Here is a 144,179-nt window from a genome sequence, read left to right on the forward strand (position 1 = left end):
TGTCAGTCAGTGTAGAGCCACTGAAGTGGATAGAGGAGTAATAAAAGGCGACAGGAGAGAAAGAAGTGGACAACACTAGTCAAGTCTAATTTCTCAATTCTGTTGAATTTGGATTTACGACAGCAAGTCCAAGGCGTTCTTCAGTAACAGATGTACGTAATTTTCTTTACACGTACGATAGATCAGTAGGTGAGGGAACAAAGGAAGTGAAGGCGCACAGGGAGGAACAGCGGTGAGTGATATATCATCGCTCACCTGCTGGCCATTGTTCGTGAGAAACATTGAGGTTACTAGTGAATTATAACCAGATGAGGTTGCTCTTATTGACTTAATAAAACAACTACCCAGTTCACAATAGCTTAAAAATTAGAATCAAGTTTAAGTTTCCCAAACTGATGAAAGTTTTCCGAAATACGTACGATAACTACTGCAAATGAAAACGTATACAAGGTTTCAAGTTGCAAGTGTCCTCTATACCAAAGCGATAAATAGGTTGATTTGTTTTTGTTGTAAAAGTACGCAAAATGCATACAAATAACTTGAGTATACAGTTCCATTCACTGGATTATAAGAAACACTATATATTACCAAGTAATTTACTATCAATAAATACAGTACATTACGGTATGACAGCAAGTACCCGGCTTACACTCAGTAATAACTATCGAAACTATTATTTTCACCCGGATACCGACATATATGTACACAGTTAGAAAGGCCATATTCTCATTAATTTGGAATATTGTTCTCAGTCACCCTCTCCTTAGGCGTTTATGTGCCAGGCCTCACGTAAATATTCTCATGTATATCAAATATCAACACATTCTGCATTTACAAGAGAATACTGTAATGCTGTGTTTTTAAGGCGACTTCTTGTAAAAACACTAGCTACTGAAGCGGGGTCCTCTTTCTAGACCGGAAGCAAAGCACTAACAAAGGAACAGGACATAAAAACCAGGCAGTATACCTTAACACATCTATTACCTTAATCCCACTCGTAACAATACACATAGAATGATATTTAAGATACAGGGACACAGAGATACAGAGTTAACACTTGGCTCCACAGAGCAGTCATATACACTACATGTTCACACAGGGAGATCGTGAATTATCTATAATATGGTTTACACGTCACTTGGAGGCAGGATATAAATAGGATTGCTCACATAAGGAATAAACAAGGTTGGGAGTCTAGTTTGGGAATATTACTATAAAAGAGGTAGGGTGCGGACAGAGACACTCGACTCTGTCACCTTGTCACGGAGACACGTACACTTAGCTTTTGACTAGCCCGCGCCCTTACCTTAGATGTTCACAGAAAACTCTCTGACTCTCTTATATGGGGAGGGACTAGGATAATTCACAAAGTTCACTTTCTGCCCTGTTAACACTGAGTTCTGATGGGCCACTATGGACTACGGTTTCTTACGGAGTCACTGTCAATGTTTTCCCTGTTTCCTGGGTAATAGTCACTCTATCTTTCACTTGGAGGTATGGTGCAGGGAGGCTCTCCTGTCTGGGGGCCTCGACCTGGGAGGCGGCCCTCGTACTGGGGCCGCGCCGGTGGGGTGCAGGGAGGCCCTTTGGTCTGGGGGCCTCGACCTGATAGGTGGCCCTCGGGACTGGGGCCAAACAGCCGGAGTAGTCGGGCCTGCCTTTTCCGACTCCGGGGAGTGAGGGAGCCCGAGTCGCCTTCGTCGAGGGTTGGAAAGTCTGGCCGGGGCGTCCTGGGGCTGCTGGCACCAAGGGGGAGAGGCGTCGTCAGGACTGGGCTGCGGCAGCATCTCCTACGGGGCTCCGACAGGAACAAGGAACTCCCGGGTGTAGGCGGTAAGCCCGATATCGGGCCTTGCCACCACTCTAGCATCTCCTCCGGGGCTATATTCCTGGGTGGTGACGAAGGGCTCCCCGAAGGGAAAGAGGCGAGAGGAGGACTCACGTTGCCCGTGTCCTCTCGAGTGTGTCTGGAGGCCAGAGCCTGGGGTTGACTTCCCATCACACACTCTGGCTGTAGCCGTGTACTTGCCCGGCGTATGGGGGACACCTGTCGGACGTATGGGGCCGTCCTTGCGCCGCGGCTGAGGGCCGCTGGCGGGGTGTAGTTCCCGTAGTACGAGACAAGTCGGAGTGAGGGGCACAGAAGCCACACTCCCTCCAATACGGATTGAGTCTACCTTCAGGGGCTTCTCTACCCTGGTACGTGCCCCGGCTGGAGCCGAGTGTCTACCCGTACGGAGAACAACTGCCGGGCGAACGGGGTCACCCTCACGCCACGGCTTAGGACCGACGACGGGATGTTGCTTCCATAATTGGGAAGTGCTACACGTACGGTAGCAGGGGCTCTTTACCCTGATACGTACTCTGGCCGCAGCTGGTAGCTGATCTACCCTAGCAGGAACATCTGCCGGGCGAACGGGGTCGCCCTCACACCACGGCCTAGGGCCGATGACGGGATGTTGCTCCTGAAGGGGAGAACAGCAAGAGAGAGATGCACTGGGGCAACTCTCTCCTTCTGGTGTGTTAAGGCCGGAGCCTGGGGTCGCTTTCCCCTTCACACTCTGTATCAGGCCGTAGCCTTGGGCCTCTTGCCCTTGGGCCTCCTGCCCTAGAGGGTGTAACAAAGCCGTCAATACGGTGCTACCTGGGACTGATTCTGCTTCAGTCCCACCCCTCTTCTGTCGATCACTGCTCCGCCCGCAATGTAGTTTACTTCCCCTGATCATCTGGGGTTGGGGCAATTGCGGGGAATAAGGACCTAGGACCGTAATGTCCTGATGACCCTCTTGACTGAGGTCACTAAACTCACCGGTGTGTCCTCCTGGGGTGGTGGTGGGGTGGCGGCCCGGTGGTGGTGTGGGGGGTGGTGAGGTGGGAGGTCCGGCGGTGGGCACGGCGGGCATTTTAAATACTAACATGCAAAAAATGAAATAAAAATAAAATGGCAAAGAATAGGTGATAGGAAGATCATAAACCGACCAGAATACGTCACAGAGCTACCGGCCATATTCTCAACCACATCATACAATTAATGCATTTTCTGTTTTGTCTATCTGTCTATTTATTGCCAGACGCCTCAATCCCATTCGGGGTGGCCTCAAACAAATTGCCTCCATGTCGCCCTGTCCCCCGCCATTTCACTGCCCTGCTCCCAACTCATCCCCCCCTCTCATATACCTCTCCACCCCATCCTTCCATCTCATCCTCGGCCTCCTCCTCCCTCTTCTCCCCTCCATCTCACTCACATACACTCTCTTCGTCTGTCTTTCACCCTCCATCCTCTCCACATGGCCAAACCACCTCAGTGTATTCCTCCTAACGCTTCCTATCACATCCACATCCACACCACAAAGCTCCTTTATATTCTGATTTGTCAGCCTGTCTCTCCATGTGACTCCACAGGCTCCTCTTAAATAACTCATTTCCACTGCTCTCACTCTTGTGTCCTTCCAGCAACGTCCAAGCTACGCTTCCATACGTTCGAGTTGGTATCACAATACTGTCATGTAGTAACTTTTTCACTTCCATGCTCACTTCCCTGTTTCTTATCACTGCTTTCAAGGAACCAGCAACCTTTCTTCCCTGCTGTACCCTTTCAAGCACTTCACCCTCCAAACCTCCATCCTTACTCATCACACTACCCAAGTACTTAAACATACTCACATATTCCAATTCCTCACCATCCAACCTCGCTGTACATTCACTGACTTCACCTCTCTCAAAGACCATCACTTTACTCTTCCCTACATTCACCTTTAGATTCCGTTTCTTACACACTCTCCCAAACTCATCCACCAAGCCTTGCAGCTCTCCTTCATCTTCACTCAACAACAAAGTGTCATCTGCAAACAACAGTACAGGGAGTTTCCAAACACTACCCTCTCTCACCAGGGCCACTCCAACATCCACTACCCTACCTTGTACCTCTTTATTACCCCTTCCATGTACAGATTGAACAACCATGGAGACATGACACATCCCTGTTTCAACCCAACCTTCAAAGAGAAAAATTCGCTCAGTTCACCATCCACACGCACTGCAGCCTTAGCACCATCATACATACTCTTCACAGCATTCAACAACTTCCCATCTACTCCATACCGGTATATTCTTAATACTTTCCACAATCCTTGTCTATCCACCCTGTCATATGCTTTCTCCAAATCCATGAAAGCCGCATACAACTTCTTTCCCTTCTCTAGAAACTTTTCCACTAAAGGTCTAAGAATGAATATCTGATCTACACAACCTCTTCCCTTCCTAAAGCCTCCCTGTTCTTCTCCAACTAATTCCTCTGTTCTTTCTCTAACTCTGTCAATAAGTTTCCTACTATACACTTTTCCTATTATACTAAGAAGACAGATGCCCGTATGATTACCACACACTTCTTTTTCCCCTTTTCCTTTGTACAAGGGAATAATTATACCTGACTTCCAATCCTCCAGGACTCTACCTTCCTCCCAGGCCAATCTGCACATTTTCCACATCCATTCTACTGCTGTCTCTCCCCCATACTTCAGCATTTCACCACACACTCCATCAATTCCTGGGGCTTTCCCCAATTTAACTTTCTTCATTGCTTCCACAACTTCTATCCTACTGATTTCTTCCTGTCTTCTCACCTCCCTCCTCTTCCCAACCATTCCCCTGCCACTTATACTCACATTACTTCCATCCTCTTATGTTCAACAATTCCTTAAAGTGTTCTCTCCATCTGCTCACTTTTTCTCCCATCTCCACTATTAATCTAACATTTTTATCTTTCACTCCCCTGCTAACTTCACTTCCACCCTGTCTTACTCTTTTCACCTCTTTCCAGAACATTTTCTTACAGTCTCTCCACTTAACACTCAAGTTCCTTTCAAAATCCACATTGTTGCCGCCAAATTTTATGGCATTTAGGAAAGACCTCGTGCAGTAGGGTAATAATGGCAACATCAAATACCTTGACTTCAGAAAGTCCCTTCTATGAGAAACTGTATAGAGATAACAAGAATTCAATAAAACTGCTCCACTGCTATAGCATGGTATCCCTCTCCTGCACCTTTTAGTGGGTGACTTCAGCTTAAGCGAGATCTCTTACAGTGATGAAGTTAATGGAGACTGCTCCTAATCCCTAAACTGATTAGAATAACTTAGTGGAAAAAAAAAACAGGGGAGGTTAATTAATTATCATTAACACGTTGAAACTAGTGATAAATTTTTTATTTACTCTTGTTACCCTAACAGTGTTATTTAGCCTGGGAATAACTGTTTGAAATGGAAGGATTAGATATAACCTTATTCAACTTCTTCAGTAAGAGTTAACTAAAATCATCTGGAGGTAGAAGCAGGATTGCCCCTATATTTTCATGAGCATATGTGAACTTCACATAGTCATTTGTATTCATTGGCACCTACAGTTGTGATCGAGTGGTTAGAATGCCCTGGTCAGAGTGGCAGCCATTCATTGGTCTAATCCTTACAAGATGTCTGGAAGTTTTCCACTCATTTAATGCCACCTTAAGGGAGTAGGCTGGTCATCTACGCTTAAATGCACGAGACTTGGGCCCCTACACCATTAACCCCTGCTGGGCTGATTCTTTGTAAGGTAGTTTACCTCCCCTTAATCATTGTTTTGTAACCAATGTAAATTGTACCTCATATGAGGTTTGTGGCTTGGCCCATGCATACCTTCACTTGGCCTCATAATTATGAGGTCTGCAGCTCAGCAAGGACTATGAGTGTAAAATAGGATTTGGATGTTAAATTTACTACTTCAGCCTTCATTCCACATTACAGAGTGCAATTAGCAAGGACACAGAGGTTAGGTATGTCACCAGAAGTTGGCAGCATGACTTCTTTGTGTTCTCAGGTTTAGTAATCCCTTGATTTTTTTTTTTTCTACCAAATTGCTTTCAGTTCAGAACAGCCCTCTAGCATAATGAATGCTATAGCTAGCCCTTGCAGGTCACAGTCTATCCCAGAGAACAAAATCATCTGGGGTTGTATGAATAACATGAAAAATACTGTACATAACTGGACTATCTATCTATCTATCTATTGCCAGACGCCTCAATCCCGTTTGGGGTGGCCACAAACAAATCGCCCAGTCCCCCGCCATTTCACTGCCCTGCTCCCAACTCACACACCCCTTTCATATACCTCTCCACCCCATCCCTCCATCTCATCCTCGGCCTCCCCCTCCCTCTTCCCTCCTCCACCTCACTCACATACACTCTCTTCGTCAGTCTATCACCCTCCATCCTCTCCACATGGCCAAACCACCTCAGTGTGTTCCTCATAACGCTTCCTATCACATCCACATCCACGCCACAACGCTCCTTTATATCCTCATTCGTCAGCCTCTCTCTCCATGTACTCCACAGGCTCCTCTTAAATAACTCATTTCCACTGCTCTCACTCTTGACTTGTGTCCTTCCGACAACGTCCAAGCTTGACTTCCATACGTTAGAGTTGGTATCACAATACTGTCATGTAGTAACTTTTTCACTTCCATGCTCACTTCCCTGTTTCTTATCACTGCTTTCAAAGAACCAGCAACCTTTCTTCCCTGCTGTACCCTTTCAAGCACTTCACCCTCCAAACCTCCATCCTTACTCATCACACTTAAACGTACTCACATTTTCCAATTCCTCACCATCCAACCTCGCTGTACATTCACTGACGTCACCTCTCTCAAAGACCATCACTTTACTCTTCCCTACATTCACCTTTAGATTCCATTTCTTACACACTCTTCCAAACTTATCCACCAAGTCTTGCAGCTCCCCTTCGTCTTCACTCAACAACACAGTATCATCTGCAAACAACAGTACAGGGAGTTTCCAAACACTATCCTCTCTCACCAGGGCCACTCCAACATCCACTACCCTACCTTGTACCTCTTTTATTACCCCATCCATGTACAGATTGAACAACCATGGAGACATGACACATCCCTGTTTCAACCCAACTTTCAAAGAGAAAAATTCACTTAGTTCACCATCCACACGCACTGCAGCCTTCGCACCATCATACATACTCTTCACAGCATTCAACAACTTCCCATCTACTTCATATATTCTTAACACTTTCCACAATCCTTGTCTATCCACCCTGTCATATGCTTTCTCCAAATCCATGAAAGCTGCATACAACTTCTTTCCCTTCTCTAGAAACTTTTCCACTAAAGATCTAAGAATGAATGTCTGATCTACACAACCTCTTCCCTTCCTAAAGCCTCCCTGTTCTTCTCCAACTAATTTCTCTGTTCTTACTCTAACTCTGTCAATAAGTATCCTTAAGTATCCTATCATACACTTTTCCTATTATACTAAGAAGACAAATGCCCCTATGATTACCACACACTTCTTTTTCCCCTTTTCCTTTGTACAAGGGAATAATTATACCTGACTTCCAATCCTCCGGGACTCTACCTTCCTCCCAGGCCAATCTGCACATCTTCCACATGAAGAGGTTAATAAAGGTTTAAGAGTATGGCCACATATCCCACCATCTACCATAACAGTATTGGAACTCATCATCAGCCATCATACAGACAAGCTGATCCACAAACTCCTATAACTTTTGTTGTTGTGGTGTGGAAAGGTTGCACTGCCAATGGACATTCAAATCCCAACACCCTCACTATCAGTATCAGTTACCTCTCACACAAATAACACTGAAACATCTACATTTTCTGACCTGCCCCCATTGCAACATTATTGTTGTTGCAGCCCTAGACTAATCTACACATGAACCCAGCAGGCTGCAGGCTAAAGTTGCTCTTTTGTGGGATGGCGATGGAGCTGAGGGATGCTTATATAGCCTATCAGTGCCACTGCAAGATGCATCCATCCCCAGCAATGTAGCAATAGGAGCAGCAACCCCAGGATCATCTGAATGTAAACATAGTGAACTTGCAAGGTGAAGTTGTTCCTCTACTACAGCCCACCATTCTCTTTTCAGGAGGATTGGGAAGGAGTTGAGGGAAGCTTGTGTAATTTGGCAGCCCCACTACCATTCAGTTATATTGGTACCACCACATGAAGGCACTGCTCTCCAGCAGTGTACAGTATTCATGTGATACAGTACAGGGCATATACTGTATATTGAAGTCAACTGATTACATCATAGCATCCAGTATGTATTCTAAGCTAATGGTGCCGCCTCTGCTACATGGGTTGACAACTGTTCATACACATCATCATTATCCTGACTTCTTTTTTTTGACTTTCAAAATTTAGCCTCTGTACCTTCAAATGATCAATCAGCAAAATCAGTAGTTATAATCCTATCATCCTGCATCAGGTTCTCTTTTTCATGTAATTCAGTACAGAACTTTCTCAAAATGGTTAGTCAGCAAGACTATATAGTACTGTCTCCAGCCAACCACTGAGCTATGATTATGGTTGTGTTCAATCAAATGGTCATGTATAATATCAGTATATGCTCTGGTCTGAAATACTGTATTAGTGATGGAATGTGAACAGTGTATGAACAAATCACAGTACAGTACTTCATACCATTTCTGAAGTGAAGATTTAATGATTTCACAATGACAAAGAAAGCTGTATGGCACAGATCACCAACATTAACAGCACTGGCATCGCTGACTATGCTTTTTAGTCATATATTACCAGACATGGATCTAATAACACTCTAGCTTGAAAGGGTACAGCAGAGAAGGAAGGTTGTTGGTTCACTGAAAGCAGTGATGAGAAACAGGGAGGTGAGTATGGAAGTCATGAAGTCACTGCATGATAGTATTGTGATCCCTACCCTGACGTATGGAAGCGAGGCATGGACCTTGCAAGAGGGGAACATGTCAAGAGTGACAGCAGTGGAAATGAGTTACCTGAGAGGAGCATGTGGAGTGACATGGAGGGACAGGCTGACGAATGAAGAAGTGAAGGAACGTTGTGGGGTGGTTGTGGTTGAGAAGATTAGGAGAAATACACTGAGGTGGTTTGGACATGTGGAGAGAATGGGGAATGAAAGACTGACTAAGAGGGTGTATGTAGGTGAGGTTGAGGGAAGGAGAGGGAGGGGAAGACCGAGGATGAGGTGACGGGATGGAGTTCAGAGGTATATGAGGGAGGGGAGAGTGAGTAGGGGGGAGGGTAGTCAAATGGTGGGTGACAGAGCGACTTTGAGGCGTTTTGTCTGTGGCCACCCTTAGCGGGATTAGGGCGTCAGGCTATAGATACAGACTAGACTAGAAGATCCATATTCTTGCTGGCTCTAGAAGCCTATACATCTTTTACTTTACTTTGTTATAACATGGCCTAATTTTGCTATTTCCATCTTAAATGTTGAGTAACATTAATTCTAGAATATGGTGCTAGCCATGAGGAAGTGCTATGGAAGGATGTCAAGCCACAGTATTGTACTGTCTTATTATGACACTGTGCTATGTGAAATAAGCTGCAAAAGGACAATAATCTGGGCTATGTTAAGGTGAAAGAATTACAATACCTCTTCCTTGGTATGTAATTTTTCATGCTGCAGTACATACCGGTAATTATCTTACACATTTTTACTGTCTCCTTAACGTTGAAACAGACCAAACTGATAACACACGAGAATATTTATGTACTAAATACAAAAGTAGTCTGGTAAGGAAAAGATGATGGGGAGCCTCCTTAGCTTGTGGGACTATGGATTGAAGTCTGTCAGTTAAAAGATGGTCAGGGATGTCCTCAATACTGCAGTCGAATTTCACAGGCATTGCAGCAGTGCTTTGCTAGTTATATTTCTGATGATGTCACTAATGCTCTTTCATCTTAGGCTGACCCAAATTATCACCTTTTTGCAGCTTATTTCACACAGATCAATGACAGAATAAGAGAATGCTGTGGCTCAACTTCCTTTCTGTAGGATTTTTTTCATGACTAGATCATATTCTATTGTTATTCTCTTGATACACCTAACCACTCATGATGGAGAGATGACAAATTTAGGCAAAGTTAAAGTGAAAAAAGTAGTCTCAAAAGCCAAAGGCTTTCTTCAGCTGATGAAAGCAACTAATACTACATATCCTCCACGGCAAATATCAAAGAGAGTACTGTAATTTCATTTTGTTTTAGAATATGAATATAAAACAAAACATATTTACAAAATTAATGAGAAACATAAGGTAGATTACACGTTCAGGAGATAAAAATTTAACACCTTCAATCTGATTATTATATTACTGATTTATTCGTTATTGCCAGACATTTTCATTCAACTCAGAACAGTCATGAAGTGGTTAATGAAGGCTACACCTAACTCCTCCACTTCTAAAAGACACAACGCAGAATATTACTGCCTGGAGATAGCAAGAATAAATTTTAAAAATATATATGTGTACATTACTGGAGGGAAGGGGTTAAGGATCCTTCAGCCAACCAGTATACTCAGGTATAGTGATATTTTTCATTTTAATTAGGCCACCACAAGATGATTTTATGCAACCTGTAAGAAATTTTCAAACTGAAAGAGTTAGATATAACCTTCATTAACCCATTCACTATTAGTGTATTTTCTGAAGCAGAATAAAATGGTCTGGTGGCAGCACATGCAATCTATTCATGACATCACCCAGATTCAAGAAGCTAATTCTATTTTACAACAAACTGCTGCACAGTACACTATGTGTCACTCCTACATAAATCATGTGTATCTTGGTGAAAGGTATAGCACTCACTAATGATTCCATGGTTAGTATTTTAACCCCTTCAGCTTGAGTGTCATTTGTATTTTGTTAAAACTCTCTTCATTTGATTTTATTCCTCTTGAAGAGTTTTTTCGAACTGGATGTTTTAGATACAGTATAGCCTTGACTAGCCCCTTCACTAACCAGACTTTCCTAAGTCAAATATAATCATCTGGTGGTAACATGATGAAGGGGAAAATATTTATCTACTGTACAACACCAGATGCTGTTGGCATCCCTACGTGTCAAGTGGGGTTGGTGGAGGATTAGTGCCCCTCCCTGTAAAACAGTTAACTCTAAGCCCTTGGCCACCCCGTTTGGGATACATGGCGTCTGGCAATGAATGAAAAAAAAAACATACATCAAAATATATACATGTATATATTTATATATCGAGTTTTAAACTTTTTTCCACCTTTTTCAGTAAGGGCTGAGGCATTGCCCCTGGGTAGAGGCCTTTGGTTTGGGGCATGTAGCACTTTATGACTGGATGTCCTTCCTGATTTCTACCAATGACCCTTGGATGGACTCAAACCTCCAACCCTTCAGCCAAAGCAGAGTGCTCTAACCCACTGAGCCACTGCTGCTATCATGGGTGTAATGAGATTAATGCTACAGTGCTCAAGTTAATGGCTCATGCATTCACATGTCTCACCATCAAATATAACAGAGGAAGCAGAGAGATATGAGTGAAGGTCTTCTTGATAAACACATGGACATTAAGGAGACTGTAGTAATGATATTATACAACCATGGCAGGCACAGCCACAATGAAAACAGGCAATCCTCTTATCTGAGTGCACTATGATAATGAGCAGGTGACGGGCAGCTTACAAAAGAATGTATATATAAACGCTTCTGATCCTTTTTCAGCTTATATATTATTACAATGGATATGAATGATAATGTTACTCAGCAAAAGAATTTGATATTGTAAAAGGAAAGTTGATCATCACTAGCAGTCAAAACTGTGAAATAATCCCATTAAACTTCTGCTGAAGTATTCATAACTCTAATTGGACATGACTGTGTCATGGGGTGGGACCTAATCATTGGTGGATTAGACTTATCTCACCTCTAAAAAGTAAATAATAGTAGTGGCTCTTTTTAGCTGAATGTAATAATGAAATACTGAATACATAGTACAGTAGTCAGTGCTTTTTTTGGCTAAGTATAATCATCTGGTAACAGTAAGAACATCCATCCACCAATCCACCAATCATCCAGTCCAGTATTGACACCAGGAGGGTAGGGGACTGGGGCTAGGCTACTCACTCCAGACATTAAAGGTATGAGTGACCAACTGCTAACCTCTGAGTGGCATGATATGTGCAATAAACCCCAATCATTCCTCACTTGTAAATCCTTATGCAGCATATCCAACTGGAAAGCCTTAACTCACTAGATCACCTGGAACCTAAAAAAACCTGTGTGAATGCAACAGGGCTAATACACTACATCATTACACATTACAAAGGCCCACCCTTGACCTCCCTGTGGGTTCCAGAGAACTGTCCTAAAAAGGGCAAAGTAACCAAGTGCAACAGTGGAGCCTGCAAAAGTAAGCTACAAAAATGTGTTATAGTGAAACAGTTAACATATGGCTGTGGGTGTCAAAATGAAAGCAACCACAGCAGCACTTAACATGAAAATATCCTCAATGCAGATATAAATGCCCTAGTAAGATATGCATGATACTGCAGCAACTGCAGTAGTCCAGTAGTTTACTGTACTTGATAAAAAGTGGATACAGGTATTAGATAAAATTTAGTATATTACATTGTTATGTCTCATATATATACTCAGATACAAAAGTTTAACCCTATCATTCTATTAGTGTATTCTACATTAACTGTAACCATCAAATAATATTAATTAACACTGGAGATATTTTTTGAGCTGGATGTATTAGATATAGCCTATATTTACCCCTTTACTACAAGAGGTTTCCCCAGCGCTGAATAAAACTGTCCATGGGAAGCAGGAATAGCCTAATAAACATGTCTGGAGATTTAAGGAATTAGCACAAAAATTACAGTAAGCAAGTTACAGTATTCAGTATGAGGCACAGTCATTAAGCAATCAAGTGATTTACACCTGCATCATCATACTCAAGAGGTTCGAATTTCTGGATTCTGGCAGCCTGGCTTTAGGTTTCTATACTTCACAGGGGGTACTATGGTAAAGGTAAAAGTGGTGGCAGATACCATGAGGCACCTACCCATGGTGCTCATCTCTGTAACTTAGGCCTTCAGCCAGTGGTAAGCCATTCATCCACTGTACTAGGATACAAGGGCAGTGCATCACCAACGTTACCAATAATTTCCCCTACGTGTTATCCTAAGTACCCTGTACTCGTTTTTCCTATGAACCCACGAAGGGTGGACAGACACCTGAGTCAAACCCTGGAACTATCAGGGAAGCAGTTTTGTAACTAGCAACACTAATCACACGGCCAATGTGGCAGTGGAACTGCCTGTTATTGTTTTTACCTAAGTACTGTACCCTGTACTCATTTTTCCTATGAACCCAAGAAGGGTGGACAGACACCCGAGTCAAACCCTGGAACTATCAGGGCAGCAGTTTTGTAACTAGCAACACTAATCACACAGCCAATGTGGCTGTGGAACTGCCTGTTATTGTTTTTACCTTCCCATGCTGACAAATTACAACATTACTTTAACTCTTTCATTGCAATTCCAGGTAATGCCAGACAATTTTATTTAACTGAATGAGTCACAGCATGAGTGTTAATACTGAACCATTAACTATATTATGGTTGAGAAATCTCTGGTTTTCTATTACAGCTAATGTAGTATGATAATTAGCTGAGAACAAGTCATGGGGGTATGAGTGTAAACAGACAATTTTTCTATAATTTAGAGTGGGCTTAACAGCAAAAGAACACTGAAAAGAGGCATCATAATGTAGACTTACTGTACAATGCCTCTAACTTGAATCAAATAACATTAACATTTTGGGGGAGGGGGAGAGGAGATTAATTAGTATTAAACCCACTAAGCCCTGAAATTTTTTTTCATTTTAAGCTTGTCATCTCCAGTTACAGTAAAACTTCACTATAACGGACTAATAGGGGCCCAAGTCATTCCAAAAAAGGCGAAATTCCAATAAAAGAGACATCAGGACTTCCCCCTGCTAACCTGGACTTTTTCCGATATATCAGGCAATAGTCCAGATCGCACCAATGGTTTTTAAACTGTTTTCACTACCATTGCAGTACTGTACAGTATCATACATTCACTATAATAATCGAATGGTAAAGTACATATAAGAATACTGTGCTATACACTGATAAACATGTCCTTTATTTACCTTATTGTGGTGAACATGGCTGAAGTGGTCAGGCAGTCCGGACTGCTTCTGACTTTATCAGAATTTTCCGACGTATAGGAATTTAGTCCGGTAGTTTCTTGATTCCAATAAAAGCGAATTCCGGAATTACCGAAGTCCGTTATATCAATTTTATACCGTACTTTTATTCAGTTTAGGATAGACTTTTCAAACTGGAAGGGTTATATACAGATCATCAATAAACCCCTTAAGCAGTAGAGACTTTTTAAGCTGAATAATACTGTCTGGTAGCAGCAAGAGTAAACTAAAAAGGATGTCACTCTGATTCCAGGGTAAAAAAACATACTGTACATACATACATACTCTGTCTTGTTCAGTATTTGTGATAAGTGATGTAGTGTTATTAAAGGCAGACTGCTAGGTAATGCTGATTTCGCATGTGCTATGTGTCAGGGAGAGCATATAGAGACTGTCAGGTGTGAAAGAATTGATATTGCTGGTGAGTCTCTTGAGTGTGTGGAAGATTTAATATTTGGAGGACGTTATGTGCTGGAGTTACTGGAGATAGTTCTCTGGTAAGGGTAAGGAGTAGTTGGAGGAAGTTCAGGGAGCTGTTGCCTCTTCTGATACTGAGAGGGCTCTCCCTCCGTGCTAAAGGACCTTTATATGCAGCAAGTGTTAAGAGTGTAAAGCTGTATGGTAGTGAGATCTGGGCAGCAAAGGAAGAGGATAAATGTAGGTTGAAACATACAGAAATGACAATTAGATGGATGTATAGTGCAACCTTGAATGCATGGCCTGGAGGGCTAGGTTTATGATTGAAGATTTGTGAAGAAGGATGGGACTGGAGTGTATTGATGCTGTGATGAGGAGGAGCAGATTGAGATTGTTTCAGCATGTGAAGAGGATGAAGGATGACAACTGGGTGCAGAAAATGAGAAGTGTGAATGTTGGGGGTAGGGTTGCAAAAGGCAGACCAAACATGATCTGGGACAAGTCCACAGTGTGTGACCTCAGGGATAGGGGACTGAACAAGGGGTCTGCCAGAGACTGAGCAGCATGGAGAACTGCCATTAGGTGACCAAGGCTGATTCATGCAAGCATGTTGGAACCTTTATAAACAGTATGATACGAATGATGTCAGTTTCCAAGATGACTGTATTTTACTAATGTAATGATTGCTGGAAAGGCACACCTTCACATGGTAGCACTGATATAACTGTGTGACTCCTATCTGGTTATACAAATGTCCCTCAATATTCTGTATCCCCCAAAAGGAAGATGAGGGAAGGATGGTGGACAGCAGAAGGGCAACTTCAGCCTGTAGTCTAGTAGGTTCATGTACCACATGAGCCTGGGGCTGCAACTACCACTACTGCAATGATTCTATTCAACAAAAGAGAGAACCCCCACAGTGATGTTCTTAAGTATTTCCATTAACCCGTTCAACATGGTGAATACTGTACTGTGCTTTATTCTTGCGATCACCACATGATTTTGGCTCCTTCCATCAAATAATGTGTTTTATTTAGTTATTTTTGCTACTGTAATTCCAGAATATTATTTTTTCATTTTTGGGGACATTTTTTATAGTGACAGGGTAAATGAAGGATATATCAAACCTGTACAGCTAAAAGGGCTCCAGCAAAGTTGGATAAAGTACAGTGAAACATAAATTGTGTGAGTGAAGTGGTTAAGAGACTCTCCTTGTAGTGACTGGTTACTGATGGACAACACTCAATCCATCCATCTATCATCCAATCCTATGTTGTCCCATGAGAAGCGTTGGAACCCGGGGCTAGGCAAGTCGGTCTTGACAGTTAAGATGAGACAACACTCAAACATACACATAAATCCAACAATATTTATAAATCCAAAATATTCATATAAGCAGAATGATATTCTGTACATAACACCATCTGTACTAAATTCCTAAAACTAATATTAATTTATACTAAATATCGATAAAGCACATATTCTAAAGCAGTAATGGCGATATTATTAAAACCGAGTGCATGAATGCGTGAGCAAGCCCTTAATTTTGTACTGTCATTTATGGAATATCTGTAGTTGTTGATCAGTCTGAATCCCACATAAATAAGTGTAGTCAGCAACTATACAGAAGACATGTTCTATTGGCATCATATCTATCCATCATTTAGTCCAATTCTGTCCCATATAAACATGAGCTTAGGGGCCCTGAGGCCTCACATACTTCAAAAATAATGTCCACACTACTCAGATTTAATACTATGGCCCTTAAACAATGCGCACACACACACACACACACACACACACACACACACACACACACACACTGTAATGAGATACTAGTAAGAGTAATATGAGATGAAAATAAATACACCTTTAATACACATACAAGGTATGTTCATCACTGGGCTGTGGTTGACATGAAAGGTAGGACAGTTTGTAATGGAGAGATTATATATGGTAACTTTTTCACACTCAATGAGTATATTTACCTCTTGTTTCTGGTGATGTAGTTTTCATAATATTATTGCTATCTCCAGACAATTTGTATTCACTTTAAAATACACTTTTTGAGTTGGAAGAGTTCAACATACCCTTCTCTAACCTGTTCACTACTTACGAGCACTTTCAGTACATCTGGAGGAGGCAAAAATATATTACAGTAAGACCTCACTATAACAAACTAATGGGGCCCAAACCATTCCAAAAAATGTGTAATTCCGATAAAAGCGACATCCGGACTTCCCCCTCCTACTCCGGACTTTTTCCAATACAGTATATCAGACATTAGTCTGGATCTCATGAATGATTTTTAAACTGTTTTGACTACCATTGCATTACTGTACTGTGTTATAACTTCACTACATTAATCAAATGGTATAATATATATAATAATACTGTACTATACACTGATAAACATGTCTTTTATTTACCTTATTGTGGTGTACATAGCTGAAATAGTCAGGCAGTCCGGACTGCTTCTGGCTTTATCAGACTTTTTCCGACATATAGGAATTTAGAACGGTAGCTCCTCGAGTACAGTAAAAGCGAATTCCAGTCTATTGAAGTCCGTTATATCAAGGTTTTACTGTATATACTCATATATATATATATATATATATATATAGATAGATAGATAGATAGATAGATAGACAGACAGATACATACATACATATGTATGAAAGTATGTATCACCAGATTGAAGGAGCTACTTTACATAGGTTACTGCAGGATTACTTTATTCAGCTGAGGGAAATTCTATTATCCAAATGGTACAAAAAAGCCCAAAATTTTCTTCAACTGGATAAAATGATGATGATGATGATGATGAAAAAGTTTGAATAAGCCCAAATAAAACACATAAGCACATCCCCAGCAGTGTCTACCTATCTATCTATTGCCAGACACCATAATCCCGCAAAGGGTGGCCATTTGACACGGAGTTAGTTGTTTTACAGGGAAGGGCACCAACCCTCAACCAACCCACTTGTTGACACGTAGAGAGCACGTATGGTTTAGTTATATGGTTACCACCCAGCGTTGTAAATGGTTTCTTGGCTTACAGGAAACCATTTGGCTTGTCACTCAATGTAAAGCCACCTGTTAAGGAAAGAAAAGGAATAAGTGACAGGAAAGATAAGAGAAATAGGAAGAGAGGAGGGCAGGCACAGAAAAAGAATGATAAAAGCTAAGGAAGTAGGCAGCACTACATCAAGTGAGTGGATGATGGTCGCCACCATCTACCACAAAAGGAATGGGATAAATTAGATACTTCTAATACAAAACACTGTACAGTACAAGCAATTCATGTTATGTCAAGATATGTGCTAAGAATATTAGTTTTTAAATCCAGCTGGTACTGTAAATTGGGGAAAAAGGCAAATCAACTTTGTAGGTATAACTGAAACTTTAACAAGTAGCTTTCTGTAAACTTAATTTAGACGATGGGAAAAGAAAAAAAAAGTTACACGGTACAAGAATTAATTTACTAATCCCTGTATTTTCACCGGGAAATATGTAAACTAATGCAACTGCATGTGAAGATTCTCCCTGCATACACTATATTGCATGATCTGAACTCAGTTGGAACATTATATTATACCGGCACAATGCATCCCATAGTATGTCAATACATTTACCCTTTACATAAACATATTAACTTCTTCAATCCAGTGACATACTGTAATTTATTTTACTCTTGGTACTCTGAAACACTTTTGTTACACTGTGGAGAGACCAACTGCAATTATGGGATAAGAAACAGTCTCCAAATACCTGTTCACAAAATGGTGTCTCTCCCTAAGCTGAAGAAACTGTTTGATGGTTGCAGGAGTGAAACAAAAACATCAATGGACTAAAGGGGTCAAAGTGGTATGATAAAGAGAAAAAGCTTCGCACAACAGCAAAGAATACAATAATGAATCAAATTCTAAACATACGATAAAGCAAAGCCTCATCCGGGGGAAGGGGGGACCACAGAGGGCTTTAGCTTGTCCACCTTAACTTGGCATAGTGTTTTTTCCTTTGGCAGCTGTTATGGAAAAATACGATAAAATCACAACTACTGTATAATGGTCATATGCTTAAAAATCCCCCATAATGGTGCCTCTTTTATGCACTTAAGAATGCTGGCAAGTCCTAATTTTTATTTTGTGTATTAGGGGCACAATGCAGGAAAACGGGGGCAGTTGGCAGCCCTGCTTTATCATTCCTACCAGCTTGAGGAACAGTTGAAATGGCGGAAGCATTTGTATACATATAGGAGCCTGGGACTACTTCCTGTCAGGACTGATAATCCTCTAGATGATACCCCACCATTTATTTATAAATCATAATACATAACAGTACTATTCATAACAGTACTTGAGTTATCTGTTATGAATAGGATGCTGCTGGTATGTTTTTATTAGCAAATATAAAAGAAACATTAAATGAATGATACTAGTATTACCAGAAAAAACTATACCAGTACAGTGTGATGCTAGTTTAGCAAGACACAATGAGTTTTATCAAAATATTCAGTCGCACCCATATACTGTCCAATATACTGTAAAATTAAAAGTGATAGTTCTTTTCTTTCACAGTATCCAGTCACACTTAATTATATAATTAGAAGTGATAATTCTTTTACAAAATATCAAGATGATGTAATTTCATCCAATGCTGTAATTTCAAATTAAAACATCATGGCTATCTAAAATTATTATGTTCTGAAAGCTGACCAATGTGCTAAGTAACACCAACTTTCTCATTATATACAAGATAGCAAAACATGTATTATTACCTAATATCACTGAGTGAACATTCCATATGTGTATTATTACCTAACATCACTGAGAGAACATTCCATATTCAGCTGAATCACATGGATAATGTTGAGAGGTGGTATAAGCATGGAAATTCAAGGCTCTCATCCTACGGTGAAAAAAATGACACTGAGCTTCATCAGATGTCACCACTTGCACAGAGTAGGGCCAAAGCTTGCTTGGGCCTGGAACTCCATATGGTACAGCCTGCTGCTTTAAAAAACAAATTTAGTTGCATTGTAGACTTGTTTTGCATGAACAGCACAGGAAAATACTTTTAACATAAACTGATTACAATCTCCTTAGCTGTCTGCAGGTACAAGGCTAGTTTATTATGAAATAATTAAGCACAGGTATAAAGTATGCATGCCTCCCTTAAAAGTTTTGGAACAACTCCTCCAAACAGAAGGAAATCTTACCCTACTGAACTCTTTCCAAATGTCGCAGAAATAATGTGCTTAAAAAAAAACTTGGGCAGTCATAGATGAAGATGTCTATGGATATTGGCAAACCCAAATGTGAAAGGTATGATGTTTGTATAATGGCTCACTGAGGGGCAACACATGCAGATTTTAGAGAACATTGGAACACTGATACTGTTAGCAATGTGATGAATATGGGTAGGCAGATGAAGTTTAGATGTGTAAAGATAATAAGTGAAAGAGTAAATGGGTGAAGCACCGAGTAGAATTAAATGTAACAGGCACAATCCTTGTGGGCAGACCAAGAAAGAAGTGGGATGAGGTAATGAGAAGGGACCTCATAATTAGGGGACATGCTCTAAATGTTGCAGCAAGCAAAGCATATTGGAAAACAGACATAAGGTGAACAAGGCTGACCCAAGCATGCACAGCATACAGCCTATCAAAAATATATGTAAATGTACATACAGTAGCTGTAATAAAAACTATTTACATTTGTTGCACAGATTGTTTTAACAAACACTATTTCTAGCAATTAGGGTAAGCTATTTGTATATTATATTCTGATTCTATTGCTGCATTTTGTGAGTTATGACTGATACAACTCACAAACTACAGTGATCTACGTTCATCAAAAATTATAATAAAATAACACTTTGCAGCTGCCAAATTAACACACCAAGTCAATTATGAAAAAATTTTTATGATCATACAAATTTCTATCTTGTGCTTCTTTTACCTTTTGCAGCCTCACAGCCCCTCCCTAGATCTGCATATATAATAGTAACTATGACATAAAAACTCATCACTGTACAAATTCTCTTTAACCCCTTCAACCTGATAACATATATACTATACAGTACTACTGTATAATCATACAAGTACCAAAATATCATACTCTAATCTAGTACTGGAGGAGTTGTGGAGAGTGTTTATAACTTATCCTGTTCAAAAAATACTCTACTGCTGAATAAAACCAACTGAATGTAGCAAGAATAAACTAAAATGTCACCAGACTGAAGAGGTTAAATGCATCCCAAAATTTAACCTATAACACTATACTGTATATTACAAATATACTGGATAAATATATTAAACTAAGAAAAATAGGATACAATGCACTATGTACAATACATTCAATATAAGATATGAAGAGATCCAAAAAAGCTAATGGTTATCCATGATAAGCTCATCACACTCAAACTATAATTTAATTAATATTACATAAAACTATGAAATATAAAGCATAACTTTAGCATTTAATGCTTATGCAACATATGCACATAAATGAATATGATTACCTCCACCAAGATGTTTTACCCCATGTTTGTTTGCTTGTTTGTCTGTATGTCAGTGAGATTACTCAGAAAGTTATGAAAAAGTTATGAAAGGATATTGACGAAAGTTTGTGGAAGGGTGGGCCATGGGCCAAGGAAGAAATGTTTAAATGTTGGGCCAGATCCGGATCCAGAGTAACTTGCATAATATCTCCAGAAGTTCTCAATGAATTTCAATGAAATTTTGTGAAACAGTAGACCATGCGCAAAGAAAGAAATTATTAAATTTGGGGGTGGATCTAGATCCAGATCTGGATCCTCTATTCACGGATCTGGATTCTTTTTAATGGCAATGGCATTGGTGGAGGTACGCACTCTCTGAGTGCTTTCAAGTTTTTACTGGTTTTGTTTGCCAAGCTATAACAAAAGCTTTATCATCATCCTTTTCATCATGACCTTTTTTCCCCCCACCTATAAATAAGGTTATATATAACACACACACACACACACACACACACACACACACACACACAAGAATGGAAGAGGGCAAATGTGGTACCAATTTATATGGGAGGAAACAGGGAAGAACCCCTGAATTTATAAACCAGTGTCCTTAACCAGCATGGTCACAAAATTGTGCAATAAACCAGTGTCCTTAACCAGCATGGTCACAAAATTGTGCAAAAGAATTCTGAAAGATAGATGGATAAAATATCTGGAAGAGATTAATGTTTTGACCGACAGTCAGTTTGGATTTAGAAGTGGAAGGTCACGTGTTTCCAACTTGTTGAGTTTTTACTCAAGAGCAACTGACATGCTACAGGAGAGAGATGGTTGGGTGGATTGTGTGTATTTAGATTTGGAGAAGGCCTTCGACAAGGTACCCCATAAGAGACTAATGTGGAAACTAGAGCATATAGGAGAACTGAAGGGGAACCTCCTGGAATGGATGAGAGACTTTTTGAGAGACAGACAAATGAGAACAATAATAAAGGATAAGATGTCTGGATGGAGGGAAGTAACAAGTGGAGTCCCACAGGGCTCGGTGTTGGCGCCAGTAATGTTCCTGATTTACATAAATGATATGGTAGATGGAGGGAACAGTTATGCATGTCTGTTTGCTGATGATGCAAAGATCTTGAGGAAGGCAGAGGTTGAGGAGGATTGTAAAATGCTGCAGGAGGATCTTGATAGGATACACGATTGGAGCCAGATGTGGGAAATGAAATTCAAAGCAAAGAAATGTAAAATATTGGAAAGGGGCAAAAGTACCAAGAGGCCATCACTGAATTATTTGATGGGTAGTGAACCAATCACAAAAGTGAGAAAAGAGAAAGATTTGGGAGTGCTGGTCCAGGACAGTTTGTCACCTGAAAAACACATTAACAAGACAATTAGGGAGATGTATAAACTCCTGACTAATATAAGAGTAGCTTTTAATTATATGGATAAGGAGTTGATGAAAAAATTGATAGTGGCCATGATTCGCCCCAGGTTAGAATATGCAGCAGTAGTGTGGTCCCCACACAAAGATATACACAAGATTGAGAGAATACAAAGAACAGCAACCAAAATGGTCCCCAATCTGGCAGATCTGTCATACAGAGAGAGGCTGGAAAAGCTGGAATTGCCTTCCTTAGAAGAAAGGAGAAAGAGAGGCGACATGATTGAAGTGTTCAGGACCATGGTGGGAGTAGATAAAATTGACAAAGAAGATCTGTTTTTATGGGATAAGAGAGTAACAAGAGGACACAGAATGAAACTGAAGAAGCCAAGCTGCTTGAAGAATATCAAGAAATATAGTTTTCCTTATAGATGTATAGACCCGTGGAACAGCCTGGACAAAGAGATCGTGCAGTCTAAAAACTTAAACGAGTTTAAAGCTAAATTTGACTTACTGAGAAACAGACGGGACCCCACGAGCATAGCTCATTTCCTGTATATCACAATTAGGTAAATACGCACGCACGCACACACGCACGCATGAACGCACGCACGCACACACACACACACACACACACACACACACACACACACACACACCTGTAAACAACTGAATCTTCAACACAAAAGATTACTAAGCTTAGAAATGAAAAATCACCACTCAGTACACAAAAGTAGGTGATGTTTGGCGATTACTCAGAACTAACACTATGTATGGAAAACCTATCATCATCATCATCATCTGGACCTCCTTTCCCACCCTAGGGCAGGGTGAGGGGTAGCAATGTCCAAACAGCCTAAGTTTGCCCAATTCAATGGGCCACGCTTCCATTCACTTATCATTCAAGCCCACAGAATCCTGGCTCCAACAGACAGGGCCCCCCCCATAAAAATTCACCGTTAGCTGATAAGAGCCAATCCACACGCTGTCACATTAAAGAGGGGTGCTAAATCCCTGGTTATATGCTTCTCTGCACAAAATTCATCCAGCCAGTTTGGTCTCTTGTCAGTCCTTAGCCTCACCAACTTCCATACCTCTCTTCCTCACACATCCACCATAGCCCTCCACCTTCTTCTAGGCCTACCTTGCCTCTTTCCTCCTTCAAATTCGCTCAGATATACCTTTATCACCACTCTATTGTCATTCATTCTCTTCACATGATCGAGCCATCTCAGTACACTCTTTGATTCTGGTGTCCATAGACCTCCTCAATCCACATCTTTCATGAATCACATTATTCCATATCCTATCCACTCTCTGTATTCCACATACATTCCTCAGCAGTCTCATCTCCACTGCTCTTACTCTTGACTTCATTTTCATGCCACACCATAGTCTCACATCCATATGTTAAAGTTGGCACTAACACTCCTTCATGTAAGCCTTGTGCAGCTGCAACACTCAAGCCTCTGTTTTTTTTATCAAGGCCTTCACAGCACCAGCTACTTCCCCTCCTTGTGTTACTCTACTTTCCACTGCTTTTGCATATTTTCCTCTTTTCTATCATGGAATTGGAGCATTTGGGCTTTCTCACCAATTGTAGTCTTTCTCCATTCACTGTAACATCACACTGGGAGTCACCTTCACTCCCAATATCCACCACTTTACTCTTTTCTACATTTACTCTTAAGGCACGACACTCAAAGACATCTACAAAACCTATAATACAACAAATTAATCCATAAACAAAACAAACAGATCAACAGTTTAAACACTTAAGATTATCTGAGAATATCATCCTTTCATCCACTACCTGGCAAGACTACAATGTGGTCAACCCCATACTCTGTCTCAGCACTAACATAAAACAGTGCTGGAAAGGGACGCCTTCCTGTGGTGGCACTGATATAACCAGGGGAATTCTTTGCCTGGTTATACAAATGTCCCTTATCTCCCTCCCTATCCCCTAAAAGGGGGATGGTGGACAGCTGCAGATAGGCAGCTTCAGTCTGCAGTCCACTGGCTTCATATTACAGACGAACCTGGGGCTACAACTATACAACATGCTTCCTCACATCATGCTCCTCACTCTCACAAAAGAATAAAATCCTTCAATACAATTTCAACAAAGTATTTCTAAGAATGCCTGATTTAGGTGACTACTTTACATCCACATAAGCACAATAATGACTTTTTTATTTTATTCTTGCTAATTTTAAAGGCTTTTACTCAGCTTTGGAGAAAATCTTTTAACTACAGAAGTTATACAAAGCCTCCACTAACTCTAACTACAAGACATCTCCCCGACATTGAATAAAAACATTTGGTTGTAGCAAGAATGAAAAAAAAACTTATGTCGTATGACTGATGAGATTAAAAACCCTCCAAGCATGTCAGTCACCACAGATCACTATACTCTGTTGCCAATGAAACCAACTGACACTGACTTTATATAATCAGATCTGTATAATGAATCACAAGGCCACAATAAAATATCCATAATGTAACATTTTATGAAATGTTGAATTACGAATGAGTAAAGTTAGCTCTGAAAGATTTAATTAAGCTATGTTCAATAAAGTATTTTGATCCTAATGTAAACATATTCTCCTGAATGAGTATGATCGAATGCAACGTGGTATCTAAAAACATGTATACTGTAGCATGTGAGGAAGATGCAGAGATGCACTATACTCAGTTTTTTTTATTGAGGCGAAGATGCACTTGACAGATTGGTGATGATTGGTTGAATGCAACATGTCCGAATAATATTTCTGTATTTGGGTTTCAATTCACATCACCGGTAATTATTTGAAATACAGCGATGTTATTTGGACACGTCGCATTCAGCCAATCATCACCAATCTGAAAAGTGCATCTTTGCCTCTATATAAAAAAACTGAGCATAGTGTTGTCTGGTACTACACAGTACTGTTCACTGTTCTCCTCAAAAAGTATAAAATATTCCCCATGGAGAAAACTCTCCATGGCAACAACATCTGTTGAATATTAAGGCAGGTGAGAGAGAGAGAGAGAGAGAGAGAATCAACACTCCAATGATAAAAAAGTCTTCCCTCCCAAAGAAAATTAATCAAAACAGTAAAAAAAAAAAAAAATAATCAGTTTATAAACATCCCTAAACAAACTGTATATCAATAACTGATACCCTCTGGGAGAGGGAGTAAGACAAGCTGAGAAAGACTGTTCCAATACTGACCAGTTGTGTACCAGAAAGGCTAAGAATGGCACTTAAGACCTGCATTTGAAAGATGGAAAGAAAAGCAGAGAGAAGGAGTGTCAAGTATCACAAAAGACTTCTCTGTCATGAATGAAACTGCCAAATACAAGTTCAACAGGCATACAATTAAAGCATACATTTCATCTTTTAAGATCTCCATTAAATACAAAAAAAATCTGCAAGGTAATGCAATATCATCATCCTGACTTCTTTCCCACCTACAGATGGGGCGATACAATTATGTGGTTTTGCTTATAGGATGATAAAGACAGCACAGATTACATTCAGGGTCTGTAATTCTGATGCTGATGATGCTGATTTTCTCTGTGACATCAATCATGTACAGTACCATACTGAAGAATACTGAAAAGCAATGATAAAAGAGAAAGCCACCATAACATATTAAAGTGTATGCAAAAAGCATATTTCTGGTTAAAAAAAAAAATACATAAATAAAGTTCCTCAGCACCTGCCAATGCTTTACCCAATGAATAATAAACTGTCTAATGGTGTCAAGTGGGCTAAAGAGTTATGGTGCTCCAACCAGATCTGAACTATAAAGGTTTAAATCTGAAGGGTATGAGGGGTTTATTGTTCATATTGTACTGTCAATTTGGGGTCAGTGACTGGTCAATCTCACATTAAATATCTGCACTAAGTAGCCTAGCCCCAGGTGCATACACTCCTCACAGGGTAATAAAAAATGGGGTAATTTAACTATGCATGTACCTATGTGATAATTGTGATATGGCTGAGATAAAAATGTTCTCTTTAACAGAGGCACCATTCTTATTCTGGTGCTTAACCCTTACAATATGATGATGACTCTCTAATCACTTCCATCTGATGATCTATCTATCTATCTATAGCCCAACGCCCTAATCCCGGACAATTCTGTTCTGTTATGGAGGGACTTGTCAAACTAGAGGCATTCAATACATTCTTCACTAACCCTTTCACAGCAAGAAATCTCTTCTAAAATGAATACAAGTGGCTGGAGGTAACAAGAATAACCCAATAAAATATCATTTGATTAAAAGTGTTGTTAAGGTTATTCTTGCCACCACCAAACAACTTCATTCCAATTCAGACATATCTCTCAGTCATGGGATGAAACATTTCCAGGTTATCTTCATTCAGTCATACAACACCTTCAGTACATTTTTTTTTTTTTTTTCTCTATCATTAGATTATTTACTCACACTAGAACTGAACTCTTACAGCAAAATGGTGTAACCATTCCAAACCATTGCCGCTCTATACATCAAAAACCCTTTGGTACAATGATGTCCTCTTTACCCTTTCACCACACGCAGGTCATTTATATATATTTGTTCTTGCTATTACTGGATAATTTTACTAAATTTAAGAGTGGTATTTTAATTGGAGGGGTTAGACATAATCTTCAGTACCACAAACATTTAAGTTGGGCAAAATTCTCTATAAGTTGCAAGAAAATGTATTAAAAAATCATGCAATTGCTACCACCACATATTCAGCACCAAACCTTTATTCTACAGTGCAATCAGTAACATACACACAAATGAGTGACTCCAAAAATACTGAATGATACACACTGTATGCTCTAGTGGTACTGTAAATTATTTCCACTGCTTATCATGATCTGATAAAAGGCACACACAAAAAGCTTCATATTCTTGACATGCTGGGCAAAACTTTTCAGCACTTCAATCTATCAATACATTTTTCATTCACATTTGCTGCCTTCAGATCATTTTTTTCATCTTACAATGGACTTCTGCAGCAGGGGGGGTTAGACACAGCCTTCATCAATTCCTTCAAAATGATGAGTTACATATAGCCTACAGTAATTCTTTCAGCTTAACCCTTTAACAGCGGGTGTCATCCCAGAATGACATTGCAAAAACTGGACCAAACCGCGGGTGTCATTCTCAAATGTTTGTGAATATTTTGAATACCCCGCGTTTTTTCCGTGCGCCAACTGTTTCAAGGGAGAGTAGCTATTAAGTTCTTTCACTCCAGCCGACACCCACCTCCCTCCTCCCACCCCCCGGGCCCCCACCTCCCACCCCCTGGGCCCCCCACCCCACCCCTGACCAACACGCATCAGTATCTGTCCAGCTGTGTGAGTGACAACACTGCTGATGTGGCAGGGAAGTGCAGGCAATTACAGTGCCTTTTACCTGCCTCAGTGAACACAGAGTGGGTGTTTATCATATGTGCAGTGTTCATATATGTTTATAGTATTATTATCAGAATGAGGTTGGCATTTGGTAATGGTGTGTGAGCGAAAAATAGTGATTACAACACCGCTGATGTGGCAGTGAAGTGCGGGCAATTACAGTGCCTTTTACCTGCCTCAGTGAACACAGGGTGGGTGTTTATCGTATGTGCAGTGTTCATATATGTTTATAGTATTATTATCAGAATGAGATTGGCATTTGGTAATGGTGTGTGAATGAAAAATAGTGATTACAACACCGCTGATGTGGCAGTGAAGTGCGGGCAATTACAGTGCCTTTTACCTGCCTCAGTGAACACAGAGTGGGTGTTTATCGTATGTGCAGTGTTCATATATGTTTATAGTATTATTATCAGAATGAGGTTGGCATTTGGTAATGGTGTGTGAGCGAAGGTAATGGTGTGTGAGCGAAAAATAGTGATTTTAAATCACTCACTTCTAATGGCACTGCCCATCCAGTGATAGTCAACGAAATCGTGAAACCTACATCATTGCAAAGCCGAAGGTTAGTACTTTCTAATGGTACCTTATTTTTCGCTCTAGATTTATTTTGTGCAGAGTTATAAAGGCCAGTCGGGGCAAAACAATGCCCGTGGTTAAAGGGTTAAGAGATCTTTCTTAAGGTAAATAAAATCACCAGAAGGTAGAAAGACCGTAGTAGTAGTAGTAGTCTAGCAGTAGTAGTAGTAGCAGTCTAGTAGTAGCTGTAGTACTAGTAGTAGTACAAACTTGTTGTTGAAGCCCCAGGTTCATCTGGTGTGTGAACCCCGGTGATCACAAGCTAAAGTTACCCTATTCCTTGAGGCCACCATCTTCCTTTTAGGGGATAGGAAGGTCACTGAGGGATGTTTGTATAGCTGGGCATTGAAGCCACCTGGTTATACCATTACCACAACATGAAGGCATCCCTCTCCAGCAAGCCTAAACTAATAAAATACACCACCAGGTTAATAATCTGATATAAAATTAGTCATATACACAAGATATATGTAAGATAACAGACTACCTCATATTCAGCCCTACTTCCCATTCAGTACCATGACACTTTTTTTTTTTTTTTTTTTTTTTTTTTTTAGATAATCTTTTCAAACTTTGGAAGGATCTGCAGTTGTGGGGAGGTTAATTAAGGCTATATCTAACCCATCTGTATTCAAAAGTCACATCAGACTAAATAAAATAATCTGGACATAGCAAAAAATAAACTAAAAATACATTGCTGGATTTAAGAGGAGAGACCACTCTGTCCGGAGCAGTTATACTCCTTCAGCACATGAGGTCTTTCCTGAGCTAAACAAACTCATTTGGAGGCAGTAAGAATAAACTGAAGTCAGAAGTCATCATACTGAAAAGTTTCAAGGCAGATGACTCAACTGGAATACAGTAGTATACCCTTAGGTCCAAACATTCTGATGAGGGAATTAGGGGGGAATCTGAAAACAGAAACTTAAAATCCATCCATCCATCATTCAATCCTATGCCGCCCCATGAGGAACGTAGGAGCCTGGGACTAGGCAAGTTGGTCCTGACAATTGAGATGAGAGTGAAATTTCATTGAGATGTGAGTGAAGAAACTTAAAATATAAATAAATAAAAAAAAAATAGCATGAACCCTCCCTTAACCTGCCGTGTGCCACAACCGTAAATATATGGTCTGCCATGTGTGTGCACAAATTGCAACAGCCATACATATACAGTCTGCAATTGAAAAATTTGCCAAAAATTGAAAATTCAAATCTAGTCGGAGATTTCTGGTAGGCATAGTCCCGCACCACTGTAGGGCCTGCTATGACTCACCCACGCATTCCCCAGGCTGCGCAGGTAGACATCTCCTCAAGTCTTACACCCAAGGCAAATTGACTTTTAGGACCTACACACAGAACTGCTATGGGAGAGTTGTCTGTCTTTGACTTGTGTTTCCACCTCTACCAAGTGAACTTTTTGGGCAAGAAGTAACTGGCAACTCCTCTGGTATTGGCAGGAGGTGGCGAAACACTCAGCACGTCAGTGCTTGCCCAGAAGCGAGAGTGGGAGTATATGTTCCCGTTGCTCCGAGCTTGCACCTCCCTCTTTTTTCATATGTATTAATGTTTGCCCTGTTATATTCCTAGAGTCGAGTTGTCATGCCTGGAAAGTACTGCTCAAGGAATGAGAGGGTCATTGCATAGAAGCAGGATTATGTTCCTATCAACACGATTTGTGAAGGTACTGGACGCACAAAGTCAATCGTCATGAAGATTTTTGCTGCAGCGCACGGCCTGCCACCTAATGTCGTACCAGAGCACAGGCATGGCAGTGGAAAGAAGAGGACGACTTCCAGAGCTACAGGTACGCTTCTGAAGAGGGAAGTAATCAAGAATCCTCGACTAACAGCAGCAGAATTGAAGAGAATGCAACCTCAGCTCTTACGAGACATATCAATTCGAACTATCCAACTCCGCTTGCAGAAGAAGCTGGGTTAGCCAAGCTGCACTGCAGCCAAGAAACCGCTTCTCACTGACTGCATGAAGAAGCAGCGCATTCAATTTCCCAAGAAGTATGCACACTGCACATCAGATGAGTGGAGAAAAGTTATGTTTTCCGATGAAAGCACATTTCAAGTGTTCCAGGTGTGTTCTGCCAAGGTTCATCGCCCTGCCTCCCGTAGTCGATATGACCCTGCTTACACGGTGCCGACTGTTAAGCGCCCACAATCAGTAATGGTATGGGGGCGTTTCTCCGGTGAAATGGGAAGGGGAGGCCTCTATTTTCTTTCTAAAAACTTGATGATGAATGGTGACCAGTACATTCAAGTTCTGAAGGATCTATCTATCTATCTATTGCCAGACGCCACAATCCCGTAAGGGGTGGCCGTTTGACTTTGAGTTACTTGTTTTACGGAGAGGGGCACTAACCCTCCACCAACCCACTTGTTGACACATAGGAAGCATTTCCTTTGTTAAATTTTTTGTTATTCATGGGTGTGACTTTCTCATGTACAATTCAGCTCCATGTCACAAGTCAAGAAAGGTGACAAAATGGCTTCAGGATAATCAGATTGAGGTCCTCCACTGGCCTGGCAACAGTCCGGATCTAAATCCGATAGAAAATTGCAGGGCAAAGATGAAGGAAATAATGGCAGAGAAGAAGACACTCAATCTGGACAGTCTCAAGACTGAACTGACAAATGTTTGGTGCAAAGAAATGGCCTTAGATTACTTTATAGATCTAAGTGATTCCATGCCAAAATGCATCCAAATGGTCCTGAAGAACAAGTGAAACATGATTTCATATTAATGAATGGCACTTCATGAACAAACATTGTGATATACTATTATTTCTGTGTTTTTTAATACCCTGTGAGGGGAGGTCCTAAGTCAATTTGCAGTAGCTGTACTTTGACTGTGAGTGAGTGAGCATCATGTCGCACCAAGGCCTTTCCTAATGTGAGACTGACAATCTCCTGATGGTCCCCACTGATGGTGAAAATTATTCACCAGCTGATGATGATGCTGAAAAGGACTATGCAAACACTTTTTTACATATGTAAAATACTAACTTCAAAATTACGAACATTTACCTGATAAATGCCACTCACTCACATGTCGTACTGTGCCCAAGCACATAATCATGCTTGGGGACAGTTCCCACATCATGTATGTACCTTCCAAGTGTGCCCTTGGGTCATCTGGGAGAGTTACCCAAGAGGAAAATGCCAATCTCCTACCTCAACTCACTGGGTGTCACGGGCAGGCCAAACATTTCAGCCAATGGTCGAGAACGAATCAACCTCAAAATCAACCTTTTAGGCTTCTGTAAGTACTTTTATGGTTGTTTTCCATATGTTCTTCTCGTTCCTTTATATATATATATATATATATATATACAGTATATAAAAAGCCGGAACTACAGCTCCATGACGGTCCCAAGTTGGGTGGCACAAGGCAGGCTAAACCCTCCCTTTCACTGAAGATGGTGAGTGGACATTCCCCATAATATTCTGTAAAATTTTATGATTAAACCTGATACTGAGAAGCAGAGTGCAAGCCCCTAATTTTATATGGTCATTCACGAAAAACCCATGGCTATTAGGCATGGTCAGCCTGCATTCCACATTACAGAGTGCGTTCAGGAACAATACAGGAACGACTAACAATGTTCCATCTCATCATATGCTCCAGAAATTATCATTAAAAAATGGCAGCTTGCATTCCACATCATAACTGAAGGTTTAACCATACTGTCCCTTGATACACAATCCAACAACAAAAAGCAAAGCAGTAATTTATACAGGCAACTGTGTCAAGATGATTAGCCCTCTCAAGGTTTTCACATGTTTGATGTGTATGATCTACTTACCCTCCCACAAAGTTTTCATATGCATTTAGACACGTATGAACCACTGGATGAAAAAACACATTAAAGAAAAGGTGAATGATCTCTTTCATATGCATTATAGACTCATATGTCTGGCAATGGTGTGCCTAACTGTAAACATGTGTCTCGTTGGTTCAAGTTGCAGGTGACAATATACAGTATTACTTTTTGTGGCTAATATATAACAATAAATCTCACTTTGATTTGGACCAGAAAAAAGTACCATAGCAAATTTTCATGAACTCTATACAGTTTTCATTCATTCATTCATTGCCAGACGCCATGTATCCCAAACGGGGTGGCCAAAGGCTTAGAGTTAATTGTTTTACAGGGAGGGGCACTAATCCTCCACCAACCCCACTTAACACGTAGGGATGCCAACAGCATCTGGTGTTCCCAGGCGGTCACTCATCCAAGTACTAACCAGACGAACTCTATACAGTTAATTACTCAAAAACTGCAAAATATATGTTTACATTACTTTGGTGTCAAACAGAATTGGGATTGTACTGTACTTAATATAATGATATTTAACTTCCTCAAAAAGCTCTAATTTCTTTGTGAATGAACACAATATAGTACAGCAGAGTTGCGATTTATGACAAAGGGAAACAACAATCTTACAAAAACACAGGCACTTAATTTCTCCCATAATTATTCAATTGCACAGTAATATCACTCAACTGCATGAGAGAAACTATGTGGGAAGCGGGTGTGTTTAGGTACTGTATTTCCAGATGACTGCATTTGTTTACAACCCATGTGTTGTGCTTTTGTCGGTCACTGACTGGCTTCCTCAACCCGACCTGACTCACGTGACCCATGTCCCTGACCGGCCACTGCCTGCCTTATGGATGGTCACTGTGATTATAAGCATTTATTTACTTATTTCTTTGCTCCTCATTTCCTATCGGAGCTCTGAGCACGCGATTCCAAGGTAACTTTAGTTGTGTCTAAGCACCATGGAAGTGCTATGAACACAAGAAAAGCATTTATTCCTAAGAAAAATGTAAAATTGTTGGATGAAGTGGTGTGTGTGGGAGCTTAAATGTGAATGAGACTAACATTCAAACAGATAAAACAAGTTAGGTGTGTTTACAATGTGGATAATTTCTTTGTTGGAGAAAAATGTTAATGATGAGGGAGCAGTAAAATTCATGTTTTTTCCTCTAGAGCACAGTGTGTGAAAAACAAGGCTTTGTGCCCAATCTCTGTCATGAACTGATGGTCTCTGGTCGAGAAAATTTGGCTTGTACGGTACATGAAGACACTACGTGCTGATGTAAGTCGTTAGGTAAGAAAATTATGTGAGTTCTTTTCTTTTGAATTATAATGTCATACAAATTGTACTGCCTGGATGACTTGTTTATATTCAGGATTACTGCATTCATGTGTATCTGAGAAGTTGTACACAATCATTCCATGCTGACGACTTCAGTATATACTGTACAGTATTTTGTTTTCCTTTATTGCTGATGACTAATGATACATTCAAAAATAGTTTCACACAGCATATATACATTTTTTTTTAATGAGTGGCACCAAAAGTGATTCCTGGTGAAATATGCGTTACACTGGGCAGAAATTATTCACGTGTTGATCAGGTCAGAAGTTTTTGCTTGGTTAGTACTGAGGGCTTTCAAGAGGCTTAGTGGCAATCCTTGGTGGTTAAAATTTTTATGGGGAGTATTAGGGGGCAAAACTAGTCAGTCAGGCTAGGTTAGGATGCACTGTGTCCAGTCGGCAAGATCGTATGTAAACACACTGTCTAGGGTGTCTTAAGGTAATTAACTATGTTTTTTTAACGAAAAATATGGGGCTCCTAGAATCTAACCCCCTATTTCACCTGTAATTATATGTCACCTTTTAGCGCAAAATTGATATTGCACGAGGCTCTGCATAACTTATCTCATGTTGTATGAAGACTGTACTGTATTCACATGCTTATTTCAATATAAGTTTATAAGCTTACAAATTTACAGCCCGGGAACAAAAGATAGCTACACCTTTTCCAACATGACAAAAGAATAACTGGTATCTGTATTAGCGCCCATTCTGTAACGAAAAGTATAAACTGTACTTTCAGGGCACGGGAAATAACTGGCTGGGACAAAACTGGGAGAGGGAGTAGGGAAGAGCGGGGCAAGTTTCCTGAAAGAGTTAAGGTGCTCAGAATTACAAACTACTCAGAAAGAAGAGGGTAGTGAGAAGGACATGAGGCACCTCAAAACCACTAATTATTTCCCTTTCATATAAAAAGAAAGGCTGTCTGGATGTTGCTACTCCTCACCCTGCCCTAGGGTGGGAAAGGAGGTCCAAATAATAATGATGATGACATATAAAAAGAAAAACAGCTTCCAGATATCATCAGCTTACAGTCACACCAGGCATATGATCACAAAGGTGTAGGGTTTTATTCTGGCTAACAACAGATGACTTTACTCAGCATAAGAAGAATCTTCTCTATATATAAAAAAAAAAAAAAATAAAAAATAATAATACTTTCATCCTTCAATCTGGTGATCTATTTTCTAGTTTAGTCATGTTTTTTCCCAATTATTTTCATTCAACTTGGACACACATTTTGTAGGGAAGGAATAATGATGGCTGTATCTAAGTGCCCAGAAAAAAAAAAAAGTTAAATAAAACTGTCTACTGACAGCAAGAATAAAATGAAAATGTCACTGGTCTAAAGGCAGTTGAAAAATCTAAAGAGGAGTTATAACTAATGACAAAAGGCAGCTGCTATAAACTGAGGCAGATCTTATCCTTGTCACTGTATTGATTATAAGGGTACAACATGCTTCCATGCACTGGTTTTGGTCACTTAATGGCAGGTCTCCACTCTCAGTCCCTTATCCCTTAGGTCGCACACTATGGACTTGTCCGAGGTCTTTTTTAGTCTGCTTCTTGTAACCCTACCCCTGACATTCACACTTCTCACCTTCTGCACCCAACTGTCATCCTCCATCCTCTCAACATGCTCAAACCATCTCTATCTACTCCTCATTGCAACACTAATACATCCAAGTCCCATCCTTCCTCTCAACTCTTCATTTGAAATCCTAGTCCCCCCAGGCCTCGCGTTCAACGATGCATTACATATCCACCTAATTATCGTCATTTCTGTATGCTTGAGGCTACTAGTATCCTCTTCCTTTACAGCCCAGGTCTCAATACCATACAGCATTGCACTCCCAACATATGCTGCATACAAAGATTCCTTAGCACTGGAGGATAGCCCTCACGATGTCAGGAGAGGTAACAGCTCCCGATACTCTAAATTTCTGCTGACTTCAGACAATTTTGCTCTGCTCAGGAAAACATACTGCAGTAAATGAGTCAACTGCTTCAGTGCAATGATGTCATTTTTTTATGCTTACTGCTGACACTGCATGACTATCTTATTCAACCTGTGAAAGCCTGCAAGTAGTGAAGGGGTTTGCCTCTTCAATCTGGTGCTGTGCTTTACTAATTCACTTTGCTATCTACAGACAATTTTTCAAAATTCAGTGGAAGGAAGATTTTTGACAATGAAGTGTACATATGACCCCTCTAGCTAAAAAAAAACTTCTCCAGAACTAAATAAACTATAAGATGTGCCCTTCTGCCTATGGGTGACTTTACACTCCCTCTTCTTTTTCTTTCTTTCATTCTTTCCTCTTCCTTCTGCCTGTGGGTGACTTTACACTAAGTGACGAGCCATATGGTTTCCTGTACACCAGCAAACCATTTACTATGCTGGGTGGTAACCATATAATCAAATTTTGGCATCTAGTGGTTTAGTGGGTAATTACGGCACTCCAATTGGATTGAGCTGATGAAGGTTTATATCCACAGGGTGGTTGGGGTTTACTGCTCACGTAATGCCACTCACGGATGAATGAGACTGGTCACTCCCATCTTAAGTGTCAAGACCAACTTGCCTAGCCCCAGACTCCTACACTCCTCATGGGGCAACATAGGACTGGATGATGATGATGATGCAAGAATAAAAAATAAAATATTTCACTGAACATTAGAGGGTTACTGAAGGCTGTATCTTATTAACTCCTCCAGTTCCATTTCACTGGGCATACTGTTGATAGCTCTTTCCTGTATTTTCCCTTTCCTTGTTTCTAGATCCAACCTCAACCAATCTTTACGTGGAAAAAAAGAAAAAGTCAGGATGAAAAGAAATATGTTTCCTTAACCCCTTCACTAATCTATTACTTTAGCTTATTCTTGCTACCTTCAGGCTACTTTTGCAAGCCCTTTGGTACTGAAGGAGTTGACAGTGGTTATATATATTGACTCCAATTCGAAAAGCCTCTCTTTTGCTGAACAAAACTGTTTGGAGAAAGCAAAAATAAGAGAGGAAGCATTTATCATACTTCTTTGGACTAGAGGAGTTACCATGAATCTGTCTGCAGGCAGCAAGCTTAAATTAAAGTACATGGCATCACAGAACAAAGATGGGTCAAAGAGAAACAAAGCATTTCAAAGAAAAACAAACTCTTCCGAGTCCTGAGGGAGAAGTGGTGTGTCCTGGGGTAATGTGGCGGCCAGCTGGTCCTCAGATGTCACCTGTCGGGCGATAGCGTTGCTGTCCTGGCTACGACCGTACACAAACTCAAAGATTGGGTACTCTAGGCCAGGCTGCTTGGGCGTCACCATCTGCAATAAGGTACATATGGAATTTAATATAGAACTGATTACATGTGTCAGGTGTACAGTAAAAGCTCCAACTGCCAGTTCATTTTTTACCAATCAGAATTCTGCTACTACTGTGACAGAGGAGTCCATATGAGAGAGGACTTACCCCTCACTCCATAATCCACTCCATTCAATACTTTTATACTACTTAATCCCTCTTTTATATATTTCTTTCTCCTTATTCTTATCCGTCTTCCTTGTTTTTCACTCCTCTTCATTGATCTCTCCTCCTCATTGCCTGTCATGGTGCTTAAAGCTCTCTCATGTGACTTCAGAATGGACTCTCATGGGAGATGGTGAATGCTATTGACTTGGTGTTGATGGCAAAGAATGAAAGGAAGGCCATGGAGAGATTTAGGAAGTGGAAAGCCTATATGGAGCACAAGGGTCTGAGAGTCCATGTGGATAAAACAAAAGTGATGATATCTATGGCTGGTGGCAGTACTGTCAAAGCAGAGGGAGTGTGGCCATGAGCAGTTTGCCACAGGGGTGTGGGAATTAACTCCATCTTGTGCAATGTTTGTGATAGGTGGGTGCATAAGAGATGTAGTGGTATTAGACGTAGGCTGCAAATAATGCTGATTTAATGTGTGCAGTGTGTTGGGGAGTGCATGTAGAGACTGTCAGGTGTAAAGGAATTGATTTTGCTGCGAGGCCTCTTGAGTCTGTGGAGGAGTTTTCTTATTTGACACCTGGGCAGTAAAAGGAGAGGACATTCGCAGGCTCAAATAAACAGAAATGACAATGATTAGATAGATATATAGTGCATCCTTGAGTGCGAGGCCTGCAGGGGTTAGAATTGTGACTGATGAGTTGAAAGGAAGGATGGGACTTGAATGTATTGGTGTTCTGATCAGGAGGAGTAAACTGCGATGATTTGGGCATGGTGAGACGACGGAGGATGACCACTGGGTCCAGAAGGTGAGAAATGTGAATGCTGCGGATACGGTTGCGAGAGGCAGACCAAAAAAAGAACTGGGAGGTTATAGAGTGTGACCTCAGTGATATGGGACTGAATAGGGAGGCTGCCAGAGATCAAGCATCATGGACAGATGTCATCAGGCGACCAAGGTCAAGACATGCAAGCATGTTGAAGCTTTTACGTACATGATACAATAATTCTCTTCTAATTCCTCTCCTTCTCATTCCAATTTTTTTCTCCCTTCACTCCTCTGTAAACTCCTTTACTCTAATGATTTTTTGTTATTTATTACCTCTGGAAGAATTTATTTGACCTTGGGGAATTGTCTTGCAGAAGGGATAAAGGAAGGCTACATCTAACCTGTTCAGTCTGAAAAGTCTATCCCAAGGTGAATAAAACTGCCTTGAGGTAGCAAGGACAAAAATGAAGAATATGTCACTGTAGCAAGCAGGTCATATCTCCTTCTCTTTTTGAATTTCTGCATCTCACTTCACTATTTATTAATCTCTCCTCTTCGTATCCCTCTACTCTCACTGCATATCTCCCCCTCATCTCTGGCAGTTCCTCCATACACCTCAGGATATTGGTGTGAGTATGACAGCAAAATCCCAGGGTGGTGGAGGAGTCTCTCTGAAAGAGGTTGGGCCTCCTCTTCTTACCCTTCCCCCTCTTATTCTCTTCCCTATTATCCACTCCTAATTATCTATCTATTCTCTTTATAGCCACTTATTTCTTCTCTTTTAACCCTCCTTCTATTCCTTTTATCACCATCATTAGTCTTTCCCTCTCTTTTCAGCCCTCTCCCTCCTTCTCCTCTTCCTTTCCAACCTTTCTCCCTCTAAATCTTTCCCTTCACCTCTGGCAATTCCTCCAGGAGCCTTAGGAAGTCAGTGCGAGTGTGACAATAGAAGCCCAATGTGGCAGAGGGGTCCATGCGAGAGAGGGCCATCTTGCGCGGGGCCTGGCAGTGGTATGATGTTAGGGGGAAGTTGGGTTGTGTTACCATCACTGCGTCTTGTACCAGGTGAGGGTCCAGGTGTATCAATGATTCCTCTGGGGGGAAAGTAAATAAATCATCATCATCATCATAATCACTAGCACTATTACCATCATTATTAAATTATTAATTAATGAGAATATCTCCGTCGCCTTCATCATCATCCCAACCCTATTCCCACTCTTATACATGAGGAATGTAGAATCCCAAAACAGAAAATAAAAGCACACACAAAGTAGAAATATCAAAAGAACATCCATGGATTATGTAACATCGCAAAGCTCTCAACTTATTCTCCTATGAAGTGCAGCTGTTAGATAACCAATTTTATCAACCACCTACAGCATCTTGCCTCCTATCTCCACTCTGAATATCTGTAACATTCTGTTGTGCAATTAGAGCTTTAGCAGCATGGCACAAGTCTAGCATGCTGAGAAGTTCTAATATACAGTACATACTCGATGTAACAAACTAACTGATGCCAGACCACTGACATTAAAGCTGAACACCATTATGTTTGATAATTTCCCAAGCGTCGTAGCTCTTACTGAACAAAGATCGTTGAATACAGAGTGTCATTCAGCCACAGTCGTACACAATAACATACAGCTATGTCTAAATGGATCTTTTTCTCAGTAAATGCTCTATTTATGGCTCCTCTCACGATGGTGGTCACCCACGGACTAATGCAGCACTCTGCAGGATGCAGAGGAGTGCGCGCGTGCGCATGTAGGGACGCCATGCTGATTGGTGTTTCCTGCGTGTCCATTCTTTTACCAAACAAAATTCATTAAATGAACATAGGTGGGGGAGCTCACCATCCACTTACTCGATGTAGTGCTGTTCTCGGGTGTCTGCCCTTTCCTCTCCTCCATTCTTCTTTCCTTCCATTCTCTTCTGTCTTTCCTTCATTCTTTCCTTGTCCTTCTACCTACAAGTGACTTTACACTCCCTCTTCTGTCTTTCTTTCTTTCATTCTTTCCTCTTCCTTCTGCCTGTGGGTGACTCTACACTAAGTGACAAGCCAAATGGTTTCTTGTACGGTACACCAGGAAACCATTTATTATGCTGAGTGGTAACCATAAAACCAAATTATGGCACCTGGTGGTTTAGTGGGTAATTAAGATGCTCCAAATGGATTGAGCCAGTGAAGGTTTATATCCAAGGGATGGTTGGGGTTTATTGCTCACGTAATGCCACTCAGGGATGAGTGAGGCTGGTCACTCTCATCTTAAATGTCAGAACCAACTTGCCTAGCCCCAGGCTCCTAAGCTCCCCATAAGGCAACGTAGGATTGGAAAAAAAAAAAAAAAAAGCAGCTCAGGGTGGTCATTAAAATTGAAATTCATTAAAACAGGGTTTGGTATATCACTGATGTTTTTACTGTGGTATCAGACTCATCTGAATGTAAACCTGGTGGACTGCAAGTTGAAGCTGCCCTTCTCCTGCACTCCACCATCCACCTTTTGGGGTTTAGGAAGAAATGAGGGACATTTATATTGCTAGGGAGCAGAGCCATCCTGTCATACTGGTGCCATCATGTGAAGGCATGCTTCTCCAGCACCACTAAATATGATAACAAGGGATATTACTGAACTGAGGGGTAACACACCAATCATTCTGATCTACTGTAAAAGACAGCATAGCAATTTTCTTTTCCATTATGTATGAAAAAATATTTTTAAAATGCTCCCACCAACTACATACAGTACATACCATAATAAAAATAATTTTTGCTTTGGCATAAGGTTTTGTGGCAGACACAACAACTTATGCCAAAGCAAAAATGACTGTTCCCTACGTGTCAACAAGTGGGTTGGTGGAGGTTTAGTGCCCCTTCCCATAAAACAAATAACTCAAAGTCAAATGGCCACCCCTTACGGGATTTTGGCGTCTGGCAATAGATAGATAGATAAGTTGTTGTTGTATAATCCCAGTCTGTCTAGCCGAACAGACCCACCAACAACAGGCAAACAACTGCCCCTGAAGGGCCATCCCATGCAGTGAACTGATGTTCCCTTGCAGCAGACAGTGCCTCATTGTCTACCACAAGGATGGATAAAACAGGAAAAGAGGAGGGCAGACTTTGAAAATGGATGATAAAAGGTGAAGGAAAAAGTAGGCAGCACTATATCAAGTGAATGGATGGTAGTTAATCTGTACTCTGTGAGAAGATTCCTGAATAGACAGTGCCTCTTAACATTGGTCCATGCAGTTGTCTTGTCTCGTGTTGATTATTGTAATTCACTGTGGGTTGGTCTTCCAAATAATATACTAACAAAAGTTCAGTCTGTGTTGAACAGGGCGGCACGGCTTATCTTTGGTCTCCCCCCGAGAACCTCAACTACCCCGTTTCTGATTGAGTTGCATTGGTTACCAGTAAAGGCTAGAATTGAATTTAAACTGTGTCTTATTACATTCAACGTTCTTAAGTTTGGTGAACCGGAGTATCTTGCTGAATTGTTAAAACTCCCATCGACACGCCCGGGTGTGATGTTACGCAGTGAAGATGATTCCTTGCGTCTTGATGAGCCAGGAGCCATTCACCAGTCATCTTTCTCTGATCGTTCTTTTGCATACAGAGCCCCTAGATTATATAACAGATTGCCATTGTCCATAAGACAACTCTCTACTGTTGAATCCTTTAAGAGACAACTGAAAGCCTTTCTTTTTTCAAAATGCTACGACCTGGAGAGAGGTACTATGACGGATGATTGAAGGGTTTAATTTTTGCCACTTTCATGTATATATGATGTAGCTTGTATTATATACAAGAAATGTCATAATTCTTGTAATTGTAAAAATAATGTATGTGTGTCGAGCGCTAGTGAATTCCCAAAAGGAAGAACTGGCGCTTTTGAGAAACAAAAGGCCAAATTATTATTATTATTATTATTATTATTATTATTATTAGTTGCCACCACCTACACCATCAGCATGAGTATCAGAGTACAGTACAACAGCTGTCCTGCACATTTAATACTACTATGAAAACTCATTATTCAGCGCTTCAGCTCAAGTAACTTATTTTTATGGGACTTTATTCTTGATGCTATTAATAACTTTCTTGACTTACAGAAGACCTCCAGCAGAAATAGGGGTTAATGAATACTACTTAACCCCTTCAATTCAAAAGTTTCTCTGAAGCTGAGAAAAATGATTTGGAAAAAAAAAAAAAGTGGAAAGCTTAACTGATATCATTAAGTTAAAGGTTCACCTTCCAATCATAGAAGGTTCTGAAGCACCTCCTCACTTACCACTATATTCCAACAAAGGCATATTACCTAACAATCTCTCATATACTGGATACCAGCATGAAATTTATGTTTATTATATAAAGGCACAAATAAAAGACATAAGAATGCCATGGAGTAATATGTAATACAACATATTTTACACTTTTATTACCTTCTGAGTTTCAATTAAAGGAATTCATTCCATTCTTGTGTGTAAGTGTTGACGCGGGCTAAATCTAACACCTACAGTATGAAGTCTCCCCTCAACTGAAAACAACTGTCTTAACCCCTAACCGCCAGCTGACGTGTATAGCAGTCACAATTTTGGGAGCGTAGCAACACCGGTTGACGTGTATAGCTGCAAGCATCTTCCCGCCACCCTTTGAACTTTAACTTATCCTTACTCATCAACGGGACCACCTCGAGACGTAGGATACTTTCATTTGAAAGAGGAAGAGTTTATGAGTCTTATGTATCTTTAATTTTTTCTCTAGCTGTTATAGTTTGGCAGATATTAGGGTTTGAAGTGAGAGTAATTTTTTCCGTCACAGATATCCCCCGTAGGGAGGAGCGTGTGACATCGGAAAACCCCCAGCGTGTAAGAGTTAAGGATGCAAGAATGAAAAATTGTCACTGGACTGAAGAGGTTTGTATGTACCACATTTTCATGACCTTTATCAATTTATTACTGCATAAGGCATATTAATATTCTATCTATCTACTGTCAGACGCCTAAATCACGTAAGGGGTGGCCACAAACAAATCACCTCCATGTTGCCCTGCCCCCTGCCATTTCACTGCCCTGCTCCCAGCTCACACACCCCTCTCTCTCATAAACCTCTCCACTCCATCCCTCTACCTCATCCTTTCCCTCCCCCTACCTCTGCCCCCCACTCCACCTCACTTACACTCTCCTCATCAAACTCTCGCTCTCCATCCTCTCCACATGGCCGAACCACCTCAGTGTGTTTCTCCTAATGCTTCGTATCACATCAACATCCATACCACAATGCTCCTTCACTTCCTCATTTGTCAGTCTGTCTCTCCACGTGACTCCACATGCTCCTCTCAAAAAACTCATTCCCTCCAACAAGGTCCAAGCTTTGCTTCCATACAATAGAGTTGCTATCACAATACACTCAACCCCCTGCTATCACGCGTTCAGCTATCGCGGTTATCTGCCATCGCACACACATCAAATGCACAACCATACATGCTATCATGCACCCCAAGACCGCCATCACGCGTCAAGTTTGAAGTGCCCGGGTTGTGAACGCCGCTTCGGATTGGTGCGACTCATCCGCCTACGTCACACAGCACCCCCGCTGGTGATTGGCTAACGTTCCCCAACCACCCTGCCACTTCAGTTGAATGCGCGTTAGCTCTCTGCTGACAGTGAGAGAGGAATTCCTTACACTTTTTTTTGTGTGTGTGATATAATGGATGACAGACCGCACAAAAAACCACCCACCATCACTAACGATACTACAGGCATTTGGAATTCATCTGGATGGATTCCTGCCGAAGATACAACGGGCAAAACAGCGTGACCAAAACCCAGGCGACTCGACAGAGAATATATCGTTCTACAGCACTAAACATTTAGCCTAACACTGAATACTTATTAATATTTTAGAACAAATATCAATCATTTTGAAACCCTTGTAAAGAGTTAATATTTCCTATACCGAAAAAACTGTGATGGTGATAATCACGTGTTTACAACTGAGATGGGGCTCTGGCAACAGTGTGAGAAGCATGTCCTTTGCCGAGGATATGAGGAATGTGTGTGATAGCGTCCAAGTTTTGTTCCACTTAAATCTTCCTTGGCCATTCCTGACAGAAGGTACCGTGTGATACCCCTTTTAGCTGTGGACACTAAAGAAATCATGGAGACAGCCAAAGAGATCTGGCGGCAACTAAGCCACTCCCAAGCCTCAGAACCCTTCAAACCACCTAACCCTTCCTTAATCCTTAAAAAAGTAAGTTTCATTGCCTTTTATGTTGTTTATTTATTTATTATAATGTTATAATTAATATAATAATGCTTTATTTCATGTTGGAGCAGAGATTGGCTGGAAATCGTAGGCATAAAGTGGTTAAAAGTTAGAAAAATGGGCCACCGAAAAATCAGTTAGAAATTTTCCCACTGACTGTTCAGTTCAGCTATCGCGAACTCAGCTATCACGTGCATTTGCCATAACCAATGAGGAGTGACAGCAGGGGGTTGAGTATACTGTCGTGCAGTAACTTTTTTGCTTCCGTGCTCACTTCCCTGTTTCTTATCACTGCTTTAAAAGAACCAGCAACCTTTCTTCCTTGCTGTACCCTTTCAAGCACTACACTCTTTAATCTTCCATCCTTACTCATCACACTACCCAAGAACTTAAAAGCACTCACATTTTCCATCCTCATTCTTACTGATGATGTAAACTGTCATTAATAATATTATATAAAATGGATACAAGATATTACTGAGGTAAAATAGGATAAATAAATCACTAACAAATCTTCCTCAGTCAATGAAAATGCAATTCAGTTACCTTGGAAGCGAAAAATGAAGATTGAATACTTAAGCCATTCTCTGATGATGCAACGGAAACCGTGATGAGAGGGCAAGCAAGTCATCAGACTGAAGGAGTTAAGGAAGAGGTGCTAGAAAACCTAAGCTATCAAGAATACAAAATATACAACCCAAAGTCACCTTGGAAGCCAACAAAGTAGAGGGAGTGCTTGGGCCGTCCTCCAATGATGCCAACAGAGAGGTCGTGTGTGAAGAGGGAGTAGAGGCAGGGTGCATACATGGGGTTCAGTGTCTCCCCACCAAGCCTCACAGGAACCATTATCAACACTGACCTCCAATTCTCACACTTTGGACATAGCCGCTCCCCGACATCTTCCATATCTTGAGTCTGGCGTTCTTGTTCCTGTCTTGAGATATTGGTTCCTAGTTCATCTTCTGGGGACTGATCCTTTAAAGATTCGGATTTTAGTCTAACGTCACTTGATACCTGCCTTGAATAGTTTTCTTGCTCCTGAGAGATTTCAGATTCAACACACATGTTTGAGTTGTCCTGAGCTGCTGAAACACCATAGGGAGGATTAACTTCCCTCTGAGTCAAGCTGCTCAAATCAGGGTACAAATGACTTGTCTGTTCTGCCAGCTGAGTCAAATCTGTATGCCCAGGTGGATGAACACTTGGGGAATATGACTGACACTCTACACTTCCATGCCCATTTTGTCTTTGCTTGTTTTCTCCTGAGTGATTCACGTAAAGCCTTATTGGTTGGTCATTTATTTCACTGTCTATCTTAATTCTGGTTATATTTACATCAGCACTTTGGTCAGTCTGAGGGAGCTGTGAGGCAGCATGTGAGTACAATGACTGTGTGTGTGTGACTGATTGTGTAACTGGTAAATTCCTGTGCACTGCTGAGGTGTTTTCAGAGTCTGGTGAGGCAGACTGAACTTTTGATGTTGAATGTGAGTCAGAGGTTGTGTTTGTGTTGGTGAGTGTGTTTAGGGAGGAGGAGTTTGCAGATGGAGGTTTGGATTCCACCTGAGTCTTTTTCAGCTTGGCCAGAAATCCAAAATCACAGATACATGACGCTGAACACAAGTCCAGCACATCCTGAACATACACTGAAAGAGAGAACAGGCATCAGTGCACTACTAAATCAGTATATAACATCATCACCTAGCTAAGTCAATAAAAGGTTTAAAACTGATATTTATATCTCTTTACTAATCCTAACACTAAAAGAATCTGTCCCATCAAGTGAAATATTAATAATTTGGGAAAGATATGGCAAGAACTGATCCATTCACTGCAATGAAGTAGAAAATGAAGACTGCAACCTATGTATGATGCCACCTCTGCCACCCTCAACCACACCCATACCCTCCCACCCACCCAAATATATATAAATATATACATAAATATATAAAGAAATACACCACCATTATAATAATAATAATAATAATAATAATAATAATAACCCGTTAATCTAGCATCCAATCCTACGTCGCCCCCTGAGGAGCATAGGAACTCGGGGCTAGGCAAGTTGGTCCTGACATTTAAGATGAAAGGGACCAGACTCACTCATCCCTGAATGGTATTACATGAACAATAAACTCCAACCACTCCTTGGATATAAACCTACACAGGCTCAATCCAACTGGGGCTCCTTAATTACCCATTAAACCACCAGGCACCATAATCTGATTATATGGTTACCACCCAGAATAGTAAATGGTTTCCTGGTGTACAGGAAACCATTTGGCTTGTCACTCAGTGTAGAGTCACTCACAGGCAAAAGGAAGAGGAAAGAATGAAGGAATGAAAGACAGAAGAGGGAATGTAAAGTCACCTCCTGTAGGGAGAAAGAAGAGGAAAGATGAAGGAAAGAAAGACAGAAGAGGAAGGAGGGAAGAAGAAAGGGCAGACACCCAAAGTAGCACAACACTGAGTGAGTGGATGGTGAGCCCTCCACCTACCACCAATAATAATAATAATAATAATAATAATACAAAACAGACATTCAACATAACTTACCAGCACAGTCCTGAGCTACGTACACACAAACCCTCTTCAGGTCTGGGATATACTTGGACCCTATTTCCACTGCCTCTCTGTTGGGGGACACAATGCATTAGGAAGGAAAAGAGTAAGTGTGATGATGATGATGATGATAACATATATTTTGAGAGGCAGCGTTCTGTGCTTGTATGGGTGAGGTTTACTCACCTCTTGAGTGCTTTTGACATTGAATGGTCTCCTACAACATTCTGAATGAATCTCTTAACCCTGTGGTCCCTTCTCAGGATCTCATCCAAAATTTTCTTTAGTTTGCATACAGAGGCCCTCCCTTTTACACTAATGTCTGAAGAGAACTTCACTCAGTTGCTCTCATACATTCTTTCCATGGGTCCATACCACCTTAAATTATCAGTATGCATCATCCAAATGTTGTCTATTCATTTTCACTTCATGGAACTGGGACACTCACACAACTTTAATATCAATGGTTGCAAGAAATTTGATGCACCTTAGTTATGAGGCGCTGGCCAGTCTCCTACGTTAGTAGTCAAACTGATCCTCTAACCTGACTACACTTTTTCAAGTGAGCTGAAAGAGAACAGGAAGCTTCAGTCAAAAAATGCAATACATACGCAATGTCCAGATATTCTTTTCCTTCTGTACCTGCTGTTCTGTCCTTCACAATGGCATTACATCTTGCCACTTTCAAAGTTGGTGTATGTAGGTTTGGTATGTGCCACCCATCCTACTAAAATTTCTTGTATGTCATATTAAACTGTTCACAATATTGTATTATAATACTAGGATATGGCATTGTAAACAGAATTTGTTTTGATTTCTTTTGCCTATGGGTGACTTACATTCCCTCTTCTGTCTTTCCTTCATTCTTTACTCTTCCTTCTGCCTATGGGTGACTCTACATCGAGTGACAGGCCTAATGGTTTTCTGTACACTAGCAAACCATTTACTAGGCTGGGTGGTACTCATATAACCAAATTATGGCACCTGGTGTTTTAGTGGGTAATTTAGGTGCTCCAATTCGATTGAGCCTGAGTAGGTTTATATCCAAGGAGTGGTTGGGGTATAGTACTCACGTAGTGCCACTCAGCGATGAGTAAGGCTGGCCACTCTCATCTTAAATGTCAGGACCAACCTGCCTAGCCCCAGGTTCCTACACTCCTTTACGGGACGACATAGGATTGGATGATGGATGGATGGATGAGTTTAAATTTTTGCAAAGGTGATATGCTGAATGGGCCTGTATGATCCTTCTATCTGCAGAGGCTTATATGATGGGTGTTAGTGCCATCTTTTAACATATGGATGTGAGACTATGATGTGGCACGAAAATGAAGAGTTAGGTGTAAGAGCAGTGGAGATGAGGCTGCTGAAGAATGTATTTGGAGCAAAGAGAGTGGACAGGATACCGAATAATGTAACTCGTGAAGGATGTAGAGTTAGAAGTCTGTGGACACCAGAATCGAAGAGTGTACTGAGATGGCATGGTCATGTGGAGAGAATGGATTACAATAGAGCGGTGAAAAAAGTATATCTGAGCGAATCTGAAGGAGGGAGGAGGCAAGGCAGGCCAAGAAAAAGGTGGAGGGATATGGTGGATGAGTGTGTGAGAAAGAGTGGTGTGGAAGTTGGTGAGGCTAAGAGACTGACAAGAGATCGAACTGGTTAGATGAACTGTGTGTGGAGAAGTGCATTACCAAGGATTTAACACCCCTTTTTAACATGACATTGTTTGGACTGGCTTTATCAGACAGGTGTATGTGAAGCTACAGAACGTGGTGAAATTTTTTTGGCCTATCTGACGGAGCCAGGATTTTGAGCGCTTGAATGATAAGTGAATGGATGCGTGGCCCAATGAATTGGGCAAACTTTGGCTTCCTGGACGTTGCTCCTCCTCACTCTGCTCTAGGGTGGGAATGAAGGTCTGGATGATGATGATGATGATGATGATGATGAGGACGACGACGACGACGATGATGATGAGGATGAGGACGACGACGATGATGACGATGAGGATGAGGACGACGACGATGATGATGAGGAGGATGAGGACGACGACGATCATCATCATCATCATCATCATCCGGACCTCCTTTCCCAACCCAAGGCAGGGTGAGATGATGATGATGATAAATTAACTGCACCAATATTCATCATCCACCTATCATACAATCTTTCTTGTCCCATCAGGAGTGTAGGGGCTTACCCAGTTCCAACATTTAAGCCAAGGGAGACCAGTCTTGCTTGCCCCAGGGTGACATTACGCAAGCAATAAACCCCGACCAACCCCAGCCATCCCTTGGTTGGAAACTTTCATAAGCCACATCCAGCTGGAGCACCCCAACCCACTACACCACCAAGTTTCAGTCTGGTTATGTGGTTACCAGCCAATGTAATATATGGTTTCCTGGGTTACAGGAATCCATCTGGCTTGTTACTCAGTGAACAGAGACCTGATGGGAGTAGCACATCAAGTAAGTGCATGGTGAGCGGCCCCAAGTACTACATAGCAGAACTGTAAAAATCATGCAGAGTGTTGTGGAGAGGCATTTTTTATGGGATGTCAGTTAATATAAAATTCGGGACCCATTCTCGGCATTCTATCATGAACCACTACCTCCAACATATCAGCTTCATGCATGGCTTCCTAATGTCCACCCTTCTGAATCCTATCTCCCACGTGAGGACAGGGTCCACCTGGCCAGGCTGAGATGTGGGCATCATCCAGCCCTCTTACGTTACCAGAAGAGGCTGGATGACTCCGTCGCTGATGCCCGTCCAAAATGTAACACAGCACCCCATACTATCATGCATATTATGGAAGACTGCATTGCACACAATCACCTACGCCAACAACACAACACACACTCCTTGAGAGCTCTGTGGAAACGCCCGGTCTTGGCCATGGCCTTCCTTAGGGACTCGAGGCTGTTCGACCAGACTGCCTAGGGAATAACTACTACTACTACTATTACCTCCAACATATAATGAACCACAAATACATCATCATGTAAAGCTCTCAATACTGAGGTCTTTTTTCACTGGAAGTTTACACTTTGATCACTGCCAAACAGGATCTATAGATGTCTCTCCATTCTCTTCCCAGCAGTTTTAAGTTTAAAGCAAGATGTAATTTAATGCTATGTTTGTATTTCAAAACAGGGTGATACAGACCACTTACCAAGGAGTGAATCCAAACTTAATGTAGCAGCACTACTGTATGTATGAGTATGCCTAATGGACAGATAATACCAGGGGACAATATACCTTATGCAGAGATATAACAAAACACAACATAACTCATAGACAAAACTGTGACAGTTAACCCCTAAAGTCCTATGTCCGACAATCGTCGGTTCCAAACTTGGAACGTGAAGTCTGATGGCCGATGATCGTAGAGAGGTTAAAAAAAACTGGGGGGCTGTCACCACACGTCCATCCATCCATCATCCACTCCTATGTTGCCCCATGAGAAGCGTAGGAGCCTGGGGCTAGGCAAGTTGGTCCTGACATTTAAGATGAGAGTGAAAGGCTGTAACCCCGCCTCTTTAATGATGTACATGGTACCTAGCCAATGGAAACTAATAGATGAGGTGATGGGAGGCATGATCTGGCCTTCTCCCCATTTGTGGGGAGGGAACCCCCCCCCCATGCCATTTCTCCACTTCCCTCTGCCCCATTGGATCCTGCCCTCTGTGTCCCCTCCCACCCAAACTACTCCCCATACCCCCTCTAGACCATAATGGCTGTGTGTGGTGGGCATATTCCTTTCCTTTCCCTCCTTCCTGATGCCCCGCCCACTTCCTCCACCTCCCTATTCCCCCTTATGACGTCCTATTCTTGCCCATAGTGAGGAGTGACTTTTTTTATTTTTGACAGTCGACAGTGCGGTAACCATTAGATATATGAGTGAAATATACATTTTTTGGTTGTAAAATCAAGCTCTTCAAATCCAGAAGACCAAAATTTGCTTTGGCACAATTTCTCTCTCTCTCTATGCGATGGGTAACAATTTTTATTTCTGACGTTCTTTGACAGTTGATAGTGTGGTAACCAGCAGACATATTAGAATGAAATATAGATTTTCTGGTGTGTTGAATGTAGCACTTGAAGTCTGTACGACCAAAATTTACCTTGGTGACAGCTGAAAAACCGGACCCTTTTTGAAGTTCAAGGGATAGGCAGGATTGACAATTTTAGGTCTTTAGAGGTTAACAAATGACTATAAAAGGGGGGAGATAGGGAGAACGCCAACAACAGATCAAGTAAAAATAATGAAGGGATGAAAATATGCCAAGAGCATCTATCACAGCTGCAGTGAGAGCACCAAATGAGTGACACTTACTTGCATATATAGGCGACAGATGCTGGACCATACCAGTCACCGGCTTTTTTTCCAAGGCGCCGTCCCAAATGGACCAGGTTATGGAGGGAGAGAGGGCAGTGTGGGGACGGGACATCACCCACCCACCGGACAATGGCACGGTGGATGGTTTCTTCGTGAGGTGCGGCAGGGCCAGGTTTGTTGTACCGCCACTCTAGTGGGTATAGGCAGAGTTAAGCAACGTATTGTAAAGTTATTCAAAAAACATACAAAGCAGTACACTATGTATTACAGAGTTAAATGAAGTTATCCTAAAAATACATTATGCAATACATACCCAAACCAAAGAAAATGCTTTTCCTTGAACTACCCACACTGAACAAAACCCAACTTAATACAGAGGTACAGCAAATTTTTTGCAAAAAAAAATGACCCACGGGCTGAAAACTTCCACCACGTTGATCTTTCTAAAGAAAATGAACAAATTAGTCAAAAATCAAGTTCCATTAACACTGAGATGCCTGGGTACATTGATGGAGGTCAAAGGCAGAGGGAAAGACAGGCTGACGAAGCAAGTTCCAGATTGATCAGCTCTGCACATGATAGAGAGGGAATGTCAGTTAACTCTTCTTTGGCAGTAAGGGCTCCTCACTTATACACTAAAATGGAGTGAGAATGTCTGCAGCTCCATGATCTATCTTTCAGTAATTTCATACAACATGGTAGTATAACAGTGACTCTATCCCATGCACAGTACTACATGAACATACGGTTACACATTAAATCAATCCATTACCACTCACTTGATGTAGTGCTGTTCTTGGGTGTCAGCCCTTTCCTCTCCTCCATCCTTTTTTCCTCCCATCCTCTTCCGTCTTTCATTCCTTCATTCTTTCCTGGACCTTCTGCCTACGGGTGACTTTACACTCCCTCTTCTGTCTTTCCTTCATTCTTTCGTCTTCCTTCTGCCTGTTGGTGACTCTACACTGAGTGACAAGCCAAATGGTTTCCTGTACACCAGGAAACCATTTACTATGCTGGGTGGTAACCACATAACCAAATTTTGGCGCCTGGTGGTTTAGTGGGTAATTATGGTGCTCCAATAGGATTGGACCGGTGAAGGTTTATATCCAGGGGGTGGCTGGGGTTTATTGCTCACGTAATGCCACTCAGGGATGAGTGAGGCTGGTCATTCTCATCTTAAATGTCAGGACCAATATGCCTAGCCCCAGGCTCCTACATTCCTCACGGGACAGCGTAGGATTGGATGATGAATAAATAATGGAAACATACATTCACAAAAGCCCAAGCTGTAATCTGTTCATTGCATGTGTAAATGGGATATCTGCAACAGGACAGATACATGCAGAAGTAAGTGCAGTCTTGCAAGCCACTGTTATTTGTTGCCATTTTATTTTTTTTTATTTTATTTTTTTTTCTGTCAAGTCCACAGTCAAATAAGAAATACTGTACATTTATCAATGAACGTAGCCAAGGGGTTTGATTTGACGAGGAGATTGTAGATGCATCGTAGATTAATGGCTTCCCCTCTATCACCAGTGGAGTGTAACATGGGCCGCTTAGTAAAATGGTGCATCGTCAAGTAGAGTGAATAGCTAGGTCTCTCTCTTTCTCACCTTCCCCCTTTGTGTATCATACGCAAGGAGAGTTACAGCATTGTACACAGTTATATTGAAGTATGATTGACAGCGTAACATAGCATGACGGGAAACCTCCTAGCTGACCCCATCTCCTGCCTTATGCCTTTGATTGTACTCTTGGGCTCTCTGTCCCTATGCTCTCCAAAATCTCAGAATAAATACGGTTCGGTGGGGATGCAGTGTCTGGTAAATTTCCATGGTTGGTTCTATGACACAGGTAACTGGCTCAGTCTGGTTAACCTTGTATTGTCTGGACTACAAAGAGATTGTTTGAGATACATCATGTGTTAAGACATTCTTGATGGTCTGGGACAACAGGATTCACATCATGTGGATTGACATTCCTAGTGAGAAGCTCTGTATGTGTCCAGCAGACACTACATACTGCAATTGTGACATGAGATAATACTAGTGCCTATAATGCCAACATATCGCTCGGTCATGCAAAGCTGTTGTACCAACGACAGTACATATTATCGTAACGTATTATTGGATATTATATTCATGTTACAATCAACTTGTAAGCTACTTAAGAGAGATACATAATATTGTAAAGGTAACATAATTGTGGAAATATTGTAACATAATTGCAGTGATCATAATTGTAGTCATTGTAGAAATATAATTATAACATAATAAAATTGTACAAGTATAACACACTGCAACTCCACCACATATCTTTCACTTATTTCATACAACATGGTAGAATGACAGTGACTCTATCCCATGCACAGTACTACATAAACATACAGTAGCATAGTAAATCAATCCATTACATACATTCACAAAAGCCCAGGCTGTAATCTGTTCAATGCATGTGTAAATGGGATATCTGCAATAGGAGAGTTACATGCAGAAGTAAGCGAAGTCCTGCAAGTCACTGTTATTTGCTGCCTTTTTATGTTCCTTTCTGCTGTCAAGTCCACAGTCAAATTAAGAAATACTGTACTGTACATCAAAGTTACACTGTTACAGTATCTTCAAAGCTAATTTGTAAGTCACCCAAATTTTAAATACCAATTGTACCACTAAAGTAAATGTTGTGAAGTTTTAGGAAACATACCTTGCTTAATATAAGGATAATGGGAACCAAGGATGAGGTGGAGGGATGGGGTTGAGAAGTACTTGTCTGTGAGAGTACTTCGAGATGGAGAGATAGCTCCCTCATGGTGGAGGACAGGTGACACAGGGGTGATTTATTCATGGCTACATTCCTCTGGGATTTGCCAATGCTAAAGTGCCTGGCTGAAGACTGATGGATGAATAGAGATGGACAGAGAGACAGACACAGATAGACTGAGACAGAAATAGATATATGGGATGAACATACGCCTCATTATCTATCTTCAGACATACGATGAGATCTGCCTGTACAATTATAAGAACTAACCCCTAGAAAGGAAATGCCTGGTGAGAGCCTGACAGAGCATCATCTGGCCAGAACGCAGCATACACCCCCAACCACAGTCTGTGGTAAGGCTCGAGTCTTGAAGGGCAGGAAACTGACGTCGGTATGTACACCACACCAGGCTGTGGAAGTGCCGCTTGAACCACTCCATCCCGTGCTGCTGACTCTCTGACAAATAAGGAAATGTAAGAAAACAGTGTATAATGGCAATTCCCTCTGTGTATGGGCTTGAGGCCTAAACTTACTAATAAAAAGGATTACGGTATATTCCATGCTAAATCTACCCATCCATCCAATCAATCTATTATTACCCTTTCATTTATTCACTATTTTTTTTTTATGGTGTCTGGTGGTCTAGTGAGTTATAGTACTCCAACTCAATATAGCCTGTGAGGGTATACATCCAAGGGCTGGTTAAGCTAAACTGCTCACCTAATACCACTCAGGACCAAGAAACTGGTCACTCTTGCTTTAAATGTCTCAACTAAGTAGCCTAGCCCTGGGTCTCTACATTTCTGAAAGGGTAATAAAGGACTGGACAATAGTTGGATGGATTAAAAAAAGGAAAATGTTAACAGCAAATCCTGTTAAAGTATACGGGTTCAAGGTCTTACTAGATTTTTTTTCCACGCTATATCCATACATTCATTCCATTATTACCCCTTTATTTATATAGATCTTAACTCCATGTGGACGTGCAGCAAAGTGCTAAGAGAAATATCCCATGATGGCTTAATCATGGGGAAACAAACGAGAGGTAATAAGAGACTGATTGGGAGAATGTACTATATGTGAGTGAGATGGAGAGGTATGTGAATGAGAGTGGTAGGAGCTGGAGGGAAGGTAGCCAAATGGTGGAGAACAGAATGAAATGAAAGGTGATATGTTGTGTTCAACCCCTCTGGGATTAAGGCATCTGGCTACAAATAAACAGCTAGACAGAAGTCACTTGTATGGCTTTTGAGCATCAAAAACTGGTTGTTGCCACTAACCTTCGGGATCCTCACCATCCTCCCCAAGACTTTTGTGGTAGACATTGCCCAGCAGGTATACAGGGGAGTCACGAGAGAAGTTTGTCTTCAGGTTTACTGTCCAACCTAGGAAATACAGTTAATCCTTGTTTAAAGTTGTTTCCCTTAAAGGAATTTCAGTATTAAGTTGCTTGTGAATTCATAAGGGACAAAGCCATGTCACAACATTAAACAAAACACTGCTTGATTAGATGGACCAGGTTTGAACATCAAACGAAATACAGGTCTACTGATGACAAAGTTATTTGAGTGTACAGAGCTATACAAGTACCATAGTACAATATACTGTATACTGGATAAAAAAATGTGTACTGAGAATTTCAAATTATCCAATATTTACTTGGTGATTACAATGAGATTTTTTTCTTTCAATACACATTAACTACATTAGGTTTCACATTAACTATTTAGGTGCATACAGTACAGCGGCCCTTTAACCCTTTCACTTCGGTTGGCACATCAATGTGCCACCAGGCAAATGTCTGTAGCCACTGGGTGGCACATATACATTTACTGGACATTTTATATCTGCATGCCAGTACTGGGGGCCCAATAGTGGTTCAGTACCAGAAGGTGGCAAGACTGAAGAGTTGCCATCACGGGAGGACTATTTTATTGTCTATTATTTTCGTCGTGTATGAGAAGTATGTCGAGGCATGCGGTATGAGATGCCATGGCACCTAACTTGGATCTGATGGAAGCTATGTCTGATGACTCAGATTATGTTCAGATGAAAGTGAGAGTGAATATGAAAGAGCTAATATATCATCATCATCATCATCCGGAAGTTCTTTCCCATCCTAGCGCAGGGTGAGGATGGGGACGCCCATCATCCACTCGATGTAGAGATGCCTCATGATCTCTACACTGAGTGACAAGCCAAATGGTTTCCTATACCCTGCAAACCATTTAATATATATACTGTATATATATATATATATATATATATATACAGATAGATAGATAAATCTCAAAACCCCTCTGTGCAGGATATCCAGTAAAAAAAAAATACACCCAAAGTGAAAGGGTTAATAGGCACAGGCTCCCTATGCATGAATTACAAGTGTGTAGATGGAAGAAAAAGATATAGTACCAGGGACATTATATGCAGAAAAAGCATGCATAATGTACAGCTCGCTTTTTATACACCGTCCTGGACAGTTGAAACCACCCTCACGGTTTGGTTTTCCTGACTTCATTTTTTTTTATCTCCTGTAATATCAATATTTTATGTCTGCCTTACCTCTCTAAAGTAAGTTATGCCCTTAGGGAAACATATCTGCAGTCTAGCTATTAACAGTGGTGTTCCTCAGGGCTCTGTCCTATCACCAACTCTCTTCCTTTTATTCATCAATGACCTTCTAAGCTGTACATCTAACCCTATCCACTCATATGCTGATGACTCCACCCTTCACCTTTCCATTCAGCTCCCGCAACGTCCATCTCAGCAGTTACTTCAGCAAACAAGGGATGAGGCTATGGCACACCTAATGTCTGACTTGGCTCGTATCTCTGACTGGGGTAAAAATAATCTGGTTGTTTTTAATGCATCTAAACTCAGTTTTTACATCTATCAACCCAACAAAATCTTCCACAGGTATACCCACTAATTTTAATAATATTCAGCTTAATCCTGCATCATCCTTGAACATGCTTGGGGTTTCATTTACTTGGGACTTATCTTGGAAAGATCATATTACATCTCGTGTAAAATCTGCTTCCAAGAGATTAGGTGTGCTAAGCTGATTCTGTTCCTTCTATACCCCTGCACAATTGTTGACTTTATACAGGGGTTTTATCTGCCCCTGTGTGGAGCACAACTCTCATGTGTGGGGAGGCTCCCCACATACAGCTCTTCTCAATAGGGTGGAGTCAAAGGCTTTTCGTCTCATTAACTCTCCTCCTCTTACTGACTCCCTTCAACCTCTGTCTCTTCGCCACACTGTTGCATCTTTATCTCTTTTCTATTGCTACTTCAATGGTCACTGCTCCTCTGAACTGTCTGCATGCATTCCCCCACCTCTACGACGGACGTGTAGCACCCGTCTAGCAGCAAACTCTCATCCCTTTTCTGTCCAGCTCTCTAATGCAAGAGTTAACCGTTACTCCCAGTCCTTCATTTATGCATCAGGTCAACTCTGGAACTGTCTCCCTCTGTCTGTATTTCCTGCTTCCTATGATCTCCAGTCTTTCAAATGCAGTGTGTCCAGGCATCTCGAAATGATCGGATCTTGCATTTGGCTCTCTCTTGTATTTTGTTTTTCTCTTGAAAGGAACAATTTTGCAGGCTAGCGGCCTTTGGTTCCTTCTTCCTCACATTTAAAAAAAAAAAAAAAAAAAAAAAAAAAAAAAAAAGCTGGGGTCACAGAGAGTTCTAAGGTCTATCATGGCGAGTTTTCCCACTTTTTTATTCCCCTAAATCTCCTTAATGTCACTGTCTATTGTCTGCTTTATCCCTGTACAGTATGCAAGGGCCTTAGGAACCATATCAGCAGTACTTATTTCCCACTCACTTTTACCTTTTACTTCAATGATGTCACTCTCTAATGTCCACATTACCTCAATACATGAGACTGTGCACTTTGGAAGCATATCTGTACTCTAAATGGGGTTACAGAGAGTCTTTAGCGGGCCAAAGGGTTGTTAACACATTAGATTCTTATAATGGGTTATAAGTAACCATATGGGTGGATTTTGTGCAATCATACAGAGGGGTCACTGTACACTATCTTATACAGTTTACAGTACCAATGTACAAGTTTAAAAGATGCAACATTGGTACTTTGTTTACCTGACAAATACTGTACTAATAAAAAATAATAATAATTTGGTTTTACGCCTGGTATCCCCAAAGGGCTAAGGCGTTGCCTCTGGGTAGAGGACTTTTGGACTGAAGCGTGCAGCATTTTATGACCGGATGCCCTTCCTGATGTCTACCAATGACCCTTGGGTGGATTCGATCCTCCGACCCTTCGGTCAGAGCATACTGTAATGATAAACTTACTAAGATAACTCTCTTTATGACTACACAATGAATATATCTGGATATTCAGGACTTTAACATATGGGAGCTACAGGGCATAGGCTGTAGCACCAGCCAATCACTGTGGTACTCCCAAGGGGAATGGGAATGCTGGTGATAGGGAGAGCTGGTTCTCCTGTTTCATTAGCTACTGGACTATCCCCTTGTTCTGACCTTTTCACTGTGACACTAACAAGGAGAGTAGACCAGCATACTCTCCGAAACACTTTCCTCTAATTATCTCATGCACTACTCTACATGCACTTTACATATCACACAATGTATCCCACTATGTACAGGGGTTGATGCCAGCAAGAGCATGCAGCCAGAAAACTTTGCCCCCACTGCCTAGTGGCGGACCTATTGTGGGGAGGCGTGATGAAAGCTCCGCCAGCATAGATTCTGGTGCCTGGATAAGATGGGGCTCAACCTGTGCTAAAGAGAGTACAGGGCACTGCAGTTCCCAGGCTGCCTGAACCTGGGAGTGGCACCCCAGGAGGCTGCACAATCAATGGGTGTATAATGGCGGGGAGTTACAGTGCCAAGGCATGCTTGAAGTGTGTCCCTGTAGCTGTCCTGGCAGGATGCCCTGAGGCCACTGCCACAGCCACTGGCCACAGCTGGTGGGCTATGGGTCTCATATCCCATGCCTAGGCCTGAGACTGTGTGGGTTGGTGGGGCCTGTGGTATGCCTCACCCCATCATATATTCTTACTAAATTATGACTAGAAAAAGAAACATCTAAGCATGCCTGAGGAAACTAAATCACCCAAGAGGATCAGAGCGGTGTCATGGAATGTGGTAAGTCCGAGAGGTAGAGCGGAGGAATTAGCTGAGGCAATGAGTACGAGGTGGATGGATATAGGATGTGTGCAGGAAGTCAGGTATTGAGGAAGATCAGCCAGAATGAGTGCTGGGAAGGATGCATTCTGCAAGTTGTTTTGACAGGGTAGGGAAGATGGATATGGTGATGTGGGTGTGTTGGTTGGGGTGAAATGGGTAGAATGTCATGAATGTAATGAGAGTCCATGAATGGATAGCAGTAGTGAAAATCTAGTTTAGTGAGATTATGTTTGCATTTATATGGGTGTATGTTCCACAGAGGTAGAGAAGGATAGATTTTAGGATGACCTAATACATGTAGTAAGCGGTATAGGGGAAGATGAGATTGTAGTTTTGGGAGGAGACTTAAATGGTTATGTAGGTGAAGCTGCTCAAGGATATGAAGGAGTACATGGGGGATGTGCATGTGGTACAAGAAATGAGGAAGGGGAAAAGATACTCGAGATTGTGGAGGCAATGAACAAGACTGTGTGCCACACACATTTTAGGGCAAAAGAGTAGGTTGATTACATATGAGTCTGGGGGAAATAGCAGTCAGATAGACTATTTCATGGTCAGGAGGGCTGATAGGAGGTTAGTGAGGGATGTTAAAAGTTATAGGGAGCGAGGAGTGTGTGCTGCAACACAAGTTATTGACATGTGACATGGTGCTGAGCCAAAGCTCAGGCTGGGTAGCATCGCACCGCGAGTCACAGCTCAGGCTGTGCATCACCACTCACTACTCTACCCCTGCCCAGACACACACATAACGCTATGCAAAGACGGAGAGAGAGAGATTTTTTTCTTTTCACCAGATGATGCCCTGGATGTTTATCTTCATGTTTATTATAAACAGAAACTAAAAAATATTTTGTTTTTGCTTTTCATTTTTTTTTCACTACTCCCCTACATAAACTTACGTTTGGCCCTACGCAAAGACAGAGTTTTTTTTTTTTTTTTTTTTTTTTTTCCACCAGATGATGCCCTGAATGTTTATCTTCAAGTACAGTATATAATAAAAACTAAAAAAAAACTTTTTTTCTTCACTTTTTGTACACCACGGGGTGGGAAAAAAAAGGTAATTGCACAATCCATGGGTTAAGGAGCGAGTAATGAAAAAGAGGACCTATGCACCTTGCAGGAAAATATGGAAGTTGAAAACCAAGCAGTAAGGAAAGCCTTCTATAGCTAGACGAAAAGAGTGGTGGCTGAACAGGAAGACGATGATGGAAGTATTAACGAACAGTACAGAGCCCTCAAGAACAAGCTCTTGAGAGTTACTGATTCAGTGTGTGGATGGATAAGGTGCCCCTCATGACATAAATTAACTTAGTGGTGGGATGAGGGTGTAGAGGCTGCAGTTCAGGATAAAAGAAGCTTTTCCAGGAGCAGAGAAAGAGTGGTGGCAGAGGGGAATATTTGGCTGCCAAGAGAACGGTTAGAAGAGAGATTTACAAGGCAATGTCTGAATCTCAGCGACTTTTATTTGATAACCAAAATAGTGGGGAAAGGAAGAATATGATATTCAAGGTGACAAATAAAATGAAGATGGAGAATAGGGATAGCACAGGTGAGCAGTGTGTGAAGAATGATGAAGGAAAGATAACGGTGAACAGTGACGATATTAAAGACGTCTGGAGACAGCACCACAACTGGTTGTTGAATGAGGAGTTTGACTGGGACAGGGAAGGTCTGGAGTCGGCAGATCCAGTGTCTGGCCCTTGACCTTTGATTGACATTGCTACTGAGCAGGGCAATAGGCAGGATGCAGGTGGGGAAGGCAGCAGGTGTGTCTGGGTTGACTGCTGAAATGTTGAAAGCCTCAGGAGATATAGACGTGGGATTAGTTACCGATTATATAAATACGATTATATATGTAAGTGTGTTGTCCCAGATGACTGGCTGAAGTGTGAAATTTTAATCTGTATAAGGGGAAGGGTGATGTTCTGGAGAGAGGAAATTATAGAGGCATAAAGCTTTTGGATCTGATAATGAAGATAATGGAGGGAGTTCTAGAAGGTATGATTAGAGAACGAATGAATATTGATGAGATGCAATTTGGGTTTATGCCAGCCAAAGGGACCGCTGATGCCATATTCAATGTTTGACAGCTTCAGGAAAAAAAATAGGAAAGAAAAGGGAACCATACTTTGTTTCTGTTGATTTGGAGAAGTCCTCTGACAGAGTCCCTAGAGAGGTGATGATGTGGACAATGAGAAAGCTCAGGATCGAGGAATGGCTGGTTAGGACAGTTAGGGCCATGTATGTGGGTGCTAGCACCCAGGAAAGGGTGAATGGAGATTTGAGTGAGGAGTTTTCCATGACTGTTGGTGTGCATCAGGGGTCAGACTTGAGCCCCTTGTTGTTTATTACAGTACCTGAACCTCTCTCATGTGACTTCAGAAATGGACTCCTGTGGGAGATGTTGTATGCTGATGATTTGGTATCAGCTGCAGTGAATGAGAGGGAGGCAGAGGAAAGATTTGGGAAATGGAGAGATGGTATGGGGCACATGGACTTCAGAATATCATCATCATCATCATCCGGACCTCCTTTCCCACCCTAGGGCTGGGTGAAGAGTAGCAATGTCCAGATTGCCCAAAATTACCCAATCCAATGGGCCACACTTCCATTCACTCATCATTCAAGCCCCTGGAATCCTGGCCCTATCGGATACACCAAAAACATTCACCACATTCTGTAGCTTCACATAATCGTATCTGACAGAGTCAATCCAGACGCTGCCACGTTAAAAAGGGGTGCCAAAAATCCCTGATCATGCACTTCTCCTCACAAAATTCATCCAGCCAGCTCGATCTCCTGTCAGTTCCCTAGCCTCGCCGACTTCCAAACGTCTCTTCCTCACACATTCATCGACCATATGTCTCCACCTTCTCCTTGGCCTACCTCGCCTCCTCCCTCCTTCGAATTCGCTCAGATATACCTTTTTCATCACTATTGTTATCCATTCTCTCCACATGACCATACAGTACCATCTCAGTACACTCTCTTCAATTCTGGTGTCCACTGACTTCCTCACTCCGCATCTTTCACGTATCACATTATTTCGTATCCTATCCACCCTCTGTACTCCACATACATTCCTCAGCAGTCCCATCTCCACTGCTCTTACTCTTGACTTCTCATTTTCATGCCACACCATAGTCTCACATCCATATGTTAAAGTTGGCACTAACACTCCTTCATGTAAGCCTCGTGCAGCTGCAACACTCAAGCCTCTGTTTCTTATCAAGGCCTTCATTGCACCAGCTACTTTTCTTCCTTGTGTCACTCTACTTTCAACTTCTTTTGCACATTTTCCTCTCTTTTCTATCACTGTACCCAGGTATTTGAACTCTCTCACCAATTCCAGATAAGACAAAGGTGATGGTATCTAGGGCAGGGGGCTGTACTGTTAAAGAAGAGGGGGAGCGGCCATATGCGATTTGCCACAAGGGTGTGGCAAGTAATTCCATCTTGTGCAGTATATGTGATAAGTGGGTGCATAAGATATATAGTGCTATTGGCAGACTGCGAGATAGTGCTGATTTTATATATGCGGTGTGTCAGGGAGTGCATGTGGAGATTGCCAGGCATGAAAGGCCTGTACTTGCTGGTGAGTCTCTTGAGTGTGTGACAGAGTTTTGTTATTTGGGAGACATGTTATTTGCTGGAGGTGGGGCTGGAGTGGCTAGAGTGAAGAGTGACTGGAAGAAGTTCTGGGACCTGTTACCTCTACTAACACTGTGAGGGATCTCCATCCGTGCCAGGGAATCTTTGTATGGGGCATGTTAGGGATGTAATGCTTTATGGTGGTGAGACGTGGGGAGTAAAGGAAAAGCATATTCGCAGGCTCAAATGTACAGAAATGGCAATGATTAGTTGGATGTGCAGTGCATCCCTGAGTGCGAGGCCTGGGGGGGCAACGTTTACGATGGAAGAGTTGAGAGGTAGGATGGGACTGGAGTGTATTAGTGTTGTGATGAGGAGAGGTAGATTGTGATGGTTTGGGCATGTGGAAAGGATAGGGGATTGGGTGCAGAAAGTGAGAAGTGCTAATGTTGGGGGTTGGGTAGCGAGAGGTAGACTGAAAAAGATCTGGGACAAGGTCACTGAGTGTAACCTCAGGATAAGGGACAAAATAGGGAAGCTGCCAGAGATCGAGCAGCATGAAGAGCCACCATCATGCAACCAAGGCTGAAGCATGCAAGCATGCTGGAGCCTCCAAAACTGAAACAAAACAAAACGATACCATACTTGTAATGCTTGACCTATAACCATGGAAACCAATGGGCAGAACAAGCACCCATTATTTGTAAATACTGTATATTTAGAATGCATATCAAGTGTGAATAGCTCCCATGGTGCATTACAAAATGCAGTCAGATGTGACACAGAAATACCAGACACATTTCATCTTCATCCCAGGCTTCAAAAATCATCATCAGAAACCAATGGCTTATCTTCTATTTTGTGATAAATGATTTAAACATTAGGTCATAGGCTAAGTCTCACCATATTTGACATTGTTCCAGAGGCCCATAACTTTGGTCTTGACAGTTTCTGCATCAGGAGTGGAGGATGTCCCTCCCCTCCCCAGCTGTCCAGTCCCTCCCGAGGTGAAGTATGACTTGATGAGTGAGGCTGAGAGTGCCAGGGTTTGTGATGGCGGAAGGGAGCGGACTTTGGGACTGACGGTGTTCCTATGTCCATCGCTGGGCATATTGGTCTGGCCTCGACCTGCTATCAGTTCCACACTCAGTGGCAGGTATCCACTGGAGGCTGGCTTCCCCTCACTGGCTGCCTGCAACCTAGGCACTGATGCTGGGTCAGGAACCACTCTGGGGCCCTCAGAGGCTCCAGTATATTCAGGCATAGGTATGCTCATCCCGCCAGCACTACGCACAAAAAACTTGGTAACTTCCTTAGTGCCTGATGCTTTAGTTAATTTGACCCTTGCAAGTGCTGAATCAGCTTGAGCACATTCCTGACTGGCTGGTGGTACTGCATGGTGTGCATCTTTGTATGACTGAGTGGGGTATGATGACAGGTAGTAAGGCAGTGGTTGTTTGTGGCTGCTACCCTGCAATGGCTGGTCAGGGGTGGTGGCATTCCCTGGGTCGGCACTGGGGTGGCTGAAATGGTCCTGGACATAGGGAAGACCAGCAGCCTCAGTACACTCTTGTGCCATGGACACCTGCCGCCTCACCTCTTCTTGATGTCGGCCCGGGCTGCCATCACGCAACCCTGCTGGTGGGAAGCTGGGGATCATACTTCATGGGTCCGGGTTAGCTCACACTGAAAGTAAATCACACAGGTTTGTATTCTATGTGAATCTAGAGATTTTCGTACCACCGCTTCCTTAGTGACTTATTCTGTACGATACACATCAATATCCTCTTCAATATTACTGAAACAACTAAGCTGATATCATATAATATATATATATAAGGCATACAAGAGACTGTTAAGGGGTAATATGCTAAATAATTCACTGAGGAAGAGGTGTTACAAAGCCTCCAACACCAACTAGAATACAGCCCTCAGTAACATCAACACCTCTCTCACGTGCACCAACTAAGCAAACAGGAGACTACATAACCGATTCTCTCTTAAATCACAGTGCTGTGAACTGTGAATGGCTTACATATGGCTATTTAAAGCATTAACCTATTCCAAGCTTACCAATTTAACTGCAGTTTTTAATGGACTGAGAAATTGCAGGGATGAGTGATTTACAACCACCAATGATGTCTGCCTTTTCTGAAAGTATACTCTTGTCCACAGTCTGAGCACATTACAATCCTTGGGAAAACTCCATAGAAATGCAAAATCAATATTTGCTTGGTTATTATCTAAGTATGCCAAAACTATAGGACATGGAATGTCAGAAAAAACATTCACATGTGGATACCGCAAAAAAACAATTTGACTTCAACGTGCCTGCTTGCCATGCACCAACTCACCCAGTGATTGGCTACAGTAAATCACATGATGACATCATACCTTTCAATTGGCTAGATTTTAAAACGTTTTATGAAAAGCAACAAAGCAATGCAGCACCACCATGATACTGGGACTCTGTGGCAGAAGTTGTAAATGGTGACACAAGTTGTTTATGAGAGCTAGCTATATATCACTGATTTCCAAAGGCAGTGTCATGGAAGAAAAGTTGTTTGTAAATGTGACATTTACTAAGAGAACAGGCTAACTCTGACAGTCAGGTACCGTATACAGCAGGCTGAAAACTTTAAAAAATAAATAAAAACACATAGGCTAAATAAAAAAAATAAAATAAATAAAAATGGCAAAACTTTACCTTAGGTGCATCACCAGAAGGAGCTTTCTTATCATATTGCTTTCTTTAAAGTTTTCTTCTATTATCTTTCTAAGGCAATTTGTTTGTGGCCACCCCTCATGAGATTAAAGCATCTGGCAATAGATAGATACACAGACAGACAATGTTTTTTGTTAATGGGAAGAGTATTTTCAGTAATTACTGTGCCTGAATCCCTATTATGTTATTCTTGGCCTGGGTGCATCACCCTGTCCGCAGAATGGATATGGCACTGACGAACCTGAGGACAGGACACACTGCGTTGGCATTGCACTTACATTGACTGATGATAGTACAAGGTCCTGGTTGTCTATAATGCAGTCAAGAAGAGACTACTGATCATGTTTTGTGTTTCTGCCGTGTTTCTACTCCATGTGCACACAGCTGAGGGATCGAATGTCCAAGATTCACATCCATGATCTCTGTCTATCCCATCTATTAGGTAGTGTTGGATTACGGGACGACATCAGTGGAAGAGTGCTCTGCCTCACCAGGGTCTACTTCCAAGCGAAGGGAATTGTGTCCTGTCCCTAGTATGTAGATGTTCCATGATGAGAGGGCCAGAGCAGATGGGGTCTCCTGTCTGAACTGCACTTAAAGTAACAGCAAAGAAGAAAAGGAAAGTCAGTGTAGCCTAAGATAATTTAGGCTTGTTAACGTTAAGGTGCACTAAGTTGTGTTGTCTTTTCAAGATTAAAACAGATGGTGACACTGAGAGGGCTCTCCCTAAGTGCTAAGGGATCCTTGAATGCAGCACAGGTTTGGAGTGTAATGCTGCATGGTAGTGAGGCCTGGGCAGTAAAGGAATAGGATATTCGCAGGCTCAAACATACAGAAATGACAATGATTAGGTGGATGTGCAGTGCATCCCTCAGTGCAAGGGCTGGGGGGGGGGGGCTACATTTACAATGGAAAAGTTGAGAGGTAGGATGGGACTGAAGTGTATTGGTGGTGTGTTGAGGTGGTTTGGGCATGGGGATGATAACTGGGTGCAGAAAGTGAGAAGTGAATATTAGGGGTGAGGTTGTGAGGGGTAGATTAAAAAAAAGACCTGCGATGAGGTCATTGAGACCTCAGGGTTAACTGAAGCGGGAGGCTGCCAGAGATCGAGCAGCTTGGAGAGCCGCCATTAGGTGACCAAGGCCAATGCTTGCAGGCATGCTGGAGTCTTCAAAAACAAAAATGAAACGAAACATCAAAAGGCTGATTTTCATCATGCATATCTGTCCAATCACTTAATGTTTCTAGTAAATTAGTTATTGGGTAAGCATGATCTGCCACTTCAAAAGCCATGCTTCTTTTCACACAGTACCGTATATTTCTTTTCTCTACATAGGCTACAATTTTGTCTTATATAATTTCTTCAAATATTTTGCAAACTACACTTCTGAGGCTCATTGGTCTGTGATTTCCAGCCTGTGATCTGTTTCCTTTCATGTACTGTACAGTATATATGTGAAACAATCACTTCCTTCCAACTCAGAGGTGCAGTTCCAGTCTTTAAGGAATGTTCATACAGCACAGTCAGTGGTTCACAAAGTTCACTGGTAAGTTCTTTAAGTACCGGCACCTCAGGGTGGATGTTGGCAGGTCCTGGTGCTTTATACTCATTTAAACTCATAAGTCTGCTTTCCACTAAAGACTTCTCAGCAGAGATACTTGTTAATTCTTCTTCAAGTTCTCTGGCACTGGACACAGGCATCCTGTACTTCACTGCCATAAATTAGACGACTTAAATCATTTGGCATTAATTCCGTTTGGTCATCCTCTAGAGTACTGACTTAAAGAAAGAGTTCAACTCATTTGCTATTTCCTTGTTGCTAAGCATTAGTGTGTTGTCACATTTTGTAACTCTTCTTACATGGTCTTTGACTCTTTTACTATTGTTTACATATTTATACAGTGCTTTTGAATTTGTTTTCATTTCCTAAAATAGCTTCAGTTCATATTTTTTTCTTACTTTCCTCGGAACCTTTGTGCACACATTCCTTTCTTTGGTACATTCTCTGCGTCTCAATTTAGATTTGACTCCTTGTAATGTTTCCAAGGAAATTGCTTTTCCTGACTGCTCTTTTGGCATGCTTGGTAAACCATGGCTGTTTTTCCTTTCTGTTAACAATTATGGTACAAATAAGTTTATTCCTTGTGTTATTTTCCCTTCAATCAATTTACTAATTTCTTGTATATACATCTTTTCCTATCAATTCCTCTATCTAGTTAATGTCTTTTACGCATTCTTGAAATTCTCTGTACCTGCCCTTGAAGAAATTGAATTTCATATTGCCATTTAGGGCATGTGGAGGTGACTGATACCCATACTCAAATTCAAACACACCATGATCACTTTTTCCCAAAGGGTTCAAAACATTTATAGTACCTTCTCTACACTATTTTCCTCATTAGTGATAACAAGATCAGGAGTATTTGGTCTATGATCTCCCCTAATGCGAGTTATACCTTTAACATGCTGAGTTAGGAAACTATTTCCCAATCTGTTCAAATATTTCTGCTCCGGAAAGTTTTCTGGGGATGTTGTTTACAAGGTCCAGTCAATGTTTGTCAAGTTGAAGCCACTAGTCACATGTATTCCAATAACTGATAGAGTAAATTATCATTTTCTTCAGTCGAGCTGCCTTTATGGTAGACATATCCTGTAAGAATCTTCTGCCCATCTCCCCTTCTGACCCATTTAAATAGAGATCCTGAGAAGTTTCTTTCAAGCCCTTCCATTTCATTACAATCAAAGACTTCTAAAGTCTTGTGAAAATATATTAATATTCCACCACATATCTTACCAGTCTTGTCTTTTCTTTCCAGTTGGTAATTTTGGAAGACTTCACTACAAAGTTCACCATTCAGAATTTCTGTGGTTAGCATCAACTCTTTACTAAGAATACCTTACCTAACCTTACTGGATGCTGGTCTTGTTAGTCCTCAATGTCCAAATGTTCATTGCCCGAGTTCAAACAAGAATGGTGGCCCTGGGTGGTTGTTATTTTTTCTTCAAAAGTATATTTAATGGTTTGATTCTTCCAAAACCTGTCAAGGAGTTTTCCAAATGATATCACATTTTTTGCCTCAATCACTTCACTGGGCAAGCTGTTCCACACACCCACAATTCTTGAGCTAAAGGACATCTGCCTCAGTTTTGTCCTACTCCATTCTTTTGCCAGTTTCTTGCTATTAGCTACAACGGGTTTACCTTTGGGTATATATCCTACAGACTTCAATCATGTCCCCTTTTACATGCTGATAAGCCACTGAATGGATATCCAATGCTTCTAATCATTCTGGGTAACCGAGAGACTTCATTCCCAGTATCAACTACGAGGCTCTTCAGAGGACATATTCCACCAGTCGCATGTCGTTCATATGGTGACCACACAGACTAGGCATATTCCAAGTGAGGTCTGACTATTGTTTTAAAAAGGTTTTGGAATCTAGGTACAGTATATCTAAAGATACAAAGGATCATATCAATCCCATTATCCAATTTGCTATGTTCACTTTTTCATGTATACTGTATGCTCTTCAAATGTTAGATTACTATCTGTTATCATTCCCAGATTCTTTTCATAACTGACTTTCTTTATTTCTGTGATTTCATCATTCTGCACCCTTAGATAGTAGCTAGTTATTCTATCTATCTATCTATCTATTGCCAGACACCTCAATCCCGTTCGGGGTGGCCACAAACAAATCGCCTATATGTAGCCCTGTCCCCCACCATTTCACTGCCCTGCTCCCAACTCACACCCCCCTCTCTCAAATACCTCTCCACCCCATCCCTCCATCTCATCCTCAGCCTCCCCCTCCCTCTCCCCCCCTCCACCTCACTCACATACACTCTCTTCGTCAGTCTTTCACCCTCCATCCTCTCCATATGGCCAAACCACCTCAGTGTATTCCTCCTAACGCTTCCTATCACATCCACATCCACACCACAATGCTCCTTTATATCCTCATTTGTCAGCCTGTCTCTCCATGTGACTCCACAGGCTCCTCTTAAATAACTCATTTCCACTGATCTCACTCTTGACTTGTGCCCTTCCAACAACGTCCAAGCTTCACTTCCATATGTTAGAGTTGGTATCACAATACTATAATGTAGTAACTTTTTCACTTCCATGCTCACTTCCCTGTTTCTTCTCACTGCTTTCAAGGAACCAGCAACCTTTCTTCCCTGCTGTACCCTTTCAAGCACTTTACCCTCCAAACCTCCATCCTTACTCATCACACTACCCAAGTACTTAAATGTACTCACATTTTCCAACTCCTCACCATCAAACCTCACTGTACATTCACTGACTTCACCTCTCTCAAAGACCATCACTTTACTCTTCCCTAAATTCACCTTTAGATTTCGTTTCTTACGCACTCTCCCAAACTCATCCACCAAGCCTTGCAGCTCCCCTTCATCTTCACTCAACAACACAGTATCATCTGCAAACAACAGTACAGGGAGTTTCCAAACACTACCCTCTCTCACCAGCGCCACTCCAACATCCACTACCCTACCTTGTACCTCTTTTATTACCCCATCCACGTACAGATTGAACAACCATGGAGACATGACACATCCCTGTTTCAACCCAACCTTCAAAGAGAAAAATTCACTCAGTTCTAGATCCACATGCACTGCAGCCTTCGCACCATCATACATACTCTTCACAGCATTCAATAACTTCCCATCTACTCCATATATTCTTAATACTTTCCACAACCCTTGTCTATTCACCCTGTCATATGCATTCTCCAAATCCATGAAAGCCGCATACAACTTCTTTCCCTTCTCTAGAAACTTTTCCATTAAAGATCTAAGAATGAATATCTGATCTACACAACCTCTTCCCTTCCTACAGCCTCCCTGTTCTTCTCCAACTAATTCCTCTGTTATTTCCCTAACTCTGTCAATAAGTATCCTACCATATACTTTTCCTATTATACTAAGAAGACAAATGCCCCTATGATTACCACACACTTCTTTTTCCCCTTTTCCTTTGTACAAGGGAATAATTATACCTGACTTCCAATCCTCCGGAACTCTACCTTCCTCCCAGGCCAATCTGCACATCTTCCACATCCATTCTACTACTATCTCTCCCCAGTGCTTCAACATTCCACCACACACTCCATCAATTCCTGGGGCTTTCCCCAATTTAACTTTCTTCATTGCTTCCACAACTTCTATCCTACTGATTTCTTCCTGTCTTCTCACCTCCCTCCTTCTCTCAGCCATTCCCCAGCCACTTAGCCTATACTCACATCACTTCCATCCTCTATGTTCAACAATTCCTTAAAGTGTTTATTACTAGTTATTACCAGTGCTATTTCCTACTGCAGATTTTAAGGTGCTTGCATTTCTCTGGGTAAAAAGGGAGCAGACTATCTTCCGACCAATCTTGGGAGTGCACTGAGGTCCTCCTGTAGTGCTCTTTGATCTCAGCTTGTCTCAATCCTTCAAAATATCTTGGTGTCATCCGCAAACAGATTCGTCCTTGACTTTACACAGTCTGGTAGGTCATATATAAACAACACAAAATGAATTGGTCCCAACATACTACCTTTTGGTATTCCACTTAGAACACTTGAACAGTTCGAGTAGACTCCGTTGATGTGCACTCTCTGCTTTCATTCATTCATTGCCAGACGCCATGTATCCCAAACAGGGTGGCCAAGGGCTTAGAGTTAGGGTAATTGTTTTACAGGGAGGGGCACTAATCCTCCACCAACCCCACTTGACACGTAGGGAGAACGTCCAGTTAAGAATTATTCAGTCCATTTGTAGCTGTATCCTGTAATACCATAGCCAGCTAGTTTTTGCAAAAGTTGCTAATGTGGGACTTTATCAAATGCTTTCTGAAACTCCATATATATATATATATATATATATATATATATATATATATATACTGTATATATACCGGTATATATATATATATATATATATATACATGGAGGGATGGGGTGGAGAGGTATATGAGAGAGGGGGGTGTGAGTTGGGAGCAGGGCAGTGAAATGGCGGGGGACAGGGCAACTTGGAGGCGATTTGTTTGTGGCCACCCCAAACGGGATTGAGGTGTCTGGCAATATATATATATATATATATATATATATATATATATATATATATATATAAAACATCCACCTCTCTCCCCACATCTATTATTCTAGTCCATTCATCTATTACATACAGTACAGCATTTGAAGGACAGTTCACCGACCCGCTATGAATCCATATTGTTTCAGGGATAGAATACCATTTTCTACCACATATTTCATTAAATGCTCTGGCAACATGGTTTCCATGACTTTACACACAACACTAGTTAAGCTTACAGGTCAATAATTACTGGCTTCTCACTTTTCCCCTTTCTTGTATATTGCACTGACACTGGCTGTTTTCCAGTCCATTGGTAACCTTCACTCAACAAGTGATTACTGTACTGTATAAATCAGATAGGACTTCACACAATTGTTTCTACAGTTCCCTCAAAATTCTCGGGTGGATACCGCCTGGACCGGAAGACTTATCTGTCTTCAGAGTTTAAAGGTGTCTTATGACTTCTTCTTTGCTGATCATTAGTGCTGAAAATGGCTTGATGTCACTGAGTGCTGAAGTGTGTGTAGATTCTCTTTCTGGTTCTCTTGTAAATGCTTTAGCAAAGAATTCAGTGAGAGGTTTTGCATTGACTTCATCAGTTCTTACATATTCCTCTTTACCACTGATCTCTGTTCTGAGATCAGCAATTCCTCTAGTCTATCTATCTATATATCTAGGCTGCTTCCCCCAAATAAAGGGAGGTAGCCGAGACAGGACGACACACTCCCCATTGACTCATCCATTCAAACACATTCATTCGCATCTTAGCCCCAAAGGGGAGAAGGGACAGATCCTCACCGCACCACACCGCACAAGGGTCAACTGTGCAGTGCAATCAGTGACATCCACAGCAGGGCCCGACAGCAGAGCTGGTTTACCCCTGCCACATCATAATAGACCCATTCCCTTACCCACACCTGACCTGACTAGCTGATCAGACCAAATGCGGAAGAATATCCCCTCAGGGCTGCGTTATCATTTATTCATTCACAATTGCTCTCCATTTATTTCTGTCATGCACAGCCACTCTTCCTTGCTCAACAGACATCCCTCTCACATCCAGCACTCTCTTCACACTGTCCATCCATCCTATTCATGGTCTCCCTCTCAGCCTTACACCTCTCACATCAGATCTAGTTATCCTTTCACATACCACCAACATTCTGGGGGCTTCCCTCTTGCTTCACTAGCCATTTCACGTTCACTGTCCTTTTATAGTCGCCTGGTTAACGTCTCACCTTGTTTCTTTGTCATGTACAGAGTAGATATTTCTCTGGATCCCATGTCTCTATATACCTCTACCAACACCGATGTTTAAGAATACTGTATTATATCTGGTTTTAAACGATTTACCAAATATCTAAAATCCAGGAGTTTGTTCCTTACGTTCTCACAGCTTGCTGAAATGCACTTTGTATAAGAATTTGCTTCTGACTTAAAACTATTCTTTGTTTCTATTTTGGATTTCCACACAAACTCTTTTACAAGCTTTTCTTACACTTGTAGTAATACTGCTATTTTCACTTACTTTTGATTTCTTAAATTCTACACAATTTGCATTTAATTCTCTTACTTCAGAGCTTCAGTTTTAATTCATATCCCATTTGTTTGGCCTACTGCTTTGCTGTACAATTTTGTCTTTTCTTTCATCCAATCTTGGCAATAAGTATAATTACCTGTACAGTCTGACAGAAAACTTAATAATGATTTCCCTAAATAACACAAAATACAAAAATTTAAACAAGTGAGGAAAATCTCACTCTGGTGATACACTGTTAGCCTGCACATATTACTGCCCCAGGATAAAAGATCCAAACATGCTACTTCCTAACTCCGAAAATGTATCCTTTGGCCAAGCTGTCTAATGAAGGACAAATAATTAACTACTCACCATCACACTTGGCAAAATATGTTAGCCTATATTTGTTCTCTGGCAGACCTATGTTCTTCAACATCCATACTCCGGGTTTCTTCGGTTATCAATGATAAACACAACCGCATCCCAAATAATAAACTAAGGGAAAATTACTACTGTTAACAAGGCGAGAATAACAACATGGCTCAAAAATGACACAGATGCCCCACTTCGCAAGACATAACCTATGGAATAGCTTTGGGAGACTTCGTATCTTGAAAATTTCGCCAACAACCATGAATTCCAGTAATTCTACATATTAATTTAGCAACGCTCGCATGAATACCGCCAGGAAGAAATATGTTATGAAAATGTTCAACGCAGTAGGACCATATCTCACTATTACTGTAGTGTTTCTGGCGAGTGTCGAACTACAAGAAACGAAAAGGTTCTTTATTGCTGACATGTAACTCAGGTGATGTTTGTTAGGTGTTACTTTTCATCTCTCAGTTTTAGTACTGCTGTCCAATTACAGATCATTTTGAGTAAATTCCGTCAAGTAAATACATCACAGTGTAACATATATCGTAAAATAGGAATTAACGGTTAAATCCCTAGGTTTAGTTGGCCCAATGTTGTTTGCTGTATATTAGGGGACAATCTTGAACCGAATTGAAATCATTTTCTGGAATAGTCTGTGACTCAGTATTCAGAGAAGGTCATCCTTCATTCACATTTCGATGAACATAAGTCGTTTCAGTCTATGACAAGTTTGTAACTTGGCTCGTGCGCGAAGGTAGTTCACCAGTATAACTGATTTTTTTTTTTTTTTCACGTAGTTCAAGTGGCAGAACGAGGCAATAGAACGCTTAGGACTGAAATACCTGCGCGGCTGAGTGAGCCAGATACCACAACCCCGGGAAGAGGGTACAGGGAGGTGACCCCCAACTCCACAAGGAGACGACGGGGAGGGTTTTTCATCTCACGAGCCTTCCAGGCAGGAACGACGTATCTCCCCTGTAACCCGACGCCCCTCTTCCCCGCAGCCAGACCACCGGGCAATATGCAGTTTGAGTGCACTACACTCTGGCGGAGGAAGCATTCGCCAGAATCATGCCTCGGTGTGGGACTTACAAGTCAGAAGTCCCAAGCAAGCCCTCGGATGCCGTATCCACCAGATCGGCCTGCACAAGAGGAGAGGACTCCACTGGAACCTCCAGTCTTGCTTTACCCTAGGGGAGCAGCGGCACAGTAACATCCACCAGATCTACTGCAGGTGGAGTGACCACCGGGTCTCCATCCTCTGCCATCCACCTTCGGGAGCCAGCATGTCTGCACGTCTCACAGACGTCCCTCGCTGGAGCTCCCCAAGAGGGAGGCAGGCCCAGAGGTAGACTCCACCGGAGCTACCTACGCGGGACAGACCACTGGTCGTCTCCCAAGCTGCCCCAGCCATGACATCCCCAGTCTACCTATCCATTGGTAGTGCAGTAATTCAATACAGAACAATACTTCTATACCTCCCTGAACTGCCCAGGCCCATTCTATCAACATATCCAGGCCCTTTACTCATCTCTTTGGTTATGTTATTGCCCTTGGACATTTAATATCTGACTATATGCCACCCCAGTTTATCTTAAAATTTTTTCGTCTTACATAATCTAACTCCTCCATTACTATACAGTCAGTCCTCAATATCATTCATTCTGTTTTGTTATCAAATCCACAAAGTTGGAGTTGATACTGTGACCCTTAGCTCAAGGTGAACCTGGTGGCTTTCAAGGGATAGGGAGGGAGTTGAGGAACATTTGCACATGTAGTGAACTGAGCTGCCTGGATGAACTGATGCCACTACATGAAGGCATCTTTTGAGGATTTGTCCACAGTAAATTATGGTACAAAAATAATATATACTGAATTTCTATTTATTTTGATAAAGCTGATTTGCCAGTTCCATAATGATCGAGTTGAGCAGAGAGTGTTGTGATGGTTTGGGCATAAGGAGAGAATGGATGAAGATGGAATGGTGAAAAAGATAACTGGATTGGATGTGAGAGGTGTATGGCTGAGAGGCAGACCACGAATAGGATGGGCAGACAGTGTGAAGAAAGCGTTAAATGTGAGAGGGATGTCTGTATATCAAGGAAGAGTGGCTGCACGTGACAGGAATGACTGGATAGATTTTGAATAAAGTGACGCAGCCCTGAGGGGATATTCTCCCGCATTTGGTATGATCAGGTCAGGTGTGGGTAAGGGGATGGGTCCATCATGATGCACCAGGGGTAAACCAGCTCAGCTGTTGGGCCCTTCTGTGGATGTAACTGATTGCACTGTGCAGTTGACCCTCATGTGGTGTGGTGCAGTGATGATCTGTCCCTTCTCCTTTTGGGGCTAAGATACAAATAAGTGTGTGTGTGTGTGTGTGTGTGTGTGTGTGTGTGTGTGTGTGTGTGTGTGTGTGCGTGGACGAGTAACTTGGGAGTGTGTCGTCCTGTCTTGGCTACCCCCCTTTCTTTGAGGGAAGTAGCCTCGGTATATACATAGAAATTAACTCTATCATATATGTTTATGTGAAGTTACAGAAGGTGGTGAATGTTTTTGAAGTATCAGATAGAGTCGGGGGCTTGAATGAGCAAATGGAAGCGTGGCCCATTGGACTGGGCAAATTTGGGCTGTCTAGACATTGCTACTCCTCACCCTGCCCTAAGGTGGGAAAGGAGGTCCAGATGATGATGATGATATAGACAAACTACCAGTTGTGTGGGAAAAGTGATGTTATGGTATATACTCCTACCATACTGAGGACCGCTTGTACACCATAAACTGGTTTACTTACGTCAAGCAACGTTAGGGCTGACACTATCATTAGAATTATGTTTGCCTTTGGAGAGTTTTGTAACTGGAGAGGTTATATACAACCTTAATTAATATGCCATGTATGAGATCTTCCATAAACTGAATAAAATCATCCAGAGTTACCAAGACTAAACAAACAGAAATGCCACACCAGTTTATAGAGGTTAAAAGGTACTGAATACTATATCATCACACTATTAACTTATGGTATTATGTTTCCTTAGTTTATTATACCATATAACCATACAAAGGCTTATCCAGTTTTGCAATTTAAATATATTAAAATAAAAAGTGTAAGCACATAAAACACATAAGCTGAGCACCATTAAGTAAGTTACCAGTAAATAATGAGCCATATTCTCTGTAACACAACCAGCTCTCTCTCATCAGTGTTTCTACAGTTTTCAACCAAAGGAAGTAATGGAAAGAACATCAATCATGTGGCTCTAATGTTACAAAGGTCTGTATTTTGGTGACTTTAGGAGGCTTATTCTGGTTTGTTTCATCTCAATTGGGTCCATATTTTTATCTTTCTGCAGCTGTTCAGTGGCAGAATGCAGTAGCACTACAACATTTTCACATAATTTCTTCATGATTGGCATATGTAAAGGCATAAATTATGGTCTATTATACCAATAAAATGTTAACTATGAGGTGCTAGGAAGCCTCCTAACCTGACAAGAATACTGGCCAAGAACACAGATTAGAACAGAACTCAATGCAAAGCCATTCTTTATTTTTCTCTTTCTAACTGAAATGATGCAATAGTACATAACTGGGTGTCATACTGCCACTTATCTTTTCTTTGTATCCTTAACAGCTTGAGGTGGAATGAGCTGGGTAAACTGAGGTTCCAAGGCAATACTCAAAATTTAACTTTCATAAAAAAAACAATGTACAGTCGTGGTCATAAATAATCGCCTATCCTCCGGTACCCCATGCCTCAGGCTGGCTCCTTTATGTGCGGCAAGTCACAGAGGAGTAAGAAGGGCTGAGAGGGAGGGGCCAGAGAGAGAGAGGAATGTAGGTGGGGGGACGAGTGTTGGTGCTGCGGTGGAGTGAGGGAGAGGAGGGAGGGTAGGTAGAGGAGAAAATGAAAAGCAAAGTGGTGGAAACATTATTTGTCTATTTTCTTTCATTCTGGGCATGATATAAAGGAGTCAATATTTGGGAGATAATGCTGCATTACACCTTGTATAGCAGAGTCAGATAACAAGCTTTAGATAGATGGTGATATCAAGGACTGGCTCATGAGAGAAATATACTGACATGACAGATCAATTGTTAGTGCAGAGCCTGAAGTTTCCAGCACAACACACTACTGCCTTGTCCACAGTTTGTAACTAGCTGTTTTTTGTCAGAGGAAAATATAATTTTGAGGTGATGAGAGAGTGTCGGGGTTGTTGGACGGCCATTCAAACCCATACCGGCATGGAGTCCAAGCAACATTTTATGAGATATCATTATTATATCCACCCATGTGCACAGACATCAAATTTATTTACCTTTTATGCACAATTATTTTAAATAACCTCTTCATATAGAGATCCCATAAAATACTTGACATGATGGTGACTGTATAGAAGGAGTGTATAACGAGAGGATGATCATATTTACTGTGAATGTAGCCATGTCAAAGGTTGCATATATTTATTTCCCAAAATTAATTACATGGAAGGGTAGAGGACGTTCCTTACACGAACTACGGAAGTTAAAGCCATCCAGATTCCATTCTGCGTCTGAAGTCAAAATACACAGATAAACACAAATACAGTACAGTATCTGGCTCTGCACTAATGTTTAATCTGTCACGTCAGTATAGTTCTCTCACAAGTCAGCCCTCAATATCATCACTTTAATGCTTGTTATTTGGTGCCGCTATACAAGGTGTAATGCAGCATTATATTCCAAATATTAACTCCTTTATATCAAGTCCAGAATGAAAAAAAAACACAAATTACGTGACCACCACTTCACATTTCATTCTCCCTACCCTCCCTCACTCCAACCCTGCACCATCACTCATCCCCCTACCCGCCTTTCCTTCTCTTGCTGGCCCCTCCTTCTCAGCCCCTCTTACTCCACTGTGACTTGCCATGCATAAAGGAGCCAGCCAGAGGCATGGTGTACCAGAGGATAGGTGATTATTTTTGACCACCACTGTACAGAACTGATAATGGTCTCATAAACCCAAAAATATGATCATCCTGACTTATTTTCCACCTAAGCATGCGATGAGGTAGAACAAGAAACAAGGAAAGATGAAGTACATGAGTGGATGAACTATTAACATGTCTAGTGAAATGGCCCAGATAATCATTCATACATCATTCAAGCCTCCAGAATTCTGGCTCTACATCATTCAGTCCTCCAGAATTCTGGTTCTACATCATTCAATCCCCCAGAATTCTGCCTATACATCATTCAAGCCCCCAGAATTCTGGCTGTACATCATTCAAGCCCCCAGAATTCTGGCTGTACATCATTCAAGCCCCCAGAATTCTGGCTATACATCATTCAAGCCCCCAGAATTCTGGCTGTACATCATTCAAGCCCCCAGAATTCTGGCTGTACATCATTCAAGCCCCCAGAATTCTGGCTGTACATCATTCAAGCCCCCAGAATTCTGGCTGTACATCATTCAAGCCCCCAGAATTCTGGCTCTACATCATTCAAGCCCCCAGAATTCTGGCTTTACATCATTCAAGCCCCCAGAATTCTGGCTGTGCATCATTCAAGCCCCCAGAATTCTGGCTTTACATCATTCAAGCCCCCAGAATTCTGGCTTTGTCTCACAGTGAAAGCTATGAATATAACAATAACAATCACTTCCATCAACAATGACAGTACGGTATATCCTTAGCCACTAGCAACAGAAAACTCTCCAGCCTTAATAGTTATTACTATTTCTCCTTATCATGCTTTCCCTTTCTTTACTTTCTGGACCCTACTTCAACACATCCTTAGGTAGGAATATGAGACTGGGATGTTGTGATGATGATGATGATGATCAGGATGCATAGGACTTAATGCATAAGGAAGAACTGGCACTTCTGAGAAACAAAAGACCAGCTTATTACCGGTATCATTTATTATTATTAAAACTAAATGTACCATTAATATCCATTATGCAGTGTGATATCCACTGTGCTAGGCAATATCCACTACAAAGTGTAATATCAGCTGTGCTAGGTAATATCCACTTCACAGTATTCCAAAGGTTCAAACCTGACTCGCTTCACATTTGCTACACTTCCATTCACCTCTATCTCCACTTCCATGGCTTCATCACACAAATGCACTCCATCCTCTATGATTTTTTGATGAACTTTTACTGGATGGTGAATCTGACTTCTATCCTGGTCTCTGTACTCTAATTTCAGCTCATCTATCACACATTTTTTCGTCCTATGTAGGCCCTTTGATCTTGTCACCTGTGTATTAGACACAATGCCATCTCTGTGAGGAAGAATCAACCTCAGTGACTGCCCATTTAATGATGATGGCAAGAGCTGCACACTTGAGCTACAATTCTCTGGTAAGTGGTTAGCAACAGTGGATTTGTTACAAGTCTGAGGATTTCCTTGAGTTTGAGTGGTTAATTTAATGTGACCTGACCCTTTATCACCAATCTGGATCACACAATTGTTTTTAACAGCGTACTGGACTTCAAAGTGATCCCCATTTTCCCAGGATTCAATAATCTTGCTAATAATACCAACACGGTTCAAGAACACAGGTGTCTTGCATCCAATCAGTAAGTCATACAGCTTTTCCTTAATCTTCTCTAACACAGCCTCCCTTAACTGTTCCTGTGCTTCTTGTAACAGTTCACCACATGGATCACTCACCTCTACATCCTCTTCTCTTTCATCATCTACATCTTCATGTATTTCCCTTATATCCTCTAATACTTCTTCTTCTTCTTTAGTAACCTCTTCCCTGTCTCCCTCTTCCTCTACAAGTGACTCTGGTCTTATATATCGAATGGCTCGAGAACTCTCTTCCTGATGCATCTTCAATGTTTTAAGACGAGCACGGATATTCTTAGCATCCTGTAGTGTTGTTGGTCGATGGAAATGCTTTTGGAGGAACTGCTGCACGGCACGACTATTAGGCAATAACTCAATCATGTCAGCCACTTGCCTCAGTTCATTGTTGCTGATTCTCCTATTAATGGCATAATATGGTGCCATCTGGCTGCTGACTTCATGATTATGTTGCATAGTTGCTTGAGAGATGACCAAAGCACCCCGATTGTAGGAGAGCGATAGCAAGCATTCACACCCACAAGGCAAATACCTGAAAAACAACAGAATGAGGAGTGAGGGCTAAATTATTTCCAAGTCTATCAATCTACCTACATACAGCCGGATGCCTTAATCCTGAAGGGGGTGATGATGAACAAATTGCCTCCATGTCACCCTGCACTCTGCTGTCATCCTGTCCTCCAACAACTTACACAACTCTCATTTACTGTACCTTTCCACCCCATCCTTCCACCTAATCCTCATTCTGTTCTCTTCCAAAACTTCATTCACATACAATTTCCTAATCAAACTCTCACTCTCCCTACTCTCACATGATAAAGCCAACTTTAAGTTCTAACACTTTTCAGTACCAATAAATAAATAAATAAATAAATACATAAACTAGAAAAGAAATGTACTGTGTTCACCTTACAGAAAGGCTGATCATCACATGGTTCCTTCCAACATAGTCTACAGTATTTATCCAACTGAAACATATTTTACAAGTTTCATTCATTCATTGCCAGACGCCATGTATCCCAAATGGGGTGGTCAAGGGATGAAAAAAGACCAAAATGCCAGATTTAAAAACAAACGTATGACCAACTCCCTCTCAATACAGTACTTACATATTGACTTGCAAAACGAACATGTGCCATGAGAAGATTCTGCTCTCTTCTTTCCTTGTCTTTTTAGTTTACACAGTAATCCCTCTAATATCCGAACGCCCAATATCCAAACATCCCCACTAACCGGACATAATCGTCCCGGGATCCAATATTCCCAAAATGGGTCAAAAACCGCAAAAAATTGGAAAAAAATCTTACTTTTTTCCCTCCCGTAATTTGAAACTGCCGCGTGGCGCCGAACAGCTGTTACACCATGGTTCCTTCACCCTTTCCTTCCTCTCCCTCCCCCCTCCCCTGTCAGGGTTGCCATTTGGTATTTTTCATTACCAAGTGTCGGCCAATTTGGTAATGAAAAATTCATTTGGTAATGAATCAGAATAATGCATTACTAAATAAATTTTTCACATGTATGAGGATACACAGGATGGAGATGGTGGATTGTTTGCTCTCTCTGATTAATCTGCTACCCTACATAGCGTGAAAATAATCAACAATGTGCTAATTATAAGGAGAGTGATTACATGTATTTCCACTTGTATATATAATTAGTGAAGAATAAATGCTAGCTTTACGAATTTGGTAATGAAAAGTCAAATTTGGTAATGAAAGTTGAGGAGATTGGTAATGTGGCCGTTGCGATCTGGCAACTCTGTTACCCCGCCATCATCAACAGTCACAGCCAAACTCCGATCGAGAGCAGATGCTAATAGCAGTGCAAGCCACAGGTGCTTGTTTTTTGTGAATAAACAGTGAATAAACTGCAATACCTCGCCCCTAGAACACACGGGAATTTACAGTGTTGTGCAGCGTTAAGAAATTAGAATTTAGAGTGCAGAGGATTAACTGTGGACTGCAAACTGGCGGTTCAAACCAGTCCAGGAGCCAGGGACTTGTAAGTACCCAGAATGTTTAATATTGTATAAACTCACCTCTAAAACCTCATTTTATGGTTCTTTTGCATTTATTTCAGTCTTTTATGTCCCTTATTGGTGTGATTTGGGTCTTAAATAGGTGCAATGCATGTCCAGAGGGAGTTGTATAGGTGTCTTTCTGAGTTAGGGTCCATAAGTACAAGTCCAGGAGGCTGGGGCCCAATATCCGGACAGGATCACTATCCGGACATGCCTTAGGCTCTATTACGTCGCATATTGGAGGGATTACTGTATACATATACATATATATATATATATATATATATATATATATATATATATATACAGTATATATATTGTATATGTATATATATACGGTATATACACATATATATATATATATATATATATATATATATATATACTGTATATATATATATATATATATATACTGTATATATATATATATATATATATATATATATATATATATATATATATATATATATATATATATATATATATATATATATATATATATATATATATATATATATATATATATATATATATATATATATATATATATATATATATATATATATATATACAGTATATATATATATATATATATATATATATATATATATATATATATATATGTATATATATATATACGGTATATATACAGTAATCCCTCGATTATCCGGACGTCCATTGTCCGAACAAACCATTACCCAGATGCTGTGATCTGGCTGTTTGAAACCATTATTTGGACATTTTTCCATTTTACCCAGACAATATGCTTGCGTCCAGGTGGAAATTATGGCTGCGTGAACATTTTTGCCCGGCAAGGTGAGAATAGCCTGGTGGTGCCATGCCGTCTGGCTAGGTAGTTCACCCAGCATCCACTAGAGACCCCCTCGGTCATTCCCAGTTCCCAGGCGGCAACCGTGTAGTGAACAGTTCCTCTCTGACAGTTGTTATGGCAGTGCACATGGTGGCTTTTGTGGTTGTTCCCTACCTGCTTCAGGCCTTGCTATTCCTTGCATGCCTTTCCTTGGGTGTGTGATAATGGCCCCTCCACCAGGGAAATGGAAGAGGATAGTGCTGACTCTGGAGAAGAAGCGGGAGATCCTGGATAACACTGATGCAGGATGGTCGACTTCCTGCATCTTAAAGGGGTATTGTTTTCCATGCTTGACCATGGTCACTGCTTGGCTGTGGTTTATAGGTTTGCTTGACCAGACAGAGTACCATAGAGTTAAAAAACATGAACAAGTGTTGTATGATGTACTGTAGTGGTCTTTTACAATGGCTTTCAGAGTTAGGTTATGTATGAAGGGGGGGCCAGGCAACAAGTCCATTTTCCAGATGGATCCATTTTCTGTATATCCTTTGGCTCTATTACATCGGATAATCGCGGGATTACTGTTTATACTGTATATAAAACAGATACAGGTATGATTACCATACTTTCCTCTTGTATCTATGATTTCTTGTGCAGAGAGAACAAGAGCCTTGAAAAGCTTCAACTCCTCAACAATCCTGCAAGAACAAATCAGAGCTGCAGCAGAAAATCAATCGTAAATACACCTGAAAATCCCTCCCACGGCTAGTGCAATGAAAGGTCCAGAGTCATTTACAAAAAGCCACCATACTGAAAAGGGTCCCACAGGGAGATTCCTGTGAGAAGGTAAGTGTATGTAACAGACTTAGTCCCTCTATACTGCAAAAGTTAACTAAAAGACAATGGTGATGGAAGGTGGGAAGCATTGGAATATGGCAATTATCTCTAAACTGTGTCTGTTACATGCAGCCTGGTATCTCCAACATAAAATCGAGGAGGCTGTAAACTTAAAAATTCCAATCTCCACAGGCCCATGTCCCCTAAAAGAGCAAAGAGAATTGCTTCACATCTCCCCACCCCATGTGGATATGGGACATTGGGTTGGGTTGATGAAGAGTGAGAAATGAGTTTACTGAGGAATGTGTGCAGAGTGCACAGAATGCATAGGATAAGAAAAACTGTGATCTGTGAAAAATGTAGAGAAAGCAATTGGGTTGAAGACAGCATGCTCAGGTGATATGGTTATATGGAAAGAATGGATATTTAGTAAAAATGGTGGTAAAAATATACAGGATGGAGTATAATGTATACTGTATATGAATGAGTCTGGAGGTGGAAAGGTGGCATGCCAGACCAAGCAGAAGGTGGGTGAGCGTCGTACATGAGTGTGGAAGAAAACAAGGTAAGGAAGTTGATGAGGTTGGGAAGTTGTGGGGATCACATTATATTCACAAATTTCTGTTACATACAAAGGATCATATGACAAGTGTTTAGCATCCATTTAATTGACAGACAGACTACGTGACAGACGTATGTGGTTTCTCCTAAGCAGGATAAAACTAGCTGGTGGTGGAAAAGACTAAATGAAAGTAATTACTGCTACCTCCATAGTATTTTACTCAGCTTTTGGGAGATCTCTTGCAGTGAAGGGCTTAGGCTACATAAACCCCTTCAGTCTGGAGCCTCTCCCAAGCTGTGTAAACTACAGTAATCTCTCAAGTATCCAGTGGAATTAAGTCCCCCCCCCCCCTCCCCGTTTGCTGGATATTGCAAAAATGACAAGATATTGTGTCAGTACCCCCAATCAGCTATCCATTCAGTGATGGACCGGATTATATGTCACCATCCTAAGCTATCCATCTCAGCCCTCTAACCTAAAAACTTTCCTACAATATTGCCCATGAGTATAAAAGATTAAAATCAAACACAAAATACAATACAGTACTTACACAGTACATATAGTAGAGTAATACAGTACCTGCAGCAGCCAGGATACCGTCACAAAAGCCACAAACTCAGTCGTCATGCAGAACTAGGGTATAGTAGTCACAGCACCAGGGCATGGAGCATTGTGGGGCCACAAGGGAAGTCACAGCACTACAGCAATGAGTGAGGCACTGGGGGCCACAGGCTGTCACAACACTGGGGGGTAGCCACTGCATGGGTCACAAATATATGAGGCATAGAAAGGTTCCCACCATACTGCGTCCAGTGGAAAGAATGAGAGAGTGACAGTTGGCTCTGCACGTCGGGTGGGCCGCTCCCACAATGAATTGTGATTGGCTGGTGGGTGTTGCAGCATTAGCCCATGCACTAATTGGGTCCCATATCTGAGCCGGATGATACACATTACGATACCGTAAAAAAATGCATAGTATCACCGATTGCTTCCCGTTTCTGAGCAGGACATTGCCTAATTTCACCGGATATTGTATTGATACAACCGAGCCGAAAGCAGATAATGATACGCCAGATATTGTGATGACAGATAACTGAAATTACTGTATCTGATAGCAGCTAGAACAAGATACTGTAGTGTGAAAGATGTCACTGGATAGGGAGAGCTGATCTCAAACGCCTTACCTCTGCTTGGTGCGAATGCCTTGACCGGCAATCTTGGGCTGACCATAGTGAACGCAGCAATACCTCACAGACACAAACTTAAACCTGGCAGGGATGAAATGCTTCTTGCGCCGAGCATTCTCATATTCCACACTGCAAGACGATTTGATGCGAAACACTGTGCCTGTCTCTGCCTTGAATTTGTTGAAGAGTGCCTCAAATTCTGTAAAAAGAGTAAATGACACTGTTATTTTTTTATCTTTTTTTATAAATAACAGAACGGAGGAAGGAAAAACAAACGAGTAAAAAAAAAAAACAATCCATACACCAGATTACTGGTGTCCTCCGTTCATAAAATATCTGTAACAGTTAGACTTGAACTGCTGTGGGTTGAAATTTGGAGGGAAACAACTCTGGGGAAGCGAATTCCAGAGAGATCAAGTTCGGGGAATGAAAGAATTCTGATAGGCAGAAGTTCTGCAATATGGCTGAGTGACATTCCAGTCATGAGTGCTACCAGATGCCCGTGTAGCACGAGGGAAGGCATGGAGAGGTGGCACCATGGACGCAACTTCGTCTAAGCATTTGCCAAAAAAATATCTGTAAAATAATGCAAGGGAGGCAACATTCCTTCTTACTTGCAGGGGAGGTAGTTTATATGTAATGACAGGGTTGTTAATGATTCTAACAGCTTTGTTCTGAATTTTGTCTAGTTGTCTTAATGTAACCTCTCCACAACCATTCCACAAGGGTGAGCAATATTCAAGCTAAGAGTGCACGACTCTTATAAATTATAGCTAACTGCACATCGGCGAAGAAGTTACGGACTCTGTACAATAATCCAAGTTTCTTTGAGGCGGTTTTAGCAAGTGATCTGACATGAGAGGTCCAGCTGAGGGCACTGTTAAGTGAGACGCCAAGAATTTCAATACTTTTGGAGATGGGAATATTAGTAGCACTGAAGGTAATGTACGAATCTAGCAATATCTGTCTATTAGTCTATCTATCTATTGCCAGACGCCTCAATCCCGTTTGGGGTGGCCACAAACAAACTGCCTCCAAGTCGCCCTGTCCCCCACCATTTCACTGCCCTGATCCCAACTCACACCCCCCTCTCTCATATACCTCTCCACCCCATCCCTCCATCTCATCCTCGGCCTCCCCCTCCCTCTTTCCCCCTCCACCTCACTCACATACACTCTCTTCGTCAGTCTTTCACCCTCCATCCTCTCCACATGGCCAAACCACCTCAGTGTGTGTTCCTCATAACGCTTCCTATCACATCCACATCAACACCACAACGCTCCTTTATATCCTCATTCGTCAGCCTGTCTCTCCATGTGACTCCACAGGCTCCTCTTAAATAACTCATTTCCACTGCTCTCACTCTTGACTTGTGTCCTTCCAACAACGTCCAAGCTTCACTTCCGTACGTTAGAGTTGGTATCACAATACCGTCATGTAGTAATTTTTTCACTTCCATGCTCACTTCCCTGTTTCTTATCACTGCTTTCAAAGAACCAGCAACCTTTCTTCCCTGCTGTACCCTTTCAAGCACTTCACCCTCCAAACCTCCATCCTTACTCATCACACTACCCAAGTACTTAAACGTACTCACATTTTCCAATTCCTCACCATCCAACCTCGCTGTACATTCACTGACTTCTCTCTCAAAGACCATCACTTTACCCTTCCCTACATTCACCTTTAGATTCCGTTTCTTACACACTCTCTCAAACTCATCCACCAAGCCTTGCAGCTCCCCTTCGTCTTCACTCAACAACACAGTATCATCTGCAAACAACAGTACAGGGAGTTTCCAAACACTATCCTCTCTCACCAAGGCCACTCCAACATCCACTACCCTACCTTGTACCTCTTTTATTACCCCATCCACGTACAGATTGAACAACCATGGAGACATGACACATCCCTGTTTCAACCCAACCTTCAAAGAGAAAAATTCACTTAGTTCACCATCCACACGCACTGCAGCCTTCGCACCATCGTACATACTCTTCACAGCATTCAACAACTTCCCATCTACTCCATATATTCTTAACACTTTCCACAATCCTTGTCTATCCACCCTGTCATATGCTTTCTCCAAATCCATGAAAGCCGCATACAACTTCTTTTCCTTCTCTAGAAACTTTTCCACTAAAGATCTAAGAATGAATATCTGATCTACACAACCTCTTCCCTTCCTACAGCCTCCCTGTTCTTCTCCAACTAATTTCTCTGTTCTTTCTCTAACTCTGTCAATAAGTATCCTATCATACACTTTTCCTATTATACTAAGAAGACAAATGCCCCTATGATTACCACACACTTCTTTTTCCCCTTTTCCTTTGTACAAGGGAATATTTATACCTGACTTCCAATCCTCCGGGACTCTACTTTCCTCCCAGGCCAATCTGCACATCTTCCACATCCATTCTACTACTATCTCTCCCCCATGCTTCAACATTTCACCACACACTCCATCAATTCCTGGGTTCCCTGATTTAACTTTCTTCATTGCTTCCACAACTTCTATCCTACTGATTTCTTCCTGTCTTCTCCCCTCCCTCCTTCTCCCAGCCATTCCCCAGCCACTTATACTTGCATTACTTCCATCCTCTACGTTCAACAATTCCTTAAAGTGTTCTCTCCATCTGCTCACTTTTTCTCCCTTCTCCACTAGTAATCTACCATTTTTATCTTTCACTCCCCTGCTAACTTCACTTCCACCCTGCCTTACTCTTTTCACCTCTCTCCAGAACATTTTCTTACAGTCCCTCCACTTTTCACTCAAATTCCTTCCAAATTCCTCATCCACTCTCTTCTTACTCTCTCTTACTAATATTTTCACCTCTCTCTTTCTTTCTACATATAACTCTCTCTTCCGCCTCTCAACCTCTTCCACGCCCCTATTTCTCATACATTCATTGTATGCTTTTTTCTTTTGTGCCACAGCCTGTTTCACCTCTTCAGTCCACCACGCTGTTCCTTGCACCCCCCTCCGTCTTCTCTTCCTTCCACACACCACATCACATGCTGCACATATTTCTTCTGTAAATATTCTACACACACCTTCCACGTCTTCCACCTGCTCCAATTCATATTTGCCCAATCGTTCCTCCACTTCTCTCTTATACTCTGCCTTTTTCTCATCCTCTTGTAACCTTACCACTCTCCTTGCAACTACTGTACTCCTTCCTCTCGTCTTTCCCTTCTTCTATTCCTCCATCTTACTTGAACTCTAATTCTGGCCACCACCAAGTAGTGGTCAGAAAGTCCACTCCCCCAACCTCTATAAACTCTTGCATCCATTACACATCTTCGCATCCTTTCATCCACACACACATAATCAATCATTGTCTTCCTTTCATTCAGTTCACCACCCACCCTTCTCATCACTCGCCATGTATACCTGTGGATAATTTTATGCCTGAAGAGGGTATTGGCTATCACCAACCCCCTCCCAGCACAAATGTCCACTAACGCACTCCCATTCTCATTAGGAAACTGTATATATTTAGTTTTACTAGCATTAAAAGAGACAAGGTTGTTTTGTCCCCATTCACCGATCGTAGATAGATCTTGATTTATGGAGATGGCTGTACTGAGCTGAGAGGTAGAGATATTAGACTTTGTAAATGGGTGTCTGAGTGTGAATGAACTATGTAGTGTTGAGTCATCTGCATATGAATGAATGGGATTGTGGGTGACAGATAAGAGATCATTAATATGAACCAGAAATAGGGTTAGCGCCAGAACTGATCCTTGCGGCACGCCGGCGTTAACTGAGTGGAAATTGAAATATACATCATCTACTTTTACTCTTATTTTCCTGTCACTAAGATATGAAGAAATCAAAGAAACAAAAGACGTTAGTCCACAGCAAGTGAGTTTGGACAGCAGGGAACAGTGCCATACTCTATCAAAAGCTTTAAAGATATCAAGAGCTACAGCATGAGTTTCTCCAAAAAGATCAATTGATTGATGGATGGTGTGAGTTAAGAGACTGAGTATGTCAATGGTGGATCTTTCGTGGCGAAAACCATATTGTCTATCACTAATTAAGTTGTTGGATTCATGATGTTTAACAATGTGCTTATTAATTAAAGTTTCATATACCTTACCAAGAGAAGATGTGACAGCTATTGGTCTGTAATCGGAGGGGTCAGACGAACTTCCTTTCTTCGGAATTGGGTGGATATTGGCTTCTTTCCATGAATTTGGGAATAAAGAAGTAAGTATCCATAGTCTGAATAATTTAGCTAGGACAGAGGCAAGTTCAGGGGAACACTTTTTCAAAACAATTGGCGGAATTCCATCTGGGCCTGGAGCTTTGTTGGTAGGGAAACTGTCTAGGATGGATTTCACGTATCTTGTCTGTATTTTACGTGGGGCAATTTTGGGAGAATCAAGTTCCAGTATTGGGACATTCTTGTTGGTATTGTCTATGGTAGAGTTTCTGGCAAAGGTACTGGCAAAGATATCTGCTTTCCCATGCAGGTCATCTGTAATGTTGCCATCTGAAGATTTTAGTGGGGGAATGGAAGATGACTTGTTAAGGTTATTATTGAAAGAATTAAGAGTTGACCAGAATATTCTATTGTCATTAGGGTTGTTAAGTAGTTTTGATGCTTGCTTTTAAAGAAAGTTTGATTTAGATAGATTTAATACAGCTTTTGCATGATTTCTAGCAATTTTAAATTGGGAGAGTGATTCAGATGTTCTTTATTTTAAGTAAGAGTTATATGCTACTGACTTCTGGGCTGTTGCTCTGGCACAGTTGCCATCAAACCATTTTGGAGAGTTTGATCTTTTAGTGAACTGTTGACTTGGTATGAATAAATCCATACCAGCTAGTATTAAGTCACAAATGTGGGACTGGGTAGAATTGGGATCACTAGAGAAGAAAGACTGCCATGGAATGTCAGCAAGATAAATTCTAAATCCATCCCAGTCTGCCCTATCAAAGTGCCATCGGGTCACCCTGACAGGTTCAGAATGGGGAGGTGTGGGAGTGTTAACTAATGAGGCTTTGATGAGATTGTGGTCAGAGGATCCAAGTGGTGACAGTACCTCTATCCTGTATTGATCTGGATTATTTGTCAAGAATAAATCCAAGAGATGGGCATTATGGTCAGGATTATCAGGTATTCTGGTTGGTTGCTTTACCAACTGGGTGAGATTAAACGATTCCGCAAACAGCTCGCACTCTAGACCAGCGTCGTCAGTCCGGGCAAATGCAATAACCATTCAACATTATGTATGTTAAAATCACCTAAAATGGTAATTTCAGTGCCAAGGGCAAGGTTAAGGTTACTCAGCTGAGTGGATATGTAATCAAATACATTGGGTTCCAAAAATGCATTAGGGGAACGATAAACTACACAAATATATTTGGTAATGTTTTGACAATTTAGTTTATATAATGAGTAATCAAAACTGGGTGAAGTTTAAAATATTGTCAACTGCATATTGGGATTTGATATAAGAACAGGTGCCGCCCTTGTTACGGAAGTTTGTAAGGAGATGGTAACTGGGAAAACAAAATGGAGATATATCGTTTGGGGATGAGATTTGTGGTTCTGTGAGGAAAAGGGCCAAAGGGGATATGGACTGAAGGAAAAAATGAACTGAGTTTAAATTTGTGGTAAGGCCGCGGATGTTGGTAAAGAATAAGGCCGCACTGTCACTTCTTCGCCGACGAGCATTCCCGGAAATAGCAACAGTCGCTGCCAGCAAAGTCGCTTGATGGCGACCGGAAGGACCCTGGTGCCGCCAGCCCTACCCTGCCTTAAATCACTAAACGAACCAAGTGTGAACCAAGCATCTGACAAAAGTGAGAGTCCAAAACTTTCTCATATGAATGCTTTTCATCCATCCATCCATCATCCAATCCTATGTTGCCCCATGAGGAGCACAGGAACCCGGGGCTAGGTCCTGAAATTTAAGATGACAGTGATTTAAAAACCTAAAGACTGTGCTGTAGTGTGATGAGGAAGAATGAGAGAGGATGAGTGAATCGAACAATATAAATGATCTCACCCTGCCAGTTATAAAAATTTCTCTTTTAACAGAATACCTGTATAATCATCTAGGTATGGCAAGAACAAATGACATACGAGGTACCAGTATGGGATAAGATCTAAATTATCAATATTTTACATAATGCTGCTGCTGTTGTTATTGTTGCTATTGTTAACCCATACCATGCTAGCGACGTAGATCTACGTCCCCTTCAAAAATGCCAGTGATGTAGATCTACGTCCTGCAGCACTAAGAAGTCATTTCAAGCAACCAAAGGAAAATGGAAGGTAATATCATATCTCACTAACTTCAGACATTTCTCCACTACGCTTACAACTCTGATTTAGGATCACGGGAGCCGAGTGAGTCTTAGGAGGGTCACAGCCACTCTGCTCTGTCCGTAACCTTGAAGATTTCAAAGGTCGAGCGGCACCAACCTGACTCGATTCAACCTACTTTCTGTTTTTGATGATTACTTGTATTAGTGCCAGGGATCTTATACTGACGTATTAAGCCCATTTACCCCCCCCCCCCCAAAAAAAAAAAAAAAAAAAAATCCAAAATTGGTTGACAAGCTCACAGACGCTCTGCTCTCTCAATAACCTCGATGATTTCAGAGGTAGAGTCGCACCGACCTGACTCGATTCAACCAACTTTCTGGCACTGGCAATTACTTTCATTAGTGCCACTGATCTTATAGTGATGTATTAAGCCCATTTGGCCAGAAAAAAATATCCATAATCAATGTGGTTGGTGGTGGCAACCATCATCCACTCACTTGACGTAGGGCTGCCTACTCCTTCCTTAACCTGTATCATTCATTTCTGTGCCTGCCCTCCTCTCTTCCTGTTTCTCTCATATTTCCTGTCACTTCTTATTGCTTTTCTTTCCTTTACATTGAGTGACAAGCCAAATGGTTTCCTGTAAGCCAAGAAACCATTTACAATACTGGGTGGTAACTACATAACTAAACCATACGTGCTCCCTACATGTCACCAAATGGGTTGGTGGGTGGTTAGTGCCCCTCCCCATAAAACAAATAACTCAAAGTCAAATGGCCATCCCTTACGGGATTATGGCATCTGGCAATAGAATAGCATAGAATAGTTCACAAGCTCACAGCCGTTCTGCTCTCTCAGTACCCTCAAAGATTTCAAGGGTGGAGTGGCACCAACCTGACTCAATTCAACCAACTATCTGGCTTTAGTGATTACTTTTATTAGTGCCAGGGATCTTATATCGACATAATAAGCCCATTTAACCAGAAAAAAGAAAATCCAAAATCAGCCAGCATAGTGGGGCATCATACTTTTTTTTTTTTTTTTTTTTTTTTTGCCTAGCATGGTATGGGTTAATCAACCTCAATCTGTCTGGCTGAACAGACCCATCAACCACAAGCAAGCAACCACCCCCTGAAGGGTTGTCCCATGCAGTGAACCAATGTCCCCATGTGGCTGACAATGCAGACAGAAAAGGATGGAGGTTTGGTTCCTGAGAGGATGCCACATTTGCATCTCTCCATCCAGTTAACTGGGGCACCATAGTAGGCTCCACTTCACTCTGTCATCTGGTTATATGGTTACCACCCAGCACTGTAAACAGTTTCCTGGGTTACAGGAAACCACTAGACTAGTCACTCAGTGAAGAGCCACCTGATGTGGAAAGGGTACTAAACAAGCAGTCTCAAGGCACAGCCAACCTATCCCTGGCAGTCATTTTAGTGCTGACATATACACATAACAAGATATCTAGTCAAAGATGTCACATATCAAATTTGGAGTAAATCAAGTGAAAATTGACGATTTTATGCCCATTTGAAATTTAAGGCCCGACCCACCTAACACTGACCACCCTTCTGCTAACTGAGGGGTGACCTCACTGATGTAATGAGGCATGTTATAGGATGCAGATTTGAAAGATGCACCTTTAGGTTTTGGTTTCATGTCGATATAAAAAATCTGCATGGAGTTATGGAGATTTTTTTTTTTTTTTTTTTTTTTTTTTTTTTTTAAGGGCCTACAGTCTGGGCCTTGGCCCACTTTGGCCCAAAACTTAATCTGGTGATCAGAAGGTCATATTCCATCATCCCTGCAATTTTAATCAAAATCGCACCAGTAGTTTTCATGTCAAGTTGTTAACAGACAGGCAGACAAACAGACAGGCAGACAGTCAGACAGACAAATAGACAGACAGAAAGAAAATCAAACAGACAGACAGACAAACTGACTGAAAACAATACCTATCCCCAAGCCCCTCCAGGGCGGGGACAGGTAAAAACACGGTATGGAAAGGAAGAACTTGGATGAGGGGAAGCCAGACACAGAAAGAGAATGATAATGGTGAAGGAAGAAGTAGGCAGCATTAAATTAACAGAATGGATGATGGTTGCCTCTACCTACCATGGCTGCTACTGTCAGCTGAAGGTACTGGCAAATCAACTTCACAGTATCATTGAAACACTGATAAGTACTGGTACATTTTCTTTACAATATCCACAAACTGAATATGGTAATTGCATCATAAACTGGAGACAGTAGAAATAAAATGATATCCATATAAAAAAAAAAAAAGCATCATACTGATTAAGTAAATTACTTACCACTAAAACTGTTAAATGTAGTCTGCACAAAAATGCGGTCAAACTCCTGGGTAAAGTCAACAACAATGGCAGCTTCCACTTCAGAGTTCCCTCCACCAGATTCCATCTCTCTGTCCATTCCCCATGAAGATGGTGACTCCGCCACTTCCACCACACCCTCCATCTCTTCCTCCACCCCTCCCCCCACCACTCTTGTCTCCACTACATTCTGTATTACTTTCTCCATCTCTTCTTGTGGCTCACATGCTTTCCCTGCATCCTTCAGTCATCTGCAGTATTAAAAGCTTGGTTAGTTCTTTACCATACTATATTTATTATCTCAAAAGTGGTGTATGTGACACTCTACCGAGCAACAGTGTCATCCTACATTTTTTGCAGGTGTTAGACTTCACTATCTATCTATCTATTGTCAGACGCCTCAATCCCTTATACAGGATGGCCACAAACAAATCGCCTCCACGTCACCCTGTCCCTCACCATTTCACTGCCCTGCTCCCAATTCACACCCCTCTCTCATACACCTCTCTACTCTATCCCTCTATCTCATTCTTGGCCTTCCCCTCCCTCTCTCCCCCTCCATCTCACTCACATTCTCCTCCTCAGTCTCTCACTCTCAATCCTCTCCACATGGCCAAACCACCTCAATGTGTTTCTCCTAACGCTTCCTATAACATCCACGTCCACACCACAACACTCCTTCACATCCTCATTTGTCAGTCTGTCTCTCCATGTGACTCCAAAGGCTCCTCTCAAATAACTCATTTCCACTGCTCTCACTCTTGCCTTGTGTCCCCCCAACAAGGTCCCAGCTTCACTTCCATACATTAGAGTTGGTATCACAATACTGTCAAGTAATAACTTTTTCACTTCCATGTTCACTTCCCTGTTTCTTATCACTGCCTTCAAGGAATCAGCAACCTTTCTTCCCTGTTGTACTCTTTCAAGCACTTCACCCTCCAAACTTCCATCCTTACTCATCACACTACCCATGTACTTAAAAGTACAGGTACTCACATTTCACAAATAGTGAAAATCCAAAAGAAAACCCACCTAAAGGCCCTCACAATCATAATTTAAGTGGCTTTACATTGAGTGACAAGCCAAATGGTTTCCTGTAAGCCAAGAAACCATTTACAATGCTGGGTGGTAACCATATAACCAAACCATATGTGCTCCCTACGTGTCAACAAGTGGGTTGGTGGAAAGTTGGTGCCTCTTCCTGTAAAACAACTAACTCAGTGTCAAATGGCCACCCTTTATGGGATTATGGTGTCTGGCAATAGATAGATTGCCTAAATATGCTTCATATTACCGTATCCCAAAAAATCACTGGACATTAGAATCTACTTGTCTGAAATGTATTTCACATGACTTTATGGCATATTGTGTTAAATCACTCCCCCCAAACACCTTTTTTTATGGTTTTCTCATCTGTGAATATCTGAAATCTGCAAAGCAGAATCCACAAAATACAGGTAAACTTTCTATCATTACTTCAGCAACAATAATAATCAAAATTATCAAATGCTCATGACAATAAGACAACAATTTTACTGGAGAACTATGCTATGGTGAGTAGTACTAAGATTTATATAATATTGTCATTTATATTAAAATTTGTATAATGTGGTCATTTACATTATGATGGAGAAATCCCAAATTACTAAAAAGCAAGCCTCAGTAGCCCTCAGTATACAGTACTTCAATCATTTGTAAAAGCCAATAGGCAGCAAAGAAGAGTTACTTTAAAAAGAAATGAAACCATAATAAGTGGCATGTTAATTTGGCAGGGAAATTTAATCTGTCTAAGAAGAGGTAGTACGCATTAATTCTGGTGTCCTGGTGATCTATCTATCTATTGCTAGATGCCATCACCCAATAAGGAGTGGCCATTTGACTCTGAGTTATTTGTTTTACGGGGAGGGGCACTAACCCTCCACAAACCCACTTGCTGGCATGTAGGGAACACGTATGGTTTGGTTATATGGTTACCACCCAGCGTTGTAAATGGTTTTGGCTTACAGGAAACCATTTGGCTTGTCACTCAATGTAAAGTCACCTGTAAAGGAAAGAAAAGCAATAAGAAGTGACAGGAAAGATGGGAGAAATAGGAAGAGGGGAGGGCAGGCACAGAAAAAGAATGATAAAGGCTAAGGAAGAAGTAGGCAGCACTACAAGTGAGTGGATGATGGTAATATACTTCATTAATATTACTTGTAAATACAGAAAACTCATTAAAAAGTAAGTTATTGTAAAGAAACATAACCATCACAATCATCACTGCAGTACATAAAGCTGAGCAGCTCAGGGGGAAATGCCTCCCCAGCAACACCAAGATATCTGCAGAGACATATATAATATTGTACACAAAAACTACATAGGTTGTGACAGACAATTTCACCTAAAAGAACAATTATTTCAGTTTCATCCCAAAACAGTTTTTGAACATTAGTCCATACCAAAGCTACTGCATCAAGATATGATAAACATAAACAGTAAGTGGCATATGGGTTAACCCACATCTCAGAGGTGGGGACAGTACAAGTAGACAACTTCTAATTTTCCCACTAGACATCACTAGGTAAGCAGGGCAAGGGGAGGTTAGCCTTCGGTACCAGCTGTAAATCTAATGACTCATGCAATAATGTGTGTTCTCCAAAAATGTGGGGAATGATGCAACACACAATTATTAGCCACTGAGAAAATGACACTATCATCCAAGTGTTCTATGTTTGCATTCATTTTTGGGTTGGCTCTCGTCACTCTTCTCCTCACTCAGTTTTATTTTTTCTGCTTGATATTTAACATGTTTGGCAAACTATAGTTCTCTAATGTTTCTCTTAATCTTGCCTCTTATGACAGTCATAGACACTGCAAGAACTCAGCATTTTTAGCAGTGATGAATTATCGAATCGGCACTTTTAACTGGAAAACATTATAATTTTTACAACCATATAGGTTCATGCACACCTAATTATCTGAAATCCAGTGAATATTTTGTGCTTAATTTAACTATTAATATAACAACAGGATTCAGAGTGAAAATGCGATAAATTTAGTGGGTATTTCCCCTTAACACTGCCAACACACCTTGACAGACTTCTTATTTTCCATAAATACTGATTTAAAATGCAAATAAATGTAGGTACAGCATTTGCACTTTAAATCAATATTTATACAAAACAGAAGTTTGTCAAGGCAAGCTGTCAAGCTAAAGGTGAAACACTTCTGCTAACTTGAGCATGATCTGCTCTGAATCCTGATTTTTTATTAATAGTTACATTAAAAGTCAAAATGGGGAAGGCCCAGGAATTGATGGGGTGTGTGGTGAAATGCTGAAGCATGAGGGGAGACAAAAGCAGAATGGATGTGGAAGATATGCAGATTGCCCTGGAAGGATGGTAGAGCCCCAAAAGATTGGAAGTCAGGTAGCAGAATGGATGTGGAAGATATGCAGATTGCCCTGGAAGGATGGTAGAGCCCCAAAAGATTGGAAGTCAGGTAGCAGAATGGATGTGGAAGATATGCAGATTGCCCTGGAAGGATGGTAGAGCCCCAAAAGATTGGAAGTCAGGTATAGTTATTCTCCTGTACAAGGGAAAACGGGGAAAAAAATTGTGCTGTAATCATAGGGGCATTTGTTTTAGTGTAACAGGAAAAGTATATGGTAGGATACTTAATGACAGAGTTAGGGAAATAACAGTGGAATTAGTTGGAGAAGAACAGAGAGGTTTTAGGAAGGGAAAAGGTTTTATAGATCAGATCCTCACCCTTACGTCTCTAGCGGAAATTTTTTTTTAGGAAGGGAAAGAAGTTGCATACAGCCTTTATGGATTTGGAGAAAGCACATGACAGAGTGGATAGACAAGGAATGTGAAAATATCAAGAGTATATGGAGTACTGTAAATGGGAAGTTGTTGAATGCAGTGAAAAGTATGTATGTATGAGGGTGCTAAAGCTACAGTGCGTGTGGATAGTGAACTGAATGAATTCCTGAAAGATGGACTGAAACAGGGATGTGCCATGTCTCCATGGGTGTTCAATCTGCATATGGATGGGGTTATAAAAGAGATACAAGGTAGGGCAGAGGACGTCGGAGCGGCCCTAATGAGAGAGGGCAGCATTTGGAAACTTTCTGTACTGTTGTTTGCAGATGATACTGTGTTATTAAGTGAGGATGAAGGGGAACTGCAAGGTTTGGTGAATGAGAGTGTGTAAGAACAGAATCTGAAGGTGAATGTAGGGAAACATAAAGTTATGGTCTTCAAGAGAACTGATGTCACTGAATGTACAGTGAGCTGCATGATGAGGAAATGGAGAATGTGAGTGCATATAGGCACATGGGTAGTGTGATAAGTAAAGATGAAAGTTTGGAGGAAGAAGTGCTTGAATTGGTACAACAAGGAAGAAAGGTTGCTGGTTCTTTGAAAGCAGTGATAAGAAATAAGGAAGTGAGCATGGAATTTAAAAAGTCACTGCATGATAGTATTGTGATACCAACTCTAACAAGTGCAAGTGAAACTTGGACCTTGTTGAGAGGGCACAAGTCAAGAGTGAGGGCAGTGGAAATGAGTTATTTGAGAGAAGCATGTGGACTTACATGGACATATAGACTGACAGATAAGGAAGTGTGGAAGCATTGTGGGGTGGATGTGGATGTGACTGAAAGCGTTAGGAGGAATACACTGAGGTGATTTGGCCATGTGGAGAAGATGGAGAGTGAGAGACTGACGAGGAGAGCATATGTGAGGGAGGTGGAAGAGAGAAGAGGATGCCGAGGATGAGACAAGGGATGGAGTGGAGAAGTATATGAGAGAAGGGGGTATAAGCTGGGAGGAGGGCAGTGAAATGGCGGGGGACAGGGCGACAAGGAGGCGATTTGTTTGTGGCCACCTCTTATGGGATTAAGGCATCTGGCAACAGATGGACAGACAGATATAGTTCTAATGCTGTCCACAACAAGGAGAGGGCCTACAAAAGGTACCGGAGCCAACCCACCCCTGCATCACATCATCTTTAAGTTTCTGCCCGGAATCGTGCTAAGTCTGTTCTTGGCTCTGCTAAAAATAATTTCATCCGTACTAAATGCTATAAACTCTCCAACTCGAATTCTTCCCGCTCCTTCTGGCACCGTGTCAAAAACTTTTCTAACAACTTTACCTCATCATCCTTCCCTCCTCTTTTCTACTCTGATGGTTCTGTAGCTATTTCTTCTACTGATAAAGCAGATCTCTTCGCTCAGACTTTCTCCTCTAATTCCACCTTAGGCGATTCCATTGCTGTTCCTCCATCACTTTCCCCCTCTGACTTCCTCATGACTGACATTAAAATTTCTTCAGCTGATGCATTTTCTGCCATCACTGGCCTCAATACTAACAAGGCATATGGGCCTGATGGAGTCTCTCCTGTTGTTCTCAAGAACTGTGCTTCTGTGCTTACACCCTACCTAGGTAAACTCTTTCGCCTTTGTCTATCAACTTTTATGGTACCTTTCCTTCTTGCTGGAAGTTTGCTCTTAATTCAGCCAGTCCCAAAGAAGGGTGACCATTCCCACCCCTCTAACTATCGTCCAATTGCTTTAACATCCAGTATTTCAAAAGTTTTCGAGTCAGTTCATAACAGAACAATTTTAAAGCATCTATCCTATCACAACCTTCTCTTTGATCGTCTGTACGGGTTCCGTCAGGGACGCTCCACTGGCGATCTTCTCACCTACCTTTCAGTCTCCTGGTCATCCTCCTTTCGGGACTTTGGCGAAAGCTTTGCCATTGCACTTGACATCTCAAAGGCTTTCGATCGAGTCTGGCATATATCTTTAATTTCCAAACTGCCCTCCTACGGTTTCTATCTTTCTATCTGTGCCTTCATCACTAGCTTCCTTTCTGGTCGTTCTATAGCTGCTGTTGTAGACGGCCATTGTTCTTCTCCTAGATCTTTCAACAGTGGTGTTCCTCAGGGCTGTGTTCTATCACCAACTCTCTTCCTTTTATTCATCAATGACCGTCAAAGCTGTACATCTAATCCTATCCACTCATACGCTGATGACTCCACCCTTCACCTTTCCAATGCCCATCTCAGCAGTTACTTCAACAAACAAGGGATGAAGCTATGGCACACCTAATGTCTGACTTTGCTCATATTTCTGACTAGGGTAAAAATAATCTAGTTGTTTTTAATGCATCTAAGACTCAGTTCTTACATCTATCAACCCAATAAAATCTTCCACAGGTATACCCACTAATGTTTAATAATATTCAGCTCAATCCTGCATCATCCTTGAATATGCTTGGGGTTTCATTTACTCGGGACTTATCTTAGAAAGATCATATTACATCTTTTGTAAAATCTGCTTCCGAGAGATTAGGTGTGCTAAGCCGACTCTGTTACTTCTTTACCCCTGCACAATTGTTGACTCTATACAGGGGTTTTATCCGCCCCCATGTGGAGTACAACTCTCATGTGTGGGGAGGCTCCCCACATACAGCTCTTCTCAATAGGGTGGAGTCAAAGGCTTTTCGTCTCATTATCTCTCCTCCTCTTACTGACTCCCTTCAACCTCTGTCACTTCACCGCACTGTTGCATCTTTATCTCTTTTCTATCGCTACTTCAATGGTCACTGGTCCTCTGAACTGTCTGCATGCATTCCTCCACCTCTGCAACAGGCACATAGCACCTGTCTAGCAGCAAACTCTCATCCCTTTTCTGTCCAACTCTCTAATGCAAGAGTTAACCGTTACTCCCAGTCCTTCATTCAGGCAACAGGTCAACTTTGGAACTGTCTCCCTCTGTCTGTATTTCCTGCTTCCTATTATCTCCAGTCTTTCAAATGCAGTGTGTCCAGGCATCTCAAAATGATCGGATCTTGAATTTGGCTCTCTCTTGTATTTTGTTTTTCTCTTGGAGGGAACTGTTATTGCGGCCTTGGCCTTTGGTTCCTTCTTCCTCGCATAAGAAAAAAAGTTATATTAAACACAGTTTTACTGGATTTCAGATAATTTTATGTGTATGAACCTATATGGCAATAAGAAAAAAATTTTCCAATTGAGAGTGCGGATTCGGCAATTTGTCGCATCCCATTTTTTGTGCCTATGCACAGAGACTGAAAGACCTGCCAGCAAGTCAGCTTCATGTGTTATTTGTTTTACGGGGACGGGCACTAACCCTCCACCAACCCACTTGTTGACATGCAGGGAGCATGTATGGTTTGGTTATGTGGCTACCACCTAGCATTGTAAATGGTTTCTTGGCTTACAGGAAACCATATGGCTTGTCACTCAATGTAAAGCCTCCTGTAAAGGAAAGAAAAGCAATAAGAAGTGACAGAAAAGATGGGAGAAGTAGGAAGAGAGGAGGGAAGGCTCAGAAAAACAATGATAAAGGCTAAGGAAGAAGTAGGCAGCACTACGTCAAGTGAGTGGATGATGGTCAGTTGGTAAATATAAATCATAGCCACTCCTCACTGTCATTCGTCATTCAGATTAGTCTGGCCTAGAAACTGAATGACATTAATATCACATAGAATGAAATTGATATTACCTGTCATTCCAGTGTAAACCCTCTCCTGAGACCTCATTGTGTCTTTAGGAAACCAAATGACATTAATATCACATGGAATGACACTGATACTGCCTGACATTCCAGTGTAAACCTGCTCTTCACCTCAGTCTACTTTTACCAAAATGAATGACAGTGGTATCACATAAAATGACACTGATACTGCTTGTCATTCCAGTGTATACCCTCTGTCGACACCCCACTGCACCACTGCAGAGAGGCTATAAGCTGGAATGACAAGTAATATCAGTGTCAATCCATGTGATATCACTGTCAATCAGTTTGCTAAAGACAGGAAGAGGTGTAGAGATAGGCTATCCACTGGAATGACAGGTAATATCAGTGTCATTCCATGTGCTATTAATGTCATTCAGTTTCCTGAAGATGGAATGAAGTGTAGAGAGAAATTATACGATGGAGTGACGGGTAATATCAGTCTCATTCCATGTGATAGGACTGTCATTCATTTTCCTAAAGATGGAATGATGTGCAGAGAGAGGACTTCCACTGAAATGACAAAGTAGTATTAGTGTCACTACATATGATACCACTGACATTCACTTTCCTAACGATGGACTGAGGTGCAGAGAGAGGGTAGGTACTATACACTGGAATGACAGGTAATAACAGTGGCGTCACTTCTTATTGCTTTTCTTTCCTTTACAGGTGGCTTTACATTGAGTGACAAGCCAAATGGTTTCCTGTAAGCCAAGAAACCATTTACAACGCTGGGTGGTAACCATATAACCAAACCATACGTGCTCCCTACGTGTCAACAAGTGGGTTGGTGGAGGGTTAGTGCCCCTCTCCGTAAAACGAATAACTCAAAGTCAAATGGCCACCCCTTACGGGATTATGGCGTCTGGCAATAGATAGATAGATAGATTTCATGTGATATCACTGTCATTCAGTTTGCGAAAGATGCAATGAGGCGCAGAGATAGGCTAGACGCTGGAATGACAGTTAATATCAATGTCATTCCATGTGATATTAATATCATTCAGTTTTGTGAAGATGGAATTAGGTGTAGTGAGAAAATATAAGCTGGAATGACAGGTAATATGAGTGTCAATGTACCGTATATGATACCACTCATTCAGTTTGTTAAATATGAAATGAGGTGCTGAGAGAGGATAGACACTGGAATGGCAGGCAATACCGGTGTCATTCCTCGTGATATTGTCATTTGGTTCCCTAATGATGGAATGAGGTACAGAGAGAGGATTTCCACTGAAATGACAAGTAGTATCAATGTCACTCCATGTGATACCATAGACATTCACTTTGCTAAAGATGGACTGAGATGTAGAGAGTGAGCATACACTGGAATGAAAGGTAATATGAGTGTCGTTCCATATGATATTAATGTTATCCGGTTTCCTAAAGATGCAATGAAGTGTCAACAGAGGGGTATACACTAGAATGACAGGTAATATCAGTGTCAGTCCATGTGATATTAATGTCATTCGGTTTCCTGAAGATGCAATGGGGTGTCGACATCAGGCCTGACCAATTTGAATGACAAATGACAGTAGGAAGCAGCTATTATATACATTTACCATTGTCATCCGTCATTCAGACTACTCTGACCAAAATTTTCAGCAGGGAAAGAAAATTTACCACCCTGAAAATAGTCAGAAAAATACAGAAAACAAACTGAAGGAATATGAACTGAACTGGTAAAGTCCTTCTGCTGCTTCAGGTAAAGCGTATGTTTACCAATTATCTGTTAGGGGTTGAAACGATAATTTTATCTATATCTCATTTGAGAGAAGGGTTATATCTGGAAAAAAAAAAAAAAAAAAAAAAAAACTGATGAGGCAGTCACAAAATCAAATCAAACGGGTTGGGTCAAAACCTTACAATTTCGACCAATATTTACATATGTCCTTCACTTATTATGAAGGGAAATGGTGTAGGAATACGGCAGTGAGCTGGCTGGCATAACCTCCATGAAGTAGCCTCAGAAACTTAGGTTACCTACCCTTCCTTTGAAATGGTTAAATTACAGTCTGAAAATACTGTACTAGCCTACCTGTATTGGGCAAGGTCACAGCTGATAAATGAGTTTTATTGCACCTAGTGTGAGTGAGACCCTGGCACGGGGTACCCAAATGTTCGCAATCTTTCGAAGGCCTGCGCCGCTTGAAATGATAAAATAAATACTTATAGCCAATCATCTGAACTCGTTTTGTTTACCTTCGATGGCGTTCTCGCTTCCTTTGGACAGTGTTAATCCTAGGACTATGATAGTTTAAAATTGTTTAACGCCTATATGAATGAATACTTCATCAACGGTTTAAAATTTCTCCAGTTCAATCATTTCAGAATTTACTATATTAACAGCCTTAAAAATACTGTACATTATAAGGGCCAATTCATTTGAAGACAAGCAAATTTGCACTCACTAGCGCGAAGGAAGTTAAGTCGAATTATGTTATAAAAAGGTTGATTTAGTGTTAGCAAGGTCTTTAAAGTGACTTGGCAGAACAGACTGTGTCGAACTACAGAAATTAATTTTAAGTGAGGAGATTCGTGGGGTTGGAATTGTCAAATGGTATTCCATTAGCTGGTGTCAGGGGGCAGGGTGGCTCAGTGGTAGACCGCCTGACTCGAGACCGAAGGGTCGAGAGTTCGCGCCCCGCCCGAGTAGCTGCCCTGCTGGGGGAGGTAGCGCTTTCTCGTCACCTAGCGGGTCAATATTATGTATCAAGGTCTAGCTCGAGGAATTCATTTCCCCATATAAAATATACCTCTCCCCCGTATATATATATATATATATATATATATATATATATATATAGCTGGTGTCTGGTCATTTTGCCCACATGTCAATCTATCAACAGTCAGACACCATAATCCCGTAAAGGGTGGCTGTTTTAGTTGCACTAACCTTCCAGCATGCCCACTTGTTGACACGTAGGGAGCACGTATAAGTTAGTTATAAGTAGACTACCCATCATTGTAAATAGTTTCATGGCTTACAGGAAGCTATTAAGCTTGTCACTCAATGTAAAGCCACCTGAAAAGGAAAGAAGAGCATCAAGAAGTGACAGGAAAGACGGGAGAAACGGGAGGAGAAGAGGGTAAGCACAGAAAAAGAATGATAAAGGTTAAGGAAATATACTTCCTTAACCTTTATCAGCACTACATAAGTAGGTCTGCCCACTTCTTCCTTTAGTTTAACACAGTATTGGGTTGGTTAGATGTTTACTAATATTTATATATGCAGCACTGTATTCCGGTATAATAGTGGAATTTTTTGAAGAAAGACATTTATTTGCTCACCATAGTAAAACTTGCATTTTATGATTCATCATGTATTTCTTCACAATACAGGGATGTGTTCAACCCTCTGGCTGTGATCTGCATTTTTTATTTTCTTCAGCACCTTCCACAAGAGCTTCATTTTACTTCATATTCCTTTCCCCCTTACTCACTTTTTCTCCATCTCACTCTCTCGCCCACTTCTCTTCATTAAAATTCTCCATATACTTTTACCTCTCTCTCCAGTACCACCTCTTCCCCAGTAAAACACTCAAAATAACTTTATCTCACTCCAATACCACTTCTTCCCTCCTTTCTCACATCCCTTTCTCCCTCACTCCATCCATTCAGACTCTCCACATTATTCTTACCCCCTCCCCTACTACAGTATATCAACTTCCTCTTCCCCCACACCCTTTCACTGTCTCCATTCTTTCTACCTCCCCACTACCACCATTATAAACAAAAAGTGAAAGGGTTATGTGGCTTAAAAAGAGAAGTGATGTTGGGCTGTTTGGTAGTTGAGTGTTGAGACTGGTATTAGTGGTGTGTGAAGGCAGAGTGGTGGCACTTGTTGCTGCAATGCCAAGGACGGTGTGTTACCCGGGTGGTGTCACATTGCTGCTATGAAATGTCACCTCGCCAGGACGGTGTGCAATGGCTGGGTGGACATATTGCAGCTAAGAGGGATGTGCAGTGATGATGGTGTGTTGGAGGAAAAACATTATGCTTGAGAGATGCCACCTTGTCCATAGTCAGCCTAGGATGGTGCATGACAGCTGACTGGCAGGTAGATAGACAGAGCATTCTCTTGGTAATAATAATATGAGAACAACAGTATTCTTTTTATATTATCAGTTATCCATCACCTAATCCTTTTTTGATCCATCAGGAGCATAAGGGCTGGGGGCTAGGAAACTCGTTTCTGACAGATAAGTCAAGGGTGACCAGCCTCACTGAGTGCATCATGTGAGCAATATACTCTAACCATCCCTCTGATGTAAACCCTTTTGAGTCGCATCAAGTTGCAGCACCTTAACCTACTAGGTCACCGGGCAGCATTTGGTTACATGGTTACTAACTAATGTCATAAATGATTTCCTGAGTTACATGAATCATTTGGCTTGTCACTTAGTGAAAAGTCATCTGAAGGTAGCATTACATAAAGTGGTGACCTTTCTCACCCACCACAGTTGTTTGCAATGATGGACATCTAGAAGAAACCTTATAGCTGCTGTATGACTGTATACTGTATACAGACGGTCCTCATTATAAGGTAGTTTGCCCCTTCCCCACCCTTTGTCAATAAGTCCACAGTACTGTAATTTGGTAGAAAAAATGTTCAGCGAAGTTCCACTGGTACTTGCAAGGCTGATACGCCAGTTTCCTCCAATTTCCAATACCTCAGGGTTAAGGGACTAAATTGGGCAGCTGCCAGAGATCGAGCAGCATGGAGAGCCACCATTAGTTGACCAAGGCTGACGCGTGCAAGCATGCTGGAGCCTTAAAAACGAAAATGAAAATGAATTTGGAATGTAATGCCAACATGTAACATACCGTACATACACACATCATCCAATCCAGTGTTGTCTCATGAGAAGCGTAGGAGCCCGGGACTAGGCAAGTTGGTCCTGACATTTTAGATGAGAGTGACCAGCCCCACACATTCCTGAGTAGCATTACATGAGCAATAAATCCCAACCACTCCATGGATATAAACTGTCACAGGCTTAATCCGATTGGAGCGCCTTAATTACTCACTAAACCACCAGGCACCATAGTTTGGTTATATAGTTACCGCCCAGCATAGTAAATGGTTTCCTGGTGTACAGGAAACCATTTGGCTTGTCACTTAGTGTAGAGACACCCATAGGCAGAAGGAAGAGGAAAGAAGGAAAGAAAGACATAAGAGGAAGGAAAGAGGAAAGGAAAGGGCAGCCACATGAGCAGCACTACATTGAGTGAGTGGATGGTGAGTGCCCCCTCAAAAAAAAAAAAAAAAAAAAAAAAAAAAAAAAAAAAAGTAACAGCCACTCATATTATACTCTTCAAGTTGTAGAGGTCCAAGGCTGGGCCACCATATTCCAGTACAGCACACTGAAGAGCAGATGACCTACCAAATTCCCTTGGTGGCATTAAATAATCCTAAAACCTTGAGTTCCTTCTTTGGAATCAAACCTATGGTTGGCTGGCACTCCAACTGGGGTGCTTTAACCTATGTCGTCAGGACTTACTGAGATGGGGTGTGAAATAAAAGTCCTGAAATTTAAATAATCCTTATGATTTCATACCATTACCAGTGCATATAAATCTGAACAAAAATATTTCACTATCATCATCCTGGCCCTATTTCCCACTAACTGTTACAGCCATATTCTTGTTGGGTTAGGATACTTTCTGGAACCTCTCCCTAACCAATTTATTTCTGTATGGTACATTACTATTTTCTTTTAAGCAGTTTATGCATGCTAATGCAACATCTATCATTCAGAATGAAGGGCTAGGAAGCCTCCTAAAATATCGGCACTAGGGTAGGGATCCAGCAACATGAAACAAGTATTACAGTAGGAGAACTATCAACAAAGTATCTAGTGAAATGGTCCATTCATTCATTCAAGCTTTTAACTCCTACAGTCTCATGATTAGTATTTTTCGTTTATTCCTTCTATCTCCATTAGGTATATTTTAGTCAGTTTTGGAGAAGCTTTTTTCTAACATCAAGGATTAAATACAGCCTTCATTTACCCCTCGTAGTTTACCCCTTCACTACAAGAGGTATCATTAAAGCTAAATAAAATCACCTGGGGATACCAAGAATTAATAAATTACACACACCTAGACTGATGGGGCTTTTTACTCCATCCCAAAAGGCAACTATCACCACAAATAGCAAAAAATTACTGTGCAGTCAACACGAGTTCTGTCACCCAAGTTTTGATGAAACTAGATATGAGAAACATTTCTCCATGTTTTGGCATGTAATAATGAATGAACAAATCAAATAATGCTATGCTCCTCATAAGGTACTAATGTTGGCCATAGTGCAGCTGCTGTTTTCTCTGGACTGGGAATTACACCAAATGTCAAAATAAGCTAATTACCTCCCAACAGTAGTTCAAAAACAGTTGTAAGGAAATCACAGACATGTACTAGATTTGTCACAATGTGCAACTCCCACCTCAGACTCTACCTCTGTTTAACTGTAGCATGTATGATGATTTTTATGTAAATACCACAAGTTAAAACTGGTTACTTCTTCCTGATAACATATTCTTTATTTAATTTTTGCCAACACTATCTGGTTTCATTTTGCTCTGGAAAAAATCTCTTCTTTGCAAACAGTAATGAATGCTATATCTAACCCCTGGTTCAGACAGTCTCCTATAAGCTAATGAAATACAGTAACCTGGTAGTGGGAAGACAAAAAGAATACAGTACAGTGCTGGTATATACTGGAAATCACAGCATGTGGCTGAACTGAAGACATTAACAAATAATATAATGATGATGAATTATGATGATAAATATGAAAAATAAAGAGTTCAGAAAACAATGGTTCATAATATAATGCACAATAGTAACTTTTTTCTTTTTTTTTCTGACTGCACAGTATTGTATTAAATGTTAACAAATGTATACACATTACTGGAAGTTATCTTAATATCAGGAAATTCATGACAACAGTAGACTACAGGTATTGTTCTAGTAATTTATAAATATGGTAGCAGGAAATACTGTGGCAAAACTATTGGTAACCAACTACAATATTCTCCATGCAAAACTCATACTTGAAGGACCATATGTGCTATAAAATTAAAAAATAAATACAAAATAACTATATACCACTACAATCTAGTAGTAATGTATTTGTCATACTGGTTAATCATTTTACCAACACCATCTGTAAAACGAACAACGTACAGTATAGGTTCTAAAAATGCTCCCGAGACACACACAAACTTTACAAGAATCAGCTGCATATAAGGTCATTTATTCATGTTTATTTCTTAATAAAGTAAAAGTCCTTTCATTCAGTATCTGGTCTTACGGTACTTCCGGTCTTTCGGCGGTTTTCATAAATAATCCCATTACAAAAGTTCTCTGCTCTTCCGGCATGTATGCTGAACTGATCGGCCAATTTGGTGCTAGATCTAGCACTTTTCCCAATAATTTAGCACTTTTCATAATAATTTAGCACCAATAAATATTAGATTTTCTTCTATATCTGGCATGTTTTGAAGTCCAATTTAGCACAAAAGTTTGAACAGTTCTCCTATAGCTTGGCATATTTTTAAAAATTGAGCTTAGGGCTTTTGAAGAGTTTTTTCTGTTTGCCAACCCTGCACGTGTCATTGGCCACCATGACTCATGAGTGTCTGGCTTTGTGAGCGGGACCTTTAGAAAGTTTGGAAACTTTCTTGCACTATTTTATGGCCATCCTCTCATTCTCATGTTACGCTATGGCCTCTACTAATGGAAAGCCTACTGGTGTTGTGAAAAAATGCACCCATAAGGTGCTATCACCAAGAAGATTTAATTATTAAAATAATTGGAGGGAGGCATTCCTAGGAGGAGGATAATGGAAGATTTCGGTGTGAGCTCTTCCACTATATACGACCTTAAGAAAAAGAAGGCCGATTTAGTGCTTAGGGTAGACCAGAGGTGTCAAACTGGTGGCCTGCGGGCCACATGTGGCCCTCAAAGACAAAAAGATTGCCCCATGATGACTTAACCCCTAAAACGCGGCTGTGTACAGTCGATCCCCCCCCCGAGTGGCGGGGTTGTATCGCGGTCTGAGTACCTGTAGGAAAATATTCGCCAAAAATCAGAGATTAACCCTAGAACATTATACTTGGTATGGCAGATAGTACTTACATTCAGCTTTCTCCAGAGACAGGTGTTGAGCCTTCGTGGACTACCCAAGGACTTGTGGAGACTTGCAAAGTTGGGTAACCAAATCTTCACTTTCACACCTCCAGCAACCCGGTTTCCCCTCTACCACAGCCTCATTCTGTCACAGTAAACTTTATACTACAACGTAAAGGTAGTTAGGAATCCGTATTTGTACAATAAGCACTGAAAATAAGGCTAAAATCAACAGAGCGTATGGCCGACATGCACTGTGGCGGCGGTCTTCCCGTCACTCAACAAACATTTCCATTTTCACAGCTAAAAACATGTATACTACATTATTTTCAATCATATTACTTCCCAAAAGATCACCACGGCGCGCTTTTTATTCTGCCTTACGTCCGCCACTTTATTCTCGTTCCTGTCGGCCGCTTGCACTGACTGGGAAGAGCTAGAACTCGCCATACTCTCACTTTGAAAGCCTGCAGTAAACTGACGCTAAACAAAGGCAAACTGTGAGAAAAATAGCTAGTGTTACAACTGGGGAAACAAGCGTTTCCTAGTAGCATAAACTGCTTGTGAGAGGAGATCGCAGATTTACAGTTCTGAGCGCTCAGAGCGCTGCCATGTATCACAGCCAGGATGGCCGGGCTGTGGTGGGGGGGGGACGGGGCGAAAACGCAATATTTGGCAACAACTGAGGTCAGTAGTACAAAGGTAAAGTATGCTAGTTGTAGCTAGAGGGTGGTGGTACTGATAGACAATACCAGCTGGAGCCTGCTTGCCCGCGGTTATTCAAAATTTACTAAAATCGCAAACGCGACGACCCGCCGTCCTGCCCTTATGGCCAAGCGTCGCAAACACGACGATCCGCGTTTTAGGGGTTAAGAATAAACGAGAAATAACAAACAGAAAATTCCACAGAATTTGCCATCTGATCAAGTGAACAAATATTAACACACAGTTAGGAAATATTTAACGATAATCTGATTAAAATATCATTTGAATAGTTTACTGCTGAACATGTATGTCATGAGCCTTTTATTTAAATATTGTCAATAACTTGAAGCAGAAGCCAATACCACTGCAAGGGTTAGAAGGCGTATTGAACTTCTCCGAACGTTTGTATAGGCTGCAGCTTTCCCATATTATATACTAGTTTTGGTAGACCTGGCCCTCAAACAATCAACAGAACTGAAGTGCAGCCCTTGGAAGGACTGAGTTTGACATCACTGGCATAGACCAATAATACTTGCTAGACACTGTGATTGCATTGGGGTGACCGATCTTGACTGCTAGAAACTTTCTGGCAGGTTTTCCCGATCTTCCGGCAGTTTCTGCTCTTTTGGCACCTGCTTGGTCCCATACATGCCGCATGAGAGAACTTTTACTGTATAGTGACCAGATATATATATATATATATATATATATATATATATATATATACCTGTACTGTATATCATTCATTCATCATCTAATCCTGTGTTGCCCCAAAGAAGCATAGAAGTCTGGGGCTAAGCAAGTTGGTCCTGACATTTACGATGAGATTGGCCGGCCTCATTCATCCCTGAGTGACATTACGTAAGCAATAAACCCTAACCACTCCTTGGATGTAAACCTGCACCGGCTCAATCCAATTGGAGCACCTTAACCCCTAAAGTGCTAAAGTGCTAACAGGATCGATCGATCCTTTTTCAGGATTACATAAGATACCGAACGTGACTGATAGAGGGGCTTTTTGGAAAAAATGTGAACACTAGGCTCCACCCCGATTGATGTATATTGATGCCAACCAATGAGAACTAAGTCCTGAGTAGGGAGGAGAGAGGATCCGGGCCAATACCCATGGTGCGGGGGGGGGAATTCCCCACCGCCCTCTCGCCGCCTTCCTCTATCCCAATACCTTTGTTCCCTCTCCCACTCTCTCGCCTCGGACCACCACCTGCTCCCTCCCTCTCCCTCCCCCACCATCCTCCATCACGCTGCTGTGGTCCCCCCCCTCTTTCCCCCCCGTCTCCCTGGGGAGGGTTATATCCCACTACCCACCTTCCATATCCCTGTACTCCCTCTGAAGGGGGGCAGGGGGGGGAGGGGAGGAAAAGAGGAGGGGGTGATAGAAGTGGGTGAGGAAGGTCATGGGAGGGGAGGAATGGGGTGGGAGCACATAGGAAACGGGAGCTGCGTCGCCTGGAAGGCTAACTTTTTTCAACTTTGACAGGCTATAGCTCATGAGCCAGTTGGTCTAAAATGCTCTGGTTTGCTGCATAAGGTGTGTAAATTCAAGCTCTACACCTTGAGCATAACACTTTTTACTTCTGTAAGAGTAAAAAAATAGGCTCCATGTATAGATTTTCACAATCGAATTGTGTACCCCCGGGGTTAATTACCCACTAAACCACCAGGCACTATAATTTGGCTACCAGTATATGGTCACTACCCAGGGTAGTAAATGGTTTCCTGGTGTAAAGGAAACCATTTGGCTTGTCACAATGTAGAGTTACCCATAGGCAGAAGGAAGAGCAAAGAATGAAGGAAAGAAAGACAAAAGAGGAAGGAAGGAAAGAAGGAAGAGAGGAAAGGGCAGGCACCCGAGAGCAGCACTAGCTACATTGAGTGAGTGGATGATGAGTGCCCCCACCTATATATATATATATATATATATATATATATATGTGTGTGTGTGTGTAATTCACCGGGTCAGTCAGGATCACTTGATGGTCATGATTGTCAGCTTTTACCCTCCCGGAAGGGAGCTGAGAGCTCATATAGTCCGATCTAAGGGCAAGGCTGTGACCTTCACACATGCACACACCCGTCCCCTTGCTCAAGGGGGACAGTAACCACCCACTTCGTCAGTGAAACTTTTCGCAACCTGAGCGAGGCGCGAACTCCCGTCCACCAGTTGGCAAGCGAGAGCGTTACCACTGCACCAGCGAGCGGTGTGTGTGTGTGTGTGTGTGTGTAATTATTCACCAGGTCGGTCAGGATCACTTGATGGTCGTAATCGTCAGCTTTTACCCTCCCAGAAGGGAGCTGAGAGCTCATATAGTCCGATCTAAGGGCAAGGCTGTGACCTTCACACATGCACACACCCGTCCCCTTGCTCAAGGGGGACAGTAACCACCCACTTCGTCAGTGAAACTTTTCGCAACCTGAGCAAGGCGCGAACTCCCGTCCACCAGTTGGCAGGCGAGAGCGTTACCACTGCACCAGTGAGCGGTGTGTGTGTGTGTGTGTGTGTGTGTGTGTGTGTGTGTGTGTGTGTGTGTGTGTAATCTGACAATAACTAACTGATACCAAAAAATTTTTATTGCATGAATTTAAGATCATTTGTAAAAACCAATACCAAATGGATATGATGGTAATGTTCTTCCTAAATAATGATATTTATTTATTTATGGGTGGTTTGGACATGTGGAGAGAATGGAGAATGAAAGACTGACTAAGAGGGTGTATGTAGGTGAGGTGGAGGGAGAGAGAGGGAGGGGTACACCGAGGATGAGGTGGAGGGATGGAGTTGAGAGGTATATGGGGGGGGGGAGCTGGGGGGAGGGTAGTCAAATGGTGGGTGACAGAGCAACCTGGAGACGTTTTTGTCTGCGGTCAACCTTTGCGGGATTAAGGCGTCGGGCTATAGATAGATAGATAAATAAATAGTATGAGGACAAATTTCAACTCTCTCTCATACATTAAACCACTTCCTGTACAAATCTTACATACAAAGTGATTTATATACATAAAACCATTTTCTGTTGAAATCTATATACAGAGTGATTATAAAATTATGGACTGCAATGAACAAAGGACCCTTCTAGCACAGCAACAAGTGATTTTAATCTCTTGCATTCAACTGACTTTTTATTTCTCTACCAATTTTATTCAAATAAGCAAAGACCCCTAATCTAAGTTATGGGATGGTCATATCTAACCCTTCCAGTCTGGTAAGTCTACCTTAAGCTGAATAAAGCTGTCTGGAAATAGCATGAATAAAATGAAGAAGACATCCCCAGGCTCAGTGGGTTAACCCCTCAAATCAGGTCATATATTCAATAGACGTCCATCCTACCTTCACACAATGATATTAATCTTGGGAAGACCTTCTGTGGTGAATGAGCTGGAGACAGGTATATCTAAACCCCCACCCACCAGTTTTAGAAGTCTCTCCTAAACTGACAAAAGCTGTCTGGAGATAGCAAGAATATATTGTAATAAAAATCATGCCAATGGATGAAGACATCAGCCCAATGAAGGGTGACATTTAACTAGTTGTTCTTGCTGCTTCCATGTGACTTTATTTATCTTAAGGAAGGCCTACTATAGTGAAGGGGTCAGCGAAAAATATATCTAACCCTCCTGGTTCAATGAGTCTCTCCTAAAAGAATGAGCCAATATACAGCCAGGAACACAAGTTTCATTAACACCTAACCTTTTCTACTTCTCTCTCTTCGACTGATAAACATTTGTAGGCTGACAAGCTTCATACACCTCTCTGCCCACAGATGATTATCATGAATCAGGGAGGAAAAGGAAAGTACCTGTTATTAGGGTTGGGCTGAGAAACAATTTTGCCGATTACTGATTAATCGTTAGTCAATAATCAGCCGATACCGATTAATTGGCCGATTATTAAGAAATTTTATGTGATTAATCTTCATGAAATTACTGGTTGCACAAAGTTAAAGACATCACCCTAATGTTATTTTTGACTATATTTACTGCCCAACTGCCATCTCCTGTATAAAGAGTAAATAGTTTATCATCTGCCACTCTTCCATAGTTTAGTTTTGCTTTGTTGCAACATCTCGTTCTATGCATCCTGGTTGTGATTTGTTAGAATTTCCATTTTTCTTGTTCTTGTGGTGATCCCAGATGCTACTAGAAATGGTAGTTCAGAAAATGTATTGGTCCCTCAAGCCCTCTACTAACTTCTTAGTCTTGGATCTTAATATACTGTGGAGTGTGTTTGCTATAAATACCATTCTTGATTTTTACTTCCAATAAAAAACATATACCAGTATATTTTGAATGCATTTTCTTATTGCACAAAAATTTACCAGTTTGCAAAACATACACTTGCATGAAAACATGACACACCAACAACATAATGACACACCAAATCACCAACACTGCATCTATGATTTCTCTACCACACATGCATCAGTAAAAGTTCTGAAATGAAAAGTTTTCTTTCATTCTTTTTTGTTAATCTCTATGAAGAAATATAACAAGATGAATAACTTGGTTCTTTTACTTTCATTATCTGTCTAACGGTTCCGTAATATTGGAAATGGTAATAATAAACAGAAGGAACAAATAAAACTAATACAGATAATGTACAGTAACTAATATATAGTATTTATATAAGAATTTGCTTGAAATAAATGCTCTGGAGAGAGTATCAGAGTTTGTTAACATCACCATACTCACATACTGACATTAATACACAATGCAGGTTAGTATAAAAGACAAATAAGCTTCTTCAACTAATTGGCCCTGATTAATCAGTCAAAAGGCCAATTACCAATTAATCAGAAGAGTGGGCGATTACTGATTATCTGCCGATTACTTGGCCCAACCCTACCAGATATACCCTTAGTGTGAAGTCCAGCAGACAGCCAAGCAATTATTGTCTCTGACTGTACCCCCAGATGATTTTATTCAGCTTAGGAGAGATTTTTTGATTGGTGAAGTAGTAGCTGAACTTTTGTCCCCAGTGATATCAAGAATGAAATGCAGACATTGCAGGACTGAAGATATTCAGTATCCTAGTCATCAAACACAGTACGCTTGCCTTTGAAGCTGTTGATGGCAGCTGTTTGTTGTTGTTCCCTCTTCTTAGCCAACCAAGAAGGATGTAGCATTGACTCTGAGGATTTTTCTCCATCACCTGGAAGAAAAATACAGTATATGATCATCATCCCAACCTCTCTCCCCACCTACAAACAGGATAAAGTAAGGTTCATAAAGCAAGGAAAGAGAAACTCTAACATACAGAGGGAGAACTAATTAACAACATGCACAGAGAAACGAGTCACATTCATTCACAAATCATTTAAGCTCCTGGAAACTTGACCATTAACCTGCAGGCATGACCATTAACCCGCCCTGTCCCGACCAATTTTCCACCACTGACTCCCGTCAATCCTGGCCAATTTTGGAAAAAAAAATTTTTGGCTCAAACCTCCGCTTTTGGTGAGAAACATCGAAAGTTCATAGAGAAATCGCTCACCTGAGGTTTAAAATACTCGATACAGGTAGCAGTACTCCTTACCTTACTGGGTTTTCTATCAGGCTGGTTCCAAAGAAAATGGGTTCTATGGAAGGGTAACTATTCCACACCACTCATAAATGGTATTTATTTATTTATTTGGTACGAATTTATATGTAGTACGAGAGTATATTGGTTTTCAAACAGTAATACAGGCAATATAAGCATTGTTTCACTCACTAACACATCAACATACCTGACCTTTTTTGGCGACATTACCTGATCATCATTTCTGACTGTTTCTTCCTCTAATGCTACATACAGTTTGTCCTCCACACTGTCATCGATTGGGGAATCACTCTGGCCCTGAATGTCTCTGTTGGCCAGGTCACTGGTAACAGGTGAATTGCCAAGACAATGGCATGCAGGGGGGGGGGTTATGCAAGGTAAGGCACTGTCCCTGCCTGGCATCTTGTAGAGGAAGGTATCCCGTGTATACTTACCAAATCACGCGCGAAAATTGAAAATTGTGCAAATTATGAACCTTGCAATTGTGCAACGTACTGGTACGTCGACGGGTCTAGCTGTGACAAAACGTTGCGACGTACCCATACGTCAATGGGACGCCTCGGGTTAATAACTTACTTATGGTAGTGCAGTGAATTTAAGGAAGGAGCAAGGAGTCAGACTTGATGATGACTATTCTACTGGAACAGATTAGTTATAATGTGTCTTGTTATCAGTGCCAACCCAAACTGACCCACAATGGGCTTAAATTCACAGGATGGCTGAGGTTATTGCTCTCAACATAAGTGATGAGCAGCTGTCACTCTAGCCTTAAAAGTCTGAAATGAGTTGTCTTGCCTCCAAGCACCTACACTCCTATTGGGATACTAAAGGTTTTCTATCTATATACTGCCAGACACCTTAATCCCGTAAGGGGTGGCCACAAAAAAATCACCTTCATGTCGCCCTGTCCCCTGCAATTTTGCTGTTCTCCCCCCATCTCACACCCTCTCACAAATATCTCTCCACTCCTTCCCTCCATTTCATCCTTGGCCTCTCCCTCCCTCTTCCCCCCTCCACCTCACTCACATTCACTCTCCTCAGTAGTCTCTTGCCCTCCATCCTCTCCACATGGCCAAACCACCTCAGTGTATTTCGCCTGACCCTTTCTATCATGTCCACATCTACACCATAACACTCCTTTACTTCCTAATTTGTCCGTCTGTCTCTCCATGTAACTCCACATGCTCCTCTCAAATAACACTTCCACTGCTCTCACTCTAGACTTATGTCCTTCAAACAAGGTCCAAGCTTCACTTCAATACATCAGAGCTGGTATCACAATACTATCATGCAGCGAATTTTTTTTTCCATACTCATTTCCCTATTTCTTATCACTGCTTTTAAAGAACCAGCAACCTTTCTTCCATGTTGTAACCTCTGATGCACTTCATCCTCCAAACTTCCATCCTTATTCATCACACTACCCAAGTACTTAAATGCACTCACATTTTCCATTTCCTCATCATCCAAACTCACTGTGCATTCAGTGACTTCATTTCTCTCAAAGACCATAACCTTACTTTTCCCTACACTCACCTTTATTACTAAAAAAAAAAAAAAAAAAAAAAAAAAAAATCAAACATGGTAGGTAGTGGCAACCATCATCGACTCGATGCAGTGCGACCTACTTCTTCCTTTACCTTTATCATTCTTTTTCTGTGTCTGCCCTCTTCTTTTCCTATTTCTCCCATCTTTCCTGCCACTTTTTATTGCTCATCTTTCCTTTTCAGGTAGCATTACACTGAGTGACAAGCCTAATGGTGTCCTGTAAACCAGGAAACCACTTACAGTGCTGGGTGGTAACCATGTAACCAACCCATACATGTTCCCTATGGGTCAACAAGTAGGTTGGTGGAGGGATACTGTTCCTCCTTGTAAAACATTCGTTTCACTGTTTCATTTATAAAGGCTCCAACATGCTTGCATGTGTCAGTCTTGGTCACCTAATGACAGCTCTCCACGCTGCCTGATCTCTGGCAATCTCCCTATTCAGTCCCTTATCCCTGAGGTCACACTCTAAGACCTAGTCCCAGGTCTTTATCAGTCTGCCTCTCACAACCCTACCCCAAGAACTAACTCAATGACCAACGGACACCCCTATCAGGATTACAGCGTCTGATTAGAGATAGACAGACAGACAGACGAAGATGTCTTCCATATTACATATACAAAATGTACTTAAAATATTTTCCGCTTACCTCGTTGTGGTAGGGTACCCAGTGGAATACTGTTGGCATCACTGTGGATAGAAAGAAACAGCACTCAATAATCTCACCATTTGGAAAGGAAAATAATGTGAAAAAAATAAAATCCACTGAAAAAAATAAAATCCATATGCAAACAGCAAGACAGAAATTAAGGAAAACAAATAATATAAAGAAATAAAAGGGTTACTGTTAATGTCACTACCACTGTCAAGTAATCCAATGACTCATAAGGCAGCTTTGGTAGCAGTATACTGTATATCCTTGGCCCTTTTATCTTCAAGTCTTGTACCAACACTTGCTAACCAACAGCTTTAAGAACACTACACTCAAGTTCTCATTTAAAGATGTTTCCTTTTTAAGTGGCTGATGTACATTATCTTAAATTGAAGCTGACTGTGATTTATTAAAAAGTTGCTTTGAAGTCAGAAATTAGTGCAAGCATGTCTGAAAATGTTTCAAGTGGCAATTTTGCCTGTATGACTGCATTTTATCATCATTCGGACCTTTCCCACCCCAGGTCAGGGTGTGGAGTAGCATGTCCAGACAGCCTTAGTCTGCCCGATCCAATGGGCCACGCTTTCACTCATTCATCATTCAAGCCCCTGGAATCCTGGCTCTATCTGATATGCCAAAAACATTCACCACATTCTGTAACTTTACACAAACATATCCGATAGAGTCAAATTGAAATACAGACTGACTGTATTTCAAATTTCTGTAAAGCACAAACAAGCATGGACAACAGAACCAGTACAGTAAAACACACTCCCTTGCAAATTACCAGTTTAAAATTAAACCACAGTACTATACAGCAAGTCCTCCCTATATAATATGTTCCAAAATATCAAAAATTTTCAGTCAACAATTGATGTAAACTGAAGCACACTGGTTCTCAGATTTATAGGCATCAACAGAATTTTTACAGGTAAACTTTCTTCAAACTTGTTGCGCACTTATTTAAAAAAAAAAAAAAAAAAAAAAAAAAAAAAAAAGGGGGGGGGGGGGGGTACATATAACTAGAACCCAGGAAACCATTTACATGTACTCTAGACAAAAAAAAGTATCGGCACCCTGGGGTCGAATAAGATGTGAAATACTTCATCTCTGGTGAAATCGGTGGTGTTGGCATGCCAGTTTAATTCACAAAAATGGTTGATTTACCATGTAGTACAATGTTATTCTGACTAATCCAGCTATATATCTGTAAAATATATGATAACAACACAAATGAAGGATACAAAATGACATAACCGTGTCACTTCCCGTAAATCATTGTCAGTGTATCATAATGTCTCACACTGAAAGGGTGCCGATACTTTTTTTTATCGATGGTACTGTACTATAGTCTGTCTCAGGAAAAACGAATGTAGAATATCGTCTATTTTACTCCAAAGTCACTGTCAAAGGCCGAAGGCATCTGATTTAACGACCTGTGGGAATACAGGCTGGCCAGGGACAAGGCCTGAGGGCAAGAGGCACACACACACACACACACACACACACACACACACACACACACACACACACACACACACACACACACACACACACACAATCAATGAATGGGTATAAGTGACCCGCTATGCTCACAGGTCAATATGAACTGTGGTTCCTGTTTTTGGATGCAACTTTTTTTTTTCTTGTCTCCCTCCTCCCTCCCCCATCTACCCTCTCTCTCTCTCTCTCTCTCTTTCTCGTGTGTGTGTGTGTGTGTGTGTGTGTGTGTGTGTGTGTGTGTGTGTGTGTGTGTGTGTGTGTGTGTGTGTGTGCAATCATTATCATGACTAATGGTATGCTTTGTACTGGAAAGTAAAGATGAGGAGAAATATTGTGGAATCTATGGCGAATATTGTGGCAGAAGGGTGTAGACATGTATGAAGGTGAACGTTAATTGGCCCACAGGGAATTAATGACAGTTCCACATGCTGACGTCTCGAGGGGACTTCTTGTAGTTGTTCTCAATAAATATATTCCAATGTTTTATTTATTTTATAATACTTATATCACAGTTAAGTTATACTTTGCATTGACATTATTATTCACTACTACAGAACCTTGAGAGAGAGAGAGAGAGAGAAGGGGGAGGGGCTGGTCATTCCCAGGGGACAGGTGGTCACTCCTCACCTCTCTCTCTCTCTCTCTCTCTCTAGCATCACAAGAAATGCAGTGAGGAAAGTGACACCAGAAAACTGGCAAAAATGTATGGAGCATTCGAGAAAGCTAGAACAGGAATATATCAGAAATGACATTGTGCGCAATCACATGGTCGAAGAATTCGTCATTAACGTGGCGAATGATTCTACCAGTGAAGAAGAAGGTTTAGATGAGGGAGACATGAATATCGAGAGAGAGAGAGAGAGAGAGAGAGAGAGAGAGATTGTATTTTCAAGGGAAATTTTAGAGTATAATGAATATTTATTAAGGAAATGCTACTGTTGATCCTTCGATCAGTAAAACTATTGTAAATCAGTTTATGTTTTTCATAACATTTTTTTTTCATAAAGAATAGTAAAACAATAAAATAAAATAAAATAATTTTTCTTCATCTTTCATGGCTATTTCATTGGCTTACCCTAACCCTCCCCACATTCCAACCCGGGCCACTCCCATCCTCCATCCCTCCTCATATGGACCGATATCTGGGCACACCACCCCCCCTGAACTCAAAACATCATCCTTCCTGCCTTCCTATCCATCCCCATCCCCTCTCTTCACCTAGCTTTTTGCCCACATACACAACATTTGCACACACACACACACACACACACACACACACACACACACACACACACACACACACCTGAGCTGGGATCGGCAATCCCTTTCCCATTGTGACCTCTATTTCCTTACCCAAAATTCCTTCCCTATCCCTAAGGACTTCCCACTTCACCTGTCCCTTGTTTCTCTCCGTCTCTGTGCCGTGATTAGAAATCTGGACAGAATAGGGTTGAGACTGAATGGCTTGTTCTTTGTTACTTTGTTAAAACGATATATAAAAACAAACACGTTTTTTTAAATAACTGACGACCTACCAAAAAAATCTATCATTCTATCAGAATATATATATATATATATATATATATATATATATATATATATATATAACTTAGAACTATAAAACTTATATGTAAACTTCAGGAAACTGGCAAATGGGGACCCCCCTTAGAAAATTCCTTGGTGCGCCCCTGCTGGGCACTGATAGATAAATAGAGGCTGCACATTGTTTTATTACTTAAGCGTCGTGTGTGTGTGTGTGTGTGTGTGTGTGTGTGTGTGTGTGTGTGTGTGTATATGTTTTTTCATAGTGATAGCTGAGTAACCTATAGGGAAGAGGAGGGATCGGATTAACGGGATGGGGGGAGGGGGATTCCACCAGTGAAGAAGAAGGTTTAGATGAGGGAGACATGAATATCAAGTGATAGAGAGAGAGAGAGAGAGAGAAAGTGAGAGACAGAGAGAGAGAGAGAGAGAGAGAGAGAGAGAGAGAGAGATTGTATTTTCAATGTAAATTTTAGAAGATAATGAATATTTATAAAGGAAATGCTACTGTTGATCCTTCGATCAGTAATACTATTGTAAATCAGTTTATGTTTTTTCATAAAGAATAGTAATAAAACAATAAAATAAAATAAAATAATTTTTCTTCATCTTTCATGGCTTCCCAACCCCTCCCCACATTCCGACCCGGGCCACTGCCATCCTACATCCCTCCTCATATGAACCGATATCAGGACACTGGCAGATAAATAGAGGCTACACATTGTTTTATTATTTAAGCGTCGTGTGTGTGTGTGTGTGTGTGTGTGTGTGTGTGTGTGTGTGTGTGTGTGTGTGTGTGTGTAGAGGAAAGAAAACGGAAGAGGGAAGGAGGAAGGTCCAGAATCCCGAGGGGACCTCTTAATCCTTCACACGGTCACTCGTGTTCCGATTTTGGCAAAGGCTTTGTAAAATTCTCGCATTCATGTTTCCTGAGAAAGGGTATAGGCTGGGTGGTACCAATTTAACCAACAGGATGCCTTGTGATTCAGTGGGAATAAGATACTCCAAAAGAGTTAAAACTAAAGGCTTGGTCGGAGTTTTTGGCTTTTTCTCACGTAATGCAACTGACAGTCATGTAGCTGGTTACTCTTGCCATAAATGTCTCAAGTAAATAGACTAGCCTCCTGACCAGGCAATATAGGATTGGATGACAGACACCTATCAAGAGGATTTAATGTATTTGTAAAGCATTCATTTCCTTTACCTTGCAAAGCTCCTGCCAAATGGTTTCTGCCCTCGGCTGAAGTTTCCTCGACTGCCACCTCCTCGGCCGCCACCTCTTCCTCCTCTCCATGACTGCCCTCTGCCTCCTCTCCAGGACTGACCATTTCTCTCTCCTTTCCCATTCCCTCTTTCTCCTCTTCCCCACCACTCTCCTCTTCCTCTCCCTACCCCACCTGTTCCTTTACTATCCTTTTCTGTACCTCTATCCTCCTCTCCTTGTCCCTTTCCCCACTCTCCTTTTTCCATCTCTCCTCTTCCTTTCCCCATCCCTTCTCTTTCTCTATTATACTCTCCTGTACCTCTGTCTTCCACTCCTCGTCCCTTTCCCCACTCTCCTCTTCCTCTCCCCATCCCCTTTCCCCCTCTATCCCTCTTTTCCCATCCCCTTCCCCACTCTCCTCTTCCTCTCCCCATCCCCTCTTCCCCTCTATCCTTCTCTCCCCATCCCCTTCCCCATGCTCCTCTACCTTTACCTCTCCCCATTCCTCCTCTTCCTCTACCCCCCTCTTCTCTTCCTCTACCTCTTCCCCCTACTTCCCTTTCCCATCTCTTTACTCCTCTTTGTTGCCCTCCACTATTACTACTACTGCTTTTTTTATCTTTTTTCCATCCACTTTCACCTTTGTCTCTGAACTGATTCCTTCGAAAATATCTACTGGTATCAACATCTTCATCACTTCCATTACCTTCATCTTCAATTTCATTATCACCACCATCATCATCATCACCACCTATGAAGAAACTACTTTTCTTCTCTTTCTTCACCAAATTTTCCTTCCCTTTCTTATTGCTGGCAAAGAAATCCTCATCATCATCAGAATCTTCCAACTGAGAACTTTTTTTAGGTATGTCCTCAATGGTTCCATTAATAGTCTCCATGAGGTTCAGCTGTTTCACCACTGTACTTCCTTGGACCTTATTGGTGACAGGAGTTGATTTATTTCTTTTATTCTGTTTCGTCACGGAAATTTCATGGACTTTAGCAGCACGAGGAGCAGATTTGTCTCTTTGATCAGGGTACTTTTCAACATAATTACCACTGCTGTGTCCTTCATCACTGTCATCATCATCCGTATCAGCTCTTTTGGCAGTCTTTCTTGCACTGAATTTAATTCCCTCCAAGTTTAGAGACCCATCAGTATCACTATCACTACCTAGTGAGTTGTTATCACTTTCATCTTCTGACACGCCATCATCAATTACAGGTATTTTGCTATCATTCTTTCCTTTATCTGAATGACCATTAATGTGACTACCTCTACTAGTCTCTGAATGTGCACCTGTTCTTTCAACTTTTCTTTTACCACTACCTTTACTACTGTTGTTCATTTTCATATCTTTCATTCCAGCTTTCATATTTCCATTAACTATTCCTTTATCATTATTCATATTATCTGCTAATTTTTTTCCAGCTTTCACACTTCCATTAATCACTCCTTTAACATTCTTCCTAATGTCCTCTGCTTCTTTCTTTCCTTTCTTTTTCTCTCCTCTTCCAGAACTATCCTTCAACCCCATCTCCTCTCCCTCCTCCTCCTCCTCATATTCATCATCATCAAAGTCATCATCATCATCATCAAAATCATCATCATCATCATCATCAAAATCATCATCATCCATTTCTATTCCATTCTTCATACTCTGATCAACCTTTGCTTGCTTTACTCCCTTTGTTGTCTCATTTTTCAAGTCCTGCTCACTTTTTCTTTTTCTACTCTTGCTGCTTTGCTTTTTGGATGGCACCTGTAGCATGTCAGCGTCAATATCAATGTCAGTGAGTTCCTGCAGAAGTTTAAGGCTTTTCTGCTCTTTTTCTAGATAGGCTTCCAGCTTTCCAAGTTTCTCAAGCCGCTGCAACTTCTTCTGCCTGTGTCTGATTCCCAGAGCCTGTGGAAAGAAGCCTGACTGTAATCATCATCACCACCATCATTATCATGAACTTAATTACTACCGGTATGTAAAAGACGGGGTAAGGTAGGATCCAGAAACCTGGAAGCAGAGCTCAAATGTAGAACTACCATGCACTTGTAAGGAAATGGATTACACAATCATTCATCATCATCATCATCTTAGCAATCTCACCTAAGAGATTGTTTTAGACAAGAACCACCAAGTGAAGAAAAAGCACAAAAGTACAAGAATTATCAAAAAGCATGTCCCCAGTAAAATGGGCCAAATAACCCTTACTTCCACCTTAAATACAGGGTGACATAAAACTTAGGAAGACAGACATTGAAAGGTTAAAAAGGATGTCAAGCGAAATGGGGCCCCATATTTATTCACACACCAATTAAGTCTTCAAAGCCTCGCTCCTCCTCAAAGGCAAAACCATCTGCAGCTATTTTGGGGTTACATGAGTTGCCTTGAAGTGATGCTGCATGGGTGTGTTTGTTTGTAACAAGGAAAACATTCAATACATATTCACCTAGGATTATTTACACCTGAAGATTGCAAATCCCAGTCCCTATTTCAACTCTTGGTGGAAACAGGCTAGGATGTATAAGATAATATACAAAGGTGCCATGAATGGCCTGGAAATTGCACCTGGGACTTCTCAATTGTTGGCAGTGTGCCTCCAGTTACAACTCAAGTATTCTGCAAATAACCATTCCAATTTCTTTCTTTACTTCAGAGTAGTTTCTGAATACAACATAGCCACAATTAAGTGAAACAGAGGGAAATATAAAATAAAGTTATACATTTAAAAGAATCCCAACAACATGGATAGGGTTATGCACAGTTTGGGACAAAGCTTTGTTCAACATTTCACCTCTTCTACTAATACTTCTCACTTTCCTCTGCTGCTAATATTCCTACTGAGGGAGGCTACCTATGTTTTTCTGCTTATATAAGGTTCTTTTGATATCTATCTATCTATCTATTGCCAGACGCCTCAGTCCCGTTTGGGGTGGCCACAAACAAATCGCCTCCAAGTCGCCCTGTCCCCTGCCATTTCACTCCCCTGCTCCCAACTCACACCCCCCTCTCTCATATACCTCTCCACCCCATCCCTCCATCTCATCCTCGGCCTCCCCCTCCCTCTTTCCCCCTCCACCTCACTCACATACACTCTCTTCGTCAGTCTTTCACCCTCCATCCTCTCCTAAAGTGTGAGGCAGACACAGTGCAACAGTGGAATAGCTAACATAACGCAAACAGATACCCACCTTAATCATGTTAGGGACTTCCTCTGCCCAGTTGCTGTACTCCTCGCGAAAACTGGTGATGGCTGTATTGATGCTTTTGTGCTGGGCGAGACGACACAACGCTCGTTCCTCTATCTTGACGTTCGGCTGCAAATGAAGAGGTTTTACACTCAATTCACCTGAAGTTAAAACTGTCATCTCATCATCTTGAATGCTGTGCTGTAACAAGACATTAACAGCATGTCATGAAAATGCTTTATGCAAAGGATGTAAAGTAGTAGTACTGTCTTATTCTGCCAATGAGCCAGAACAAATTAAGCTGCAAAATGACCAAAGTCTCTGCCAAGTTATAATGGACAAACTACTACAGCTATTAAGCCCAAAGTAGGTTGCAGAAAAATTGTCTACTGAAACTTCCACTTTCCCCAAATTCAAAGCAACAATTTTATGGAAAATTTTGTTAGGTTTCAGAATTCATTTCTTACTTATAATAAGAACTACCTTTGTCCATCCTTTATGCAAGTCTTTTCTATCCCATGGAGCATACTGGCCCACAGCTATTCAACTATATCCTAACATTTAAGGCAAGGGTGGCACTGTGTGTGCAATAAACCACAACCATTCCTTGGATTCAAACCATTATAGATCCTATGCAGCTAAAGCACCTCCACCCACTAGATCTGCAGGCATTATTTGGTTATGTTGCTTACCAACCAATGATGTAAATGGTTTTCTGAGTTACAGGAAACCATCTGACCTATCATTCAATACAGAGTCACCTGAAGGCAGCAATTCAAGTGCAGATAGTGGATGCCCTCATTTACCTTACAGACAGATATTACCGGTACACTTACATCACTGAAGACTGTAGAAAGAGTCTTCTTCTGCAGTAGGGCAAACTTCATTATTACGTCAGGATGCAACTTCTGTGGGAGGAAGGGTGGTGTTAACTGGGTTTTTCAAAAAGAAAGAAAAAAATCAGTATACAGCATTTAAGTCCTTATCATGTCACCTTTTCTGAGATTCTTTTTATTACTAAGTTTAGATAAAATTACAAAAAATTACTTGTTAATGTTTCAATACTAACAGTATTAAGCTGATTTTCCAGTTTTACTCAGTTTACAGAAACAATTACGGGGTTCTTTGAAAAAGTGCACGGATTTGAAACGTCTTTTCTCTGTTTTCTAACCTAAACCATACTCTTTTTCAGGTTTTGGTGATTATGCTATTCAACGTGTCAAGTAGAAGCTTCCAGCATAAATGGTTTTCACAACAGAGTAGTAAGTCAAAATCATCCAATTCTGGTATGAGACCTAGCCATATGTCACAGTCTGATGTCAGTTCTGCCATGAATTTAAGGGCCATACACGAGATGCACCTATGGACATCATACTTAAGATTGTCCACCACTCTGAAAGCATGGGTACTGCCCACAGCACACACAAGGGAAACAGTGGATGTCCAATATCAACACCAACACTGATGCCATGCATGACTCAAACCATCAAAGTCTGAAGAATTTCCACTGCCGCTGTTTCCGAGAACTGGACGATTTTGAGTTTCTGCTTTGTTGTTAAAACCATTTTAGCCAACGACTTCTACTATGTTCAATAGCATAATCACATCACCAAAATCTGAAAAGAAAATGGATGTAGGTTAGAAAACAAAGAAATAATGGATGGTTTTAAATCCTTCCACTTTCTTAAGACTCCATGTATATGGAAAAAGTTGATATTTTATTTTAGAACACATTTTGATTGTATGCTAAAATTGATTCACTGTACTTTTACCAGTCAATACAGGTCAGGGGTTAGTTAAACAAAAACTTGGTGTAACAGTCTATTTCATAACTAAGATATGTTTCTGCAGTGGGAAAAATTACATTTTGACCTTTTTTCCCCATCTAACGATGAGGTGAGGTAGTCGTTGTTGAGCAACCCCAGTCTGTCTGGCCAAGCAGACTCATCACTTGCAGTCTTGCAGGCAAGCAACTGCCCCTGGAGGGCCATCCCATGCAGTGATCCAATGCCCCCTTGCAGAAGGCAAGTACCTCACTGATGCAAGGCACAGGGAAGAGTGTGGAGAGTTCATTTTTGGGTGGATGCCACATTTGTTTCACTGCACCCAATTAACAACATAGTAGGTTTCACATCACCCCATTATTTTGTTATATGGTTACTGCCCAGTGTTGTAAATAGTTTCCTGGGTTATAAGAAGTCATTAGGCTTAAACTTGTCACTCAGTGTAGAGCCACCTGAAGAGGAATGATGAGTAACAAAGTGACAGGAAGGATGGAAGAAAGAGGAAGAAAGAACACACACACACACACAAAATAATGATGAAGGAAGCAGGCAGCATTACATCATGTGAGTAGATGACAGTCACCATCACCTCCCACCAGGCAGGGAAAAACGCAACTGTGGGAGAACTAATCAACAGCATGCCATGTGCAACACGTCACACCCTCATTGCTCACCATTCAAGCCCCATAGCCTACTCCTGACTCCACCTCACTCATGACCATCCCACATTATTATTATTATTATTACCAGACAGAGCCAGGATTCTGGGGGCTTGAATGATGAGTGAATAGAAGTGTGGTCCATTGGATTGGGCAAACTTAGGCTGTCTGGACATGCTACTCCTCACCCTACCCTAGGGTGGAAAAGGAGGTCAGGATGATGATGATGATGATGATGATATTTTCATTATTATTAATATTATTATAATTTTTTTAGGTGCAGTTCACAGCACAATATCAGTCATTACAAAAACAGAAATTTCCAGTTATATTACCTTCATAAACAATATTTCTTGACCCATCCTCTCTGCCTTCCGTGCTAATTTTGCCTTCAGTTTCTCACTGTTAGTCCTGTTCTCTCGTATCTTCCTAATCATGCGCACCAGCCTCTTGATCATATGGTCCTTGGCCTGTCTTGCCATTGGGCGCTTGTGTACCATCTGTAATATAAAAAATTGCATTTATCTTATCATTATTATCCTACACTATTTTCCCATATTAGGATGGGGTGGGGTAGAATCAAGAAAACAAACAAGTGAAAGTAAAAAAGACAGAGAAGACTACAAAGAATAAATTTTATCATTCTATCTATTACCAGACGCCTCAATCCCATACGGGGTGGCCACAAACAAATTGCCTCCATGTTGTCCCATCCAATGCCACTTCACTTCCCCTCTCCCAGCTCACACACATCCCTCTCTCATATACCTCTCCCCTCCATCCCTCCATCTCATCCTCAGCCTCCCCCTCCCTCCTCCTTACTCGTACACACTCTCCTCATTAGTCTCTCACTCTCCATCTCCTCTACATGGCCAGCTAATAAATTTTACTGACTCATCAGCAGTGCAGAGATCCAAGGCTTGGATACTGAGTTCAAAGATTTAGGTTAATCCACAGCTTCAGATTATCTCAGTAGAGGCTGTGACTCTGACTGCAATATACCTTAACAAACCAATTAAAACTGAACTTCCCATGATTTTTTTCCCTGGTGCTCATTAATTATTAGAACCACAGTGCTGTACAGTATATAAAAATATGCTGTACCAAGGGATTATTAACTCTGCAACTGATATAATTATATATACCGTATATAATGAAAGGCGAGTTATTCTGCAGTGAGATACAGTTCATCAAAATAATGTAGCAACCTTTGAGTTTTTCCATCGTCATGCGGCTATACCTGAGGCGAATCTAGAGAATAATGCAGCATAGTGTACTGCTTCCATGAGGACAAGCACAGTTCATGACATGCAACACAGTCTGAAGCACATGCATGCTAGGCCGTGGGCCTTCCCCAATGACAATGAATAAGACGAGAATGCTGGAGTAGCAGCGCTCCGTAAGGCAGGTGGAGGCGGATTTTGGCTTTTCAAGCTTTTAAGGGTAGGTTTTGTAGTGGTCTGGATAGTTAATGCCATGGGGGACTCTAGGGAGTGGGTAAAGCCCCATTCCCCATTATGTACCCATTTTTACTTGTGGTTTTTTTATGTGTTTTGATCAATTCTTTATGCTCATTTTTTCAGAAATGCCTTACAGCAAGACCTCGATATAATGGACTTCAATCGACTGGAATTCGCTTTTATCAAAATCGAGGTGCTACTGGACTAACTTCCTATATATTGGAAAAAATCTGATAAAGCCAGAAGCAGTCTGGACTACTTGACCACTTCAGCTACGTTCACCTCAATAAGGTACCGTAAATAAAAGACACGTCTATCAATGTACAGTACAGTATTATTATATTATACCATTTGATTATTGTAGTGAAGATATAATACAGTACAGTATTATTACAGTATACTGTATATATTATACCATTTGATTATTGTAGTGAAGATATAATACAGTACAGTACAGCAGTGGTAGTGAAAAGTTTAAAAGCCATTGGTGCGATCCGGACTAATGTCTGATATATTGGAAAAAGTCCAAGTTAGCAGGGGGAAGTCCAGATGTCGCTTTTATCGGAATTTCTCTCTCTCTCTTTTTTTTTTTTGAATGGCTTGGGCCCCAATTAGTCCAGTACAGTGAGGTCTTACTGTATTTTGCTGTGGAGTGGGGGCAGGGAGGGAAGTGTAAAATTAGGCATTTCCAATAAAAATTACCATACCTTAAGAAACATTCAAATCCAAGAGAACTCGAGAAAAAATGGAAGTCAAAACAAATATAAACAGATGAGTCAATGGGAAAAAACATTTCCAAAACATTTAACCAGAAATTTTGGCCAAAACTGTTCAAAATACTGTATATTTTAAAAAAAAAGAAAAAAGAAAAAAAAGAAAAGAAAAAGAGGTAGGTCAACATAATCTAACAAAAAACCTACTCTAGACCTAGGGCCTATCTTGGGCATTCTTTGGTCTTAGCCATCTTGGAAACCGTTCAAATTAATCCTTGAGCACTGTGTTGTGCTGCCCAATTCAAACCTGACCACTGAACAATATGACTGAAACTCATTTTACTTTTCATCTGTGATGAAATTACATGCATTATACACATATGAAAAGTTTCTCAGACATTATTAACCCCTAAACCGAGGGCTTGTTTTGCTTTGACTTGCGTGTCCCGCAGGCATATTCGCACTCCGACAGACTCTCTAAAAATATTTGCCAAAAATCAGTTATTAGTCCTAGAATATTAAAATTATATATGCATATGGCACATACCTTCAGCTTTCTCCTGGGATGTTTGTTGAGCCTTCGTCGAGTACCGTAGGACTTGTGGAGACCTCTGAAGTTGGGGTAACGAAGTCTCCACTTTACACTTCCCGACAACCCGTAATATGATTACCACAGCCTGATATTATCACTAGAAACACTATTCTATGATTCTCAAATAGCTTGGAATCCATACTCCAAAAAAAAAAACACTGTGAAAGCAATGAAAATTACCAACACGTATGACCTTCCCACTTGTGATCGTTCGCCGCTGGTGTTATGTCATTTCTATCTATCTATCTATTCCCAGACACCATAATCCCTTAAGGGGTGGCCATTTGACTTTGAGTTATTTGTTTTAAGGGGAGGGGTATTATTCATAAAAACACTCACAATTTATATTTCTATTACTATATAACACTTATATATATCTACAGTCTTTATCCATAAGTTTCCTTCAGTAATAGTAGTTTATTGTCACTGTAGGCATTCAATTTATCTTTCAGTAAAATACGTAGCATTCACTTTCTCGTCCTGTATACTGTACTAGCATTGAGAGTGAATCTGTCACTTTGACTTTCATAACTCATAGTATTCATACATGCTAGAGTGAAACTTTCACTTTCATTACTCCTAGTATATATACTCGTATTCTTATATTACTACTCATTTACATTTCTATTTACATTCTCTATTTTATTTACATTATTTACATTTCTATTCCATCCCTACGTGTCAAGTGGGGTTGGTGGAGGATTAGTGCCCCTCCCTGTAAAACAATTAACTCTAAGCCCTTGGCCACCCCATGTGGGATACATGGCATCTGGCAATGAATGAATGAATGAAAAAAACATTTCTATTTTATTTACACTGTTATGCACTGTCACTTGCAGTAACTTATATAACTATTTTCCACTGTTCACTTATATTTACATTCATTGCTTTCACATGCTGTTTACACATTATTTACATTTCCACTTGCACTGTTTTACTCACCAGAAAGATCGTAGTCACTGTCTATCATTTTCATTGACAAATTAGCCAGTTTAAGTTCCACAGCAGTCACTTAGCCCTTTACCCCTTTCCACACGAGGTTTAGTAGGGGGTAGAGGTCACAGGGCCCTTTGCATGGGGCTAAAAAGCAGCGGAATTGGACAGGCGAGAATCCAACGTGCTTTCACCTTGAAAGACGACAGTAAACTGAATACAATGTGGTGGCCTGCCTAGGGGGAGTGCAATGCTGCCAATGTCAGCGTGTGACAGCTGCTATTAAATACGCTATGAAATGATTGGTAGGAAATTTAGACAATACATAATAAATTAGGTAGTTTCAGGTGAATGTAAATATCACTTAGGCTTCTCCCTTCCTTTCTTATATATATTTTTATTATGAGAATAGATTATACGGCATATTTCAAGGGAAAATAAACAGCGAAAATTAGCGAACGAGTGCACGTGAGGTGGTCAGGTGATAATTAGCCAATTCGAGGTGTATGGCACTATCACTTACCTTATTTCTTTTTTGTATATATTATTTGGTATAAGAATAGGGCATAGGGCTTATTTCAATGGATGAAATCAGTGGAAAATTCCAGGGAAGATTTACTTAGCGTAGCACGGCCGGGCAGGCGAGAGGAGAGGGTAATGGAGGGGAGGTAGGGAGGGGAGTCAAGAACGGGGAGAAATGGCTAAATTGTCAACAATGGATGGGAGTACAGATGAGATTACGAGTGCTGACTAGTGTTGGACATTGGCAGTACTGATAGATGATACAAGCCACCACTTGAAAGCCCAGGCGAATTCAAAATAACACAGAATCACAAAATTGACGCCCCGCGGTTAAGGGGTTAAGCATGGCACTGATTGTGTATCCTAAATTCCCAAGATTCCACAGCTGTAAGAAAGTAAAGTATGGTAAGTATAGTATTATTCTCATTTTAGCCCATATTCGACTGGGTTATTTGGGAGGTTATACAATTAATCTTATTGTGTAAACATCTTTTCTTCTATGGCATTTCTGTTGGAAATCAATAATAATGGATATAGCACTGTTTAATTAACTAGCTGATAAGCAGGAGGAGTCACATGATTTACTCAAGCTAACCACTGACTGAACTGCTGCCTGGCAACTTGGATCCACCATGGCTTCTGTGAATAGCAGGTGCTTTCCCATTCCTGCTTATTTTTGCCAAGAATGAGACCAATAACTAAGGTAATGTTGGAATATGTTTTCATTAGGACTGAATTGCTTGTGGTCTAGGTTAGGGTAAGTGGGGTCAGGGAAGTGCAACAAATTACTGAAATGGCACTGAGTCAGTAGAGAATCAGCACTTTTAATTGGAAAATATTGAGTTTTTATCACCATATTAATTCATCCACACCTAATTATCTGAAATCCTGTTAAAAAAAAAAAAAAAAAAAAAAAAAAAAAAAAAAAGTGCTTAATTTAACTATTACTAAAAAATCAGGATTCAGAGCAAAAATGTGCTAGTTAGCATGTGTTTTCCTTTTTGATCGCCAACACACCTTGACCGACTTCTGTTTTCCCTAAATATTTATTATTATTTTTTTCTAATAACAGAACAGAGGAAGGAAAAACAAATGAATAAAAAAAAAAAAAAAAAATCCATACACCAGGATACTGGCATCCTCCATTCATAAAAAACCTGAAAGAGTTAGACTTGAGCAGCTCTGGGGAAGTAAGTTCGAGAGATGCAGTTCAGGGAATAAAAGAATTCGACAGGCAAAAGTTTTGCAGTAAGGCTGTGTGATGGCGAATTGTCCCAAAACCTGGTGGATGAGCTTGGGAGAGTGTGTAAGAAACGGAATCCAACGGTGAATGTAGGGAAGAGTAATGTTATGGTCTTCGAGAGAAATGGGGTCAGTGAATGTACAGTGAGGTTGGCTGAGGAGGAAATGGAAAATGTGAGTGCATTTAAGTACTTGGGTAGTGTGATGAGTAAGGATGGAAGTTTAGAGGGTGAAGTGCTAAAAGGGGTACAACAAGAAAGGTTGTTGGTTCCTTAAAAGAAGTGATAAAGAACAGGGAAGTGAGCATGGAAGTGAAAAAGTTACTGCATGACAGTATTGTGATACTAACTCTAATGTAAGGAAGTGAACCTTGGACCTTGTTGGAGGGACACAAGTCAAGAGTGAGAGCAGTGGAAATGAGTTATTTGAAAGGAGCAGGTGGAGTCACATGGACAGACAAACTGACAGATGAGGAAGTGACGGAGCATTGTGGTGTTGATGTGGATGTGATAGGAAGCATTAGGAGAAACACACTGAGGTGGTTTGGCCATGTAGAGAGGATGGAAAGTGAGAGACTGACAAGGAGAGTGTGAGTAAGGTGGAGGAGGGAGAGGGAGAGACCAAGGATGAGATGGAAGGATGGAGTTGGGAGGTACAGTACATGAGAGAGGGGGATGTGAGCTGGGAGGAGGGCAATGGGATGGTGGGGGGGGGCAGGGCAACATGGAGGGGTAAATTTTTAGAAGTAACCAACATTTTCTTTTATTATTATTTTTATGGTTTCCAATGCAAAATACCGTGTTTTAATTAGTTTTGACCTTCATTTTGGGGGGAAAATCCCCCTTTTGTAATTTTGAGTAAGATTTCCAAAAGTGGGTTTATCCCCCCAAATCAAGATCAAAATTAATTGAAAACACACTATTCTGCACTAACCCACACTAACCTAACCTAACCTAACCTAACCTAGGGCCTGACAGACCTAGTGCACATTCCTGCACCAGCCAATATGGCGCGACATTCATCCGCTACTGAGAGATAGCCTAACCTAAGCCACTATATGACGACCCCTACAAAATTAGCTCCCCCACCTCAAACTAGCCTTAAAAGGTAAGTCTTGGTTAGAATAGTTCATGGACGTAATATAATGAAAATCGGTAACGTTGGTTACTTCTAAAGTTATACCCATGGAGGCAATTTGTGGCCACCCCTTAAATGGGATTAAGGCATCTGGCAATAAATAGATAGACAGATAGTATGTTAAGGCTAAACTGAAGCCTCTACTAACTGAAAATAAATTATATACAACAGACGTGAAGACCTCACATGGTAAAACAGTCACAGGCATATCACTTTACAAATGCAGCAGAAACTTACAAAATTGTTAAGGATGACTTTCGTCAAAGGGGAGGGACTTGATTCACCCATCCTGATGGAGAATGGCTTAGGGGAAGTTAGGGTTGACCGTAGAGTTCTGTAGGGGAAATAAAGATGATGGTCCCTCTCTTGTTCCTAGTTGCTCCAGTCCTCAACAATCAACTTCGTCAGCTTTCTTGCGGCAACTCAAGGCTTTCCCGACTTTTGTGCTTTAACTATCGTGTGAAGTGTTAGTCGCTATATTACAATTCGGGCGGAGCGACCAAAACCACTACCACACGTGCCGTCTTGACAGCACGTGGGTCGCCTTCTCATAATCTTACTTTCACACTGCCCATGTAGGCGATACTCAACATCGCCCATTTGGACAATAATCGGAGCTGACGCCATGGCGGCTCTTCCATGCACCATTTTACCATTCCTAACTTTGAGCTATCACGCACTCCGGATGCCAATCTGCATTTCCGGATTGACTGATTAAAATATTTATTGTTGTAAAGGTATACCGAGTACATATACAACAAAAGAAAGTGGTGGGGTTTAGCCACACACCTTTAGACTTACAGTTCAATTATTCATTTCCTATTTTAATATTGCTTTCCCTGTACTATTTTTATTCAGCATAGGGAGACTTCAAGCTGGAGATGTGAGATAACATTATTCCCTTCGCTGGTGTGCTCCTAAGCTGAATAAAATAATCTGGGGAAAACTAAATTAAACAATACGTCCCCAACGTGACACTGAAGCTGGAGCCAGTCCTCCCCCCCCCCCCACACACACACACGCACATCCCCTCCCACAGGTAGAGAGTGCCCTCCTACCCCCTGGAAAAGGAATCCCAGTCTTGGTGACATAAACTTGTTGTCCCGACTGTCACCGCTAGACCCACTTTGAGCACAAATCACATTACATTATCGCCAGATTAAGAGGGAGAAAGAGCCAGACATCGGGCCTCCACTTTTCCAGAGCCAGGGTCGTAGCCTATCTCCCCATTAGCCTTATTACCATTAATTCATCACACTACAACACCCATACAGATGTAGAGTTAGACTCCGACCCCCTTCCTTTTCCAGAGAATACCCTGGCAACGAGTGTGTCATATCGGGGACATCTCCCTCCAGATTTCCCCTCCCCAGTTCCCCTTCACCCCGACTGACCTTTTCCTACAGATAGATCTCACGATCTCGGATGTAAAGCTGTGTATAAAGGCTAGTGATATAATTAATCTTTTGCCTTGCCATCTGGAATTTCAGTGTTTACCTTGTAGGCCTACTCTTAAGGTGTATCGAGTCCTGCTTTGGTGTTCATGTTTAGAAGAACCCCACTGGACTTCGAAAATCTTTGTATAACAAAAATGTTAAAGATGAAAGAAGAAGTAGGCAGCACTACATCAAGTGAGGGGATAATTGTTGCCAAAAAGTTTGTTTAGTTTGATTAACAAACTAATGATAACCTGTAATGAAAGCATTGCTATTGTGTACCTGGTACACAAATCCATCAACTTTGCTAATACCAGTGCACACACAAAGTCACTTCTTCCCCCACATGACACCGCAACAGAAATACAATCAATTAAAATACGCACTGGTAACAAATCACACATAACAATCGCTAACACATACATTCCCCCCCAGTCGTCCCCCACAATTACTCTCCACAGATACACCACATCACTAACATACCCAACATCATCCTTGGTGGTGATTTCAACGCCAAGTCGTCGGCCTGGCATGTCAACAACCCTGACACAGACAGAGGGCTGGTACTACAATCCCAGACAGATCATCTTTTCATACTGAACAATCTAGACCAACATACCCATATCCCACACCAAGCCCTCTTCCTCCCATCATCTCCAGACATCACCTTCTGCTCCCCAAACCTCGCCCCCACTACATCATGGAGAGTGGTCAAAACCCTAGGTTCCGATCACCTCCCAGTCATCATCACTACCAAAACCAGAATCATCCCAGCTGGCCACAAACACACATACACTAATTATAAGAGAGCCAACTGGGAGGCCTTTGTAAATGAAACAGAACAACATTTCGAAACACTAAACAGTACATCCATCACAAATATCAACACCGCTGTGCACACCTTCAGTACAATTATACAAAACGCAGACAAAAGACACATCCCTAGAGGCAACAGAAAGAGACACAACCCCAGCTTGACACCAGAAATTCAAGGCCTCATCAGACAACGGGACATACTGCGACACTCCCCAACACGCCATACACAAGACACCGTACAAAAAATACAAGAACTCAGCACTCAAATAAACAATAAAATATCAGAACAGCAAACACTAAACGAAAAATTACCTCCAAACACTTGACCACAAAACAAACAGCAAACTCTACAAAACACTAAACAGCATCACACTTTCCAACAGCAACACCACACAATCACACGCTGCCATCACAACAACAGACACAATATCCTCAAACAAACAACAAGCAAACACTCTCATCAATCACTTTTCACAAGTCAGCCATCTAAACCCCCATCCCGAAGACCGACGTATCATCCGACGAAAGAGACAGTTCCCCACAGATCCAGACTACGCACCTTTCAGACGAAGCACATCATTAACAACCTTAAGCACTCATCTGCCTGTGGACCAGACAACATAAGCAACATTCACCTCAAACACCTAGGACCACAAGGCATACAAGCACTCACCAACTTATCAAACTACAGCTACTCACACAACATAATACCCAACATCTGGAAGCATGGCAATATCATCACTATCCCTAAACCCAACAAAGACCCCACGTTACCCTCCTCACATTGCCCCATCGCACTCCTCTGCACCCCCTCTAAAGTCACTGAACGACTGGTACTACAACTAGTTACACCTCACACCCCCCTGGCCCCATCGCAACATGACTTTAGGCCGCTGCACTCAACAAACACCCTTCTTACAGAGTTTACACAGTTTTTGATGGCATGAATTCAGCTAGGCCACCACACAGAACACTCCTAATCACACTAGACATTAGCAAAGGTTTTGATGCCATCCCCCGCCACAACCTTTCAAACAAAATACCAGTACTTAACACAAACATGCACAATAAAACAAAAAGATGGCTGGCAAACTACTTAGCAGGCAGATGTGCACACGTAACATTTGCCGGTCAGTGTTCTAACATCAGAAACTTCACAAACGGCGTCCCCCAAGGATCTGTTTTGTCCCCTACAGTCTTTAACCTATACATGCACGACATACCCACACACCACAGATACACATAGCTTCCTATGCAGATGATATAACACTTGTACGCACCAAAACGCAAACACAGCTGCACACATCATTCAACCTTACCTCAACACACTACACGAATGGTTCACCACAAACAGTCTCAGAATAGCCCCAGCCAAATCTACTGTACAGTGACTCTTCTCACAAGACAGCAGATCAGTCACATCCCACACCTCACCATAAACAACACTCCCCTACCACACACACACACACACACACACACACACACACACACACACAAAATCCTTGGTGTAACATACAACACATCAATGTCATTTAAACAACACATCACAAACATTAAAAATAAAATAACACCAAGACTCAATGCTTTGAGGTCACTTACCCATACAACATTCGGACACAACAAAGAAACCACCACCACAGTATACAAACAATACATACGTTCATTGATGAATTATGCAAGCCCTGCCTGGGCTTTTAACCTCACCAAAACACACTACAACACTCTATAGACCATGCAGAACAAGGCCCTAAAAATAATCACAGGCTGCACAGCTACTACACCCACAGACCACCTACATCAAGAAACCAAAGTTCTCAAAGTCAAGGATCACTTTGACAGGAGAGGCATCCAGTTTCTTGCTGCAGCCTCCACAAACCCACAACATCCACTACAGTACATGGCAGCACATCCACCCACAACAAGGAAGGAACATCAGAACAACACCCAGCACACGATACCATACACAAATACTGTCATCTCTCACCCCTCGCCCACCTCAGACCAGCTTCCAGAAGCATATCCAAATTCAGATCACTCGCCGCTCCATTCAGTCACTTAAAGACAACACACAGCTGCATGCATGGCCTCCTGACATCCACCCTTCTGAATCCTATCTTCCTCGTGAGGATAGGGTCCACCTGGCCAGGCTGAGATGTGGGCACCATCCAGCCCTCTTAAGCTACCAGAAGAGGCTGGATAACTCCGTCGCTGATGCCTGTCCAGGATGCAACACAGCACCCCATACTATTAAGCACATAATGGAAGACTGCATTGCACACAATCACCTACACGAACAACACAACATACACTCTTTGAGAGCTCTGTGGGAAAGCCCGGTCTCGGCCATGGCCTTCCTAAGGGACCCGGGGCTGTTTGGCCAGACTGCCTAGGGAACAGCTACTACTATATACTACTACTACCACCGAAATGTGTGCAATAAGTATCATATTGCACTTGCATTTGCCCCAGTTATTGTATTCCTATGATTAAAACAGTTAAACTAAAAATGAATTTTGATAGTGCTTAAATACCTCAAGTATTAATTATATTAGGAATTACACCCCCACCCCATTTTGAAAGTGCTGGATCTGTCCCTGATTTCTCCATCTTAAAATCAGATTAGCACTAGGGTATTATAGATCTTGACAAAGCAGTGTTATGGAAATGATGTATAGTCGTAGCATTGTTTTTTTGTCAGACTGTTAACGCAGGGGCCGGCCCACCAACACGCGAGTCTCAGAATCACTCTCTGTAACCAGGAGAATCACTCATAACTGAGCCAGCTTGGAGCCCCTACGGTGGCCTGCATCTTCCCAGGAATTTGAGTCATCCACACAGATTCTTCGGTTGAGAATTTTTATAACTACACTAGGGTTCTTTATGAATACAAAGTCATTTTTGTAAATTGACATTTCATGGGTAATCTAAGGCCCTTTTTTATAGGATGCATTCATTATCCAAACCCTCTTCATTGCCAAAAAAACTGAACTTCACCATTTCTTTCTCTCTCTTTCTTTCCTTCCTGTTAACTTATCAAGAACATTTCTACTGTCATCATATCAAGGTTCAGCAGCAGTAATTTCCTCACTTGCTTTCTTTGAAACATCTGCTGGTGAGCAGCATGTTTCTCTACAAATAATTTAGGCTTATGCCTGTGGGGCTTCGTTCCACCTGGGGCACTGTGGGGCTTCGTTCCACCTGGGGCACACAAAAGAAGTGTATGAGTATAATGGTACATAGCATACAGTATGTCTTTGTGTGTGCTGTCATGTATTCGCACTCTAATTCAGTCATTAAGGTATCGAGTTTGTAATCTTCTGCAAGGAATTCTTATGCATTACATATAGATTTTCATAGATTTCAGTTAGTTTAATGTCCCAATCTCTGATTTGCCAAGACAATGCCAACTTGCCTTCTGTGGCACATTGTCCATAACCACAGGAAGCTGTGCAGTTGGACCTTTAATTGTTGATGACCCAACAGGATCTCTTGAATATTTATTACTAGCAGAATTCATGTTTGTTTGGGAGGGGGGGCGATTGTGGCAAAATAATTGCACCTCACTGCCACATACTGTAGTTTCTTGCAAAATGTAGTTTATGTGCCACCCTATTCAGTAGATTCGATGGAACCTTATATATCATATGGGGTCCCATAGTCTATATATATCTACAGGGGGTCCCATGGTCTATATATATCTGTAGGGGTCCCATAGTCTGTGCCATCTAAGACAGTGCCTTACATATCAGTGAGTGCAGGAAAATATAGGCTTTAGCAGACCTCCATAATTTGCAGCAGTCATACTCTTTGGATGTTTGCATCTCAGATGGTTAACTGTACTGGGTAGCACCATCCTTTACCCACCTTACACCCATCAGAGACCACTACCATCCATACTCCTCAGCATACTTCAGTGGTGTACTTAACCACTTCACAGCCTCAGGGCCATGGAAAAAACTTCCACCTACAGTACTGGCATAGTTTGCTACACGCATTGAATGGGGGCCGAGGCATTTACTCAGCCCAGGTTATGGGAGGGCACAAGTCAGTGTTTCCATCAGCGTAAGGACACAGTAACACAAGGTAACTTCTGATAGCTTCCTCCCTCATCGAATTCTTAGCTCCTCACAGTGGTGTCCCCTATGTTGGGCAATAGAGGATAAATGGGGTTGTTGGGAGCTGCTCTTTAATAATTGTAAGCCTTGGACCACAGCTAACATATCAGTGTCTGCTGGTTTGGCTGCTTCCAAGTACAATATCTATGCAGTGCTCTCGTGTACCCTCATTACTCAGTCTTTGGTTTTGACCTTAATGCCCACCACCTGTCCAACAGTGATGCTTCTTACTGGTCTGTTCTCTCCTAGCACTTAAAGCCTCTGTGATTCCATAACACAGTCAGTGCCCTGTGGCACACTTACACCTTTGACCCTTTAGCAACAAACCATGCGTAATTACATATTATCGTATTTATTACAGTTATAGCCCTTAACAGGAGGACTGAGCTGCAAACCATGCAACATCATGTGAACCTTCTGTGGACTAACTGCTGACCAGTTAATCACTTCACCCAGCCCCAGACTGTATGAAAGGGGGGGGGGAAAAAACAAAGAAAAAGAAAGAAAGAAAAAAAGTGGGCATGAACCCTAACCCTCCTGGTTTGAAGGACATGGCAGGCTCCACTCTTTTCGTTGGGTCAGATGTCATCATAAATCATGAGGCATTAAAATTACATACAGGAAAGTGCACTGAGGACTCCTCCTATTATCATTTCTAATGCATGGTTGTTATCAGAAGTGTCTTGAAGCCTCTTCCCCAAACATCATTCATCATCATCCGGACCTCCTTTCCCACCTTAGGACAGGGCGAGGAGTAGCAGTGTCCAGACAGCCCACATTTGCCCCGTCCAATGGGCCACGCTTCCATTCACTTACCATTCAAGCCCCCAGAATCCTGGCTGTATCTGATATGCCAAAAAACATTCACCATGTTCTGTAGCTTAACATACACGTATCCAATAGAGTCAAGCACGTCTCCAAATAAGGAGCGGACAGTGAAAAATGGGTTTTTGATAGGAAAAACAGGTTTTTGACCATGCGAAAATGTGTAATTTTCACTTATCTGCCTGGTTATCCCATCTTATTCTCATAACAATGAAATTTCATTAGATTTAATTAATGGGCTCAGATTAAGAGCATTAATTTTACCAGAATTAGCCTACAGGATTGATAGAACCAGGCTGAATCACATTTCAGGAATAATACTAGTACTGAGTAAGGGCCAGAACCAGACCAAACCCAATTCTCACTAATGGATCCCAGCTCTAGTTTTACTGCATGTGTTTTTGAGCTGACTTAAAACTGATAAAGATGAATGAAAACTTAATTCAATAATATTTTTATTAAAGGGACATATCTGCACAGAAAATTCATTTGGCTAGATTCTTTCAGTATCACAATCATAATTGAGAGTCCATTTTGCTTTTATAACAATGAACCCCATAACATAAATTGTACGATAAATTACAGTACAGTAAGTCCTCACCATGTATGGGATGTATTTCAATATATAACAAAATTTTTAATACAACTGGTACTACACTGTATAAACTGGGGGATTTTTGTAAATTAGCACTGTGGGCAGCAATGATAGTTTTCATGGGCAATATTTTAAAAATTTACTGTTGACCAGTGGAAAAAAAAAGGACTTACTACTGTACTGTAGTGTTTACAGACTGCATGTGCTGTTTAACTGAATAGAGGAATACTAGGTAGTACAACTCTGTCATTCTCTCTTAACCCAGTGAGGTTGGGGTTGTCTATAATTCTTTCCATTTCCCATGATTTTAATCAGCTCAGGACAGATTATAGTGCAGGGGGGTTAGATATAATGTTAATCCCTTCAGTACAAATGGTTCCTCCTAAGCTGAATAAAACTAGTAGCTGCAAAAATAAAATAAAACGATGTCCTCCAAATTCAAAGAGTTATATGTGTCCCCCTAATCTATCTCAGCCACAATTCAGCTGGGACTGAAGTCTCCCACAGGTATCTTGTAACATTTAACCCATGATACAGTACTGAATTCATGTATTGTTTTTAACATGCCTGTTATTTGTCCTTTTTTCTTTTGTGATTGGGTAAATTTGGGCTGTCTGGACATTGCTATTCCTCTCCCTGCCCTAGAGTGGGAAAGGAGGTCCGGATGATGATGATGACTGCTGTGAGGTAGTGATACCTAGCCAACTACTAATGTCAGTCTGATCATACCTGACCATTATTTGCATGCCCTTTTAGCCAATTAACTGTTATTTCATGGCAAATTAAGATACATTTATGCATCATTTCCTTGCCATGTTTTTACAGCTTGGAACTATTTTACTACCCATCTCTTTTAATGGCTCAACATTTGATATGGAGAAGCAATAATTTTCTGTCAGGTGACAGTAAACCAGTTATAATGTGACAGAGTACAGTATTTGACTTTTGTTTGTGAAACACTTAACACATCCTACTTTTGCCTTAATATCACCTATAAAACATGTATAAAACAACAGTATGTAATATTTTGCAGAGATCACCTTTCATACCAATGGCACAGTACTGCTATATGCAAGTGCAGATATATACCCTTAAAAATGTAGGCATAAATATTATTGTAAAAATATAATACATTGAATGATACAGTCAGTATACAGATTATCGGCAGAGAGAAAGGATGTACTGTACTGTACACCCAGGTACATCAGTATTGTTGAATATTGCAGTTACAAAATATCCAGAAAATTTTGGCAGGCTTTGATTATAAGCACATAATAACCATGACTGTCTAATCAAGGATTATAGCATATACTGTATATATATATATATATATATATATATATATATATATATACTGTATATATAAATGAGATTGTCATGAAGTAGCAATTACATTAATCAGATTCGGTTTAGCAGGCACATTATGTTGACTTGGCATTCATACTAGAATATATCGGTTACTTTTCACCTGACCTCAAACCATTACACTACAGTATCTCCACGACAAGTTCATCTATGATCACCTTTCCTGGTCTTAATGGTTGTGATGTTGAAAATTAGATCAATGTATCAATGAGACACTGCTGGTATACCGTAGTACCATGGAAGAGGTATGAGTTTCAATTTTCACATGCTATTTAATTTAAGACAGTGCAAAGCTGGACAGTGAAAAAAGACTGATACAGACAGTCCTTATTGTAGGTGAGGTACTGTATGTGATCCAAATTATCAATTTTTTAATACATTTAACTAGTACAGTAAACTAGGAGAAACTGCCAAATCAAAACAACCAAATGACTATAGATTTTTTGTCTCCCCATAAGGACTTTACCCCTTGAATCCAGTGATGTATTTTTTTCTTGCTGCTTCCAACACAGTTTTATTCAGCTTGAGGAAACCTCTATGTGAAAGGGTAAATGAAGGTTAAACCAAATTCCTCCTGCCTGTACAGCCTTCCCTAA

General features: G+C 41.3%; 3 protein-coding genes across 3 annotated transcripts; all 3 read right to left on the reverse strand.

Annotated features, from left to right (window-relative positions):
• Positions 1-36,667: 36,667 nt before the first annotated feature.
• On the reverse strand, positions 36,668-66,904 carry LOC145396486 (uncharacterized). The gene is made up of 9 exons (XM_080269858.1): positions 66,720-66,904; positions 63,381-64,126; positions 54,983-55,087; positions 53,973-54,158; positions 50,943-51,135; positions 46,595-46,671; positions 44,743-45,681; positions 38,662-38,858; positions 36,668-36,844 (listed from the first exon to the last, which is right to left on the reverse strand). Exons 1-9 carry the CDS (start codon positions 66,902-66,904, stop codon positions 36,668-36,670), a joined length of 2,805 nt encoding a protein of 934 aa, XP_080125984.1.
• Positions 66,905-79,204: 12,300 nt separating this feature from the next.
• Positions 79,205-103,546, reverse strand: LOC145396487 (uncharacterized). The gene is made up of 4 exons (XM_080269859.1): positions 103,396-103,546; positions 93,806-94,074; positions 85,201-85,402; positions 79,205-80,318 (listed from the first exon to the last, which is right to left on the reverse strand). Exons 2-4 carry the CDS (start codon positions 94,029-94,031, stop codon positions 79,205-79,207), a joined length of 1,542 nt encoding a protein of 513 aa, XP_080125985.1. The 5' UTR covers positions 94,032-94,074; positions 103,396-103,546.
• An 11,387-nt stretch (positions 103,547-114,933) lies between these two features.
• LOC145396488 (uncharacterized) lies at positions 114,934-134,785 on the reverse strand. Its single transcript, XM_080269860.1, has 8 exons — positions 134,669-134,785; positions 128,168-128,332; positions 126,226-126,297; positions 125,393-125,518; positions 122,760-124,112; positions 122,206-122,378; positions 117,954-117,994; positions 114,934-115,365 (listed from the first exon to the last, which is right to left on the reverse strand). The coding sequence occupies exons 1-8, from the start codon at positions 134,717-134,719 to the stop codon at positions 115,244-115,246; spliced, it is 2,103 nt and encodes a 700-aa protein (XP_080125986.1). The 5' UTR covers positions 134,720-134,785; the 3' UTR covers positions 114,934-115,243.
• Positions 134,786-144,179: the final 9,394 nt, after the last annotated feature.

The sequence above is a fragment of the Coenobita brevimanus genome, chromosome 38 (genome assembly GCF_032717465.1).
Source record: "Coenobita brevimanus isolate Jiangsu-jjx chromosome 38, ASM3271746v2, whole genome shotgun sequence".
NCBI lineage: Eukaryota > Metazoa > Arthropoda > Malacostraca > Decapoda > Coenobitidae > Coenobita > Coenobita brevimanus.

What these genes read in the sequence shown, in the direction of transcription:
- LOC145396487 (XM_080269859.1), bottom strand. Translation starts at nt 94,031, where the DNA reads ATGGAGAAAGTAATACAGAATGTAGTGGAGACAAGAGTGGTGGGGGGA. An exon ending in TACATTTAACAGTTTTAGTG is followed by an intron (nt 85,403 to 93,805) that starts GTAAGTAATTTA and finishes CTCTTTTTACAG; the next exon opens with AATTTGAGGCACTCTTCAAC. An exon ending in GGCATTCGCACCAAGCAGAG is followed by an intron (nt 80,319 to 85,200) that starts GTAAGGCGTTTG and finishes GTTGTTTTTCAG; the next exon opens with GTATTTGCCTTGTGGGTGTG.
- LOC145396486 (XM_080269858.1), bottom strand. Translation starts at nt 66,904, where the DNA reads ATGCCTGTGTCCAGTGCCAGAGAACTTGAAGAAGAATTAACAAGTATC. An exon ending in CTGGAACAATGTCAAATATG is followed by an intron (nt 55,088 to 63,380) that starts GTGAGACTTAGC and finishes TGTATTTCCTAG; the next exon opens with GTTGGACAGTAAACCTGAAG. An exon ending in TCTGTCGCCTATATATGCAA is followed by an intron (nt 46,672 to 50,942) that starts GTAAGTGTCACT and finishes GTCCCCCAACAG; the next exon opens with AGAGGCAGTGGAAATAGGGT.
- LOC145396488 (XM_080269860.1), bottom strand. Translation starts at nt 134,719, where the DNA reads ATGGGTGAATCAAGTCCCTCCCCTTTGACGAAAGTCATCCTTAACAAT. An exon ending in AAGAAATATTGTTTATGAAG is followed by an intron (nt 126,298 to 128,167) that starts GTAATATAACTG and finishes TTCCTCCCACAG; the next exon opens with AAGTTGCATCCTGACGTAAT. An exon ending in TAAAGAGATGGGAAAGGGAA is followed by an intron (nt 122,379 to 122,759) that starts GTAGGGGGAAGA and finishes GGGAGAGGAAGA; the next exon opens with GGAGAGTGGTGGGGAAGAGG.